General features: G+C 42.3%; 1 protein-coding gene and 1 long non-coding RNA gene across 11 annotated transcripts; both read left to right on the top strand.

Annotated features, from left to right (window-relative positions):
• Positions 1-2,677: 2,677 nt before the first annotated feature.
• Positions 2,678-3,039, top strand: SERTM1 (serine rich and transmembrane domain containing 1). The gene has a single exon (XM_003409440.3). The coding sequence runs from the start codon at positions 2,716-2,718 to the stop codon at positions 3,037-3,039; it is 324 nt and encodes a 107-aa protein (XP_003409488.1). The 5' UTR covers positions 2,678-2,715.
• Positions 3,040-88,590: 85,551 nt separating this feature from the next.
• On the top strand, positions 88,591-143,319 carry LOC100666536 (uncharacterized). Of its 10 annotated transcripts, XR_010318162.1 has the most exons (9): positions 88,593-88,632; positions 119,856-119,962; positions 121,801-122,051; positions 132,486-132,542; positions 133,380-133,793; positions 134,309-134,509; positions 134,929-135,055; positions 136,617-136,767; positions 137,957-140,288. It is a non-coding gene; the product is annotated as an uncharacterized LOC100666536 (long non-coding RNA). The 10 variants fall into 10 exon arrangements; XR_010318157.1 differs by lacking the exons at positions 132,486-132,542; positions 133,380-133,793; positions 134,309-134,509 and adding exons at positions 140,298-140,317; positions 140,878-143,319 and having other exon boundaries at positions 137,957-138,122; XR_010318161.1 differs by lacking the exons at positions 132,486-132,542; positions 133,380-133,793; positions 134,309-134,509 and adding exons at positions 140,295-140,317; positions 140,878-143,319 and having other exon boundaries at positions 137,957-138,122.
• The last annotated feature ends 860 nt before the right edge of the window (positions 143,320-144,179 follow it).

Raw genomic sequence — 144,179 nt, 5'->3', positions numbered from 1 at the left:
GCCCAATATTTAAGCGCCCGGCTGCTAACCAAAAAGTTGGTGGTTCAAACCCACCCAGCAGCTCCATAGGAGAAAGTCCTGGCAGTCTCCTCCCATATAGATTAACTATTGCTGTCGAGAACAATGTAGAACTGCCCCATAGGGTTTCCAAGGAGCGACCAGTGGATTCGAACTGCTGACCTTTTGATTAGCAGCCAAGTTCTTAAGCACTGCACCACCAAAGCTCCCACTAAAGATTACAGCCTAGGGAACCCTATGTGGCAGTTCTGCTCTGTCACATGGGGTCACCATAAGTTGGAATCACCTCAACAGCACCCAACAACAACAACAGCAATGAATGCCATATAGAGATAGGGAGGGTACCTCTTCTGGACTTGAAGAAAGAGAGCTGCCTACAGGAGCGATCATTTTCCCTCATGTCTCTCTCCTGGCCTTAGAGGGTTGGAGCCCCAGCAGAAACCTCAAGTCACAGAGGATAGGATAGTGGGCACATTCTGCACTCCTGCCTGAAGCCTTGAAAAAACCCAAACTTATCCCAGTTGCTACCTGCTCCTTCCCAGTCTACTCAGCTTCCTGATATTCTTCACCAGGATCAGGAAAGGGTGAAGAGCATTTCTTCACTCCTGGCTAAGAAAGAAAGAATTCCACTTGCCCATCCCTTAACACACACACAGACACACACACACATACCTCATTTTGACTTAGCCCTTTGCAGTTGACAGGGTACTTCTGTGTATATTATCTTGGTCCCTAAATAACACAGCAAGGAGGTAGGGCAGGTGTCATATACCATTCTCCAGATGAGAAACATGAAGCTCAGGAAATCTAGGTAATTTGCCCCAAAGGTAATGATGAATTCAGGCCTCAAACCTTAGTATCTTGATATCAAATATAGTGCTCTTTGTACCATTCAGAGGGGATCCAGCCTCTTCTTCCTCTAAGTTAATCTAGTGTTTTATTCAGTGCTTAAAGTATGCAAAACAAAGAACTAGTTACCATCCAGTCAACTCCAACCCCTAGCCACCCCATGTGTGTCAGAGTAGAAGTGTGCTCCATAGCATTTTCAGTAGTGATTTATTTTGGAAATGGATTGCCAGGCCTGTCTTTCAGAGGGCCTCTGGGTGAACTGAAACCTCTAACCTTTCGGTTAGTAGCAGACACATTGCGGTGTTGTTGTTGTTAGGTGCCGTTGAATTGGTTCTGACTCATAGTGACCCCAAATAGAACAGAAGGAAACACGCCCTGTCCTGCACCATCCTCACAGTCGTTGTTATGCTTGAGCCCATTGTTGCAGCCACTATGTCAGTCTATCTCACTGAGGGTCTTCCTCTTTTTCAATGACCCCTACTTTACCAAGAATGATGTCCTTCTCCAGGGACTGGTCCCCACTGATAACATGTCCAAAGTATGTGAGACTTAGCCTCATCATCCTTACTTTCAAGGAGCATTCTGTCTGTACTTCTCCCAAGACAGATTTGTTCAATCTTTTGGCAGTCCATGTTATATTCGATATTCTTCGCCAACACCATAATTCAAAGGCATCAATTCATCTTCGGTCTTCCTTATTTTCCGGCTGTCACATGCATAGGGGGCCATTGAAAACACCATGAATTGAGTCAGGTGCACCTTACTCTTCAATGTGAAGTCTTTGCTTTTTGAACACTTTAGAGATGTCTTTTGCAGCCTCTTTGCTCAATGCAATGCATTGTTTGATTTCTTGACTGCTGCTTCCATGAGCATTGATTGTGGACCCAAGTAAAATGAAATCTGTGACAACTTCAATCTTTCCTCCATTTATTATGATGTTGCTTATTGGTCCAGTTGTGAGGATTTTTGTTTTATGTTGAGATGTAATCCATACTGAAGGCCGTGGTCTTCAATCTTCATCAGTAAGTGCTTCAAGCCTCTTCACTTTCAGCAAGCAAGGTTGTGTCACCTGCATAATGCAGGTTGTTAATGAGCCTTCCTCCATTAACTGTAGGTATCTGTAAAAGAAAAGAAATACATAAAAGTGGCCTCTGACCATAAGGAGATAAAAATTTTGATTAAAAAATCAACGTATGATAAACCTTCTGCATCAAGCAAACATACACGTGCAGTACTTCTTGAAGTGTACTGGAGGGAAAGCCTGGCCAGGAATTTTGCTGGGGGCTGAGGAATGGATCAGATTTATTTCTTAGAGGAAGGAACTCTGAAGCTCAGTTTTTTGGGTTTGATTCTCAAACCATCCACTTGGCTCATCTGTTGAAATCCCAACAGATGGAGCACATCAGAAATGTATTTTCTTTTTTATCTTATCTTTAGTTCCTTAGAGAAAACTGGCAGCTAGGGTACTGTGGAGATATAATAAAAGTTCAGTTTTATATCATCATTTGCGATATAAAGATGTAAACGTTACTTGTTCCTGAGGGAGTTATTTCATTTTTTGCCATCCCTGGTGGGTTTTATAATTAACTCTTGCTGAAATAAAAAGTAAAAATAAAAATGAAATGTAATATTTTCTGAATATCATATATATATTTTTTGCAGGCTCTATGGATACTGGATCCCTGGTGCCTTTGTTTGAAAAGCAAGACATCTTGTATTGTTGATTAAACTCCCTGCAGTTTTTGCTGACACTGTCATAAAAAAAAAAAGGCAATTGTGTTCTTTTTTAACCTCGGTGTGAAACTTTGACTTTTAACATACTTGTTCATTTCTTCATTCTTCATAAAGATGTCTGAAGCTGACCCTTCATCTGGATTTGTAGGAAGCGTGGAGAACGGAACTTTCCTGGAGCTCTTTCCCACTTCCTTGTCCACATCAGTGGACCCATCCCCAAGCCAGCTGTCCAATGTCTACATCTATGTGTCCATATTCCTCAGCCTTTTAGCTTTCCTGCTCCTGCTTTTAATCATTGCCCTCCAGAGGCTCAAAAATATCATCTCATCTGGTGCCTCCTACCCAGAGTATCCAAGTGACGCGGGAAGCTCATTCACCAATCTGGAAGTCTGCAGTATTTCCTCTCAAAGGTCCACCTTCTCAAACCTTTCATCATGAAGAAAATGGACGCCTCCTTGAAAACCGCAGCAGCTTAGCTTTTCCCTTAGGGGAAGTGTAGCACAAAGCATTTGCCTCATGAAACAAAAGACCCTTTTGGTTTGGTTTGGTTCCAAGCAACTAGTCGCTGTCTCCTTCATCTCTGATTTCTTTTCCAGGAAGGATGCTTTTCATCTGTGAATGCTGACGGAAATGCATGCAAAGCTCAGGGTAGAATTTCACAGCCCCCACTCGACAAAGCTGGAGCTGGCTGATAGGTGGATCAGTTAATTCCACCTTTGCTGGATGCAGACCCTTGCCCCTCATTTCTCTGAAGAAACCATGCAGCCAATTGAGCCAGCAGAAACTCTGGCAAAATTAAGTCTCTGGACTATTTAGAGGATATTTGCCATATTTTAAAAAAGGAGGGCTGGTGGTACAGTGGTTGAGGACTCAGCAGCTAACCAAAATGTCAGCATTCGAACCCACCAGCTGCTCCCAGGGACAAAGATGTGGCAATCAGCCTTCGTAAAGATTGCAACCTAGGAAACCCTATGGGGTAGTTCTACTCTGTCCTGTAGGGTCGCTGTGTGTGAGGATTGACAGGAATGGCTTTTGCAGTATTTAAAAGAGAAAGCGGAGGCACCACCTTTAAAAAAAGAAAGCCAATTTAGATTTCATGTATAGCATTTCTAAAACTGGGGGCAAGAATATGCTGAATGTTTCACGTAACTTCACTTTAAACAAATGAAAGCCACGTTTGTTGATGACTATGTCATATTTGGAAAGATTTTGGTGAGTTTAACTTTTTAATAGCAAGACAAATATGTATCGTGATGCAGTTCGTAATGTATTTGTGCCTCCTGTTGGTTTTTTTTTTTTTCCTGTTTACATTATGACTATCTTGTCCCCCAGTTGTGGGATTCTTTGTGATAATTGCTTTTACTATCATTAAGAGAAGCATCAGAAAAGACACCAAAAATTTTTTTTTATCTTATGTCTGTAATTTCCACCAATGGGGATTAAGCACCTGGAAAATAAGCATTTAGTTGTATTTTATACAGTAATAATGCCTAGAAATTGCATAAATGTGTTCCTTTGTTTAGTTTCGTGTCTTTGTAACTTTAGAGCAGAGTTATATTAAGGCTCTGAGATGCTGAACGCTCATTCACTCACATTAGGGTAGAAGCCGTAGAGACTAACGTTGCGGATATACATCCTGTTACACACTCCACGGATGTTCCGTGCCTTTTATAATTAGTGGTATGTTAGCATCATACTCTGCGTTAAGATTCCAGGACGTGGGTTTATATTACAAACTGTAGACACTCAGGGGCTGTGTAGCTGCCGGTGGATTTGGGGGTCACGGGTGCGACCATGCATTGGTCGGCCAAGTATGTCTGCACACTGGAGGTTTTGTCCATGGAGTGAGGCGTACGGGGGAGCACAGGCATGGACTATGGAGGAAGTCAAAAAATCAAACAAAACTTGTTGCCATGGAGTCAGTGCCAACTCACGGTGACATTACAGGACAGCGCAGAATTACCCCTAGGGTGTCCGAGGCTGTAAATCTTCACGGAAGCAGAATGCCTGGTCTTTCGCCTATGGAGCCAGTGAGTGGGTTCAAACTGCTGACCTTTCGGTTAGCAGCTGAGTGCTTAGCCACTGCGCCACCAGGGCTCCTGACTAGAATGGGCCAAGGAATCCACCAGTGTTACAGGCTATATCTCTGTCATTCCAAAATGCTGAGAGTTGAGGACTGAAGACAGTGGCAGAGAATCAGAAGGCTCCTCTTCGTATTCTGCTTTTTAAAAATCCATGGGCCTCACTTAAATCAGGCCATATTTAACTATTTATATCTCAAAAATTTTCCCAGATATCGTAAGACCTACACTTAGGTAGGTAGATTCCCTGCTGCAAATGTATAATTGGTGGAAAAATTGCCTGTGCTGCCCTTTAAAGCATGGCAGTGAGTTGGGGTTTTATTATACGGTGTAAAAACTGGACTGCAGAAGGTCTGCTGTTTTAGAGCGTTGTCAGTGTTCTCTGAGGTGTGTGTGTGTGTGTGTATGTGTATGTATATAGATATGTGTATGTGTATGTATACATGTGTGCATGTATATATATCCCAGTTAAAAGTTGTGTGAAAGCTACCGAGCCTTACAGAGGCATCTGTATTACCACTTTTGCTCCTTGATTAATCTTGTATTATTTTGGTTATTAAGGAAGAAAGAACATGGGTGGTTTTAAAACATTTAAAAAAAAAAGTTTGCCACACAACAGGAAAATCTGAGTATGATCTGTTCTAAAGGGTAACTTTATACTCTTCCCTTCTGGAAGAAAGACTCCGTAAAATCATACAAAAATAAAGAAAATAAACTCTGCAAACATACTGGCTCCTCTCTGCTCGTCCAGCAATCCTTGTTCTCAGTGTTCAGTACAGTGATCGGGTGCAACACTCAGCAACGTGAAATAGGATTTGTCATTGCCAGCTTGCCAAGATAACAGATCGTATGACTCAAGATGAATTTGTGGTTCAGAAAGGTCGAAGATTGGTGTGTAAGTGAAGAAGTGGAGCCTGTTCAAAGTCCAGTTCTCCTCTGGTTCTTCTCAGTCAGGTAGGTGGCTCACAGTCTTCTCTCCTAGGAAGTCAGCCTTTCCAAGGAATTTGAAGCAAATCGCTTCTTTTTTGCATCTCTTCTCTGAAGCACATTATTGGGTAGCCCAGATGTCATCCTTTCCCCTTCCCTTCAAGGGTCACCTACCTCTGGTCCAGTGAATCCTATACTTCCCTGATCAGGAGAATTACTGGGAATGTTCAGAAAATATACAGGTTCCCAGGCCACACCCCAGACCTCCAGGGATGGAGCCAAGGAACCAATTTTTTAAATAAAGTCCACTCCAAAAAAGCAAACCAATTGCTACTGAGTTGACTCTGACTCACAGTGACCCTGTGTGTGCAGAGTAAAGCTGCTCCACAGGGCTCTCGTGGCTGTGACTTTCCAAAGCAGATGCCAGGCCTTTCTTCTGTGGCACCTCTGGGTGGGTTCGAATCACCAACCTGGTAGTTGTGGAGCGCTTAGCCATTTGTACCACCCAGGGATTCCGTAAGGAACCCTGTGATGTTTCTGGTCAGTGGACACACTGTGGCCGAGGAAGCGTATTTGAGAAGGATGGGCTGTCACCCACTTGCCATCCTATCCAACTGGTGTTTCTTTCTCAGGCTGACCGCTCACAACCCCTCTGGGGGCCCTGCTTACTTTTCTGCTGAAAGCATCTGAACTCAAGACCACCTTCCTGTCAATGGAAAAGCTGCTGCCATCCTACCGTGCTCAGCCAACGAGGTCCTGGGGAAGGTCACAGTTCTTTCCTGCCCATCTCTTCACGTCCCACAGCACCACTTCCCTGAGATCACGTAGACACAACCAGGCCAGGTTAGAGGTCTGGGGCTAACTGAGGGGCTTCAGGAGATGGAGAAATAATTCATGTTGTATGCTAAGTAAGACTGTTCCACAGTCCAGAGGACATGAAGCCTGCTGCAGGAGAAATGGCAGTGTCCACACTTGCCCCCCCTCCTCAAGTCTGCTTTTCCCTCTACAAGAGAGGTGTCTACCCCAAGCCATGCCAGGTCCCACTCTCTAGAGCATCCTCCAGGCGCCTCCCTGTGGTACAACACGCAGGGCCCAAGCCCTCAGCGCTGCACTTCCCAGACTCTGAATCACCCAGGGTAGAATGATCCAAGGGTGTGTGTGTGCGCATGTGGTGTGTGTGTGTGTGCATGTGGTGTGTGTGTGTGCATGTGGTGTGTGTGTGCATGTGGTGTGTGTATGTTGGTAGTGTGTGTATGTGTGCGGTGTATGCATGGTGTTGTGCTGTGGGGTATGTGGTGTGTGTATTGTGTGTGGTGTGTGATGTGTGTATGTGTCTGTATGGTGTGTGCATGGTGTGTGTGCTGTGGGGTATGTGGTGTGTACGTGTGTGGTGTGCATGTATGTGTACATGTGGTGGGTTAGTGTATGTGTGTGTATGCGTACATGTGGTGTGTGCGTGTATGTGTGTACGTGTGTGGTGTGTGTGTGATGTGTGTGTCTGTGTGTGTGGTGGGGTAAAGGGTGGGGGTCAGGAGTTGGGTGGTGAGCATGGGTGTTAGAGGGACAGAAGGCTTTTGTACAACAGTCCGTGATAAACTCTGACCCTCCAGGACCAGCGCTCTTCAGAGTCTCATCAGCGAGGGAACAAGGTGTGCTTCTCGTTCTGGTTATCTAGTAGGTGGCTCTTACAATCCAAATGTGTCTATGGGCACACACACATACACATAGAAATTCACAAGCATACACTCTCTTTCACATATACCCACACCTCCCCAAAACCAAACCCACTGCTGTTGAGTCGATTCCGACTCATAATGACCCTACAGGACAGAGTAGAGCTGCCCCACAGGGTTTCCAAGACTATAAATCTTTACAGAAGCAGACAGCCACATCTTTCTCCTTAAGAGCAGCTGGTGGGCTTGAACCACTGACTTTTCGGTTAGCAGCCAAACACTTAACCGTCGCGCAACCAAGGCTCCTTTTTTATATAGATAAATAATTGATAATTATGATTAGCGCTACAGACAGAATTAATTGGTGAAATGCTAAGAACAACCTGGGGATCACACTTAAGATACAGTGGTCAGGAAGGGCTTTCTGGAGGATACCTATGCCAGTATTCGAAGGGCGCTGGGAAGAGTATTCTCTGCAAAGTGAAAAGCAGGCACAAAGGTCCTGGGGCAGGAAGGAGAAGACAAGCTGAGTGCTGGAGTGCGGAGCCTGAGGATGGAGCGGTGGGTGGGGCAGATTGTGTAAGGCCACGTAGGGTAGGGTAGGAGTTTGGATTTTTATTCTGAGTGCAATGAGAAGCCATTGAGGGATTTCAAGCAGGGAAGTAATATAATTGGATTTGTGTTTAAGAAAATACACTGGAGATGAACAAAAACTCCTATTCAGATCCACCCCTGGGTAGGGTATGGGAGTGGGTGAAGATTGTTCTCCCTGCTACAAATATCTGTTCATCACCTAGCCATGGAAACTGTCTTAGCTAAGATTGAGTGTTACCACACAATCCTCTCCAACCTCCCCCATTTCTACCACACACTCACCTCTCTCACACATACTCACCTCTCTCTCACACACACATATTCATCTCTCCCACAAACTCATTTCTATCACAAACACACACTTCTGTTTCTCACACACACTCACCTCTCTCACACACTCATCTTGCTCTCACACACACCTCTCACACACACTCATCTCCCTCACATACATACTCACCTCTCTCAGACACATCTCCCTCACACACACACCTCTCTAACACACACTCATCTCTCTCACACACACACCTCTCTCACACACAGCTTTCTCTGACATACATACTTACCTCTCTCACACACATCTCTCACACACACCTGTCTCACACACATTCACCTCTCACACACAACACTCACCTGTCTCTTATATAAACCTCTCTCACACGCACCTCCCTCTCTCACACACACTCACCTTTTTCACATACACACTCACCTCTTTCACATACACACTCACCTCTTTCACATACACACTCACCTCTCACACACACTCACCTCACACACCTCTCACACACACACTCACCTCTCACACACACATTCGCCTCTCACACACACTCACCCCTCTCACACACCTCTCTCACACACACACCTCTCTCACACATATTCACCTTCCTCACACACACACTCACCTCTCTCACACAGACACACTCACCTCTCTCTCACACATACCCCTCTCTCTCTCACACACACACACCCCTCTTCAGATTTCTCTCCTCTCCTTTCCTTACTCTTCCCATTTGGACCTTGTTTAAAGTCTCTCAGTTGTTTTCAGTCCACGTTACCTCTCGCGCCAGTATTAACATGATGTGTGAATAATGTTCCAATGAAATGCTAATACTCAGTTAGGTTGAAGCATTTACAGTTTTTCTCCTTTTAAAGTTCCATTCCAAAAACTCTCTCATTTCGTTTGCACTACACAGTTCATTCCCTATGAGTCTCACCTCTTATGAATAGTTCACGTTTTTGGATAGCTTCTCCTTGGTAATCTGTCTTCCTTATTTAATCCTGCATGACATAGAACACAGGACTTAGAGTAAGACAGATCCCAAAGCCCAAAATATTACCTCTGTGACCTTAGGTAACATCCCTGAGCCTCCGCGTCTTGGTAACATGAAGAGATTAGTAACCTCCTTACAGTGTTGTAAATATTTAGTAAAAACTCATATGTAAACTGCCTACTGGTACATTGCTTAGCATGAGGTGGTGGTGTTGTTAGGTGCCCTTGAGTTATTTTCCAACTCATAGCAACCCTACATGACACAGAAGAACTGCCCGGTAGGAATTCCTAGGCTGTAATCTTTACAGGAGCAGATCACCAGGTTTTTCTCCCTCAGAGCCACTAGACGGGTTCGAACCACCAGCCTTTCAGTTAGCAGCCAAGCAATTAACCATAGTGCCACCAGGGTTCCTTGCTTAATATATAGTGCATACTATTCCATATAGGAAACCTGGTGGTGCAGTGTTTAAGTGCTCATTCAGCTGCTAACTGAAAGATCGGTGGTTTGAACCCACCAGGCACTCCACAGGAGAAAAATGTGGCAGCCTGCTTCTGTAAAGATCATAGCCTTGAAAACCCTATGGGGCAGTTCTGCTCTATCGTATAGGGTTGCTATGAGTTGGATTTGACTCAATGACAACGAGTTTGGTTTGGTTTAATATTCTATATGCAGGTATCAAGCAAACATTGTTTAGAACCTTTGACTTCAGAAGGTTGAAAATTTCCCATTAGTTCTCCATACTACCTATTCTTGCTGCATTAAAAAAAAAATGGCATTGAGTTGACTTTGACTCATGGCAACCCTGTGCATATCAGAGTAGAACTGTGCTCCACAGAGCTTTCAATGCCTGATTTGGAGACATAGGTCACCAGACCTTTCTTCCGAGAAACTCCTGGGTGGACGGGAGCCTACAACCTTTTGGTTAGCAAGTGACCATGTTAACCATTTGCACCATCCAGGACTTTAACTCTTGCTGCATCCATGGGCCTGATTCCTCTTTTCATGGAACAAACCTAATCTCTTTTTTACGTAGCCCCCACTGTTCCGCTGCAGTGTTTCTTATTTTGCCTTCCCCATCAAAGTCTCCCCATGGCCTCAGCAAGAACACAAGACAAGTAGAACAGCCCTCCCTGTTATGCATTTATTGACTTGTGTTCCCCAAAAAAGAAATGTGGAGTCATAAACCTGTACCTGTAACCCCCAAAATATGTATTGGAATCCTAAACCCTGTACCTGTGGATGTGACCATGTTTGGAAATGGGGCGGGGTGGGGGGGTTGTTATATTAATGAGGTCATCCTGGAGTAGGCTGAGCCCTAAACCTAATCACTTCTTGTAAGTGGTATCCCATAAAAACTGTAGGCTAGACACAGAGACACACACACAGAGCAGGAGGAGGCCATGTGAGGACCGTCTATAAGCAAAGGAACACAAATAGCTAAAAAAGACAAAGAAAGACTTTCCATTAGAGCCACTCCCTGCATTCAGACTTCTACTATCCTGAACTGTGAGAAAATAAATTGCTGTCCTTTAAAACCTCCCACTTGTGGTAATTTTTTATTACCGTAGAACTAGGAAGCTAAGGCAAGGCCCGTCTACTTACTTGAGCCCATCCCCTTCCCAGGGATGGTAGAATTGAGAACAGGGTCGTGTGTAATATGCAGCAGGAATGGAGGAGAAACAGATCAAGAACAAGGATGGCTGGGGACCATCCACTGGACGAGGTGCACAGCAAATTTGCCGGAGGGCTGCGGGAGTACAATCAGACTTGAAATGATTTTAGGAGATTCACATTGGGATGAGATGGTGCTGTGGATTGAACTGTGTCCCCCCAAAATATGTGTTGTAAATCCTAGCTCTTGTGTATACACATGGGTATGGTGCCCTGGTGGCACAATGATTAAGTGCTCAGTGGCTGTCTGACAGGTTGGCAGCTCAAACTCATTCAGTGGCTCTGTAGGAGAAAGACCTGGCAATCTGCTTCCCTAAAGATTATTGTTGTTGTTAGGTGCTGTCGAGTTGATTCCTACTCATAACAACCCCATGTGAGAGTAGAACTGCCCCATAGGGTTTTCTTAGCTGTAGTCTTAACAGAAAGGAGCCCTGGAGGCACAATGATGAAGTGCTTGGCTGCTAACTGAAAGGTCAGCAGTTTGAACCCCCAGCAGCTCTGCAGGAGAAAGACCTAGTGATCTGCTCGCATAAAGATTACAGCCTAGGAAACCTTATGGGGCCATTCTACTCTGTCATATGAGAACACTATAAGTTGACATCAACTTGACCACACACAACAAAAACAGCCTTTATGGAAGCAGATCACCAGGTCTTTTTCCTGCAGAGTCGCTGGTGGATTTGTAAAGATTACAGCCCAGGAAACCCCATGGGACAGTTCTACTCTGTCACATGGTGTCATTAGGAGTGGAAATCGACTTGAGGGCACCTAACAACAACATACATGTAGATATAATCCCACCTGAGAATAAGGTTTTCTTTGTTATGTTAATGAGGCCATATCATTGTATGGTGTGTCTGCAGCCAATTACATTTGAGATATGAAAGGAGCAGCTTAGACACAGAGAAAGAAGCACAAACAGAAGGGAAGATAGATGCCTCATGACGATCCCCAAGGAACCAAGAAACAGAAGCTGCAAAGAGACAAGGACCTGGGGAAGCCGACAGGGAGAGAAAACCTTCCCTACACTCCGTGCCGTGAACTCAGACTTCTAGCCTCCTAAACCGTGAGAAAATAAATTTCTGTTGGTTAAAGCCACCGAGCTGGGGTATTTCAGTCACAGCAGCACTAGGTAACTAAGACCGATGGCACCTGAAAAGTTTGGCAGCATCAAGGCCTCTGTATATTTGCCCCTATTATCCAGAATTGAAGGAGCCCTGGAGGCGCAGTGGTTAAGCACTCGACTGCTATCCTAAATGTTGTCAGTTTGAACCCACCTGGCAGCCCCCCGGGAGGAAAGACCTGGCCATCTGCTCCTGTAAAGATTACAGGATGGCACCAAACAACAGCAGAGCTGCTTGTCCCTAGCACTCTCAACACACCTCCTGAGCATGGGAAGGAACAGTTAGCCTTGTTCTCCTGTTAAGGCTCATGTAACTTAGTGATGTGTTGGAGAACAGACTTCTGCCATATTATTATTATGTTCATATTAGTCTGTGAGCTGAAGATGCTGTCGTGTGCCTTTGAGTTGATTCCAACTCACAGCGACCCCATGTGGCAGAGTAGAGCTGCCCCATAGGGTTTTCTAGGCTGTAATCTTTAGAGGAGCAGATCGCCAGGTCTTTTCTCTGGAGGAACAGCTGGTGGGTTCCAACTGAAGACTTTTGGTTAGTAGCTGAGCACTTAACCACACCGCGCCAGCAGGGCTCCTTTATGAGCTAAAAACATGCCTCCCAAATATGCCTCAATTCCTCCTCAGCTTGGAGCAAAAGAAGTGCTGTTCTCAGTTGTTGTTAGCTGCTGTCGAGTCGGTTCCAACAAAACGAGACACTGCCAGGTCCTGCACCATCCTCACAATCATTGTTATGCTTGAGCACATTGTTGCAGCCACTGTATCAATCCATCCCATTGAGGGTCTTCCTCTTTTTCACTGAACCTTAACCACTGCACCACTGGTTTACCAGCCATAAAATTCCACCATTTGTCAGTTTGTCTATCTGTGGTGGCTTGCATGTTGCTGTGATGATGGAAGCTATGCCAATGGTATTTCAAATACCATCAGGGACAACCACGGTGGACAGGAGTCAGTGGAGCTTTCATACTAAGACAGGCTAGAAGAAAGGCCTGGTAATCTACTTCTGAAAATCAGCCAATGAAAATCCTATGGATTATGGAATATTGTCTGAGACTTTCACTCACTTAACTTTGGAGCATCGTCAGGTGGGACCGATCGCTGGAGAAGGACTTCATATTTGGTAAAGTGGAGGGTCAGGGAAGGCAAGGGAAACACTCCATGAGAGGGACTGACACAGTGGCCACAACAATGGGCTCAAACATACCAATGATCAGGAAGAGAGTACAGGACCAGGCAACATTTTGTTCTGTTAAAAATACCCTTGAGGGAACAGGAGAGCAGTGGGATGCAGACCCCAAATTCTCATAAGACCAGACTTAATGGTCTGACTGAGACTGGAAGGACCCCGGCGGTCATGGCCCCCAGGCCTTCTGTTGGCCCAGGACAGGAACGATTCCCAAAGCCAACTCTTCAGACATGGATTGGACTGGACAATGGGTTGGAGAGGGATGCTGGTGAGGAGTGAGCTTCTTGGATCAGTTGGACGCTTGAGACTATGTTGGCATCTCCTGCCTGGAGGGGAGATGAGAGGGTGGAGGGGGTTAGAAGCCGGCGAAATGGACACGAAAAGAGAGAGTGGAGAGTCTCATTAGGGGGAGAGTAATTGGGAGTGTGTAGCAAGGTGTATATGGGTTTTTGTGTGAGAGACTGACTTGATTTGTAAACTTTCACTTAAAGCACAATAAAATTATGAAAAAAATAAAGTCACCGTGAGTTGGAGCCAACCCCAGGGCAACTAACAACAACAACAAAGCTATAAAATTAGCTCTAATGGAAGTAAGTATAAGGTAAAGAAGGCACACAGAGGAAGCAGCCTTTTCTCCACACTGAGAACACCTGGACAAGCCATGTGCTATGTGGATGGTGCCAAAAAAGGTGTTCTGGTAGCAAGAGCAAACACAAAGACCTGGAGGGCTGGCAGGGCTTGGTGTATGAGAGGAAAGACACAGCACTCCATATTGTCAGCAGGTGATGCAGGTATACAGCGCTCCGATTGTCAGCAGGTGATGCAGGTGGGAGGTGGTCAGCACAGCCCCGCAGCCCTCCACACTTGGTACAGCAGCGTAATCCCCAGCGCCCTAATGTCTGAACAGCACCTTAGACCAGGGCGTAGAGGGGACTCTGAAATCCTAGATGAAGGACAAGTGGCTCCGCATGGTGAGGCCTCTCCTCCTCTCAACTCAACTCCATTTGCCTCCATTCTTGAGGTCTGAGAGCCATCTTCCTGCTGAGCACCCCAAGTGACAAAATTGCTTGTCACAGCTCTTCCAGAGCATTGGGGGGTGGGGTTAGCCAGGTTCCAGCCAGCCAGGACTTACACCAGCAGCACTTTTTGCTACAGTAGGTTGGCTGTTTTCCTGAAGCTCAGGAAGTGCTTCTGAGCCCTCCTGTGCAGGATACAGTGTGATCATTGGCTTCACAAGCTCATTTTCAAATTGAAATAATAACATATATGAAAGTGTTCTGTAAAGCCTTTTTTTTTTTCTTTCAGTTCTTGGCACCTAGGATGGCTTAGTAATGCTTGCAGAAGGAACAAAGGCATGAGGACAGATGTGTCACACAGGAGCAAATTCCCTCTGCTCCCAGAAGGACAGAGGAGGCCCCTTTGGCTGCAAGGAGAACTGACTCACAGTAGTGTCACCAGTACCATCTATGGTCTATGGCAACGACTTGAATTGGGCCCTATAAGGACTTGTTCAATATGTCTCTTTTATCACAGTAGCTAAATCCAGTAGTAAGGAGGCCTGGTGGCAAGAATGGTTAAGCACTTGACTGCTAACTGAAAAGCTGGCAGTTCAAACCCACCAGCGACTCTGTGGGAGAAAGACCTGGCAATTTGCACCTGTAAAGATTAGGAAAAAAAAAAAAAGATTACAGCCTCAAAAATCCTATGGGGCAATTCTACACTGTTACATAGGGTCGCTATGAGTTGGAATTCAGTTGGCAGCACCTAACAACAACAATAATCTAGCCAATATTATTTTTCTTAGGAAAGTGAGTGGAAAGAAGGCCAACTGGAATATAAATACCACAGCTTGGATCACTGGATTTTTTAATTGAGTAGTAGTTTGACAAAGCCAGGTATACCATGTACCATGAAAATATTCATGGGGACACAGGAAAGTCATAATAAGCCAAATCACACACACACACACACAGAATTACTAAGCAGGATAAAGAATCTTACTCAGTTCAGGAAATGTGGCCTCTTTGAGACTTTAAACCTCCCTCTCTGACGGCTGTTGTGCTTCTCAATCAGACATTCCATATAAATATTGAAGTACATCATTTATTTGTACTCTTTGCTTCAGTGACCCCACAGACAATTTATGCTGTAGGGTCAGCCACTCAAGCCTAAGTGAAACCCACAGTTCTGCCTGAATTCTTTTTTCACCTTTAGAGATGTTGCTGTCTCCTGACTTGGGATCACTCCAACTTGAGAGAATAATTTGTTCCACTACATTCTGTCTCCCTCTTCCTTCTGATGTCACCTTTCATTAACCCCAAAGTTCCCCTCCTCCCATGGGACTCCACTGGCCTCTTCCAGCTACTCCTAGGAACAAGCATCCTTCACCCCCGGGGACTCATTTAAAGGCTCCGCTCTATACTCAGAGTCCACAACACCTGCCAGCTTCTTCTGCGCCCTGGGCTACTGTCTTGACTTGTTGCAAGCAACCATCTAAGATGCAGTCATTGGTCACTACTCATCCAGAGCAAAAGAGAAAGAAAGAAACCAAAGACTCAAACAAGAAACTAGTCTACAGGACAAATTGTCTACATGAAGCACAGCCTCATCTACCCTGAGATCAGAAAAACTAGACGGTGCCTGGCTACCACTACCAATTGTTCTGACCAGGGACACAATAAATGGTCCCTGGCAGAATGGAGAAAAACATAGAACAAAACTCAAATTCCTAAAAGAGGCCAAACTTACTGGACCAGTAGAGACCAGAGGAACCCCTAAGACTATTGCCCTGAGATACCCTTTAAACTTTTAACAGATTGGCTCAGAAAATAAACAATACCACCCATGAGTACTGCAGTTCTTTAAAAATTATCTATATGAGGCTGAACAGTCAACAATTACTTAAAAAAAAAATGAGACGGTAAGGGGGCAGGGAAACTAGATTAATGGAAACAGGACAACCAGAATGGAAATACACATATTGAAAATGCTCACAAATAGTGAAGAATGTAACCAATGTCACTGTACAATTTCTGTAGAAATTGTTGAATGAGAACCAAAACTGCTGTGTAAATCTTCACCAAAAACACGGTAAAATATTACTAAAAAACAAAACAAAACACTGTCTTGACTTGTAATCCTAAGTAAAGCTAAATTCCTAGAGACATTTGTACTTCAATCTACAAAAGCTCCTCTGTATGACTTGACTTCCAGTTATACTGCCATGAAAAACATTGGAGGAAAATGATTTACGAAATCAGTATGTTCCAATCATTTGTGATGGAGCTGACTATATATATGATAGAGATTTTTCAAAAACATTGAAGATGATCAGATTTGCTTTGGAGAGGGAATGGCTTTTTCTTATTCTCTGTATTACTCTGTTCCAAAATATATCTAAAACATGTAGTAATATTTCACTCTAATCTTGACCCCACTTTCTTTCTACATTAATGCCACATGAACATCCCAAATTTGACACAATAATTTAGTCAAGGACTATCTGTCATATATAAGGAACAGCATTTGTAAAGGTTTTCATCTCCTGATAATACGCTCTTATTTTCTGGATTGGCCTCCATGGTGCTAATTGAGAGAGAAAGTAGGTAGGAAGGAGATCAAGACATTGGTGACATGACTTTGGAAGGAAGAAGCAAGGAACCCAGGAGCAGGCAGAGCAGTTAATGGGGGGAAATTACCTTATCTGGAAGCTCTCTTTCTCTCCCTCTCCTCTCTCTTCGGCTCCCTTTTTCCCTGTCACCTCAAGATTTCTCTCTCTGTGTCTCCCTTCCTCTTCCCCTCTCTCACCCTGTCTCTCATTCTCTCTCCCTCCCCTCTCTTTGTCTCTCCCTTCCTCCCTTTCTCCCTCTCTCTCTCTCCCCCTCTTCCCCTCTCTCACTGTCTGTCTCTTGTTCTCTCTCCCTCTCCTCTCTGTCTCTCTCTTCCTCTCTCTCTCTCTTTCTCTCCCTCTCTCATTCCCTGTCTCTCATTCTCTCTCCCTTGCCTCTGTCTGTCTGTCTCTCTTCCTTCCTCCCTCTCCCTCTCTCTCTCTCCTTCTTGTAGCCCAGGGCTTGGCACATAAGGCACCTGCAATAAAAAGTCCCTCAGTGAATGAACGAGCATCTTCAGAAAATAGAATCAAACTCTCCTCATGCAGGTCAGTATTTCTGTATAGAATTCATTTAGAGTAACAACAAATAAAACTCACTTTTAAATGTTTGTTTATAAGCTACACCCTACTCCATAGAAAAAGTGAAAACAGAAAGAGAAAAAAAAAAATTAAATGATTTTCTGAGTCATTTAACTGCATAAAATTCAGTGTAGCTTTTCTCATTGTTTGCATTTCCGGAGCTCTGAAGAGCAGCCCTAGGCCTTGGACCTCTTCCTTTTAGCTTCTTTTGCTGCTGCTGCTCCTGTTGTAAAGGAGCCCCAGGGGCACAGCAGTTAAAATGCTCTGCTCCTAATTGAAAGGTTGGGGATTCAAACCCAACAGCTGCTCCTCGGGAGAAGGACGTGGCAGTCTGCTGATTTACAGCCTTGTTTGGAAACATGGTCCATGGGAGCAATTCTAGTCTGGCCCACAGGGTCTCTATGAGTCAGAATCGACTCCATGGCAATGGGTTTGATTTCAGGTTTGGCTGCTGTTTTTGTCAAGCTGAATTCGTCTCATAGAGACCCCATGTGACAGAGTACAACGGCCCCATAGAGTTTCCTAGGCCGTAATCTTTACAGAAGCAGATCGCCATGTCTTTCTCCCACTGAGGTGCTGAATGGGTTCGAAATGTCAACTTTTTGGTTAGCAGCTGAGAGCTTAACTGTTGTGCCGCTAGGGCTCCTTTTGTGGTAAGAGTAGAAGTATTATGTACTCCACTTACACGCGCTTGCTGTTGACTGTGTGCACCCCCAGCTGTCAATAATTCCTGTTTGGATCCACTTTCCCTTTGTTGATGAAATGAACCTCAGTGACTTAGCAACTTGCAGCCTGCCTTCTTAAATCAGTTAGACCTTCCTGCTCCAAGCAGACTGAACACAGCTAACCACTACACACCACATGGAAATAAAGTCAGAAAAACATTGAGCAGATCTCTTCATAAGCGAAAAGGTAATTGGCTGCTAATTGAAAGGTCGGCAGTTTAAGCCCACCCAGTGGCTCAGAGGGAGAAAGACCAGACAATCAGCTCCCATAAATATTACAGCCTTGGAAATCTTATGGGGCAGTTCTACTCTATCACAGATGGTTGCTTGCTATGAGTCAGAATTGACTTAACAGGAATGGATTTGGTTTTGGTTTTTTATAAACTGCAGGTATCTAGAGTCATCAGCTTATTCAGGGTGAGATCACAGTTCAGCCACGCTTGGCTGTGTTGCCGTAATGTAAGCTAAACTACAACAAATGATGGCTTGTGAAAGAAGAATGCTATTAGCACTCAGTGCTCTGATTTTTTTTCTATAGGATAAAGATGATTTATACTTTGGCATTTGGTGCAATGCAAATTTGATGAAAATATAAGATTATGCTAGAGATTAAGGACAAAATCTTTTAGCTCACAGGATGTGCAGATTGAGAACTTCAGTGAATTTCAAAAACGTGGGCTGAAGGTTGTGTTCTGAAAGCACTAATACGGGCTGTACACATGATCTGTTCCTAATGTGTGAAAATGTGCCACATGTAAGACCACTCATGAATATTTATTATGATCACTGCATAGAGCTTATCCTAATTTTTTACTTGTTTGTACTTCTCTGCAGAATGAATACAGAAGCTGAAGGACTGGCAGCCTCAAAGAACTTTACGTATTTGTATGCTCTGCACATGCTATCAGTTGCCATTGAGTTGACTCCAACTCATGGCTGCTCCACGAGTAGAACCGTGTTCTGTAGGGTTTTCAATGGCTGATTTTTTAGAAGTAGGTCACCAGGCCTTTCTTTTGAGGTACCTCTGCATGGACTCAAACCCCTAACCTTTGAGTAAACAGGAGAGTGTGTTAACCATTTGCACCACCCATGAACTTCTGCACATCTTGGTGCTGGGTGTCTTTGAGTTGATTCTGACTCATAGAGACAACACATAACAGTAGAACTGCCCCATAGGGTTTCCTAGGCTGTAATCTTTATGACTGCAGATCATAGGGTTTTTCTCCCTCAGAGCCACTGGTGGGTTCAAACCACCAACCTTTTGGTTAGCAGTCAAGTGCTTAACCATGTGCCACCAGAGTTCCTTTCTGCACATCTTAGGTCCCTGTTATTATGTCCCTGTTATTATGTAGGTTCTATGATTCACTGGGGCATTGATGGCATAGTGGTTAAGAGCTTGGCAGCTAAACAAAAGGTCAGCAGTTTGAATCCACCAGCTGCACCTTGGAAAAGTTATAGGGCAGTTCTACTCTGTCCTATTGTGTTGCTATAAGTTGAAATTGACAGCAATGGGTTTTTTGGTTTTTCATGATTCACTACACAACCACTCAGTATCAAAAATGAGAAATGCAAGAGGTGGGGCCAAGATCACTTCCAGCAATCCCTCTTAAAACAAAGACGAAAAAAAACAAGTGAAACGATTATATTAATGACAAGTTAGGAGCCCTGAACATCAAAGGCAAAGTTAGAAAATGGACTGAGCAGCAGGGGGAGGGAGAGACTGTTCAGAAGTGGTGAGGAGTTCCCGGACCTGAATTACCACGAACCCTCAGGCACCATTCCTGGGAGTGACTCCTGCAGGCCCGTGGTAGCGCTCGGCCCCAGTTTCCTCAAGGAGAAACAGCCAGTTTCACAGCCTACTCACACCTCCAGAACCAGAGAACAGCGCTGTCAGCAAAAGCTAAGTACTAGTGTGTATTTTACCATGCCCACAGCCCCCAAGCCAACTTCAATGGTTGTCAATTTCCCTGGGCCTGGGATAGGTCCTGCTGAGCGCTCTGAGCCATTCTCCCAGATTTGGAGAAGGAATAAATTCACAATTGGAGGAAAAGATAATCTTCCAGCTCCACTACCCTGGGGAGCTCAGGACAGAAACAGCTCCTGTCCAGGCATAAATGGCCCAGGGACTTTGAACACCTTTCCCCACTGCGTAGACCTGTGTGAGCCTACTTCAGGAGAATAAGCCCTTGTTGGCAGACTGCAACTTTTTCTGCTGTGTGGAGGAGAGGTGGGCTTTTGATTCTGACACCACTTTGCTCATTAAACAGGGTCCTCATTTACCCACATCAGGGGCCTAAGGTCTGGTGGCTCCACTCAGGTCACCCAGCCACCTGCAAAAGGGGTCCAAGGATAACTGGTGCCTCCCAGTCCTTACAACAAAAAATATTGGGTGCCATTGGTCCATCTGCAGAACCCACCCACCTGTATGCTCTAGGGAACAGGGAAATGCTTTCCTCAGAGACACATGGGGGATGATTCTCAGCCCCCTGCCTTGTTCAGAGCATGACCCCTTGCAGCAACCAGATGCCAGTACCTACCTCAATCACCCCTGCCCCTCTAAGACTGTAGGACAGAGCCCGTACCACACACTTGATGACCAGCTACCTGGACACCTGAGCTGAATCCATACAAGAAGGGTTAATGGATTCCTAGGCTCATATACCTGATAACAGCTCTAGTCATCTGGTGACAGGACATTAGAGCTTCAAAGGCTAAAATAATCAAGCTAGCTCACTCGAGCAACCTATGTGGACATATCAAAACAAACCAAAGCAAAAAGCTAGGATACACTAAGCAAACATAAAATAAACTAATACAGTAACTTATAGATAGCTTGGAGACATCAGTCAATAACAAATCACATAAAGAAGCAAACCATGATCACTTCAACAAGCCTTCAAAACAAAGAATCAAGGGATCTTCTGGATGAAGGTGTATTCCTGGACTTACCGGATGCAGAGAACAAAAGATTAATATACAGAACTCTTCAAGACATCAGGAACAAGCTCAGGCAATACGCAGAACAAGCCAAGGAACACACAGATAAAGCAGTTGAAGAAATTAAAAAGCTTATTCAAGAACATAATGTAAATTTTAATAGGCTGCAAGAACCCATAGAGAGACAGCAATCAGAAATTCAGAAGATTAACAATAAAATTAGAGAATTAGATAACTCAATAAAAAGTCAGAGGAGCAGAATTGAGGAAGTCGAAGGCAGAATTAGTGAGATTGAAGACAAAACACTTGGCACCAATATATTCTAAGAAAAACCAGATAAAAGTATTTCAAAAAAATGAAGAAACCTTAAGAATCCTGTGGGACCCTATCAAGAGAAATAACCTACGAGTGATTGGAGTACCAGAACAGGGAGGGATAACAGACAATACAGAGAGAATTGTTGAAGATTTGTTGGCAGAAAACTTCCCTGGTATCATGAAAGATGAGAAGATATCTATGCAAGATGCTCATCGAACTCCACATAGGGAAGATCTCAAAAGAAAGTCACCAAAACATATTGTAACCAAACTTGCCAAAACCAAAGAAAAAGAGAGAATTTTAAGAGCAGCTAGGAATAAATGAAAAGTCACCTACAAAGGAGAGCCAATAAGAATAAGCTCGGACTACTTGGCAGAAACCATGCAGACAAGAAAGCAATAGGATGACTTACATAAAGCATTGAAGGAAAAAAAATTGCCAGCCAAGAATTATATATCCAGCAAAACTGTCTCTCAAATATGAAGGTGAAATTAGGACATTTCCAGATAAACAGAAGTTTAAGAAATTCGTAAAAACCAAACCAAAACTACAAGAAATATTAAAGGGAGTTCTCTGGTTAGAAAATCAATAATATCAGATATCAGCTTAAGACTAGAACACAGGACAGAGCAACCAGATGTCAACCCAGAGAGGGAAAACACAAAAATAAACCAAGATTAAAAAAATTGCTCTAAACAGGGAAACAACAAAGAAGACAACATTAAAATAATAAGGAGGGACTAAGAAATGAAGTCATAGATCTTTCATATGGAGAGGAAGTCAAGGCAATATAAAGAAATAAAAGTTGGGTTTAAACTTGGAAAAACAGGGGGAAATACTAAGGTAACCACAAAGGAGACTAAAAACCTACTCATCAAAAAAAAAAAAATACAAATAATGATAATAAAGACTCAACAAAAACAAAACCAACAACGAATAAGAGGAAAAGACAGTATACAAAGATAAACTACTCAACACAAAAAATTAAGTGGGAAAAAGAAACTGTCAACAGCACACAAAAAAAAAGACATCAAAATGACAACACTAACCATACCTATCCATAACTACACTGAATGTAAATAGACTAAATGGACCAATAAAGAGACAGAGAGTGGCAGAATGGATTTTTTTTTAAAAAGATCCATCTGTATGTTGCCTACAAGAGACACACCTTAGACTCAAAGATACAAACAAACTAAAACTCAAAGGATGGAAAAAAATACATCAAGCAAACAACAATCAAAAAAGAGTGGGAGTGGCAATATTAATTTCCAACAAAACAGACTTTAAGGTTAAATCCACCACAAAGGATAAGGAAGAACACAGTACAATGATTAATGGGACAATATTCCAGGAGGATATAACGATATTAAATATCTATGCACCCAATGACAAAGATGCAAGATATATTAAAAAAAAAAAAAAATCTCTAGCAGCATTGAAAAGTAAGATAGGCAGTTCCACAATAACAGTAGGAGCCTTCAATACTACACCACTTTCATTGAAGGACAGAACATCCAGAAAGAATCTCAATAAAGACATGGAAGATCTGAATGCCACAATCAACCAATTTGACCCCATAGACATATATAAAACACTTCATCCAACAGCAGCCAAGTATACTTTCTTTTCCAATGTACATAAAACATTCTCTAGAATTGACCACATATTAGGTCATAAAGCAAGCCTTAACAGAATCCAAAACATCAAACTGTTACAAAGCATGTTCTCTAACCATAAGGCCATAAAAGTAGAAATTAATAACGGAAAAAACAAGAAAAAGAAATCAAACACTTGGGAACTGAACAACACCGTGGACAAAAATGACTCTGGGTTATAGGAGAGATCAAGGATGGAATAAAGAAATTCATAGAATCCAATGAGAATGAAAACATTTCCTATCAGAACTTTTGGGACACTGCAAAAGCAGTGCTCAGAGGTCAATCTATATCAATAAATGCACACATCCAAAAAAGAAGAAAGGGCCAAAATCAAAGAATTAGCCCGAAAACTTGAACAAATAGAAAGAGAGCAACAAAAGAAACCCTCAGGCACCAGAAGAAATCACATAATAAAAATTAGAGCAGGATTAAATGAAATAAACAGAAAAACAACTGAAAGTTAATGAGATTGAAAGCTTATTCTTTGAAAAAATTAACAAAATTGATAAACTATTGGCCAAACTTACAAAAGAAAAACAGGAGAGGAAGCAAACAACCTGAATAAGAAATGAGATGGGCAATATCACAACAGACCCAACTGAAATTAAAAGAATTATATCAAATTACTACAAAAAACTATACTCTAACAAATTTAAAAGCGTAGAAGAAATGGATGAATTTCTAGAAACAACCTACCTAAACTAACACAGAGACAGAACAACTAAATATACCCATAAAAAAAGAAGAGATTGAAAAAGTAATTAAAAAACTCTCAACAACAACAACAACAAAAAGCCCAGGCCCAGATGGCTTCAATACAGAGTTGTACCAAACTTGCAGGGAAGAGTTAACACCATTACTACTGAAGGTATTTCAGAACATACAATAGGATGGAATACTCCCAAACTCATTCTATGAAGCCAGAATATCCCCGATACCAAAAGCAGGTAAAGATACCCCCCAAAAAGAAAATTACAGATTTATATCCCTCATGAACTTAGATGCAAAAATCCTCAATAAATTCTAGCCAATAGAATTCAACAACATGTTAAAAAATAATAATAATAATTCACCATGACCAAGTCGGATTCATACCAGGTATGCAGGGATGGTTCAATGTTAGAAAAACAATCAATGTAATCCATCATATAAATAAAACAAAAGACAAGAACCACATGATCTTATCAATTGATGCAGAAAAGGCATTTGACAAAGTCCAACACGCACTCATGATAAAAACTCTCAGCAAAATAGGGATAGAAGGAAAATTCCTCAACATAATAAAGGGCATTTATACAAAGCCAACAGCCAACATCTTCCTAAATGGACAACGTCTGAATGCATTCCCCCTTGAGATCAGGAGCCAGACAAGGATGCCCTTTATCACCACTCTTATTCAACATTGTGCTGGAGGTCCTAGCCAGAGCAATTAGGCTAGATAAATAAAGCACATACAGACTGGTAAGTAAGAAGTAAAAGTATCTCTATCTGCAGATGACATGATCTTGTACACAGAAAACCCTAAAGAATCCTCAAGAAAACTACTGACTCTAATAGAAGAGTTCAGCAGAGCATCAGGGTACAAGATAAACATACAAAACTCAGTTCGATTCCTCTACACCAACAAAGAAAACATTGAAGAGGAAATCACCAAATCAATACCACTTACAGTAGCCCCCAAGAAGATAAAATACTTAGGAATAAAACCAATCGGAGATATAAAAGATGTATAAAAAGAAAACTACAAGACTCTACTGCAAGAAACCAAATGAGACCTACATAAGTGGAAAACCATGCCTTGCTCATGGATAGGAAGGCTTAACATTGTAAAAATGTCTATTCTACCAAGAGTGATTTATAGATACAATGCAATTCCGATCCAAATTCCAATGACATTTTTTACTGAGATGGAGAAACAAATCAACAACTTCATATGGAAGGGAAAGAGGCCCCAGATAAGTAAAGCATTACTGAAAAAGAAGAACAAAGTGGGAGACCTCGCACTATCTGGTTTTAGAACATATTATACCATCACAATGGTCAAAACAGCTTGGCACTGGTACAACAACAGATACATAGGCCAATGGAACAGAATTGAGAATCCAGACATAAATTTATCCACATATGAGCAGCTGATATTTGACAAAGGCCCAAAGTCAGTTAAATGGGGAAAAGACAGTCTCTTTAACAACTGGATGTCCATCTGCAAAAAAAAAAATGAAACAAGACCCATACCTCACGTCATGGACAGAAACTAACTCAAAATGGATCAAAGACCTAAATGTAAAATCTAAAACAATAAAGATCATGGTAGAAAAAATAGGGACAATGCTAGGAGCCCTAATACACAGCACAAACAGTACACAAAACATTACTAACAATGCACAAACACCGGAAGAAAAACTAGATAACTGGGAGTTCCTAAAAATCAAAATCTATGCTCATCCAAAGACTTCACCAAAAGAGTAAAAAGATTACCTACAGACTGGGAAAATTTTTAGCTATGACATTTCCAATCAGCATCTGATCTCTGAAATCTACATGATACTGCAAAAACTCAACAACAAAAAGACAAACCAATTAAAAAATGGGCAAAGGATATGAACATACACTTCACTAAAGAAGACATTCAGGTAGCTAACAGATACATAAGAAATGCTCACAATCATCAGCCATTAGAGAAATGCAAATCAAAACTACAATGAGATTCCATCTCACTCCAACAAGGTTGGCATTAATCCAAAAAACTCAAAATAATAAGTGTCGGAGCAGTTGTGGAGAGACTGGAACGCTTATACGTTGTGGATGGGAATGTAAAATGGTACAACCACTTCAGAAATTGATTTGGCACTTCTTTAAAAAGCTAGAACTAGAACTACCATATGATCTAGCAATCCCACTCCTTGCAATATATTCTAGGGAAATAAGAGCCTTCACACGAACAGATACATGCACACCCACGTTCATTGAAGCACTGTTTACAATAGCAAAAAGATAGAAGCAACCAAGATGCCCATCAACGGATGAATAGATAAATAAATTATGGTATGTTCACACAATGGAATACTACATATTGATAAAGAACAATGATAAATCCGTGAAACATTTCATATCATGGAGGAATCTGGAAGGCATTATGCTGAGTGAAATCAGTCAGTTGCAAAAGGACAAATATTGTATGAGACCATTATTATAAGAACTCAAGAAAAAGTTTAAACAGAGAAGAAAATATTCTTTGATGGTTATGAGAGGGGGGAGCAAGGGGGGAGGGAGAGGGGTTTTCACTAATTAGATAGATGTTTTATTTTAGGTGAAGAGAAAGACAACACATAATACAGGAGTGGTCAACACAACTGGACTAAACCAAAAGCAAAGAAGTTTCCTGAATAAACCGAACGTCTCAAAGTCCAGAGTAGCAGGGACAGGGGTTTGGGGACCATGGTTTCAGGGGACATCTAGGTCAATTGGCACAATAAAATCTATTAAGAAAACATTCTGCATCCCACTTTGGTGAGTGGTGTCTGCGGTCTTAAACGCTAGCAAGCGGCCATCTAAGATGCATCAATTGGTCTCAACCCACCTGGAACATAGGAGAATGAAGAACACCAAAGACACAAGGTAATTATGAGCCCAAGCGACAGAAAGAGCCATATAAATCAGAGACTACATCAGCCTGAGACCAGAAGAACTAGATGGTGCCTGGCTACAGCCAATGACTGCCCTGACAGGGAACACAACAGAAAATCCCTGATGGAGCAGGAGAGCAGTGGGATGCAGACCTCAAATTCTTATAAAAAGACCAGGCTTACTGGTCTAACTGAGGCTAGAAGGACCCCAGAGGTCATGGTCCCCAGACCTTCTGTTAGTCCAAGACAGGAACCATTTCCAAAGCCAACTCTTCAGACAGGGATTGGACTGGACTACACCATAGAAGATGATATTGGTGAGGAGTGAGGTTCTTGGCTCAAGTGGCCACATAAGACTCTGTGGGCAGCTCTTGTCTAGAGGGAAGATGAGAAGGCAGAGGGGAACAGAAGCTGGCTGAATGGACATGGGGAATGCAGGGTGGAGAGAAGGAGTGTGCTTTGTCATTAAGGGGAGAGCAACTGGGAGTATATAGCAAGGTGTATATTAATTTTTGTATGAGAGACTGACTTATTTGTAAACTTTCACTTAAAGCACAATAAAATTTTTTTTTAAATGTTAAGAGACTTTTTGGAAAAAGATAATCATACAGCCCTGTAACCCTATGGCTATATCAAAAGGAAGGTAAATCTGTAGAGAATTGAGAAATCGCTTACAAGGGTTTATCTTTTCCATGCATTTTCTTCAAGATCCAGGTGGCACAGTGATCTTGACTCCAGATAAGCAGAGTCTGAACCAAATTGCTCTGTGTTGCCGAAACACCTGCAGTCTCATTTCCCCCTGGGTTTGAATGTTCTTCTCTGACTTGGAAAGTCCTCATTTCCATACACACTGACTTCTGTATTCCAGCTGAAGTATCACATTGCTTCCTGTCTAGCCTTCCACTGACAAGAACTCAAAGGTAGCCATTTTCAAATAATGCCCCCGCTCCTCCAGGTTAAGGAACACAGGAGAATCATGACATTCTCCCAAATTTCCCAATGTATAAGCTGGTTTGGCTATTTTCCTTAATATCTAATTTTCTCCAAACCCCAAGCCCCACACAACCACCCATCACTTTATTCAAGGAGTGATGGTTGGATAATCAAAGATCATAAAATAATTTCCTTTCCTCCCCATTCCCATTGTCACCACAAGATCAAGTGGAATCGAAAAACTGCAATGACTTGGATAACTACTACAGTCTCCAAACTCCTTTCTTCCATGTCTAATCCATTTTGAACTCCGCCAGATAAATCTTCAAAACTTACTTTTCTACCATTTTCAGGCCTGCTCAAAGAAACTACAATGATTTAATTGCCTTCTACATCAAGTCCTAATCCTTGATATGGATTGAATTTTGTCCCCAAAAAATATGTATTGTAAATCCTAACCTCATACCTGTGGTTATGCTCCCATTTGGGAATGGGTTTTCTTTGTTATATTAATGAGGCAGGATTAGTGTAGGGTGTGTTTTAAATCAATCTCTTTTGAGATATATAAGAGCAGATTAAGCAAGGAGGCAAGGAAGTAGATATGGGGGAAGATAGATGCCATACCACAAGAAGATAACCGGGGAACCAGGGAACAAAACCTTTCCCCAGAGCCAACAGAGACAGAAAGCCTTCCCCTAGAGCTGGCACTGTGAATTCGGACTTGTAGCCTCCTAAACTGTGAGAAAATAAACTTCTGTTTGTTAAAGCCACCCACTAGTGGTATTTCTGTTAGAGCAGCACAAGATAACTAAGACAACCCCCTTCCCAGCATTTGGTGCTCTTTCCACTCATTTATACACCTACTCTCCAAGGCGCCCTGCTCGGAGAAGAGAGTCATCTCCTTTCTGTGCGGGCCACACTCATGTCTGCCTCCTGCCTGTCCTGTCTTCTCCCCATTCCCCTCCCCGTTGGAATGCCTTCCTTCCGTCTCCAACGTCTTTCCAACTTCATCCCCATTCTTCCAGAGCCAGGTTGTTGTTGTTGTTAGTTGCTATAGAGATGGCTCCAATTCATGGTGGCCCTGTGTACAAGGAATGAAATGTTGCCCAGTCTTGCTCCATCTTCACAATCCTTGGTATGCTCGAGTCCGTTGTGGTGGCCACTGTGTATTTTGAGTGCCTGCCAACCTAGGTGGCTTATCTTCCAACACTATAACAGACAATATTCTGTTGTGATCATTAGGCTGATTTTCATTGGCTGATTTTTGGAAGTAGGTTTCCAGGTCTTTCTTCCTAGTCTGTCTTAGTCTGGATGTGCTGCTGAAACCTAGCCACCACAGGTGACCGTGCTGGTACGTGAAATACCAGTAGCATCGCTTTCAGCAACACAGCAATATGCAAGCCACCACGGTATTACAAACTGACAGATGGGTGGTCGGTGAGTCAGGTTACCCAAACTCATTGCCATCTAGTCGATTTTGACTCATAGTGACACTATAGGACAGAGTAGAACTGCCCTATAGGGTTTCCAAGGAGTGGCTGGTGGATTCAAACTGCCAACCTACCCTTTGGTTAGCAGCCGAGCTCTTAGCCATGGCACCACCAGGGATCCTTGGCCAGGTTAAGCCCCTGTTTTTACGGAAAATCCAGGCAGCTCTTCCACTCCTTTAGTCTCTGTTGGTTGCTCTTTTCCTCTCAGTGTCAAACAAAGTCAAAACTAGGTAATTTTTTGAGAGGAAAGGGAGAGGTGTGATGTGGGATATAAAATCAACAGAGGCATCTGACCTAAAAGTAAAGTGGTTGGACTAAGCTTTTACCTAGATTAAAATCCTGTTGCTTAGCAACCAACCCTATTATTAAGGAAATTATTTTCTTTGAGGTCAGGCTAAGAACATGAACACCACATCGAAACTTTTTGTTCCTGATCTCCACCAGAGATCTGATGATCTGGGCAAGGTAAATTTTAACCACTTGTTCCTAAAAATATCCATCATACCATTTCTTTGTAATCGTCACGAAATCCCTTCTGTGACCCTATATCTGCAGCTATGTCTTTTAGCCAGTCAATGGATTCTAACTGTGCTAATATAACCAATAATGTTAAAAATTATGCTTTATTTTGTCCCACCTTTGTCTTACCTTAATTACTGTAAACCAATCAGAATATTGTAAGTTTTATATCCTCCTACAGTACTGTGGAGTGCTGGTGGTGCAATGGTTAAGGGCTGCTAGCCAAAAGGTCAGCAGTTCACATCCACAAGCCACTCCTTGGGGCAGTTCTACACTGTCCTATAGGGTGACTATGAGTCGGCATTGACTTGATGGAAATGGGTTTTTGGTTTTTACAGCACTATAACTATGTGTTACTTGCACCTCCTCCCTCCCTGCAAAATTCGTGAGCTTTAGGCACTGAGGTTTTTCTATCTCCCGTTCGATTGGTGTTTTGGCTTCAATAAATCTCTTTGATTTCACTTCAGTGGAGTTTGAGAGTGTCTTCTGTACAACATTTTTGGTGTAGTTAAACAGAAAGATTTTGGAGTCATCTTTCCTAACAGACTGAGGAGCTGAAAAACTGGCTCAGGCTCTGACAAAAGGGCCCCTTGTGCCCTCTCGTTTTTTCAGACTCTTGGGGAACTTTCCAGAGGTGTTACCAGAAATTAAGCCCTGAGGATTTCAGCATGGCTCTGTTAGGAACTGAGCCCTAAGTATTTTGGTATGACTGTATTGGGATTTTCTGAAGCCATTCTCTACTTCTGTTTTTTCTTCATGACTGAATAAGCTTGTTGGATGTTTTTGTTTCAACTGTGGTTTGAGCATTACAAGGATGCTATCTACTGGCTGCATCTTGTTAAGTGTGTTCATGCTTATCTTTATTTTTCTGTTTGCTAACTCGCAGTTTGAATGACTGTCCACTAAGGTGCTTTCAGGTCTTGCAAGCCTGAAGAACACAGGCCAAACCACTGATAGATTTTTATCACCCCTGGAAGTGCTAAAGTTTTCAGTGTACCTTTTGAGCTTTTTTTTTTTTTCTTTTTTCTGGTTTCTTTTTGCAGTTTGAACATTTTAGTAGAAATTTGGAGCATGACAAGTCTACCACCTAGTGGAAAAAGTGTAACTCCCTGCAGAAACTTTTTTCCTTTTGTTTCTCTAAAGGTGGATTTTTGGCTTAGTGGACCTTCTTGCTGGCACATGCTGGTACTTGGTAAGATGGAGAATGCCACTTCTAAGGACCATAGCAGATTCCCTCCTGGTACTTCTGCTTTCTACATGGTCAGCAATTATGGCCCCAGTACGGTTCAGTACCTTGAACAGTGGTGTGTACTTACAAAAGAACTATTGAGGATCAATGGCTACGTTGGGGCAGTTTGGAGCTCACTAAGTTAATTTTCTGCACAGTAAATTGGAGGATAAAGGCTCCTGGATTGATCAGAACCAGTGGGAGACCTACTTTAATTGTCTTTGGAAGCTTCCAAGAGACAAAATAATAGTAGATTTGCCTCACTATAAGATTTGTTGTGTCAAGGAAAGCAAATCAAATTAAGGCATTGCAAAATCGAAGTTCTGTGTCTGTTCCTATATGGACTGAATCTCCTACTACTACTACAACTAACCCTGCTTTACATGGCCTTCTGGCAGCTTGAGTTTAGCTTTGCCCCCTGGTCTAAAGTAGAACTTTGCACCATTGTTTAAGAAATCCCCAACCTGTATGAAGATCCCCAAAAGTTTAGCCAAGAATTTAAAATTCTGGCAGAAACTTATAAGCCAGGTCCATATGATCCATATAACTTGTTACAAATGTTGCTAGGACCTGAGGATGCTCAAAGGTGGATGGAAGGAGCTAAATGGAAAGAACCTGAGCTCTCATGGTTCATCCAACAAAAAGTCTCAGGTATGGAGTTGGTAGCTCAGACTATGGCTATTATAACAGATTTGATTGTTTTCCAAAGTTTTTTTCCATAGAATTGATTGAGCTAGGGTTCAGGCTTGCAAGCAAGAGAAGGATGAGACTTTTATAATTGCAGAGAATATTTAACTAAACTCTTTATGGAGCATATGGAGTTCAACTTGGAAGATGGTGGAGCTAGGATAGCTTTTAATTCTATTTTTGTAGGAGGACTACACCCCAAATTGGCTGACTTAGTTAAACGACATCAGTTAAATTGGGAGAACATTGAAGCTTCACAATTGACCACCCTAGCCTGTAAGTTGGGCCAAACCTTAGAACAAAAGACTAAAGAAATTGAGCAGAAAATGAAGGTTCAACAAAATTAACTTCTGTCTTTATAATGACAATCTCTTGGATATAACCAGAGATCTAAACCTAAATTTGGGAACAGGCCCAGGGTTCCCCAGTCTGGAGTCCCTGGGATTTCCTTTTATTGTAAGAAGGCTGGACATTTTAAGAAAAACTGTCTTAAATTTAAAAAAAAAACCTGGTGTTTTGTCATCTGTCCCACCCAATACTGAATGAAGGGCTCTGGGAACACATTAGAAGCTTTTCCTGTAGTGGCTCTAAATTCACAGGGAGAGACAGGCCTTCAAATTAATGGGGAACCATGTAAACTCTTAATTGATACAGGATCCACTCTGTCCACAGTTAACCCCACAAGTTTGCAAATGCTTCTATCCCAGTGTACTAAAACCTCTAAGATTGTGGGGGTTTCAAATCAAGAATGAACTAACTCATTTGCAACCAGTCACTGTTTCTCTGATACCTGTTGAGTATATGCCTTCCTTTTTATTAGATTCGAACACACCTGTTAATTCATTAGGAAGAGACTTTTTATCAAAATGGAATTGTCACATCAAATTTGCCAATCACAGAGAAATTATCTTAGATTCGCCCAATCACTTTAAACATTTAGACTCTGAGGAGGTCTTGTGCCACCTTCAGGCACTTACCTTCCCTTTACAGTCTTCTAATTCCCAAGAAGTTATGGCACCTTTAGATGGTCTTTCTCCTGTGCCAGAAAGTTTATGAGCCAACTAATCCATGGACATTGGCTAGGTTCTGTCAGTAGAACCTATTAAAGTCCAGATTGATGCATCTAAACCTTTACTTAAAGTCCCTCAGTGCTCCTAAAAATGGAAGGCTAGAGGTGGATTTACCCCGTAATTCAAGATTTCCTGGACAAAAGGATCATTATTCCTTGTATTAGCCCATGCAACACTCCTGTATTTCCAGTAAAGAAACCCATTGGCCAAGGTTGGAGGTTTGTATAAGATTTGAGTGCACTTAATTGTATTGTCATCTCAAGATTTTCCGTAATGTCTAATCTCTACCTGCTTTTGTCTAATGTACCCCAAGATGCGACTCATTTTACAGTAATAGATTTATGCAGTGCTTTTTTCAGTATTCCAGTGCATCTGAACAGTCAGTATTTGTTCACATTCACTGGGGATAATCAACAATACGCCTGGAGTCTCATGCCCCCAGGGATTTATTGAATCTCTGAAGTACTTTTCTCAGATTTTGGGTGCTGATTTGCAGCTCCTGAAGTTTGCTAAGGGACCTACCTTATTACAATATGTGGACAATCTTTTGGTCTGTTCAAATTCAATGCAAGCTTACATAGAGGATAGTGTTTTGCTTTTACAACATTTGGCCACTAGAGGGCACAAAGCCTCTAAGGAAAAACTGCAGTTGGCCTTAACATCTGTTAAATATTTGGGGTGTAATACAGGCTAAAGTTATCTCTATAGACCCCCCAAAAAGAATGCTATTATGGCCTTCCATTTCCCCATGACAAGAAAGCAATTAAGAGGATTTCTGGGTCTCTGCAGTTACTGCCATGCATGGATTACTAATTTTTCATTAATGGCCTAACTGTAAATCGGTTTTTTAAGGGGTCTGCACCCAACCCTTTTCAATTGTTAGAAGAAGGCATCCAAGCTGTTTCTAAGTTAAAGGAGTCCCTATTCACTACCCCAGACTTGAGTTTTTCTAATTGCAATTTAAATTTTTCCTTATATGCCCTTGAGACAGCTGGAAATGCCTCGGGGATTCTTACTCAAAACCATGGAGGTCGGCAGTAACCTGTCAGTTACTATAGCCTACTGTTAGACACAGTTGCTCACAGATATCCTCCTTGCCTTAGAGCAGTTGCCGCAACAGTTAAATTCATGAAAGCTACATCAGACATAGTGCTTGGGAATTTTTTTGAATGTTTATATCCCCCATGCAGTATCAGCTATTTTAAATTCTGCTCCAGCTCAACACCTTTCAGCTAGCAGACTGGCTTCTTATGAAGTTTTTCCTTTAGCTGCCCCCACTGTCTGCTTGTGGATAGTTAACTCCTTGAACCCGGAAACTCTGTTGCCCCCTCCAGAAGATGATGATACTACAATTGTACAGACAATTGTACAATTAACTTCCAGGAAAGGCTTGCAAGAAGCCCCTATCCCTGACCCTCCTTTAGTTCTTTTTGTTGATGGATCTTATCTTAAGCCAGACCCCTCCAGTTCTCATTACTAGGGAGGATATGCCATTATGACATCCACCAAAGTCTTGAAAGTGGTTCCCTTCCTGGCGTTATTTCAGTTCAGCAAGGTGTATTTTAATTGCACTCACGCAGGCTTGCAAACTGGCTTCTGGATAGACAGTAACCATTCATAGAGACTTCAGGTATGGTTTCTGAGTTGTCTATGATTTTGGCACGTTATGGAAGCAAAGGGGGTTCCTAACATCTTCCAGGGCCCAAAGTAAAAACAGCCCTTTAGTTACCGACCTCTTAGAAGCCCTCTTGCTACCCTCAGGAATGGCAGTAGTTAAAATACAAGCTCATCATCCAAAGCACATGCCCCAAACTGAGGAGGTTAAAGACAATAATTTGACAGAAGTCATGGCCAAGCAAGCTGCCTCTGGCTCACTCCAAAAACAGATCCCAACAGAGGAAATGATGGGATATTTTGGCCAATATTCTGACCTCCTAGTAATTATGGCCTCCTTAGCCACCCACTTAAAGTTGGCCCTGGATGAAAAAGTCACTTCCCGGACTCAGTCCAGGTATATTCAAGGCCTGATTACTGGTTTGTGGACTGGACCAATCAGAGACTGGTCCTTCAAAGGTGCTCGCTTGTTCCTATGGTTGAGGTTTTACTGACCACTTACAGACCTACGGGAACCACTGGCCTGATCCATAGCTTGAGTCAACATTTTTGGACAACCTGCTCAGTAGCCATAGCTTATGTGCATCACTGTGATTTTGAGAATACTCCCCAAACTCCAATAGTAGTCTCTCCTCCCTTAGTCCAAGATCCTGTAGGTGGAAAGGTAGCAGATGGTGCCTGTAGGGCCGGTTCACCATGCGAGTCAGCAGTTTCTGAGAATTTGTTAGGGAAGTTACCTATACAGGAACTATCTGGCATTGCCTCAGAAGCCATCACACTATGGATCCCAAAAGCAAAAAAGGGTATGTGGAAACAATAGCACTATCAATCAATTGGGACACAAATTATTGGGAAGGACTACCCCCATCACAATTTGGTAATACCTAATTCCTTACACCTTCCCTTGATCCAAGATATTCATAAACATAACCACGTAGGCCAAGAGTAATTAGTTGAATTAGTAAACAAATATTATTGGGGACATTTTTGGGACACAGTGCACCAAATAGCAAGACAATGCCTTATCGCTTCTCAACTTAATCCAGGCAAACCTTGCCACCCCCTCTAGGTAGATATACTTTGCGGACTGGCCCTAAGCTTGAATGGCAAATTGGCTTCGTCCAGATACTTCCTTCCTGTGGTTATAAATACATTTTTATTATGGTTTGTAGATTTTCACATTGGGTTGAGGTTTTCCCCAGCAGGCATGCTACTGCCAGGTTTTTGGCCAAGAAACTTATGGAAAATATTATACCAAATTGGGGTGCCTCTAAGACTCTTTGTAGTGATCAGGGTATTCATTTTTTGGCCAAATCATTAAAGAAATTTGCCCAATATTTCCAATTTTTCAAAGGCTTCATTGTCCTTATCATCCTCAGTTTTCAGGGCTGGTAGAAAGAGTTATTGGTATCAGTATAGATGCAATTCACTAAACCAGCTTCCTCTTTTAGCCTATCTTGGGACCAAGTTCCTTGGTTTTATTAAACTTAAGGGCTTCTTCCTTTGGGCCTCATAAACTGGCCCCTTTGAAATTGCTACTGGGAAGCCCATGAATCTGCCATATAGTTCAGCTTTTTTCTATTCTAATCTCCTGCAGACTAGTTTGTTGAAATACTGTCAGGATTTGCTTTATTACCCAAAAGGCTTCTATAATAAAAGAAGCTTTTTGACCCCCAAACAGATTAAGGTACCTGATGTTGTGCCTGAGGCTTATGTTTACTGAAAAAGATATCAGTTAAAGGATTCTCTTGAACCTAAATGGAAGAGACCCTACTTAGTCCTTTTAACAAATCCCTTAGCTGCTAAATTAAAAAAAATTGTAGGGGATTAAAGCTTGGATCCACCTGTCCCAGTTGAAGAAAGCTGACATGGACTCTACCTGAACCACTCAGCCAACTGAACGGTGTAAGCTAAAGTTTAAACAGGGTCCCGGACAAGAAGCAGATGACAACAGGAGTGGAAAGCTTACCCAAGACCTTGGAACAAGCATTTGGACTTTGCACTATGTTGTTAGTTATACTCATATCTTTATCCGTTTTGTATTTACTGTATACATTTAGGATTACTTTTTGGTAAAAGTTTACACATCCCCTAGAAATGGCTGAACTTAAGTCTAGTAATTACAGGTGTACTCATTATTTCTGGATATTTACGATATTTTTCCTTTTCAGTATTTGTGTTCTAATTATGGTTCCTACTATTGTCTTAATCCCTGTATTGTTTCCTTTTTTCTATTACTTGGTAACAAAATGCTTTTATCAAATTAACTCAATCAGTAGCCAGCACTAGCAATTTAACTGAATACTGGATACATCTTCCTTCTCCTCACTCTACACAAGATGAAACTGATCCTTTTGCTGTACCAGACTTAGATTCTATTCTATTCTATCCACACCACGTGGATAGTGCTTGCCTTTAGAGGGAAACCCTGGTGGCATAGTGGTTAAGTGCCACGGCTGCTAACCAAGGGTTCAGCAGTTTGAATCTGCCAGGCGCCCCTCGGAAACTCTGTGGGGCAGTTCTACTCTGTCCTATAGGGTCGCTATGAGTCGAAATAGACTTGACAGCAGTGCATGCGTTTTACCTTTAGAGAGATCATTTATTTAAAAGAAAAAAAAATAAGATTTTTGAAAAATAGATGCTGTATGAATTCAAAGATAGTTTCTGTTCTAATCATGTTAATTGAATTCATCTACCCCATGAGGATCATGCTATTAAAGATTTCAAAAGATTAGTCATCTTCCTCTGTTATAGAATTACTTTAAATCTTTCTGCCTTTTTACTTTTTGGACTAGAGAGTTTTTGTGCAAAATATTCCTGTTAGAAGAAACATTTCTGAATAGCTCTTTAAAATTTGTGAGCAAAATAACATCTATTTTGGATTGCTAGCTGCTCTTAGAATAATAAATCTTCCTACAATTAAAAATAGATAACTAATGTCTGCTTCAGAGACTTGGTTTCAGAGAAAGGAAGGTCAATAATTAGATAGAAAATGAAAATGGAAACTGGTCAGAAGTTAATAAAAATTTCCATTTCCATTTTAAAGAATCTCTCAGGCACTACACTTTATTCAAATAACCCAAGAGGCTACTCAAACTGTTATTTGCTTTCTAAATAGCCTCACGTTTTGAGTGAAGGAAATGTAAGCTATGCTATCTGGGTTCTATAGGGAAAGCAGGAATGAAAAATTTAAAAGTTCCTGCAGCAGAGGGGGCAGTTGTTGTTAGGTGTTGTGGAGTCAATTCCAACTCATAGTGACCCCATGTGACAGATTAGAACTGCCCCATAGAGTTTTCTAGGGGCAGATCACCAGGTCTTTCTCCCACCACTGAGTGGATTTGAACCGCCAACCTTCAATTAGCAGCCAGGCGCTTAAGTGTCATGCCACCAGGGCTTCTTAGAAGAGGTTGAAGAAAAGGGAAAAAGAGCAAGGATGTGTTCTTCAGGAGCAACTGGCCAACTCCCTCTGTACCTCCCCTTGGTGGGCTATTTGTGGGAGAATCCCAGTGAGGAAACGGCACTAAATGACCAAGTTTTAGGGCTTCTGTGCCTTCAGTTCCCTTCTGCACCTCAACTCCTCTAAGCCAGGAAGGAACTCCTGGTCATTAAGGAGCTGTGGCCATTTCTCAGGACTGACTTTTCTACATGAGGGCCTCAAATATTACAGTATTTGGCTGCCATACCATGGGAGTAGATAAAGGGCACCTATAACTCCAACGAAGATGCCCTTTATCTACTCCCATGGTATGACAGCCAAATACTGTAACATTATACATGACGTCACCACCCATCTATCAGTTTGCCATACCATAGTGGCTTGCATGTTGCTATAATGCTGGAAGCTATGCCGCTGGTCATACTGCCAGGGTCATGTATGGTAGACAGGTTTTAGTGGAGCTTCCAGACTAAAACAGACTAGGAAAAAGAGCCCGGTGATCTACTTCTGAAAATTACCCAAATGAAACACTATGGATCGCAACAGAATGTTGTCCAATATAGTGCCGGAAGATAAGCCTCCTAGAGTGGCAGTTACTCAAAATACTCAGTGGCCACAACAATGAACTTGAGCACACCAACAATCATGAGATGGTGCAGGACTGGGCAACATTTCATTCTGTTGTACATGGGGTCACCAACTCAATGGCAACTAACAATAACATATGACATATATAATAATATATAATTATAAATTTTAATATAAGTAAGTACACTATGACAGCATGAACATTCCAAGGTCACAGTCATGGTCAACATTATGATGGGTTTTAGTTCTGCCCCAACAACAGGAGAGAAGCACCTAAAACGCCCTCTCCAACAAAACCTCAGAATTTCATGGAGGCCAATGGAAAGAGACTCTAAGAGAAAATAAGTTTCACTTCTCTTTTTCTAGACTAATCATTTTTAAATTTCCAATGACAAATGGATGGCATTGACACAAACTGAAGTGGTTAGTTATCTCACTTTTCACCTTAGTAAAATTTTATGTTGTACTTGAGATGAAGAGAATAGCTTAGGAAAAATCAAACATACACACACATATGTACACACAGGTACACACCAAAACTACTGGATACCCATTACCAGTTCAAGGAAGCTTCATTTTTAAGGTAACCTGTATTTCCAAAACTGTTTAATAATGAAATTAAAGTATTAAAGACATCAATCTTAACTGACAAGGCGTCAGTCCTTACGGAAATTTTAGAGATAATCAACAAAGCCTATCATGAAAGGTTGTATGTGGGAAACGTGGATTTTCCTGTGCTTGGTTTCTTGTTTGTTTGTTTGTTTTGTTTTTAAGTTGTTGTGAGCTCCAGATGGGCTCCAAATGACATTTGGCTAGATGTCTGAGCAAGTGTTCAATTTGTTTGCTGATATTGGGCGCTCTGTCCATATTAACCACTGTTACCTATATTAATCTTTTTTTTTTTCCTAGAAACGTTGAGCGTGTGCAGGCATATGGCTCTTTCCTAATGATTGGTGGCGCAATGTTAAGCACTTGGCTGCTTACAGAATGGTTGGTGGTTCGAACCCACCAGCTCCTCCGCAGGAGAAAGACCTTGTGACCTGCTCCCGTAAAGATTACAGCCTAGAAAATCCTATGGGGCAGTTCTACTCTGTGCTATAGGGTCACTGAGTTGGAATTGACTTGATAGCATACAATAACAATAGAAAGGTTGTCCCCAAAATATTGGATAGTTTGCTTTTGTTCCACTATTTTTCACCATTTATGCACAGAATCAATTTGTCTAACATATTTGGAACTTCTTGAAGTAATAGCTTCATTCAAGGAGCACTATTTAATATCTTAACATTGCACATTACTGAGTAGGATAGTGTGACAATTCCTGATGTGAAGAAAATTTTATTTGAATAGACAACCAAATGTAAACAAAGCAAACAATAGGTAATGATTGTATAATTATAAATTATATACTATGAATTTCAATATAGGCAAGTACACTATGACTTAGTATGAACATTTTAAGGTCTTGGCTGTATTTTGTTTTATTTACTTCTAATTCTTCTTATTTTGTTGCTATTTTAAATGATATATTTTCTTTAACTGCATTTGCTAAATATTTGTTTTTGATTATAGAATGCAACTGATTTTCTTATATTGACTATGTATCCAATATATATATGTATCTAGTGAAGTTGCTGATTTCTCCTATTAATTACAATAATGTCTTTATTTTCTCATTTTAAATGTAGACAATCATTATGAGTAATTACAGTATTATTTTTCCTTTCTTATATTTACATCTTTTATTTTCTTCTGTTTCTTACGTAGTTACTAGAACCTCCAATTTAATGTTGAAAAGAGGTTGCTATTGAAGGCATTCTTATCTCACTTCTAATTTTAAAGGGAATGATTCTAATGATTTATGAATAAGTATGATATTTGCTGTGGGTTTTTGGTAGGTATGTTTTGTCGAGTTAATAAAGCTCTCTTCTACTCCCAGTTTGCTAAGAGATTTTATTTGAAAATTTGTTTAACTTTAATTAATTTTTTTCTTCCCATCTATTGACATGATCATGTTTTCTTCTTCAATCTTAATATGGTGAATTAGAGCAATACATCTTTTCTTATATAGAACCATTCTTGCATTCCTGGTATAAATACGGTTGCTAGGTACGAAGGTGGGTGGGTAGATATATTTATATACATTGCATGATTCTATTTGATAATATTTTATTTAAAGTGTTTATACTCATAACTAAGATTGGTCTGTAATTTTTCTTTCGTAATTTCTGGGTTGGATATCAAGGTGCTACTAGTTTTAGAAAGTATTTGAGGAATTTCTCCTCTTTTTTAATTTTATGGAATCATTATCTACTTCTTGAATTACCTAAATGTGGTGGATGAAGTCATGTATAACATTCTCTGGGCCTGATTTTTACTTGATGGGTAAATTTTTAATTATCTATTTCTTTAATAGCTACAGGTATAGTCAAGATTTCTATTTCTTCTTGAATTTTTTTATTTTTAACAATTTATTTTACTTTGTTGTTGAGAATATACACAGCAAAAACATACATCAATTCAAGTTTCTACATGTACATTTAATAACATTGATTATATTCTTTCAGTTTGAAGGGAAAACAGGCAGGCTTTGCAAGGCCAAACATGAGCACCCTCATGTGGTCCGCCAATGGACTACCATTTGCTGAGTTATTCTTAAAGCCCCTGGCATGCAGCCACTATTGTCCACCATCCCTACAAAACCTCTGCCTTCCAATGTGGGGTGCAGAGATCTGCTTTGGTCCTGCAGCCTCCCAGGACTCACCCGTCTATAAGTCCCCTTAATAAACTCCTTGGCTATCACCCTGGAGTTGCCTGTCTCTTTCTTCAGTCTCTCAGAACCCTCCATTTTCAGAGGCAAGTTTCCCATTACTGATTCATGCCTGGACAGAGTTGTACAGCCATTCTCACCTGCTTCCTCTGAATTGTTCCTCACCCTTTGACATAAACTCACTTCCCTCTAAGGTTCCTATCTAATCTTTTGAGTTGCTTTGTCAATTTGATCCCATATAGATAGTTCTTTAAACAAGCACAGTGTCAAGGCAGACAGTCTTTACTAGCTAAGCTGAACTATTGTTTAAGAAGACATCAGGAGATAGTTTTGGTACAAGGTTTAAAGACTATCTTGAGGCAATAGTTTCAGGAATATTTTTGGTGTAAGGTTTAAAGATTATTTTAGGGCAATAGTTTTGGGGTTGAGTTTGTTTTAATAAGTAATTGTTATTATATTGCAATTATAGAAATTCATCCATATCATTGACATGTTTACATATTTTAGCATATATCATTGTTGTTAGGTGCTATCAAGCTGGTTCTGACTCATAGCAACCCTATGTACAACAGAATGAAACACTGCCCAGTCCTGCACCATCCTCACAATCCTTGCTACGTTTGAGCTCATTTTTGCAGGCACTGAGGCAATCCATCTTGAAGTCTTCCTTTTTTTCTCTGACCCTCTACTTTACCAAGCAAGGTGTCCTTCTCCATATATCTAATATTTATTTATGCATTTTCTCTTTTTTTCTTATTCAAGATCTCACACATTTTTCTGTTAGTCTTTTCAAAGAACTTTCAGATGTTCTATTTCTGACTATGTGTTCAATATTCATACCTGTCCTATGTGTATTTGAGAAAAATGTCTATTTTTTAATTGTTGGGTTCAGGATTTCATACCTATTTATTAAATCTAGCTTGTTAATTATGTTGTTCTAATCTTTTTTGTGCTTAATTTTTTTCCTGCTTTACCTATTATAACTAAAAGAAATATTTTCAGATCTCCTACTCTGATGGTGAATTTGTTAATTTTTCTTTGTAATTCTATTGTTTTTGTCTTGCAAAAGGGTATGTTATTAGCTACATACAAGTTTAGAACTTTTTTTTTCTGGTAACAAACTATTATAATTATGTAGTGCTTCTTTATACCTAATAATGCTTTTCCATTCCAGTGCACTCTGTCTTTTAGTAATTATGCCAGATTTCTCTTGCTGTGTTGTTAAATATTTGCTTCACGTATATCTTTCCATTCTTTCATCTTATGTGTTCCTATTTTTTAGGTGTGCCAAATAAACAGCATAGGTCTGGTTTATTTTTTAATCTAATTCAACACTCTCTTTTAACTGGCAAGTTTGGTCCACTTATATCTATTTTAATTACTGATATAGGTGAAAATATTTCTGTTGTACTATTTTATGCTTTCAATTTGTTCTGCTGTTTTTATGTTTTTTTAATCCTCCTTTCCTCCCCCCTCCCTTTTTTTTGTCTTCTGACTGATTTAGGTTTTTACATTTTACTTAATTTCCCTGTTATGGACTGAATTGTGTTCCCCCAAAATAAGTGCTGGAATTCTAACTCGTATACCTGTGGAAAGGAGCCCTGTTGGCACAGTGGTTAAGTGTCTGGCTGCTAACTGAGAAGCTGATGGTTCAAACCCGTGAGTGGTTCCACAGGAGAAATATGTGGCAATGTGCTTTTGTAAAGATCATAGCCTTGGAAATCCTATGGGCTGCTCTACTGTGCCCTATATAGGGTCCATTTAAGTTGGAATCAACATCTTCAACAACTTTTCTTTAATACCTCTGTATGTAATCCCATTTAAGACAGGGTTTTCTTTGTTACATTAATGAGGCCATATCAGTATAGGGTGTGCCTTAAACCTAACCACTTTTGAGATGTGAAAAGAGCAGTTTAGACACAGAGAAAAGCAAGCACAAATGGGGGAAAGATGGATGCCACCTGGAGATCTCCAAGGAACACTGAGAAGAATGCTAGAGAAGCTGAGGCAGAGATTTTCCCCAGAGCAGACAGAGAAAGCTTTCCACTGGAGCCTACGCTCTGAATTCACACTTTTAGCCTGCTAAACCATGAGGAAATAAATTTCTATTCATTAAAGCCACCTGTTACGGATTGAATTGTGTCCACCAAAAATATGTATCAATTTGGCTAGGCCATCATTCCCAGTATTGGGTGACTGTCCACCATTTTGTCATCTGATGTGATTTGGCTATGTGTTGCCAATCCTACCTCTGTGATGAGCCCTGGTGATTCCTGGGTCCTACCCCTCAAAGAGAAAACCTTCCCCTGGGGCTGGCCCCCTGATTTGGACTTCTAGCCTCCTAGATTGTGAGAGAATAAATTTCTCTTTGCTAAAGCCATCCATTTTTGGTATTTCTGTTATAGCAGCATTAGATAACTAAGATATTCCCTCTGAAAATTTCAAAGCTATTCGCTTTATTTTTATTTTTAGTGATAATCCTTTAGTAACTTAATATTCATACATAACTTAAAACCTAAATCAATATTTCTACTCTCATAACAAATAAAAATTTGTTTTTGTTGTTGTCATCTACTCATGGGGACCCTGTGCACAATGGCATCAGATCATTGTCACCTCTAGGGTTTTCACTGGCTGATTTTCAAAAGTAGATCACCTGGCCTTTCTTGTTAGTCCGCTCTGCTGAAACCTGTTCAGCATCATAGCAACACACAAGCCTCCACTGAGAGACAGATGGTGGCTGCTAATGAGGTGCACTGGCCAGGAATCAAACCTGGATTTCCTGTGTGGAAGGCAAGAGTTCTACCGCTGAATGACCACTACCGTCTTAAAAGATCTTAGAAAGCTTTAACTAAAACAATCCAACGCCCCAGAAATTTACCCCATTTTTAATACTATTTTAATTTTTTACCTGCAAAATTAAATACTTTTTACATAAACCCAACATTTTATATTTACCCACATCAACCTATGTCTTTGCTCACCATTCCTCCTTACATCTCAGACACATCTTTGGTCTTTTTCTTGTTCTTCCTAAATGCTTCAGAAGCTCTTTTAATGAGGGTCTGTTGGTAATAAACTCTCAGTAAACTCTGAAAATGTCTTAATATCGCCCTCATTCTTCACTGTAACTTTAGCCATACATTATCAGATAGACAATTCTTTTCTTTCAGCATTTTGAAAATATTATTCTCCATCTTAGGGCATCCATTGCTGCTGTTAAGAAGTCTGCTGCCACACTAACTTGCTGTTGTTGTGTGATGTCAAGTCAATTCCAACTCACAACGACCGTATGGGACACAGTAGAACTGCCATAGGGTTTCCTAGGCTGTAATCTTTACAGAAAGGAGCCCTGGTGGTGCAATGTTTAAACACTCAGCTGCTAACCAGAAGGCTGGTAGTTCAAACCCACCCAGCAGCTCCACAAGAGAAAAGGCCTGGTGATCTGCTCTCATACAGATTACAGCCTAGGAAACCCTATGGGGCAGTTCTACTCTGTCCTATAGGGTCACAGTGAATCAGAATCCAATCAACAGCACACAACAACTACAACAATCTTTACAGAAGCACATTACTAAGTCCTTTCTCCAATGGAGCAGCCCGTGGGTTCAAACCACCCACCTTTTAGTTAGCAGTCGAGCGCTTAACCATTGCACCACCAAGGCTCCTTCACAGTAATTTAGTGCTACCCAAATGTGCGGTCTGTGGAACTTGTTAGAAATGTAGATTCTCAAGCCCCACCCCAGACCACTTGAATCAGAATCTTTGAGGGGTAGGACCCAGGAATCTGTATGTTGGTTTACTAGCTTTCTAGGTGATTCTGGGGCTCATTAGCAATAGAAAACCTACTAGTAATTCACATGTAGGCAACTTTCTTTTGCCTCTTCCTTTCATAAGATCCTTAAAGCATTATGCTATGTCTAAACGTAGATTTATTTATTGCGATTGGGAATTTTTATAATTCCTACATCTGAGGATCCATGTCTTTCCATTATGCTGGAAAATCACCAGCCATTATTTCCTCAAATATTGCCTCTCCTTCATTTGCTCTCTCAGTAACTTAAATAATATGTGTTTCCAATACTGGGGAAGCCAGTACAACTTGTACAAGGCAAGGTTGTGGAAGCTCCATAGACACATCCAAGCTCCCTGAGGGATGGAATTGCTGGGCTGTGGGGACCATGGTCTCAGGGAACATCTAGGCATAACATAGTTTATAAAGAAAATGTTCTACATCCTACTTTGGTCAGTAGCGTCTGGGGTTTTAAAAAGCCTGTGAGTGGCCATCTAGGATACTCTAATGGTCTCACCTCTTCAGGAGAAAGGAAGGATGAAGAAAACCAAAGATACAAATAAAAGATTAGTCCAAAGGACTAATGGAGCGCATCTGCCACGGCCTCCACCAGACTGAGGCCAGTACAATTAGATGGTGCCTAGCTACCACCACCGACTGCTCTGACAGGGATCACAATAGAGGGTCCCAGACAGAGATGGAGGAAAATGTAGAACAAAATTCTAACTCAAAAAAAAAGACCAGGCTTGTTGGCCTGACAGAGACTGGAGAAACCCTGAGAGTATGGCCCCCGGACACCCTTTCAGCTCAGTAATGAAATCGCTCCTGAGGTTCACCCTTCACCCAAAGACTGGACAGGCCCACAAAACAAAATGAGACTAAAGGGGCACACCAACCCAGGGGCAAGGACTAGAAGGCAGGAGGGGATAGGAAAGCTGGTAATAGGGAACCCAAGGCTGAGAAGGGAGAGTGTTGACATGTCGTAGAGTTGTTAACCAATGTCATAAATCAACATGTATACTAACTGATTAATGAGAATGTAGTTTGTTTTGTAAGCCTTCATCTGAAGTACAATAAAAAAAAAATAAACTATCAAAAAGCAAAATAAATAAATAACGTGTGTTTAAAATATTTTTATTTTTCCCCTCCTTTAGCTTTTCATGTAGATGCCTATGCACTAATAACTCTAACGCAGTCCCTGCTACAAAAAAACAATTCTGAGTACGGAGATCTGTAGGTGACTACACCTGCAGAAATTCAATTCAATTCAAACAATTTAAAGAACGGATACTGAGAGCCCCACACTTCTACTTCCAGAATCAGAAGAGAACTTTTCACTAAAATAATACAACATATTTACTTTTACTACAATATCCTAAAGCAGCACCACAACAGCATCACCAAAGATATACTGTGAAACGGAACGACAGAGACCCGTCCGGTATACACTTGTTCAGTAAAATCTCTCAGACAAGCTTCAAGACAAGTTTACGTTATTTAGATTTTCATATTGCAAGGTATTCTTTTATAGGAAGCTATCACGTTTCCTAAGAATACGCAAAAAGGTATTTTTAAATGGTTGTCAGTGAAGAAAGAGCCAAGCTGGAAAAAAAATTCTGAAAAGTTTCCCTTGACTTTAAAATTTATTTTGTTAATAGTCATATTCATAGACCCCCATAGAAATGCTGTTGCCTGTGGTGCAGTAGTTAAGAGCTTGGCTGCAAACCAAAAGGTCAGCAGTTCTAATCCACCAGCTGCTCCTTGCAAACTCTATGGGGCAGTTCTACTCTGTCCTATAGGGTCGCCAAAAATTGGAATCGACTTGTTGGCAACGGGTTGAATACTTCAGGGACAATTCATCAAATTTGGTGATTTAATTGTCGTCACAGAAAAGAATGTCAGCAGCTTTGGAATGCTGGGACAGTAGCTTCATCCAAGTCTCTCCGTGTTTCTCTTTTGCTGGAAGACATGAGAGGAGCAAAAAGCTGAGCAGAAATAAAATCAGAAACACAGAACCTATTGTGGAGGGGGGATTTGTTTTGTTTTGTTTAACATGCTGATGGATCAATAGGAAATTTAACATTTGAGTGTTAATAAGCTGAGGTTTATAAAAGCAAATGCTTTTAGGACTAATTATGTGTAATGACAGTATGTCTGAAAGCTATGTAAATAAGAGCCTGGAACGAGAAACATCAGTCATAATAAAAAGTGGCACAGGGGAAATTAGGCTGAAGCTTTCATTTCAGTGAGTTTTTTGGGTAACTCTTTCTCTGATTAATAAGTGTTCAATTGTTTGAGATGTTTGCACTGAGACTTGGATGGAAATAAGATCAGGTTGCTGCAGATTTTTTTTTTTCTTCTTTATGGATGAGCTATACAGATTAAACTTCTTAGTCCATTAATGCTCAGCAGAGGCTATGGACACTCCAGATGAGTGACCCACTGCCATTTACATAGAGGGACAGGTACCTCTGTAGGGACAATGGTGGTTCAGTGGTAGAACTCTCACCTTCCATGGCGGAGAAGAGCCCTGGTGGTGTAGCGGTTAAGAGCTCAGTTGCTAACCAAAGGGTCGGCAGTTCTAATCCACCAGCCGCTCCTTGGAAACCCTATGGGGCAGTTCTCTTCTTGTCCTATAGGGTCGCTATCAGTCAGAACCGACTCAACGGCACCTAACAAAAACAACAACATGAGAGAGACAGGGTACGATTCCCGACCAGTGCACTTCATGTGCAGCCACCACCCATCTGTAAGTAGCTGACACCAAACACAGTCTTCTCTGGGAGCTGAAGATTTGTCTCTGACATTAATGTATCAGTTTATTTACATCAAGAAGCTAATTTACAAGAATTTCCTTTTTTTTTCCCCTTCACCTAGTCTTTTTCAAAACAGGTAGAAACTACAGTGTTCTGAGCCTTACCTGGGCCTACTCTCTCCTATAACTTCAACATCTCCCTCTCTGCTTGCCCCTTTCCCTTAGCCTATAAACATACACATGTCTCTGTCATCTTAAAAAATAATTAACAGAAAGCAAAGAAAGTCCTCTTTGAATTCTGGCTATCCATTCGGTGACAAGTTTTTTCATTTCTCACTCTTTACATTCATACTCAACTCACTGCAAGGGTATCAGGTCTTCACTTTGATACTTGACTTTGAATAACAGCAAGGAAACTGAGCCACCTGACTAAAGCGAAATGGCTGCTGTGGAGTTTGGGGCCCTGCTCCATCCTGCTTGTCTTTTAACACACGTAAATCCCTAACTTGTTCTTTAAAGCCTGTGACTGAGCATAAACTAAAGTAAGTTTTCTCCTTTTCTCTGTGGTTAAACTGAGAGAATAATAACAAACTGTTCCACAGGAGCTATCAAGACCCTTCCTGAAACAACGCCTCAGGAAGACCTTGGTGCTGACTCTTATCTAGGTCTCCTAGGTAACCGCTGATAAGAAAAATTTCTCTTGAGCAAGCAGTTTCTGAGAGAAATGTCCTATAACTTTCCCCCTCCTAGCCCCACTTCTAGTAACCTGCCTTGTATTCATCTAAATTTGTAATATCCAATCAAAATAAATAGAGCAGCTCAAGTCCTTTGTTCTCATCCTTTAAAAGGTCTCCACAACTTCACTATTTTAGAAGCTTTTGTTCTCTTGAAAAGTAGATGTTTTCCCCAATCTGGACTGTTTTCGAACCTACAATAAATCTCCTTACTTTGCTTTAACAGAGTAAGCATTTATTACTCTTAGCTTTCATTCTTCAACCCATTATAATCTGGCTTCTCACCGTTTATACAGAGTGGAAGTGGTCATGTGGGAAGCAGCTGGAGCAGATCCAAAAGTGTGAGTGAGGGCACTTTGTAAACCACTCTAAGTACTGGCCTTGCTGTAGGAGAAATGGCAAAACTGAGCAACCCTAGTGCTGCCTCCCAAAACAGCCAGGTCTGATCCTTCTGATTGGGTGCTGCCAGAGTCAAGGAGCCTCACTGCTGCTTCTCTTCCTGGGACTGTGCTCATGGCTCTGCCACACCTTGAGCAAGACAGCATGAGAACATCTCCAAGGTGGGTGGATGAGGGTGCTAAGCTTCCCTTCTACGAGCCTGTCCTTATCCTCAGATGCCTCCAGACGGGGCTCACTGGCACTTGGGGCTGTTTTGTGGGGAGCGTCAAAAGCATGGTTGTGGAGTCTTATTTCTCAGAATTACAAAAATTGGAACAGTAGTCATTATAAACAGATTTTTATCCCCTACCTGATAGTTTCCCAGGGCTGCCATAGGAAGTACCACAAACTGGGTGGCTTTAAAGAAAAGGAATTGATTGTCTCATGGTTCTGGAGGCTAGAAGTCCAAATCAGGGTCTCTGCCACGTTGATTCCTCTGAAGGCTTTGAGAGAGAATCTGCTCCATGCCTCTTTCCTGGCTTCTGGTGACTCCAGGCATTCCTTGCCTTGCAAAGAAGAGTATGTCTTCAATGCAGGAGATCCCTTTGGGCATCTCTTAGTACTACCACGCCCTGTGATTAAAGTTAAAGGAAAACTACAGCAACCCAATTCCAACATGACTACTAAAGGCCCAGACCCTTCAGGAATGAAGGTTTGGGTTACCCCACCAAGCAAAGAACCACGACCAGCAGAGGTGCTTGCTGAGGGCAAAGGGAATACAGAATGGGTAGTAGAAGAAGTAGTTCTAAATACCAGTTACGACCACGGGACCAGTTGCAGAAACAAGAACTGTAATTGTTGGGAGGATTTCTTCCTTATATGTGTACATCAAATATTTTTGTTTTCCTCACTTATAAAATATAAGATGTAAACAGGGTTAGTGTGTTTTCGACTGTATGCATGTTAGTTGTATCATGTTAGGTGCAAGCATGACATTATAATTGTCTTTATTCAGAGATTATGTATGGTTTAAGAAGATGTGTACAGGTGCCAATTTAACAAGGAGAGGACTGTGATCATTAAGGTTGTGTGTCAACTTGGCTGCCCCATGATTCTCAGTGGTTTGGCAGGTATGATGTATTTGGCAGTCGTATATTGATGTAATCGCTACCATGATAAGATCTGATATAACGTGAAGGCTTCCATTATGGGATTTGCTGTGAGTAACCAATCAGTTGAAAGCGAGTTTCCTTGGAGGCTCAGCCTGCATCCAATATAGGTGGACTTTCTGGCAAGGCTCATGGGCTTCTACTCACCCTGGATCCTGCAGCTGGCTCCTGTTTGTCTGATCTACAGTTCCTCGAGCTAGCAGCTTGCCTGCAGTCTTGCCTACCGATTTTGGGATTTGTTGGTCTCCACAGCCTGTGATCCAGGAGAAGCCTCCAGCCTGACCCTCGGACTTGGAACTTTCCAGCCTTTATAACCTCATGAGCCATTTCCTTGATATAAATCTCTCTATATATATTGTCAGGATGGGGCAGGACGAGGCAGTGTTTCATTCTGTGGTACATAGGGTCACTATGAGTTGAAACCAACTTGACAGCACCTAACAACAACAACAACAAATATATATATGTATATGTATATTTAGGAGCCCTGGTGGCACAGTGGTTAAGAGCTACTGCTGCTAAACAAAAGGTCAGCAGTTTGAATCCACCAGCTGCTCTTTGGAAATCCTGTGGAGCAGTTCTACTCTGTCCTATAGGGTCGCTGTGAGTTGGAATTGACTTGATGACAGTGAGTTTATATATATATATTTTTTATATATATAAAATTTTTTTGTATATATATATATACACACACACACACACACAATTTACTGGTTTTGCTTCTCTAGAGAACCCAGCCTAAGACAGGGTTCATTCTTCAGCATTATATCAGACAATGTTCTGTTGTGATCCTTAAGGTTTTCATTGGCTAATTTTTGGAAGTAGATCTCCAGGCCTTTCTTGCATGTCTTAGTCTGGAAACTCTGCTGAAACCTGTCCACCATGGGTGACTCTGCTGGTATTTGAAATACAGGTGGCATAGCTTCCAGTATCACAGCAACGTAAAAGTCTCACAGTATGACAAACTGACAGAAGGGTGGTAGGTATTTATCATACTTACATAATATAAAGAAAATAAAACAAGTTTCTCACCAAACCTCCCATGTGTTTTTGTTAGATGCCATCGAGTCAGTTCCAAGTCATAGCAATCCAATGTACGACAGAATGAACCACTGCCTAATCCTCTGCCATCCTCACAACCATTGTTATATTTGAGTCCACTGTTGCAGCCACTCCATGAATCCATCTAATTAAGGGTCTTCCTCTTTTTCGCTGACACTTTACCAAGCATCATGTCCTTCTCCAGGTTTGGGCCATCCTGATAACATGTCTAAACTATGTGAGACAAAGTCTCACCATCCTCACTTCCAAGGAGCTCTCTGGCTATGTTTCTTCCGAGACAGGCTTGTTTGTTCTTCTGGCTGTTGTTGTTAGGTGCCCAGTCGAGTCAGGGTTGAGGGCCTTCTTCATTTTCACTGACCCTCCACTCCAAATAAAACAAAATCCTTTATACCTTCAATATTTTCTCCATTTATCATGATGTTGCTTTTATTAGTCCAGTTGTGAGGATTTTTGTCTTCTTTATGTGAAGGCGTAATCCATTCTGAAGGCTATGGTCTTTGATCTTCATCAGTAAGTGCTTCACGTTCTCTTCACTTTCAGCAAGCAAGGATGTCATCTACATATTGCAGGTTGTTAATGGGTCTTCCTCCAATCCTGATGCCTTGTTCTTCTTTATATAGTCCAGCTTCTCAAGTTATTTGCTCAGAATACAGATTGACTAAATAAGGTGAAAGGATACAACCCTAACACACACCTTTCTTGATTTTAAACCAAGGAGTATCCTCTTGCTTTGTTCAAACAACTGCCTCTTGATGTATGCACAGGTTCCCCATGAGCACAATTAAGTGTTCTGGAATTCCCATTCTTCACAATGTTATCCATAATTTGTTACGATTCACACAGTCGAATGCCTTTGCATAGTCAATAAAACACAGGTAAACAGCTTTCTGGTATTCTCTGCTTTCAGCCAGGATCCATCTGACATCAGCAATGATATCCCTCTTTCCACATTCTTTTCTAAATCCGGTTTGAATTTCCGGCAGTTCTCTATCAATTGCTTTTGAATGATCTTCAGCAAAATTTTACTTGCATGTGATATTAATAACACTGTTTGATAATTCCACATTTGGTTGGATCACCTTTCCTTGTAATGGGCACAACTATGGATCTCTTCCAGTCAGTTGGCCAGGTAGCTGTCTTCTAAATTTCTTGGCATAGACAAGTGAGCACTTCCTGTGCTGCTTCTGTTTGTTGAATCATCTCAATTGGTATTCTATCAATTCCCGGAGCCTTGTTTTTTTGTCAATTTTTTTCAGTGCAGCTCGAACTTCTTCCATCAATACCATCGGTTCTTGATCATATGCTACCTCCTGAGATGGATGAACATTGACAAATTCTTTTTAGTACAGTAACTCTTTACTCATTCCATCTTCTTTTGGGGCTTCCTGCGTCATGCAATGTTTTCCGCATAGAATCCTTCAGTATTGCAATTCGAGGCTTGAATATTTTCTTCGGTTCTTTCGGCTTGAGAAATGCTGAGCGTGTCCTTCTCTTTTGGTTTTCTATCTCCAGCTCTTTGCACATTTCATTATAATACTTTGTCTTCTCAAGCTGCCCTTTGAAATCTTCTTTTCATCTCTTTTACTTCATCATTTCTTCCTTTGGTTTTAGCTACTTGACATTCAAGAGCAAGTTTCCAAGTCTCTTCTGACATCCATTTTGGTCTTTTCTTTCTTCCCTGTCTTTTTAACGACCTTTTGCTTTCTTCATATATGATGTCCTTGATGTCATCCCACAATTCATCTGGTCTTCGGTCATTAGTGATTAATGAGCCAAGTCTATCCTTGAGATGGTCTCCAAATTCAGGTGGAATATACTCAAGTTTGTACTTTGGCTCTTGTGGACTTGTTTTAGTTATCTTGAGCTTCCAGCTGGAGAAGGACATCATGCTTGGTAGAGGGTCAGCGAAAAAGAGAAAGACCCTTGATTAGATGGATTGACTGAGTGGGTTCAACAGTGGGCTCAAACATAACAACGATTGTGAGGATGGCACAGGATTGAACTTGCATATGAACAATTGATGGTCTGTTCCGCAATCAGTCCCTGGCCTTGTTCTGACTGATATTGAACTTTCCCGTCATCTCTTTTCACAGGTCTAGTCAATTTGATTCCTGTGTATTCCATTCTGTGAAGTTCACATGTATAGTTGCCATGTATGTTGTTGAACAAAGGTATTTGCAATGAAGATGTCATTGGTCTTGCAAAATTCTATCATGCAATCTCATTTCTATCACCAGGGCCGTATTTTCCAACTACTGTTCCTTCTTGTTTCCAACTTTTGCTTTCCAATCACCAATACTTATCAATGCATCTCAGTTGCATGTTTGATCAATTTCAGACTGTAGAAGCTGGTAAACATCTTCAATTTGTCAGTTTGTCATAGCATAGTGTCGTGCATATTGCTGCAATACTGGAAGGTTTGCTACTGGTATTTCAAATACCAGCACGGTCACCGTTGGGTTTCAGTGGCACTTCCAGAATAAGACAGACTAGGAAGAAAGACATGGTAGTCTACTTTTGAAAAGAAATGGCCAGTGAAAACCTCCCATGTAGTCACTCCAAACTCCCCCAGTTTACATACAGTGAGCCATTTATCATTTTTCTGTGTGTCATGATATTTTTAAAAAGGCTGAAAGAAAGAAACCAAAGACTCAAATAAGACTAGTCTACTGGGCTAATAGTCTACACAAACCACAGCCTCACCTATCCTGAGATCAAAGTTAGATGCTGCCCTGCTACCACTACCACCCACGCTGATCAGGGCCACAATAGCTGGATCTTGATAGAATGGGAGAAAAATGTGGAACAGAACTTCCAATTATTAAAAAATACAGACTTACTGGACCGGTTGAGGCTGGAGGACTCCCCCAAACTATTGCTCTGAGATACACTTGAAACCTTGAGCCAAAACTGGCCCCAAGCTCACCTTTTAGCTAAATAACATTTTGGCCCACAAAATAAATAATATTACCTGTGAGTACTGTGGTACATTACAAAAAAAAACAAAACTTGTCCTCTTGAATTCTTTTTTTTTTAAATAATTTTTATTGTGCTTTAAGTGAAAGTTTACAAGTCAGTCTGTCACATATAAGCTTATATACACCTTACTTCATACTCCCATTTACTCTCCCCCTAATGAGTCAGCCTGCTCCCTCCTTCCAGTCTCTCCTTTCGTGACCGTTTTGCCAGGTTCTAACCCTCTCTACCCTCCCATCTACCCTCCCATCTCCCCTCCAGACAGGAGATGCCAATACAGTCTCAAGTGTCCACCTGATACAAGTAGCTCACTCTTCATCAGCATCTCTCTCCAACCCATTGTCCAGTCCCTTCCATGTCTAATGAGTTGTCTTTGGGAATGGTTCCTGTCCTGGGCCAACAGAAGGTTTGGGGACCATGACTGCCGAGATTCTTCTGGTCTCAGTCAGACCATTAAGTCTGGTCTTTTTATGAGAATTTGGGGTCTGCATCCCACTGTTCTCCTGCTCCCTCAGGGGTTCTCTGTTGTGCTCCCTGTCAGGGCAGTCATCCATTGTGGCCGGGCACCATCTAGTTCTTCTGGTCTCAGGATGATGTAAGTCTCTAGTTCATGTGGCCCTTTCTGTCTCGGGTTCATAGTTACCGTGTGACCTTGGTGTTCTTCATTCTCCTTTGATCCAGGTGGGTTGAGACCAATTGATGCATCTTAGATAGCCGCTTGTTAGCATTTAAGACCCCAGATGCCACACTTCAGAGTGGGATGCAGAATGTTTTCATAATAGAATTTATTTTGCCAATTGACTTAGAAGTCCCCTTAAGCCATAGTCCCCAAACCCCCACCCTTGCTTCGCTGACCTTCGAAGCATTCAGTTTATCCTGGAAACTTCTTTGCTTTTGGTCCAGTCCAGTTGAGTTGCCCTTCCCTGTATTGAGTATTGTCCTTCCCTTCACCTAAAGTAGTTCTTATCTACTAACTAATCAGTAAATAACCCTCTCCCACCCTCCCTTCCTCCCCTCTCTCGTAACCACAAAAGAATGTGTTCTTCTCAGTTTATACTATTTCTCAAGATCTTATAATAGTAGTCTTATACAATATTTGTCCTTTTGCATCTGACTAATTTCACTCAGCATAATGCCTTCCAGGTTTCTCCATGTTATGAAATGTTTCACAGATTCCTCACTGTTCTTTATCGATGCGTAGTATTCCATTGTGTGAATACACCATAATTTATTTAACCATTCATCCGTTGATGGACACCTTAGTTGCTTCCAGCTTTTTGCTATTGTAAACAGAGCTGCAATAAACATGGGTGTGCATATATCTGTTCGTGTAAAGGCTCTTATTTCTCTAGAGTATATTCCGAGGAGTGGGATTTCTGGGTTGTATGGTAGTTCTATTTCTAACTTTTTAAGAAAACGCCAGATAGATCTCCAAAGTGGTTGTACCATTTGACATTCCCACCAGCAGTGTATAAGAGTTCCAATCTCTCCGCAGCCTCTCCAACATTTATTATTTTGTGTTTTTTGGATTAATGCCAGCCTTGTTGGAGTGAGATGGAATCTCATCGTAGTTTTAATTTGCATTTCTCTAATGGCTAATGATCGAGAGCATTTTCTCATGTATCTGTTAGCTGCCTGAATATCTTCTTTAGTGAAGTGTGTGTTCATATCCTTTGCCCACTTCTTGATTGGGTTGTTTGTCTTTTTGTGGTTGAGTTTTAACAGAATCATATAGATTTTAGAGATCAGGCGCTGGTCGGAGATGTCATAGCTGAAAATTTTTTCCCAATCTGTAGGTGGTCTTTTTACTCTTTTGGTGAAGTCTTTAGATGAGCATAGGTGTTTGATTTTTAGGAGCTCCCAGTTATCTGGTTTCTCTTCATCATTTTTGGTAATGTTTTGCATTCTGTTTATGCCTTGTATTAGGGCTCCTAACATTGTCCCTATTTTTTCTTCCATGATCTTTATCGTTTTAGTCTTTATGTTTAGGTTTTTGATCCACTTGGAGTTAGTTTTTGTGCATAGTGTGAGGTATGGATCCTGTTTCATTTTTTTGCAAATGGATATCCAGTTATGCCAGCACCATTTGTTAAAAAGACTATCTTTTCCCCCAATTAACTGACACTGGGCCCTTGTCAAATATCAGCTGCTCATGTGTGGATGGATTTATATCTGGCTTCTCAGTTCTGTTCCATTGGTCTATGTGCCTGTTGTTGTACCAGCACCAGACTCTTTTGACTACTGTGGCTGTATAATATGATCTAAAATCAGGTAGTGAGGCCTCCCACTTTCTTCTTCTTTTTCAGTAATGCTTTACTTATCCTTGGCTTCCTTCCCTTCCATATGAAGTTGGTGATTTGTTTCTCCATCACTTTAAAAAATGTCATTGGAATTTGGATCGGAAGTGCATTATATGTATAGATGGCTTTTGGTAGAATAGACATTTTTATTATGTTAAGTCTTCCCATTCATGAGCAAGGTATGTTTTTCCACTTATGTAGGTCCTTTTTAGTTCTTGCACTAGTACTTTTTAGTTTTCTTTGTATAGGTCTTTTACATCTTTGGTAAGATTTATTTCTAAGTATTTTATCTTCTTGGGCACTACTGTGAATGGTATTGATTTGGTGATTTCCTCTTTGATGTTCTTTTTGTTGATGTAGAGGAATCCCAGTGACTTGTGTACATTTATCTTATAACCTGAGACTCTGCCAAACTCTTCTATTAGTTTCAGCAGTTTTCTGGAGGATTCCTTAGGGTTTTCTGTGTATAAGATCATGTCGTCTGCAAATAGGGATAATTTTATTTCTTCCTTGCCAATCTGGATGCCCTTTATTTCTTTGTCTAGCCTAATTGCTCTGGCTAGGACCTCTAGCACAATGTTGAATAAGAGCGGTGATAAAGGGCATCCTTGTCTGGTTCCCATTCTCAAGGGAAATGCTTTCGGGCTCTCTCCATTTAGAAAGATGTTGGCTGTTGGCTTTGTATAGATGCCTTTTATTATGTTGAGGAATTTTCCTTCAATTCCTATTTTGCTGAGAGTTTTTATCATGAACGGGTCTCGGACTTTGCCAAATGCCTTTTCTGCATCAATTGATAAGATCATGTGGTTTTTGTCTTTTGTTTTATTTATATGGTGGATTACATCAATGGTTTTTCTAATATTAAACCAACCTTGCATACCTGATATAAATCCCACTTGGTCATCGTGGATTATTTTTTGATATGTTGTTGAATTCTATTGGCTAGAATTTTGTTGAGGATTTTTGCATCTATGTTCATTAGGGATATAGGTCTGTAATTTTCTTTTTTTCTGGTGTCTTTACCTGGTTTTGGTATCAGGGATATGCTGGCTTCATAGAATGAGTTAGGTAGTATTCCATCATTTTCTATGCTTTGAAATACCTTTAGTAGTAGTGGTGTTAACTCTTCTCTGAAAGTTTGGTAGAACTCTGCAGTGAAGCCGTCTGGGCCAGGGCTTTTTTTTGTTAGGAGTTTTTTGATTACCTTTTCAATCTCTTTTTTTGTTATAGGTCTATTTAGTTGTTCTACTTCTGATTGTGTTAGTTTAGGTAGGTAGTGTTTTTCTGAGAATTCATCCATTTCTTCTAGGTTTGCAAATTTGTTAGAGTACAATTTTTCATAATAATCTGATATGATTCTTTTAATTTCAGTTGGGTCTGTTGTGATATGGCCCATCTAGTTTCTTATTTGGGTTATTTGTTTCCTTTCCTGTATTTCTTTAGTCAGTCTAGCCAATGGTTTATCAATTTTGTTAATTTTTTCCAAGAACCAGCTTTTGGCTTTGTTAATTCTTTCAATTGTTTTTCTGTTCTCTAATTCATTTAGTTCAGCTCTAATTTTTATTATTTGTTTTCTTCTGGTGCCTAATGGATTCTTTTGCTGCTTGTTTTCTATTTGTTCAAGTTGAAGGGACAGTTCTCTGATTTTGGCTCTTTCTTCTTTATGTATGTGTGCATTTATCAATATAAATTGACCTCTGAGCACTGCTTTTGCTTGTCCCAGAGGTTTTGATAGGAAGTTTTCATTCCCGTTGCATTCTATGAATTTCCTTATTCCCTTCTTAATGTCTTCTATAACTCAGTCTTTTTTGAGCAGGGTATTGTTCAGTTTCCAAGTATTTGATTTCTTTTCCCTGATTTTTCTCTTATTGATTTCTACTTTTATGGCCTTGTGGTCTGAGAAGATGCTTTGTAATATTTTGATGTTTTGGATTCTGCAAAGTTTTGTTTTATGGACTAATATGTTGTCTATTCTAGAGAATGTTCCATGTGCGGTAGAAAAAGAAGTATACTTTGCAGCAGTTGGGTGGAGTGTTCTGTATAAGTCTATGAGGTCAAGTTGGTTGATTGTAGCAATTAGGTCTTCCGTGTCTCTATTGAGCTTCATACTGGAAGTCCTGTCCTTCTCCGAAAGTGGTGTGTTGAAGTCTCCTACTATAATTGTGGAGGTGTCTATCTCACTTTTCCGTTCTGTTAAAGTTTGTTTTATGTATCTTGCAGCCCTTTTATTGGGTGCATAAATATTTAATATGGTTATATCTTCCTGGTCATTTGTCCCTTTAATCATTATGTAGTGTCCTTCTTTATCCTTTGTGGTGGATTTAACTTTAAAGTCTATTTTGTCAGAAATTAATATTGCTACTCCTGCTCTTTTTTGCTTGTTGTTTGCTTGATACATTTTTTTCCATCCTTTGAGTTTTAGTTTGTTTGTGTCTCTAAGTCTAAGGTGTGTCTCTTGTAGGCAGCATATAGACGGATCGTGTTTCTTTATCCAGTCTGAGACTCTCTGTCTCTTTATTGGTGCATTTAGTCCATTTACATTCAGCGTAATTATAGATAAGTATGTGTTTAGTGCTGTCATTTTGATGCCTTTTTGTGTGTGTTGTTGACAATTTCAATTTTCCACTTACTTTTTTGTGCTGAGACGTTTTTCTTTGTAAATTGTGTGTTCCTCATTTTCATAGTATTTGACTTTATGTTTGCTGAGTCGTTACGTTTTTCTTGGTTTTTATTTTGAGTTATGGAGTTGTTATACCTCTTTGTGGTTACCTTAATATTTACCCCTATTTTTCTAAGTAAAAACCTAACTCGTATCATCCTATATCACCTTGTTTTCCTCTCCATATGGCAGTTCTATGCCACCTGTATTTAGTCCCTCTTTTTGATTATTGTGATCTTTTACATAATGACTTCAGTGATTCCCTGTTTTGAGCATTTTTTTCTTTTTAAAATTAATCTTAATTTGTTTTTCTGATCTTAATTTGTTTTTCTGATTTACTTATTTGACTTCATATCAGGATGTTCTGTTCTGTGACCTTGTGTTGTGTTGGTATCTGATGTTATTGATTTTCTGACCAAACAATTTCCTTTAGTATTTCTTGTAGCTTTGGTTTGGTTTTTGCAAATTCTCTAAGTTTGTGTTTATCTGTAAATGTTTTAATTTCACCTTCATATTTGAGAGAGAGTTTTGCTGGATATATGATCCTTGGCTGGCAGTTTTTCTCCTTCAGTGCTCTATATATGTCATCCCATTGCCTTTTTGACTGCATGGTTTCTGCTGAGTAGTCTGAACTTATTGATTCTCCTTTGTAGGAGACCTTTCTTTTATCCCCAGCTGCTTTTAAAATTTTCTCTTTATCTTTGGTTTTGGCAAGTTTGATGATAATATGTCTTGGTGATTTTCTTTTTGGATCAATCTTATATGGGGTTCGATAAGCATCTTGGATAGATATCCTTTTGTCTTTCATGATGTCACGGAACTTTTCTGCCAACAGATCTTCAACTATTCTCTCTGTGTTTTCTGTTATCCCTCCCTGTTCTGGAACTCCAATCACATGCAAGTTATTCTTCTTGATAGAGTCCCACATGATTCTTAGGGTTTCTTCATTTTTTAAATTCTTTTATCTGATTTTTCTTGAACTATTTTTTTTATATTGGTGTCAATTGCCTTATCCTCCAGGTCCCCCACTCTGCATTCCAATTGCTTGATTCTGCTCCTCTGACTTCCTATTGAGTTGTCTAATTCTGTAATTTTACTGTTAGTCTTTTGGATTTCTGAATGCTGTCTATGGATTCTTGCAGCTTATTAATTTTTCCACTATGTTCTTGAATAATCTTTTTGATTTCTTCAACTGCCTTATCAGTGTGTTCCTTGGCTTTTTCTGTAGATTGCCTTATTCCATTTCTGGGGTCATCCCTGATGTCTTGAAGCATTCCGTAGATTAGGTTTTTATATTCTGCATCTGGTAATTCCAGGATTGTATCTTCATTTGGGAAAGATTTTGATTCTTTAATTTGGGGAGTTGTAGAAGCAATCATGGTCTGCTTCTTTATGTGGTTTGATATTGACTGCTGCCTCCGAGCCATCTATAAGATATTGTAATGATTTATTTTGTATTTGCTCACTGAGTCTTATCTTGTATTGTTTTCTTTCAATATACGTAGATGGGCTACTAGATTGCGCTGTCTTGATTGTTGTTGCCTTTGAATCACTTATGTCCTATTACCAGCTGGTTTGGGCTGTTACCAGAAATATAAGCCTAAGAGTCCGTTCACTATTCTTGAGTAGAATGTGATTTTGGGTCATCAAGTGTGTGGTGTAGACTGTCACCTATTCACTTAGAGGAGTAGTGGTGATAGTTGTGTGCACCAGATTCTAGTAGCAGCAGGGGGTCACACTCCAGGGTGGGCAGGATGTTTACAGGCTTCCCCCAAGTGCCAGTGAGGTAGGTGTGTCTCTGTTCCTAAAGCACTTTGGTGGGTGGGCTCTGCAGCTGTACCTTAGGCACCCAAAGCATGTACCTCTATAGATTGGTAGGTGTCACTATCCTCAGACCCCTATGGCAGGAGGCTAGGTGGTTTGGGTGGAGCTTCAGCCCTCACTTCCCAGTTGTGGGTTAGTGTGGGCTCTGTTTAATAGGTAGAGATATCAGACCTTGGAAACTTGTCTTTCCAGTAATCTGCTAACACGGTTACAGTCAGATCACTCTCAGAATTGCCTTCGCATTATAATAGCCACCTTGTTCCCTATAGGGATGAAAGCCCAAGACGGTGGATCTCATATGCTTGGCTGGAGCTGGTTCTGTACTTTTAGTCCACTTTCGGGAAGTCAGGGAAGGATTTTTGGTCCCTGGGTTTTTTTGTAGCTGCTTCTCTCAGGCCAGGAGAATGGGTTAGGAAAAGACAAAAACAAAAACAAAAACCGCAGAGCACTTCACTCCCTGGCCCAGGAAATTCCAACGTTAATGTCGCCACCTGGAGGGGGAGGGATCAGATAGATAGGAGAGAGTAGCACCCAGGAAAATAGACAAAGTTACTTATCTTGCTTGGTGATGACTGTTTTATCTGAGATTCCTGAGGAGGGGTGTGTAGCCTGTGTGTGCTGGCCAGCTGGGTTGAGATTGCCCCTGAAGGTCAGGCCCACATCCTGTGCTTGTGCTGTCTCAGAAGCCATGGTCGGTTCCTTCGCTCCCAGTCCAAAGCCCAGCGCCAAGGTTCCCCGGCTGGGACACTGCACTCCAGGCTCCAAAACCAGTCACTGCCTCCTGGTGACTTCTCCTCCTGTCAGCTGCTTTGCTGCTCTGCCTGCGCACACTGGCTGGGCTTCCCCCAAGGTCACTTCAGGGGGCTAGGGCTGCGACCCTTGTTTGCGCTGTCTCAGGATTCTGTGGTCAGATCCCCTGTGCCCAGTCCAAAGCCCAGCGCCAAGGTTTTCTGACTAGGACGCTGGCTCCAGGCCCCGAAAACAGTCGCTACTTCCCCATGGTTGTTCGTTCTCTCCTTAGCCCCGTCAGTGTGCAGCCTGTTTGGGCTAGGGCTGTGTTCCCTGCCTGTCCTGCCTCAGCAAGCCGCAATCAGCCCTGCCACTTGGCACCAGGGAACCGCGGGGGCTCAAGGCTGTGGAGCGGGTCACAGGTTCCAGAAGTGGCCGCTGGTTCAGGACACAGCTTTTTGCTCAGCTGTCACTGAGGTCAACTCTTTAGATCTGTGTTTGATGGTCAGGGTTCATAGATTGTCATGTATGTGATCAATTCACTTGTTTTTCCAAGTCTTTGTTGCAAGAGGGATCCGAGGTAGCTTCTACCTAGTCAGCCATCTTGGCCCCGCCTCTTCCTCCTGAATTCTTATGGAAAATAAATTTGTTAATACCCAGAGCACTTTTCATTAATAAAAGGTAAAGGAAAGAGGCCTTGATCATGTGAATTTCACAGAAATAATCTCTCTTGATTGTTCCCACTGAATATAAAATACATCATGATTTTTTCTTCCTACACAGATTGCATATGGTCCCTCTGATCTTCTGCTGATTAACAAGGGTCAGTTTCTGTCCAGTGTCAGATGGCCTCCAGGGATGTTTCTCTAGTGTTAGGCACGGTGCTATGACTGCTGCATTCTGGCTGGACCTGGGTGGGGCTATTTGTCTCAGACAACATGAGAAGTGAGCAGTTTCTCTGGGGGCTGAGAGAAGAAATGGAGAGGGAAGATATCTGTGCAGCCTTTATAGAGAGGATGTCTGTCATTAAGCTATTCCAGCATTTTTCAGAATGGAAGTTCCTCACCAGTAACTTAGATTTACCCACAAATGTGACCATTGTTTTTGGTGACACCAGCTCACTATTGACCCTTGGAGTAACTGCAGGAAAGCTAAATCCATATGGAAGGTGTGGGTCACAACCTCACAGTGGGATTTCACTATCCATGGGAAAGAGTTTTTTCTTGACACTTCCCATGGGACACTTGCATTTTCACACCAGAAACATGAAATTCCTGGTTGCAAACAGTTTCTATTTACCATTAACCTTCTAAAGACCCAGAAAACGTTTTACTTAGGAAACTATGGCTTTTTTCACTGTTCTTTTTCTGAATCTGACTGTGAAGTTTTGGAAGGGTGTTTCCTGAATGCTCCCTTGGAGGCTGTGCTGTTGAACCTTTTTGGCAGGACCATGTCAGACTTCAGTTAAACTGTCTACAGAACCATGTCTGGCTCCAGTTACATAATCTACAGGACCACATCTGACTCCAATTACACAGTCTACAGGATCACGTCTGACTTCATTTATACTGTCTACAGAACCACGTCTGATTCCCGTTATACGGTCTACAGGACCACATCTGACTCTGGTTACACTGTCTACAGGACCACGTCTGACTCCAGTTACATAGTCTACAGGACCACGTCTGACTCCAGTTACACTGTCTACAGGACCACGTCTGACTCCAGTTACATAGTCTACAGGATCACGTTTGACTCCAGTTACAAAGTCTACGGGATCACGTCTGACTCCAGTTACACAGTCTACGGGATAACGTCTGACTCCAGTTACACTGTCTACAGGACCATATCTGACTCCAGTTACACAGTCTACGGGATCACGTCTGACTTTAGTTACACAGTCTACAGGATCACGTCTGACTCCAATTACACTGTCTACGGGACCACATCTGACTCCAGTTACACGGTCTACGGGACCACGTCTGACTCCAGTTACACGGTCTACGGGACCACGTCTGACTCCAGTTACACGGTCTACGGGACCACGTCTGACTCCAGTTACACGGTCTACGGGACCACGTCTGACTCCAGTTACACGGTCTATGGGACCACGTCTGGCTCCAGTTACACGGTCTACGGGACCACGTCTGACTCCAATTACACGGCCTACGGGACCACATCTGACTCCAATTACACAGTCTACAGGATCATGTCTGACTTCAGTTATCCTGTCTACAAGACCACATCTGATTCCCGTTACACGGTCTACAGGACCACATATGACTCCAGTTACATTGTCTACAGGACCACCTCTGACTCCAGTTACACAGTCCACAGGACCACGTCTGACTCCAGTTACACAGTCTACGGGACCACATCTGACTCCAGTTACACAGTCTACAGGACCACGTCTGGCTCCAGTTACATAGTCTACGGGACCATGTCTGACTCCAATTACACAGTCTATGGGACCATGTCTGACTCCAGTTACATAGTCTACAGGACCACATCTGGCTCCAGTTACACAGTCTACAGGACCACTTCTGACTTCAGTTACACAGTCTACGGGACCACGTCTGGCTCCAGTTACACAGTCTACGGGACCAAGTCTGGCTCCAGTTACACAGCCTACGGGACCACGTCTGACTCCAGTTACACAGCCTACGGGACCACGTCTGGCTCCAGTTACACAGCCTACGGGACCACGTCTGACTCCAGTTACACAGCCTACGGGACCACGTCTGGCTCCAGTTACACAGCCTACGGGACCACGTCTGACTCCAGTTACACAGCCTACGGGAACACGTCTGGCTCCAGTTACACAGCCTACGGGACCACGTCTGACTCCAGTTACACAGCCTACGGGACCACGTCTGGCTCCAGTTACACAGCCTACGGGACCACGTCTGACTCCAGTTACACAGCCTACGGGACCACGTCTGACTCCAGTTACACAGCCTACGGGACCACGTCTGACTCCAGTTACACAGTCTACGGGACCACGTCTGACTCCAGTTACACAGTCTACGGGACCACGTCTGGCTCCAGTTACATTGTCTACAGGGCCACGTCTGACTCTAGTTACACAGTCACGGGATCATGTCTGACTCCAGTTAAACAGTCTACAACACTGTGTATGCTGTGGCCCATGCCTTCCATGAGATGAGAACAGACCCGGAGTCTGGGGGAAATGCAGAGAATCATGGGCATCTCTTCTGGCAGGTAAATCTTCTAGATAACCCTGGCTTCCACGAATGCCTACTGGCCTCAGTTCCTGTAATTTAGTGGACTAATTGGTCATAACTGTAACTTCTTCACAAGTTACGAGGGTGCCCAAGTAACAGAAGTTACAGGTGTATCCATACTTTTTCCCTCTGGAGGAAGGCTTCATAAACATAAGAGGTCTTGATTTTGACTAGATGATGTAGCAAATTTCATAATATAGAAGACACTTTTGGTGGGAACATTTCAGGAAACAAGGCTTCAAGTCATCTATTCACTGCACAAGGGTATACAAGAACTAGCCTACGCACCCTTCCAATGTAGGATATTTTCCAGTTTAACCATCATATCATTAACTGAGGAGCCTTGGTGGCATAAAATTAAGCGCTCAGCTGCTAACTGAAAGGTCGTCAGTTTGAACCTGCCATTGATTTGCTCATGCAACAATTACAGCCTATGAATCCCTATGGGGCAGTTCTGTTCCGCCATATAGGGCTGCTATGAGTTTTTTTTTTTTTTTTTTATGAGTAGGAATTGACTCAACGGCACACAACAACAACATATTTAATTGACTGTGGAAAGCATTGAGCTCTTTGAGACTCCTTATTTCAGGACACTGTACTGAGTGTTTTGTATAATTTATCTCATTTATCCTGGACCAACTTGAAACAGTTGCTGCTATTCCTGTATTAGAGATGAAAGACATAATTCCACAATCATAGAGTCAGTGGAGCAGTTAGCCAGATTTGAACTGAGATATTGCCAAATTCCCATCACATTCATAGAGTATGATTAGACCTTTTGATTTCCAGTGTCATGGGGTAACTGGATATTCAATGAACATTTACATATATTACATATATTTTAATACACAAAGCTTTATATTACCAAGTGTTTCATATATTATCTTATGTGATCCTCACTAAATTTTATGTATCACAATCTAAGTTTTCTGTATTTTGGGGTTAGGGATGTAAGTAATTTTCCATACAGCTAACATGTAAAATATTTGAAATGTGTTTCTCATTGTGACCATCTTAATTTTCAAGCTGAGTTCACTTACTATTACACAATAATGCATTTCTTTTAGTTCCACACCAACCTGAGGAGCAGCAGTTTAATTTCATTACCATTGGCATAAATGGTATGCCAGCCACTTTTTATGTCTCTGGACCACAGAGGTGAGATGTTATTCTGGGTCTAATGCATTTAGCGTCAAGATGGATCACTTCTGAAATTCATGAAGATCAGCAGACGGGAGTTGGGGCCTCATTGCTATGAAGGTTGAGCATTCTATTAGGTGATACATCCTGGATATGTTAGTTTTGTAAACTTTCCTCCCCCTTTATTTCTGTGAGATGAGGCTTGCAAGGATAATTATGGCTTTCTTTTTTGTGTAATAGGGAGCCCTGATGGGTTTGTGTTTGTGTGTGTGTGTGTGTGTGATATTTGGAAAACCAGAAGTTCCCCATGTAACCTAATGGAAAGGTGCCAGCAATGAATTATCTACCTAGTTCTCAGTGGTATATTGTCATGCCACAGATTAGTGGCACCATTGGCACACTGTATTGCCAGATTGTTTCTCAAAATCCGTATTACCAACCAAAAATTTAAACACAGTTAGTAAGCATGAATTCAAATACAGAAAACACATGCCATCAAAAAAAAAAAAAATTTTTTTTTTTTTAAGGAAAAAAATATAGTAACGAAAGCGTTAACAAGAGTGCTGGGGAGTAGGTTTCCTTGGAAGAGAAAAAAAAATCTGGCAAAAATGATATCGTGAACTATGGGGACTTTCCTGCTGCACTGGAGTTTTAGGTGAAAGCAGAAGAGTTTATCCCTATATCTCCACAGGGCCAAGAATTTGTCACCCAGCAGGGGTTGACAGAGTAGGCTTTGGGTTCATTGAGGTTAACTGCAATTTTAATAATGGATGTATACTTGCCATAAATCCCATAACAGGGCTCTGGCATAAAAATAACTATACCCCTTCACTTCATCTCAATATCCGTAGGTATTAACATAATAAATCATCTGCATAATTAAGTTTTCCTTACTACTTGTCCATTGTCTAGAGGAAGTTGTTTTGAAATAGTTATGTAGATCAAGTAGTGATGTGGATTAGGATTTTTTATCAACTAATTAAACATATTGTGTAAACATAAGAGTTTAAGCCTGAAATTTCTTGTAACAGCATAGGGCTGGAGAATTTAGCAAAGTAATATACTGTCCATTAATTTCATATGAAATTTCACTTGTCAATTGTGCTATTTGTCTTTCAACATTGAGCTTTTATTGTTCTTTACTAATTATCCCAAACTTAGGTTCTGATTTCATTTGGCAGTTGAATGATGATATGATCACCTCCATGACGAGATTTTATAATGTGATCACCTCCATGATGGGATCTGCCATGAGTAGCCAATCAGTTGAAAGGGATTTTTCTTGGGGGTGTGGCCTCCATCCAATATAGGTGAATTTTCTGGCAGGGCTCACAGGCTTTTGCTCATGCTGGATACTGCAGCTGGCACCTGCTTGTCTGACCTCCAGTTCTTGGAACTTGAGCTAGCAGCTTACCTGCCATGTTGCCTACCAATTTTGGGATTCGTCCATCTTCGCAGCCAGTGAACCAAAGCCCTGCTGTCTGACTTGCCAATCTTGGGTTCACCAGCCCCTGCAGCTTCATGAGTAAGGAGAAGCCTCTAGTCTGACCCACAGGCTTGGGACTTTCCAGCTGCTACAACTGTGTGGGCCATTTCCTTAATATAAATCTCTCTCTATATATTTATACATTTTACTGGTTTTGCTTCTCTACAGCACCCAGCCTAAGACAGAGGGTCAGGCCAGAGGGACCAGCTTTGATGAGTCTTGCAGGGATATAGGGGATGGAGGAATGGGGTGGGGCTTCCTGGAGCCCAGGATCTGGGGGTATAGGTGATTGCACCTGCAATGAGAGGTCAGAGGGTTGAGATGCCAGTCAAGGGAGCAGAGGATCTCTGAGGCCTCAGTGGGTCAGAGTGTATCCTCAAGCCCACCCTGTGAAGGTGTCCAGAGGGGGGAGGTGTCAGAGATTAGGTCTCTAAGACAGGGAGGGTCTCCATCTCTGCAGGAAGAAATTCAGTCCTCAGAAAGGGCTACAAGGAACAGGGTAGGCTATGATAAAACTTTGTCCTAACAAAATGATGCTCCATTTTACTAAAAATCCACATGTCCATTACATTTTACAAAAATGCGTCCATCCTGATCCCCTGGTCCCTTTCCTTAAGCCCTACAAAGAAAGGGGAGTTGTCTGGGTGAAATGAGGACAGGGTCCCCCTCCAAATGCACAAGTCTGCCCCAGGCACTTTCAGAACCACAGGTCAACTGCTCACAGGGAGGAGTAGGATTCAATGTTCCTGTCACCCTGGATACCTACAGCCTGTCCAGAGCCCTCATCGCTCAACCAGGGCAAGCAGCAGGGAGGGTGTTGGGGAAGCCTCCCAGGAGAGGCCCTGCCAGGACCACCAACATGGAATACTCAGGTGAGGTCCTGCCAGGAAACAACCAAAAGATGACCTAAGAGTGGAGAGGGCAGCAGGGTCACGAGGGTTGTCAACGCCTGAAGTAGAGAAACATATTTTCTTTAGTGTTTTAGTATTGAAGTAGAGAGAATATATATTCCAATGTTTTAGTATAACTGTGTAAGCTAGTCTTTGAAACATAATTACTTGCTTTGGAATCTGTCCCACAATTGTTCTTTTAAAGAAAAACAAGGTAATCAATTTTTAGTTGCCGATTAAACTATGTTCCTCTCCCAAGGAAAAAATACACAAAACCGAGGTAGCTGAACAAAGCTTAGATCCATCTTGTGACAGAAACCAGTACAGCATGAAGAGACTTGAAGCACTCCAGGATGGCATGAAGAGACTTGCAGGACTTCAATAATAGATCACTTTATCATTGTTTCTACCTCAAAGAAAAACCAACATTCCTGAAAACCTCTAAACCCTGATCTTCCCCCTATAAAAACTCTCCAATCAGTCCTCTAGGTTTAGACAGAATTTGAGAGAAATTCAACCTTCTCTGTCTCTTGTACACTGGTGTTCAATAAAGCCCTCTGGCTGCTTACCTCCTCCTGTCTCAATATTGGCTTTGCATCAGGCAGCTCGAATCCTCGATTTGTGGTAACAAATTCTGGCGCCCAACGTTGGGCTCTTTGCTGCTTGAGACTCGGTGGCCCCGGGGCAGGGCTTGGACCAGCGAATTAACCCTTAAGCAGTCGCTGGAGGGTTTTTTTTCACCTCAAAAGAGAACATTGCCCTGTCCTTGTTCTCACGACAGCACTGCCAGTCCCTAACCGTGTAGAAACAAGGTAAGCAGGGAACAAGACAGGCTAAGGGAAAAAGAAAAAAAAAAAAACCCTGGGTGAGTCTGTGATTCCTCTCCCTGTTGTGGTCAGAGCCAGAGCAGATAGAGTACACCTGGGGGGGCTTAGACTCTTGGTTTCTGAAGCCTGTGCTACTTCGGATGACTGGCTTTGTGAGTAGGTTCACGTAAGGGACTCTTCGTGGCTCTAGAGTCTTGGTTTTGGTTTTTGGGTGTGTGCATGAGCTTAAGGCTGTCAAGATCACTTCTGTCATCCTAAGGACTGTCTGGGAGGTTGAGGTTGCTGAGGCTGTCAAGATCACCTCTGTCATCCTAGGGATTGTCTGGGAGGTTGAAGCTGCTAAGGCTGTCAGGATCACTTCTGTCATTACAGCGATTGTCTAGGAGGTTGAGATTGCCCAGAGTGAGCGTGAGGCCGGCCAAGTAGTTGAGTGTGTATATGTGTGACCTGTGTACATAACAATAGAATTGTCCATATGTAACTGAAGAGATCTCACGTCGTCTTCATCATTGTGCTAACCCCTATTTGTACAAAATCTGTTGTCAGATTCGTGAATATTTTTGGTCTCAGTTCTTTAATTGTGACAATTGGTCCCGTAGGTCACTGGAAGTCTACCATGCCCAAGCTGTCTTGGACCAGCGTCTAAGGGATAGAGGGGTTCTGGCTGAATTAATCTTAATTAGAAAAGAAGTAGACTTCCAGGTAGAAGTGCAATCCACCATCATCAAGTTCAAAAGTAAAGAATCTGCCCATTAATAACTACTAGACATTTGAAAAGGACACCCAGCATGGGGGGGAGACTCATCAATTCCTGCCAAATTCCCCCTGGGGTGCGTCCTAGCAAACTGGAAGAGGTAGAGCTATGAACCCATGACTAAAATAACAATAATAATAGTGTTTCTACACAATAATGTTTGACGTCAGTGTCAACTAAAAAAGTCAGGAACATTGGGCGTGGTATGGTCCCTTGATTTTTACTATGATTTTTTAGCTTAATTTATTTTGTAAAAGACAAAAAATGAAATGAAGTCCTCTGTATCCAAGCTTTTATGTCTCTTTACCGATCTTTAAACCCCTCTAACCAGGCTCTTTTCCAGGGGAACCTGAAACCAAAGGTGCTTCCCGATTGCTCAGCTGAGGATCCCTTTACACAGGATGGGGTCCAGCCACCGCTTTGGCTCACCCTCCCCCAAACAGGGGAGGCGCGGTAGAAGCTGAGGGGTCTGACTGTGGAAAGACAACAAGACCTCCTACTAGGACGGCTGAGCCCTATTCTAGCCTGGCCAGCCCATGGGGGCTGACAGAGAAAGAACAGTGTGGGTCCGACTGCATCAGGTATGGTCTACCCCTCTCACACCATCAGGGTACGGTTTTGGTGAGAGGGCCCCCCCGGCAGTCCAGGCAGGGCAACATCCCTTGAGAGAAGTTCAGCCAGAGTGAACGCTGAAGGGAGACCAGAAAGACAAATGCTAGTCCTCTTTAAGGTCTTCAATAATGGAGACCAAGGGGTAGAAACAAAATGAAACAAAAAGCAGCCTTGCTGGCAGCCGCCTTAACCGCTTCAGGCCTGAAAAAGAGGCCGGGAGCCAAAAAAAACTATGTTTTTACTTTAAGATTTTTCGTTAAATAAAGTTTTGTTTCTTGGTAACTTATGATAAACTCCTGGCAAGTTGGGAAGCCACAAAATTTTTATAAAGAAGAAATGCTAAAAAGGTTTAACACGTTATAAATTATATAAAGTGTGTTATTAAAAATCATGATAAGTGCCTGATTCTTTCTCTTTGGGTTAAAATTTGTATGTTAGTATTTCCTCTTGTGTTTTTGCCTAATATTAGACAACAAACACATAATATTATGCCATAGTCTTATTATTATTTCTTTATTGCTAACTTGGTTACAAATTCATTTTATTTTTTTGAACATAACATTAAAGCCAATGGCTTGATTACAGAATTCACATCATTTACCTATAAAGTTATTTTTATTACTATTCAGGTATTTAGAGACTTGATAATCTTGATATATCCTTAATATATCCTGACTATGCAGTGTTAAGTTTCAAAATTATTATGTACTATATCTAAAGCTTTTAAAAAGTATGGTTAATGGTTATATTTAGAAATACTGTTATCTAAAGTTTTTTTTTTAACTGATTTTATTTGGCCCTTACGTTAGGCTCGTAATTAATTTCTATCAGGTCTTTCACTATGAAGAGTTACGCTTATAAATTAATCATGACCATATTAAGTTTTGTCATCTGCAGATAAATTTTTACTTTACTGATTTTCTGAAAACATTTGACCAGAATATCTCAACAATAACAAAAAAAAATGACTACATTAGACTTACAAAAAAGACTGTGACTAGACTTAATCAAGATTTCCAGAATGCCTATGCAAAATTGATGAGTTCCCAGCCTGCAGTTGACCCAGAATCACTTGAAACAGGAATTAACTACATAAGCTGAGTAAACGAAAAGATACTATGGGTTTTATGTAAAAATATTGCTGATGTTTTAAAGTCTGTCTTTCTAAAAATAAGAAATACTTTATTTGAGAGCATAGAAAAGGACAGAATACTACCAAACTCATTCTATGAAGCCACCATACCCCTGATACCAAATACAGGTAAAGGCACCACAAGAAAAGAAAATTATAGACCTATATCCCTCATGAATGTAGATGCAAAAATCCTCAACGAAATTCTAGCCAATAGAATTCAACAATATATCAAAAAAATAATTCACCATGACCAAGTGGGATTCATACCAGGTATGCAGGGATGGTTCAACATTAGAAAAACAGTTAATGTAATCCACCACACAAATAAAACAAAAGACAAGAATCACATGATTTTATCAATTGATGCAGAAAAGGCATTTGACAAAGTTCAACACTCATTCATGATAAAAACTCTCAGCAAAAGAGGAATAGAAGGAAAATTCCTCAACATGATAAAGGGCATTTATACAAAGCCAACAGCCAACATCACCCTGAATGGAGAGAGCCCGAAAGCATTCCCACTGAGATCGGGAACCAGACAAGGATGCCCTTTATCACCACTCTTATTCAACACTGTATTGGAGGTCCTAGCCAGAGCAATTAGGCTAGATAAAGAGCATCCAGATGGGCAAGGAAGAAGTAAAAGTATCTCTGTTTGCAGATGACATGATCTTATACACAGAAAACCCTAAGGAATCCTCCAGAAAACTACTGAAACTAATAGAAGAGTTCAGCAGAGTATTGGGATATAAGATAAACATAAAAAAATCAGCTGGATTCCTCTACACCAACAAAAAGAACACCGAAGAGGAAATCACCAAATCAATGCCATTTACAGTAGCCCTCAAGAAGATAAAATACTTAGGAGTAAATCTTACTAGAGATGTAAAAGACTTATACAAAGAAAACTACAGCACACTTCTGCAAGAAACCAAAAGAGACTTACATAAGTGGAAGAACATACCTTGCTCGTGGATAGGAAGACTCAACTTTATAAACATGTCTATTCTACCAAAAGCGATCTATACATTTAATTCAATCCCGATCCAAATCCCAACGACATTCTTTAATGAGAAGGAGAAACAAATCATCAACTTCATAGGAAAGGGAAAGAGGCCCCGGATAAATAAGGCATTACTGAAAAAGAAGAACAAAGTGGGAGGCCTTACTTTACCTGATTTTAGAACCTATTATACCGCCGCAGTAGTCAAAACAGCCTGGTAATGGTACAACAACAGATACATGGACCAATGGAACAGAATTGAGAATCCAGACATAAATCCATCCACATATGAGCAGTTGATATTTGACAAAGGCCCCAAAACAGTTAAATGGGGAAAAGACAGTCTTTTTAACAAATGGGGCTGGGATAACTGGATATCCATCTGCAAAAAAACGAAACAAGACCCATACCTCACTCCATGCACAAAAACTAACTCAAAATGGATCAAAGACCTAAATATAAAATCTAAAACGATTAAGATCATGGAAGAAAAAATAGGGACAACGTTAGGAGCCCTAATACATGGCATAAACAGTATACAAAACATTACAATGAATGCAGAAGAAAAAGTAGATAACTGGGAGCTCCTAAAAATCAAACACCTATGCTCATCCAAAGACTTCACCAAAAGAGTAAAAAGACTACCTACAGACTGGGAAAAAGTTTTTAGCTATGACATTTCTGATCAGTGCCTGATCTCTAAAATCTACATGATACTGCAAAAACTCAACTACAAAAAGACAAATAACCAATTAAAAAATGGGCAAAAGATATGAATAGACACTTCACTAAAGAAGACATTCAGACATCTAACAGATACATGAGGAAATGTTCACGATCATTAGCCATTAGAGAAATGCAGATCAAAACTACAATGAGATTTCATCGCACTCCAACAAAGCTGGCATTAATCCAAAAAACACAAAATAATAAATGTTGGAGAGGCTGTGGAGAGATTGGAACACTTCTACACTGCTGGTGGGAATGTAAAATGGTTCAACCACTTTGGAAATCGATTTGGAGCTTCCTTAAAAAGCTAGAAATAGAACTACGATACAGTCCAGCAATGCCACTCCTTGGAATATATCCTAGAGGATTAAGAGCCTTTACACGAACAGATAGATGTACACCCATGTTTATTGCAGCACTGTTTACAATAGCAAAAAGATGGAAGCAACCAAGGTGCCCGTCAATGGATGAATGGATAAATAAATTATGGTATATTCACACAATGGAATACTACGCATTGATAAAGAACAGTGAGGGATCTGTGAAACATTTCATAACATGGAGAAACCTGGAAGGCATTATGCTGGAAGGCAAATTAGTCAGTTGCAAAAGGACAAATATTGTATAAGACCACTATTATAAGAACTTGAGAAATAGTTTAAACTGAGAAGAAAACATTCTTTTGTGGTTACGAGAGGGGAGAAGGAGGGAGGGTGGGAGGGGGCATTCACTAATTAGATAGTAGATAAGAACTACTTTAGGTGAAGAGAAAGACAGCACACAATACAGGGGACGTCAGCACAATTGGACTAAACCAAAAGCAAAGAAGTTTCCTGAACAAACTGAATGCTTCGAGGGCCATCGTAGCAGGGGCAGGGGTCTGGGGACCATGGTTCCAGGGGACATCTAAGTCAATTGGCATAATAAAATCTATTAAGAAAACATTCTGCATCCCACATTGAAGAGTGGCGTCTGGGGTCTTAAATGCTAGCAAGCAGCCATCTAGGATGCATCAATTGGTCTCAAACCACCTGGATCAAAGGAGAATGAAGAACACCAAGGACACAGGGCGATTAGGAGCCCAAGAGACAGAAAGGGCCACATGAACCAGAGACTACATCATCCTGAGACCAGAAGAACTAGATGGTGCCTGGCTACAACCACTGACTGCCCTGACAGGGAACACAACAGAGAACCCCTGAGGGAGCAGGAGAGGAGTGGGATGCAGACCCCAAATTCTAATAAGACCAGACTTAATGGTGTGACTGAGACTAGAAGGGCCCCGGTGGTCATGGCCCCCAGACCTTCTCTTGGCCCAGGACAGGAACCATTTCCGAAGCCAACTCTTCAGACATGGATTGGACTGGACAATGGGTTGGAGAGAGATGTGAATGAGGAGTGAGCTTCTTGGATCAGGTGGACACTTGAGACTATGTTGGCATCTCCTGCCTAGAGGGGAGATGAGAGGGTGGAGGGGGTTAGAAGCTGGCGAAATGGACACGAAAAGAGAGAGTGGAGGGAGAGCACGAAAAGAGAGAGTGGAGGGAGAGAGCAGGCTGTCTCATTAGCGGGAGAGTAACTGGGAGTGTGTAGCAAGGTATATATGGGTTTTTATGTGAGAGACTGACTTGATTTGTAAACTTTCACTTAAAGCACAATAAAAATTATTTAAAAAAAAAATCTGAGTTGTAAAAAGTTTCCCCTTAGTCTCTCCAGCGCTCTGACAATGAGACAGTAAGTCTCAGGTTTGGGTGTGAGGCCTTCACTGCCCTAGCTAACAACCATCACACAGTTAATGCTAGACTCCCTGTTACTGTGATTCATTTCAGGGTTATCTTCCAACTCTGGAACATACTGCAAGTTTTGGGAGTAGTACTAAATAGAAAGTTTTCTATTTAAATCACCCCAAGCTTTAAAAACGAAGTCAGTTAAGACTATTAAGTAATTGAGTGCAGAGATGGAGAGAGGGCATAGCAGAAGCGTGAGTGTGGGACCTGAAACTGGGGAAGGTGATCTACCCCTCAGGGCACTGATGGCCTCTCCTGCTCCTGGCCTGACCACTGGCTTCACCTGGCACTCCCCATGACTGCAGGATCCAGGCCCACCAGCCTTCCAGCCTCTTCTGCCTCACTCGCTGGCTCTTCACTCTTCCTGTTCGTGCTCCCCTCAGCCACAGGCCAATCCTGAGGGCTCAGTGATCTGCAGCATTGCCCATTGGGAAGGTTTCCAGTCTTGATAACATGAGCTGGGCTCCCTTACTCACCTTCCTGAGGTGCTCCTAGACCAGCAGTTGACATGGCTCCAGTCAGGGTCACCAACAGCCCGGAAGTTGTATCGTAACAGCCTACATTTTGCCAGGCCTGTCACGGAGTGGCTCACTGTATCATCAAACAGCAATGTCCCCAACACCTTGTATGTAGACTGAGGCCAAGTAGATGTTGAAGTCAAAGAGGGAGGAGAGGCAGAACACGTATACCAGGTGTGCTACCCCAAAGACCTGCAACAGGGTCAGCTGAGGGGTCTCGATGCCAGATTCAAGGGGCCACAGGAACTGCTGAGGGGGCTCAGCCAGTGCACTGGCTTTCACCAGGCCTTGGTCTTTCCCAGTGAAGGGAGTTTAGGGTTCCCGATCCCCCTAAGGATACTGGGAAGTGGGGGACTCTGAGGTTCGCCCTATTCCCGCAAATATCCCCAGGGCAATGCTGTGTTCCCCCTCCACAGACTTCCCTGTGCAAGACAGTGTGCCCCCAGAACAGGGCTGTGACTTCCCCACCTCAATCCCCTAGGGAAAACATGGAGTTAACCTATGACCCAGCAATTCTACTCCTAGGTATATACCCAAGAGAAATGAAAACATACTTCCACACAAACACTTGTACACAAATGCTCACAGCAGTACTATTCACAATAGTCGAAGTAGCCAAAAGCAAAAACAACTCAAATAGCTATCAACTGATCAATAGATAAACAAAATGTTGTATATCCATACAATGAATTATCATAATTTTTATATTATTGGCTATAAAAAGGAATGAAGTTCTGGTCCATGCTATAACATGGGTGAACCTTGAAAACATATGCTGAGTGAAAGAAGCCAGACACAAAAGACCATATGTTGTATGATTCTATTTGTGTGAAATGTCCAGAATACACAAAAAGCAGATTAGTGGTTGCCAGGGATAGAGAGTGACTACAAATGGGTACTAGGTTTTTCTTTATAGTGACTTAAATGTTTTAAAACTGGCTATGGTAATAATTGCATAACTCTGTCAATATACTAAAACCATTATATTATAATGAGTTATATCTCAATAAAGCTGTTTTTTAAAAAGGCAACAGAGGCAGCAGCAGGGACTCCTCCTTCCCCCAGCCCCCCAACACATTACCACAAGTGAGTGGGTTCCATTCAAGAGAATGTTGCACCTGAACAGCACATGGAGAAGACGGATCTTCCCCTCCCTGCACTGTGGTAACACCTGCAGGACCACAGGAGCCAATCCTAGACAGGGCAGGTGAGGAGGAGGGAGCGACAGGGGAGGTCAGCCTGGCGTGCACTTGCACCTCGGAACATCACTGAGCAAGGGATGCTGCTCTTGGAAGTCTATTGCCCAGAAGAAGACGTGCTTCGTCTTCACAAGCCAAAGGCGTCCTGAAGCTTAGAGGGCGGATGCATTTGTAGAGCTAAGGCATCCAGTTCTCTATCCACGGACAGTAAACTCTGAGAAAGGCTTCCAGAGCCTTTTGAAAAGATGGGGGGAACCTACCAGCAGGATCTAGAAAACCCTGAAGTCATGTGGTAGATGCAAGGGCAGGAAGCAGCCTCAAGATGACATTGAAACTGAAGAAAGTGAAAACACCACCTGGAAACAATAAAAAACAACCAGATCAATAACTTCAAAGGAAGGCGCCTCCCAGAACAGTTTCCTCATTGGCATCACCAGTAAGATGAGGCAGGGCACAGGGATGTCTTCTAGCTTAACTCAAAACTAGCCTCTTCCTTGTTAGAACGCATCCTGGAAATAGCGAAAACACGCTGTCAGATCATCTCTGAGGGGATGTGTTCATCCACACAGCAATTTGAGCCTTGGGCAGCAGTAAGAGAGCAGAGTCTGAGCAGGGGGAGCAGGGGGCAGAACTTCAACCTCTGGAGTGTGACTGAGGCTGTGGAGAAGGGGACTAAAGACTATTTCAGTTTGGGAAATGTGGCAGGAGGGGTCAGGGAGGGGTTTAAAGACCAGGCATGACAGGGAGCAGCTTGGACTCTGAGCCTCTTTACTCCTGACCTCAGTGGACCTTTGCTTTCATTCTCCTCAATTAAAAGGAGTCCTGGGTTGTGCAAACTGTTAAGCACTCAACTACTTGCCGAAAGGTTGGCAGTTTGAACCCAACCAGCGGTAGCTGGAAAGAAAGGCCTGGTGATCTGCTGTCAAAGGTCACAGCCTTAAAAATCCCATGGAGCAGTTCTACTCTGGACACATGGGGTCAGAATCATCTGAACGGCAACTAACAAGAGCAATACTCCTCCAACTCAATTTCCCACCAACACTTCATATTTATCATTTATAAAAAGGCTGGAGCCAACTCGCGGGACAGAACTTAGGCGTCAGGGTCCCACTTGTCTGTCCTCGGTTTCCTCATCAAGAACAGAGATTAGAACTTGCACCACCAACTTCTTTACAGAGTTGAGGAAAAATGAGACTGTGTGCCAGAAATTCCTGGTACCAGGGAGGGGATCAAAAAAGAAGAATTATCCTCCATTCTGTAAAAAATAATCAGAATTCAATGAAATCTGAAAATAAGGTTTATTCTGAGCAGTTATTCTATATGCATATAGAGAGACCATTGTGATTCCAGAAAAATTTGAATGGCTTGAAGAAGCTAAGTACAATGGGGCGTATAAAGAGAACACATGGGAGAAATATAATCAACCATTCCTCATCTTAACATGATTGAGCTCTGCCCTCCCCCTTTCACTGAGATCACAAGGCGGTGGCTGCCCCTCTACTCAGTCCTGTCTTTTGAAATTCAAATGTAGTATGCCTGGCTTTGAGCTCGAAAGAAAGGATTTGCAACTTTGGTGGGAAGAAATTAATTAATTTTGATCAGGAATTTCTTTAAAGTGAGTATTTGTTTTCGTAAGAAAACTCCAAAATCAAAGCAAGATACCTGCTATCAATTTCTCTCTTTGACAGTTCTCTTGGTCATTTTCGTGACAGGAGACTCGAATTTTAAGTAAAAATGAAACGAGCTATTTTTATGTAACAAGGATTAACCTTCGACAATTTTCTGACGCTGACACACAAGGGCCCCCACAGGGCAGCGCCTGCCCCGCGGTCCCCTCGGTCACTCTCCTCAGTCTCCTCAGGCGCTCAGGGCCCCTGCCCCCTTCCGCCCTGGGCTCTTTCCGTCCATCTTCGGCCCGACGCCGCCTGAGCGTCAGAAACCCTGGTGGTGTAGTCGTTATGACCTGAGGCTGTCAACCAAAAAGTCGGCAGTTCCAATCCACCAGGCACTCCATGGGGGCAATTCTACCCTGTCTTCTAGGGTTGCTTTGAGTCTGAATTTACTCGACGGTAACTGGCTTTTTTTTTAACTCGATCCTCCCCGCCGAGTACCTGCTTTTTCCGTCGAACCTCCGTATTTTCTCTGTCGCTGAGGCTCTCAGTCGCTCCCCGGCCTTCTTCGCCAGCTCTCGGTTCTTTCCGTGGATCTTCCGCCCTCCCTTCGACCCTTGGTGGTTTCCCTTGCTTTTCGTCTCTCTGCCTCGCTCCTCGGCCTCTCAGCCAACTCTCAGCTTTTTTTGTCGACCCTCCGGACTACTTTGGTCCTTTCCGTCACCTCTGGGTCCCTCCTGCCACCCTAGGCCCTCTCCATCAACTCTCGGCTCTTTCCGCCGATCTTCGGCCCTCCCTCCACCCTCTGCCCTTTCTGTCACCTCTAGGTCACCCTGAGGACAGGGGCTAGACGAGTGGTCTTGGCAGGGCAGCCTCTTCGCAGGCGCAGCTCCAGGACTCTGAAAGGGAAGGACAGTGTTCAGGGAGGGCCAGGTGTCTGTCCACATAGCAGCTGCCCATTTCACTTTGGGACGCTTCTCTTTGTCTTATTCTGAGCAGGATTTTAAATTAGGGTCATTAGGTCTTTATGAATTGCAGTTTTTCCCCCTACTTTGCCATTTGACTTTGCTTAGGGTATTTTTGTCATGTAGAACTTTACAATTTTTTAAAGAGTGGAATCTATCAACTTTTTGTTTCCTATGTTTGGCCTCATTCTTGGAAGTACGTTTGTTACACTGATATTTTACATATTACTCAATAGTTTCAGGACATTATTGGCTTTATTAATTAATTTTTGTATTTGAGTGCTTCATACATGTGGAATTACTTTTGTTTGGTGTCAGGCATGAGTTTTGGAACCTATTTTAAGAGATAAGTACGTGTTGTTCCAGACCAGTGATTCTTTAAAACCACTAATTTTTCAAAACCTTTTTATGTGAAAAATTGAAAAATGTACATAAAAATAAAGAAACTAGTATAATGAGATCTATATACTAGAATCCAGCTTCAAAAATAATCAGCACTCTGCTATTCTTTTCGCAACCTCTCTCTCTCGCTCTTTTTTTTTTTTTTGTTCCGCTGGAGTACTTTAGAGCGTTTTAAGGACATCAGATCCTTTCACCCATCAGTACTTCGGCGTGTGCCTCATACAGATGCGGACTCTGAAGAACGTAACCATGATACGATTACCACAGGCCGCCGAGCGGGCTCGGAAAGCCCTACACGCCCCGGAGGTCAGCGGGTTCCAGGTGCCATCGCCTCTCACCCCTGGTGCCTGTTAAAATCCCCTGAGGCTTGCAAGGACCCAAGCCTGGGACCACCCTAGAACCTTAAACTAGGCCTAGTTGGGGGAATACGCAGTCCCATGGGACAGTCTGAGTGTCTCTACCTCTGTCACTGAACGGGGGCCAGCTGGGTCCGGCCTAGGGTGTCGACCCCAGGACTGGTCCGAGTGCCCCCCGGGAGGACTCCGGGGCGAAGCGTCTGCAGATCCCAGAGGAAGACCCTGTCAGAGCAGAATGTGGCACTTCAGCTGCTTCAGGGGTTGCGGTGTCGGCCTGGCCAGAGGCTTGTGAGCCACGCAGACCCGGACCTCGAATTACAGACCGCCCAGGGTCTCCTTGCCCCTTGTCTCCAGAGTCCTTTTCGGTGGACTTTTGGGGCGTGGGGGCAGGGCGTCACAGAATGCGTCTCCAATTCTCCCCGGCGCGCGGAGACTTGGCCATAGGTGGCAGCAGCTTTCCTATACCTATCCCTGTCACCTAGAAACCTAAAAGCCCAACCTCGGACGCGAAGAGTGAAGTTCAGACTTGGGCCGTTTCGGGACAGAACCGCCCACTTCGAGGAAGCCAAACCAAACCCGTTGCGGTAAAGTCGATGCAGACTCACAGCGGCCCACTCCTCGAGGCGTCAAGTTTCCGCCCTTAGGGAAGCGGTGCGGTGCTTGGACCAGTGCTGCTATCTGCTGGTCATGTGTGGGAACTGCAGCGACCTGCTCCGGACCAGTGCTGCTATCTGCTGGTCATGTGTAGGAACTGCAGTGACCCGCTCTGGACCAGTGCTGCTATCTGCTGGTCATGTATGGGAACTGCAGTGACCTGCTCCGGGAACGCCTCTGAGCGTCTGAGCATCCAGTGCCTTTGAGAGGGTTACTTGGCAGCACCAAATAAGAGAATTTGTCTGGTTTTGTTGTTGTTGTTGCTATTTTGTTTTGTTTTTCTGGTGAAAGAAGGAGAGAGTATGCATTAAGATAACGAGCTGCTTTGACAACTGCCAACTTATTACTGTATCATCCCACTAGAAGCTCATGGGACTGGTGCAGAAGAATTTACGTCTAAGGCGGGTTCCTTCCTGTATGGATTGAGAAACTCCAGTCCTTCCAATTTTAGGATCCCCTCCTGTGCGCGTAGTCTAGATTTGACCTTTAAGTTGCTTTCACAGCAGTGACACCAGAGAGTAACTTGGGCCGTTCAGACTATTGCTTTTTTTTTTTTTAAATCACTTTTTCATTTATTTTTGCTAGTAGTGTGGATATTTGTCTGGGTGAAGGATCACTTTTAGTTGGGCAGGCCCCACTCCCCTGTTCTTCCAGTCCCTGTTGATCTGTTCCCTCGCTGTGAGACCCCTTCCTGATCTTGGAGTCTCCCCACTCTCAGTCTTGGCCCCTAGATAGCCCTGCAGCCCACCCACCCTTACACTTGACTCTCCGTTTCCCTTAGGGTCTGAGACATCGGGATTGGCACCAGACAGGGGAAGCTGCAGTGGCAAAGGGAGCAGAAGCAGCTCCAGAACCTGAGACAGGTTTACAGTCATCATGGAAACGGCTGCCATTCTGTCAGTGCATTTGGCCAGGCTTTGGGAGAGGGCAGGATCGATACAGGGAGTGGGCCTGCAGTGCTTAACTGAGAAGCACTTGCCCTGCTGACTTCTTACGTGCCTATATGTCTCTGTGTCCTGGGGCTCTTGGAAACAGCGGGAACAGGGGGCTACTGATATGATAATGGGCAGATCACTTCCCCCAGACCCAATTGTTATATCTGCACTCTGGGATGTGCTGAGGGAGGCATGGGCTGCAAGGAGGGAAGGCCTGTTGAGGGGAATGTCTACCTGGGGCACTCAGGCAGGGGAAGCTAGATGGGGTTCATGGGGATGGAGTCATCGAAGGTGATGTTTCGAAGATTCCATTGTAAAAGGCTGGTGTCCAGGGCCTGAGGCTAGACAGAGAAATTGGGCATGGAGAGATGGCACCCCCTGCCCCCTCCTGCTGCTCCTCCTGGGCCCTGTTCTCTTCTGGGAGTCAACCCTCACTCAGAGACGAAACAAGGAGGTCACTAACACAGGGTGAAATGTATTTTCAGTGGAAAGGTCAGGTAAGGGCCTCAGGGAAGAGGTTGCTGGTTCTCTCCAAGGTGGGATCAGAAACCTCAGGGGTTACGGTCAGTTTGTGGGAGGACTCAGTGTCTGGGCTGCCAGTGGGCCTAAGACCTAAAGACTGATGTTCATGTGTTGTCCTGGTTGCATATTATTTGGGGTGCCATTTGCTTTGGGGGGAGTCCTCTTGTTTGGAGAAAGCAAAAGATGGTGCGTTCCTGAATATCAGATGGACCTAGAGTTGGCAAATTTATCACAAATTATGAATCATGTAGTTGAAACTTCTTCAGCATTTGAAGAAAAACTTAGGTTTGCAAAAATAGCTTTTAAATCATCCAAGGAAAGTGAGAAAAATCTCCTTGAGGAAGTATCTAAGTTAAAATACTCATTCAAGATGCTTAATGAAAAAGGATCAGGTTAGTGTACAATGCACTTATTAGCTTGAGTTCACAGGATTTAAAAGACATACTTTGTTGCTGTGTGCCATCGAGCTGATTCCAACTCATAGTGACCCTGTAGGACAGAGTAGAACTGTCCCATAGGATTTCCAAGGTGGACTCGAACTGCATACTTTGTGGTTAGCAGCCATAGTTCTTAACCACTGTGCCACCAGAGCTCCTGATTTCTCTGGATACTTTACGACATGAGATGGGGAAGTCTGAACAAGTTCCAGATGAAAATCGCGCCTTTGTTTAAGTGAGCTGACTAGAGAGAAGCACTTCACTGGGATATGCCAGGTTAAGTGGAGAGTGTTTGAGGTTATAGGAGATAATGGGGTGGGAGGATTATAACAGGAGGCAGCAGTGTTAGCGACGCACTCTGTGGGCCGATGCTGACCCTGACCCTCAAACTCTTTACTCCTAACTCTAGCCCCAGTTCTAACCCCTATAAACCTGGACCCAAACTAACCCCCAAACCTAGCAATCTACACCTAACCCCTACTACTCAGGTCTGTCTTCCTCTGTAGTTCCCAGTCATCTAAACCTTGTCCAGACAGTGAAGCAGCAGTACCATAAAATGCCAGTGCATTGGCCAGGACTTCAGGAGAGGCCAGATCCGAGGCAGGGGGCAGAGCTCCAGGGCAGCCCCTTCACTACATGTCTAAGAAGCCTGACTTCTCAAACCTCCTCCATTCCCTGCACCTTGGGGCTTGGGGAAACACTGGGTCCCACCACAGCGAGCCCTGTGAGCACATACAGAGCTCTGTGAGCTGAACAATTTCTACAGTGACATTTATGGAATGGTCTCCTGTCAACATTTTTCTTTCCAATATGAAGTGTTAAATCCCCTACCCTATTCAAACCAATGCAAAAGCTCAATATCATCAATGAGAACAAGGCCAGAGGACGACTGCAGAACAGACCATCAATTCCTTGTATGCAAGTTCAAGTTGAAATTGAAGAAAATTTGAACAAGTCCACGAGTGCCAAAGTATCACCTAGAATATATTCCACCTGAATTTAGAGATCATCTGAAGGATAGATTTGACACATTGAACACTAATGACCAAAGACCAGAGAAGATGTGGAATGACATCAAGGACATCATACAGGAAAAAAGCAAGAGGTCATTAAAAAGACAGGAAAGACCAAAATAGTGCCAGAAAAGACTCTGAAAATTGCTTCTGAATGCCCAGCAGCTAAAGCGAAAGAAGAAATGATGAAGTAGAAGAGATGAACAGACTTCAAAGGGTGGCTGGAGAAGACAAAGTATTATAATGATTGTACAAAGACCTGGAGATAGAAAACCAAAAGGGAAGAACATGCTTGGCATTTCTCATGTTGAAAGAACTGAAAAAAAAGTTAAGCCTTGAGTTGCAATACTGAAGGATTCTGTGGGGGAAATATTAAATGACGAAGGAAGCATCAAAAGCAGGTGGAAGGAATACACAGAGTCACTACACCAAAAAGAACTGGTGGGCATTCAACCATTTCAGGAGGTAGCATAAGATCAGGAACCAGTGGTACTGAAGGAAGAAGTCCAAGCTGCACTGAAAGCACTGGCGAAAAAGATAACTCCAGGAATTGACAAAATACCTACTGAGATGTTTCAACAAATGGATGCAGTGCTAAAAGTGCTCACTTGTCTATGCCAAGAAATTTGGAATACAGCTACTGGGCCAAACGACTGGAAGAGATCCATATTTATGCCCATTCCTAAGAAAGATGATCCAACCGAACGTGGAAATTATAGAACAATATCATTAATACCACATGCAAGTAAAATTTTGCTGAAGATCATTCAAAAGCGGCTGCAGCAGTATATCAACAGGGAACTGCCAGAAGTTCAAGACGGATTCAGAAGTGGACGTGGAACCAGGGACATCATTGCTGATGTCAGATGGATCCTGGCTGAAAGCAGAGAATACTAGAAAGATGTTTGTGTTTTATTGATTATGCAAAGGCATTTGACTGTGTGGATCATAACAAATTACTGATAATATTGTGAAGAATGTGAATTCCAGAACTCTTAATTGTGCTCATGAGGAACCTGTACATAGGTCAACAGGCAGCAGTTCAAACAGAACAAGGGGATACTGTGTGGTTTAAAGTCAGGAAAGGTGTGCGTCAGGGCTGTGTCCTTTCACCATACTTATTCAATCTGTATATTGAGCAAAAAATCCAAGAAGCGGACTGTATGAAGAAGAACGGGGCATGGGGATTGAAGGAAGGCTCATTAATAACCTGTGATATGCAGATGACACAACCTTGCTTGCTGAAAGTGAAGAGGACTTGAAGCACTAGCTGATGAAAATCAAAGACCACAGCCTTCAGTATGGATTACACCTCAACGTAAAGAAAACAAAAACTCTCACAACCGGACCAGTAAGCAACATTATGATAAACAGAGAAAAGATTAGAGTTGTCAAGGATTTCATTTTACTTGGATCCACAATCAACACCCATAGAAGCAGCAGTTGAGAAATCAAATGACGCATTGCACTAGGCAAATCTGCTGCAAAGGACCTCTTTAAAGTGTTAAAAAGCAAAGATGTCACCTCGAAGACTAAGGCGCACCTGACCCAGGCCACGGTGTTTTCAATCGCCTCATACACATGCAAAAGCTGGACAATAAATAAGGAAGACCACACCTTTGAATTGTGGTGTTGGCTAAGAATATTGAATATACCATGGACTGCCAAAAGAACGAACAAACCTGTCATTGGGCAAATCAACTGCAAAAGACCTCTTTGAAGTGTTGAAAAGCAAAGATGTCACCTTGAGGACTAAGGTGCACCTGACTCAAGCCATGGTGTTTTCTGTGGCCTCATATGCTTGCGAAAGCTGGACAGTGAATAAGGAAGACCGAAGAAGAATTGAGACCTTTGAATTGTGGTGCTGGGAAAGAATATTGAATATACCGTGAACAAATCTTTCTTGGAAGCAGTATAACCAGAAAGCTCCTTAGAAGCCAGGATGGGGAGACTACGCCTCACATACTTCAGACATGTTACCTGGAGGGATCAGTCCCTGGAGAAGGACATCATGCTTGGTAAAGTAAAGGTCAACAAAAAAGAGGAAGACCCTCAGCGAGATAGATTGACCCAGTGGCTGCCAACGATGGGCTCAGGCATAACAGCAATTGTGAGGATGGCACAGGACTGGGCAGTATTTCATTCTGTTGTACATGGGGTCACTATGAGTCGGAACTGACTCGACAGCACCTAACAACAACAACAACATTCAAACCAAGATACTCTGGGAAGTGTACTACCTATTTCTCTTTAGTGGAGTAGAGTCACTAGCCTAAAGAGGGGCCTCCACCTGCATTGCACGTAGCTTTGAACATTATGATGTATATACAAAAGCTGTAAATAAATACTTTTGTTGTAATAGAAGTGTCCCCAGATGAATAGTTTAGCTTAACTAGTAAAGAATGTCTGCCTTGAGCATTGTGCTCGTCTAAAAACTATATGGGATCACCTTTGACAACAGCAACTCAGAAGACTGGATAGGAAACTTAGTGGGCAGTGAGTTTATGTTAATGGGAGAGAGACAATTCAGAAATGCAGGGTCAGACCCAGTGAACTGTAGATCTGGGTATGGGACCCACACATCAGTATTTTAAAAGCATACCACATGAGTTCAGCTTATAGCCCATTGAGAACCAGCACACCTGCTGTGATTATCAATCAATAAAGTACATAAGATTCACTTGGAAATATTGTTAAAATGCAGATTCTGATTCACTAGGACTGGGTTATGCCTGGCAAAACGTATTTCTAACGAAGCACAGGTCTATGGACCACCCTATGATTACTAATGTACTCTTTGGTCTGAAGTAAATCAAACTTGCTGAACAAAAATAAATAAATTGGCTGGATGGTGATTATTGTTGCTGTGTGCCATCCAGCTGATTCGACTCAATCAACCATATAGGACAGAGCAGAACTGCCCCTATAGAGTTTCCTAGGGTGAAATCTTGATGGAAGCAGATTGCCAGGTCTTTCCTCCCGTTGAGTGGCTGGTGGGTTGGAATCACTGACTTTTCATTTAGCAGCCCAGCGCTTCAACTGCTGTACCACCAGGGCTCCTCAGATGGTAATTAGAAGTCAAAATCCTTACAAAATATGCTGTATTTAGAAGCATTTTCATAAAATTGAAAGACATTGACCAAACATAATTTTATAATGATTTTTTCATAACCAAATGGACAAACCAGCAGAATATTCCCCCCTATAGCTCTTTTAGAGTAAAAAAAAAAAAAAAAAAATTCTAGTATCAACAGGGGACACTGCTTAAAAGTTACAAAGGCTTGGAAGTAGATGCCTACTTCCTTCATCAGTAACTGCTTAAAGTCATCTCCATTTTTGGCAAGTAAAGTTGTGTCATCTGCATATTTTAGGTTGCTAATGAGTCTTCCTCCAAACCCGACACCTCACTCTTTACACAGTACAATTTCAGATTAGTTGTTCAGCATACAGATTGAATAAGGATGGTGAAAGGATACACCTCTGCCACACACCTTTTCCTATTTTAAACCAGTCAGTTTCTCCTTTTTCTGTTCAAATGGCTGCCTCTTGTTCCACATACAGGTTCCACATGAGCACAATTAAGTGTTCTGGAATTCCCACTCTTTGTAATGTCATGCATAGTTTGTTATGATCCACACAGTCAAATGATTTCATGTAATCAATGAAACACAAGTAAACACCTTCCTGGTACTCTCTGCTTTCAGTCAAGATTCATCAGACATCAGCAATGTTATCCCTTCATTCCATATTCTCTTCTACAGGGCCAGCCTATATTTTTAACAAGTTCCTACATCATCATGCTGGCATAGTGGTTAAGGGCTTAACTGCTAACCAAAAGGTTGGCAGTTTGAGTCCACCAGCCACTTCTTGGAAAGCCCATAGGGCTGTTCTACTCCGTCCTATACGGGTCGCTTTGAGTCGGAATCGACTCCACCGCAACGGGGTTACCCCTGGTGACAGAGGCCTGAAACAGGTTAGAGGACCAAGGAGGGCAACAAAGCAGGGGACCAAGATTGAGACTCACCCTCAGATTATCACAAAAGGTCAACGATTCCCTCCACTTTCGCTGCTGCTTTTAATTTATAAAATTCACTTCAAAAACGTTGAATAGAATGACAAATTAAATGTAGAGGAAGGGATTCATACCTATACAAACAGAAATGTTTGTTCTTTTAAAGTAATGGTTGGTGACTAAAATTATCAGATGCCTCCATTAATACAGACAACTCCAAACCAAAAAAAAAGAACCAAACCCAGTGCCGTCGAGTCAATTCCGACCCATAGGACCCTATAGGACAGAGTAGAACTGCCCCACAGAGTTTCCAAGGAGCGCCTGGTGGATTCGAACCGCCGACCCTGTGGTTAGCAGCCTAGCACTTAACCACTAACCCTAACCCTAACCAGACAACGCCGGTCCTTGCTGAATTCTTAACCCAACCACAGAGCCTCAGATGTTCCCAGGCCAACACGGCCACACATCGGCCCCTCGCCCACCCCCAGGTCCCAGCCCCGGAAAGCTGAGTCACAGACACCTCACTCGCGGGGCACCGATCTCGGCCTGCTCCCAAAAGTCCTTGGGATTTAACCGCTTTTCCACGGGGCAACAGGAAAGCATCGCAGCTTCCAGCGCACGTGGCCTACGCAACTCTCCTCTCTGACCTAAACACAATGCTCCTCTTTTACTTAAATTGTTTCAAAGTTAGCTTAAAATAGGCAGGAAGCAGCTCTGATCCTCAGGACTCCAAAGACTTAGGAATATTTCAAAAGGAGGAGAATCAAATTCCCTTGTGACAGGGAAGGAAGAGTACGAGGCGGTGGGGAGGGATGCTCACGGCGGCCCCGCCCTATCTAGGCCCCGCCTCACCCCTCCCCAAGCCCCGCCCCACCCCTCCCCAAGCCCCGCCCCACCCCTCCCCAAGCCCCGCCCCTCCGGGACACCGCCCCGCCCTAGGGCCCCTCCCCTCCAGGTCCCGCCCTCCCAGGCCCCGCCCAAGCTGGCCCGCCCCGCCCTGGGCCCCTCCCCAGGCCCCCAGGCCCCGCCCCTCCAGACCCCGCCCCACTGCGTCATTTCCTGCCGACGCAGCGTAGGAGCGACGGGCCTACGGGGGTGAGTGAGTCGCCGTCTTCCTGTTGAAACTCACGCTTTGTGTTCTCGGCAGCGCCCCTTCTTCCCCGCCCGATCCGGGATCCCTGCGGACGTTAAAGTGCCTGCACGCGGCCGTGCTGCCCGCGGGCCTAGGCGTCGCTCCGCTGTCGCTCCCGGATCCGCGTCCGTTTCCGGTTACAGCCGCTCCGAGGCGGGCCCCTCTGGGAGGCTTTGTGGACCCCGCCTGCCCGCCCTGTCCTGCCTCCGGTGACCCTTCTCCTCCTCGCGCGCTGGAAGGGCCCCTCTGGGAGGCTGCGCCTTCGCCCTGTTAAAAAACGAGGTCGTGTGGTTGACAAAGTGGACGGCACACCTGAGCCATCTCTTTACCTGAAACTCAGGACCAACTTTCCTGCAAATCAGGCCACCCACATTTGACTGACGAAATCGTGGCGGCGTTTCAGTAGTAAATTGTATAAACCCATCTGAAATAAGCTTCTTTTGTTCCCTTATGATGTCACTGTAAGCCAGTCACTGCCGATACTTGGTGGAGCACCTTTCCACAGGTGATTTGATGCCCCCGGATTCGGAATCTTCTGCCCCAATAAACTTCATCTAATAGGGTCGCTATGAGTTGGAATCGACTCGACCGCACTGGGTTTTTGGGGTTTTAATAGATTGTTGGTTATTAACTTTATTATAACTCCGTTTCTTCTGACAAACTCCACACCCATCTTTCTTGGCTCTCAGGGCGGCGCTGGCCCCAGGATGCTGACCCAGATGTTGTGAGGTGCCCTCGAGTGGGTTCCGACTCATAGCGACCCTATGCACAACAGAAGGAAACTGCCATGCCCACAGTTGTTAGGCTTGAGCTCATTGTTGCAGCCACTGTGTCAATCCACCTCACTGAGGGTCTTCCTCTTTTCCGCTGACCCTGTACCTTACCAACCATGATGTCCTTCTCCAGGGACTGATCCCTCCTGACATGTCCAAAGCATGTAAGATGCAGTCTCACCATCCTTGCTTCTAAGGAGCATTCTGGCCGCACTTCTTCCAAGACAAATTTGTTCACTCTTTTGGCAGTCCATGGTATATTCAATACTCTTCACCAGCACTGTATTTCAAAGGTGTCAGTTCTTCTTCAGTCTTCCTTATTCATTGTTCAGCTTTTGCATGCCTATGATGCAATTGAAAATACCATGGCCCGGGTCAGGTGCACCTTAGTCTTCAAGGTGACATCTTTGCTTTTTAACACTTTAAAGAGGTCTTTTGCAGCAGATTTGCCCAATGCGTGTTTTGATTTCTTGACTGCTGCTTCCATGGCTGTTGATTATGAATCCAAGTAAAATGAAATCCTTGAAAACTTCAGTCTTTTCTCCATTTATCATAATGTTTGTTGCTTATTGTTCCAGTGTGAGTTTTGTTTTCTTTATGTTGAGGTGTAATCCATACTGAAAGCTGCCATGTTTGACCTTCATCAGTAAGTGCTTCAAGTCCTCTCTACTTTCAGCAAGCAAGGTTGTGTCATCTGCATAATGCAGGTTGTTAATGAGTCTCCCACCAATCCTGATGCCCCATTCTTCTTCGTATAGTCCAGCTTCTTGGATTATTTGCTCAGCATACAGATTGAATAAGTATGGTGAATGGATACAACCCTGACGCACACCTTTCCGGACTTTAAACCAAGCAGTATCCCCTTGTTCTGTCTGAACAACTGCCTCTTGATCTGTGCACAGGTTCCTCATGAGCACAATTAAGTGTTCTGGAATTTTCTGTTATTTTCAGTCAGATAATATTTCTTATTTTCATTCCTAGGAAACTGGTGGTGTAGTGGTTAAGAGCTACGCCTGCTAACCAAAAGGTCAGCTGTTTGAATTCATCAGCCACTTCTTGGAAACCCTATGGGACAGTTCCACTCTGTCTTGTAGGGTTGCTATGAGTTGAAATCTACTCAATGGCATGAGTTTTTTGAGTTTCATTCCTAAAAGCTTATAATTTTTTTCAAATTCTATTAATGTCCATGTAATTTTTAATATGAAATTTCAGTTTCCTTTTTCACTCTTGGTTTACAAAATTGAACAGTTTATTCATTTTCAAGCCCTTCAGTTTGTTATGTTTCTAATGATGCATGTACTTAAAGATCACAGTTTTGTTGTGGTTGTTTTTACCTAATGATTACATTTATCAAGTTGGTAGGTCCAGATATCTTTTTTTTTTAATTGTACTTTAGGTGAAAGTTTGTAGCACGAATTAGCTTCTCATTCAAAAATTTATGTACAAATTGTTTTGTGATGTTGGTTGCAATCCCTGCATTGTGTCAGCACTCTCCCCCTTTCCTGTGTTTATTCGTCCAGTTTTCCTGTCTGTTTCTGCTTTCCTTGCTTTTGGGCAGGTGTTGTGCATTTGGTCTTGTATACTTGATTGAACTAAGAACCATGTTCCTCATGTGTGTAGTTTGTTTTGGAAACCTGTCTACTCTTTGGCTGAAAAGCGGTCTTTGGGAGTGGCTTCACTTCTGAGTTAGCAGGGTGTCCACGGGCCATAGTCTGTGTCAGACCAGTAAGTCTGGTCTTTTGTTTGTGAATTTGGATTTTGTTCTACATTTTGTTCCCTCCCTATCCGGGACCCTCTGTTGTGATCCCTGTGAGAGCAATTGGTTATGGTACCCAGGCACCATCTAGTTCTTCTTGTCTCAGGCTGCTGGAGGCTGTGGTTCATGTGGTCCATTAGTCTTTTTTTTTTTTTCATTTTCCTTTGCTCCAGACAGGATGGGACCAGCAGATGTATCTTAGGTGGCCCCTTCCAAGCTTTTAAGACCCTAGACATGACTCACCAAAGTAGTATATAGAACATTTTCTTTATGAGCTTTGTTATGCTGACTGACCTGGATGTCCCCCGAGACTATGGTCCCCAGCTCTGAACCCAGTAACTTGTTCCCTCAAGGTGTTTGGATGTGTCTAGGAAGCTTCTATGACATTGCCTCGGTCAAGTTGTGCTGACTTCCCCTATACTGTGTGTTGTCTTTCCCTTCACTAAAGTTAACGCTTTTCTACTATCTAGTTAGTGATTTCCCCTCCCCTCTCTCCCAACCATTTATTATGGATTGAATGTGTTCAGCCTAAAATGTGTGTCCACTTGGCCAGGCCATGATTCTCAGTATTGTGTGATTGTCCACAGTTTTGTCATATGATGTAATTTTCCTATGTGTTGTAAATCCTACCTCTGTAATGTTGATAAGGCAGGATTAGAGGCAGTTATGTTAATGTGGCAGGACTCAATCTACAAGATTAGGTTGTATCTTGAGTCTGTCTCTTGAGAAGCAAAAGAGAGAAGGGAACAGAGAGAAGGGGGGCCTCATATCACCAAGAACTTAGTGCCAGGATCAGAGTATGTCCTTTGGAGGGAGCTCCCTGTTCTGAGAAGCTCTTAGACCAGGGGAAGATTGATGACAAGGAGTTTCCCCCAGAGCTGACAGAGAAAGCCTTCCCCTGTAGCTGGTGCCCCGAATTTGGACTTCTAGAGTACTAGACTGTGAGAGAATAGACTTCTGTCTGTTAAAGCCATCTACTTGTGGATTTCTGTTATAGCAACACTAGATAACTAGGATACCATCAGATTGTTTTTTTCTGTGTGTAAAACTTTTCTTGAGTTGTTATAACAGCAGTCTCATACGGTATTTGTCCTTTTGTGATAGACTTACTTCACTCAGCATAATGCCCTCCAGATTCATCCATGTCGTGCAGCGTTTCAAGGATTCATTGTTGTTTTTTTTTATTGTTGGGTAGTATCCCATTTTCTGTGTGTACCATAATTTGCTTCTCCATTCATCTGTTGATGGGCACTTCGGTTGCTTCCATCTTTTTGCACTGTTGTGAATAATGCTGCATCAAGCATGGGTGTGCATATGTCTGTTCTTATAATGGTTCTCCTTTCTCTAGGATATATTCTCAGGAGTGGGATTGCTGGATCATATGGTGTTTCTATTTCTAGCTTTTTAAGGAGGTGCTATATTGTTTTCCATAGTGGTTGTACTGTTTTACATTCCAGCCAGCAGTGCAATAAGAGTTCCTATCTCCCCACAACCTGTTCTACATTTGTTGTTTTCTGTTTCTTTTTAATTAGTGCTGGTAATGTCAGGGTGAAATGGTATCCCATTGTAGTTTTGATTTGCATTTCTCTAGTGGCTAATGATCACGAACATTGCCTCATGTGTCTTTTAGCCTCCTGAATGTCTTCTTTGGTGAAGTGTGTGTTCATATCCTTTGCCTACTTTTTTTTTTTCTTAATAGTACTTCAGATGAAGGTTTACAGAGCAAACTAGTTTCTCATTAAACAGTTAATAAACATATTGTTTTGTGACATTGGATGCCAACCCCACGACAAGTCAACTCTCTCCCCTTCTCGACCGTGGGTTCTGCATTACCAGCTTTCCTGTCCCCACCTGCCTTCTCGTCCTTGCCCCTGGGCTGGTGTGCCCATTTAGTGCCGTTTTGTTTTATGGGCCTCAGGAGTGACTTCATTACTGAGGTATAAGGGCATCCACAGACCATACTCTTGGGATTTCTTCAGTCTCTTTCAGACTGGTAAGTCTGGTCTTTTTTTTGTGTGTGTGTGAGTTAGACTCTTGTTCTACATCTTTCTCCAGCTCTGTCCAGGACCTTGTATTGTGATCCCTGTCAGAGCAGTCAGTGGTAGTAGCCAGGCACCATCTAGTTGTGCTGAATTCAATCTGGTGGAGGCTGTGGTAGTTGTGGTCCATTAGTCCTTTGGACTAATCTTTTCCTTGTGTCTTTGGTTTTCTTCATTCTCCCTTGCATCAGACTGGGTGAGACCAGTGGAGTATCTTAGATGGCAAGCTTATAAGACCCCAGACACTACTCACCAAAGTAGGATGTAGAACATTTTCTTTATAAACTATGTTATGCCAGTTGAGCTAGATGTCCCCTGAGACCATGGTCCCCACAGCCCTCAGCCCACTAATTTCATCTTTCAGGGAGTTTGGATGTGTCTATGGAGCTTCCATGACGTTGCCTTGGACAAGTTGTGCTGGCCTCCCTAGTACTGTGTACTGTCTTACCCTCCACCAGAGTTAGCACTTATCTGTTGGTCTGTTTAGTGTTTTTCCCTCCCACCCCTCCCCTCCCTCCTAACCATCAAAGATTGTTTTTATTTGTGTGTAAACCTTTTCAGGAGGTTTTCTTGGCTGTAATTTTAATGGCTTGGCTGTAATCTTAATGGAAGCGGATCATCAGTCCTTTTCTTCCTAGATAACATTGGGTGGGTGGGTTCAAACCACCAATCTTTAGGTTAGCCGTTCAGTGCAAACTATGCCGCCTAGGGAACTTCATTTTCCCTAGGAATAAAACAAAACAGTGGCCATCGAATGGACTCCTAAATTATGGCGACCCCATGTGTGTCAGTAGAATGATGCTTCATGGGGTTTTCAGTGACTGGTTTTTCAGAAGTAGATCATCAAACCTTTCTTGCAAGGAGCCTCTGAGTAGACTCCAGCTTCCAATCCTGCGATTAGCAGCTGATAGCGTTAACCGTTTGCACCATCCGGGGACTCAGGAACGTTAACAAAAACAACCCAAGAAACTTCAACGAGTAAAAGACAAAAAAAAAAGGATAGTTTATATTCATATTTGTGTGTGTGTGTGCGTGTGTGTGTAGCAAAAGCCAGAATCTGTAAGGCAGAAACCTGTCAAAGAAGGAAGAATCAAAAGTAAAACGAGGTAGGATTCTTAATAGAGAGCACAAGTAATCACCCTGTCAACAGCGTAAAACTTGCAACACCTTGCAAATGAAGGCAATCTCACTGAGTTCTGGCTCTCACAGGTTTATAAGTCAGGCTGGTAACATGGGGCCCAAAGCCCTGTCATAAGAAACCCAAAGTGTGTTTTGTAAATGCCTTGGCGTCCCTTTTCTTCCAGCCTCTGCTTAAACATTGCTCATGTCAAAAGAGCAGGCTTGCTTGCGTTTCTAGTCAACTCACCCTCACACCCACATGCAGAATCCAAGGTAACAGTCCAGAGGCAGCTCCTTCCTTCTCCAGCTTCCCCTTTCCCCAGCACGTCACATCTGGGAATCTAGGTAAGGACCACATGCTCTTTCTGCCAAATTCGTGCCCCCAGACCCTCAGTTTCCTGCCACTTGTTTTAAATTAGCCAGTAGCCCTTAAGCCCACAAAATAGAGTGTACTCTGCCCCCCCTGCCCTGATCCCATTAAAGGCTGAATCCAGGTCTGTTTGTGCTCTCTTTGATTCTCTCTTTGGACACTCATATGAACTTTGTGTGTGGCCCTAGAGTTTGTTTCCGTTCAGGACCTGTGAGTTTTGGTTGTTGAATGTTAAAGCGTGGCTTTGTATCCAAAGAAACCTCCACCTAATTTCCATAGAGGTGGTTTCACCAGCAGACCCACTGTGGGTGGCCGTGTGTTTCCTCTTGCTCTTGCAATGGGCTGTCATTTAATCTATTCATTTTTGTCTGATATTAGTACAGACCCCAGCTCTCTGATCACATGGTCGGTCTTTCTGGCATGACCAGCTTCCTCTCTGTGTCACCTCTTTAGTGTAAACTATCAGGTGTGGATCAAGGGACCACCATGAATCACAAAGACTGACTTGTTGTTGTTGTTAGGTGCCGTCGAGTCGGTTTCAACTCATAGCGACCCTATGCACAACAGAACGAAACACTGCCTGGTCCTGCGCCATCCTTTCAATCGTTGTTATGCTTGAGCTCATTGTTGCAGCCACTGTCAATCCACCTCGTTGAGGGTTCTTCCTCTTTTCCGCTGACCCTGTACTCTGCCAAGCATGATGTCCTTCTCCAGGGACTGATCCCTCCTGACAACATGTCCAAAGTATGTAAGACGCAGTCTCGCCATCCTTGCCTCTAAGGAGCATTCTGGCCGCACTTCTTCCAAGACAGATTTGTTCGTTCTTTTGGCAGTCCGTGGTATATTCAATATTCTTCGCCAACACCACAATTCAAAGGCGTCAACTCCTCTTTGGTCTTCCTTATTCATTGTCCAGCTTTCACACGCATATGATGCGATTGAAAATACCATGGCTTGGGTCAGGCACACCTTAGTCTTCAGGGTGACGTCTTTGCTCTTTAACGCTTTGAAGAGGTCCTTTGCAGCAGATTTACCCAATGCAAACGCGTCTTTTGATTTCTTGACTGCTGCTTCCATGGGTGTTGATTGTGGATCCAAGTAAAATGAAATCCTTGACAACTTCAGTCTTTTCTCCATTTATCATGATGTTGCTCATTGGTCCAGTTTTGAGGATTTTTGTTTTCTTTATGTTGAGGTGCAGCCCATACTGAAGGCTGTCTTATCACTCTGGAAATTCCAAGTGTTTAGAGCCAGGACCTGGGACAAAGGCCAGAACTCCCTTTGTCGTTCTTAGTTGCCAGTGAGTCCGTTCTGACTAATGGTGACCCCATGTGTACAGAGTAGAACTGCTGCATAGGATTTTCAAGGTTGTGACCTTTCGGAAGTAGGTCACTATGCCTGTCATCCGAGATGTCTCTCGGTAGGTTCGAACCGCCATCCTCTTGGCTGGTAGTTGAGCACTTAGCTGTGCCACCCAGCAACCACAAACCTCTCTCTAGGTGAGATCAAATTTCTTACTACAGAAGTAGAATTTAAACATGTCCATTGTACTAAAATGCTGAAAAACGTGAACAGAAAATGATGATGAAAATCCAGCCAAAAATTGCATCGCTGAGAGACAATTGCTCTTAATGACACTGTTTAACATGCTGTTCAGTTATACTGTTGGTGTGCGTGCACCATAGGTTTCTGTAGAAGACATTTTATCATTTCATTCATCGGTTTGACGTTTTTTCATCATGGCCTTAAATATTTTTACACTGTCGTGTTAGTAAGGAGCCCTGGTGGTGCAATGCTTACATGCTCAGCTGCTAACTGAAAAGCTGGTGGTTTAACCCACCCAACTGCTCTGTGGGACAAAGAGTTGACAGGCCGCTTCCATAAAGATTAAAGCCTAGAAAACCCTATTGGGCTGTTCTGCTCTGTCATGTGGGGTCGCTAGGAGTCGGAATGGACTGCACCCAACAACAGCACAACATCGTGTTAATACTAGTAAAATAGTAACTTATCGTGTGTATCCATATGTGTGTGCACCTATGATAACCTTTTAAGTAATTCTTCCTTTTTAAATTAATTCAACTTTTCTCAGTTAGGAAACCCTCTGCCAGTGTCTTTTTTTTTTAGTTGAACTTTAGATCAAGGTTTCCAGAACAAACTAATTTCTCATCAGTTAGCACATACATTGTTTTATGACATTGGTTAACAACCCCACGACATGTCAACACTCTCCTATCTCAGTCCTAGGTTCCCTATTACTAGCTTTCCTGTTCCCTCCTGCCTTCCATTCACTGCCCCAAGGCTGGTGCGCCCCTTGTTTTGTTCCATGGGCCTGTTCAATCTTTGGCTGAAGGGTGAACCTCAAGAGTGGCCTCATTACTTACCTGAAAGGGTGTCCCAGGGCCACACTCTCAGGGTGTCTCCAGTCTCTGTCAGGCCAGCAAGCCTGGTCTTTCTTTCTGAGTTAGAATTTTGTCCTACATTTTTCTCCTGCTCTGTCCAGGACCCCCTGTTGTGATCCCTGTCAGAGCCATCAGTGGTGGTAGCTGGGCACCATCTAGTTGTACTCAACTCAGTCTGCTGGAGGCCATGGCAGATGTGGTCGATTAGTCCTTTGGACTAATCTTTATCTTGTGCCTTTAGTTTTCTTCATTCTCCCTTGCTCCTGAAGGGGTGAGACCAGTGGAATATCCTAGATGGCCACTCACACACTTTTAAGACCCCAGACGCTACTCACCAAAATAGAATGTAGAATATTTTCTTTATAACTCTGTTATGCCATTTGAGCTAGATGTACCCTGAGACCATGGTCCCCACAACCCTCAGCCCAGCAATTTGGTCCTTCAGGGAGTTGGATGTGTACTGTCTTACCCTTCACCAAAGTTACCGCTTATCTTTTGTCTATTAAGTGTTTTTCCATCCCCATCCCTCCCCTCCCTCATAACCATCAAATCTTGTTTCTTTTTGTATGTAAACCTTTTCATGAGTTTTTACAGTAGTGGTCTCATACAGTATTTGTCCTTTTGTGACTGACTTATTTCACTCAGTGTAATGCCCTCTCGATGAGATGCTTCACAAATTGAGCTAATGTTTTCTTTGTTCCTCTTACCCTCCTGTGCTGAGTTCCTTTTGTTTGTGGATTTCTTTTTCATTTATTTTGTTTTTGCAGATTTTGTTTTTATTGAGACTTTAGGTTTTCTTCTTTATTTTGATGGGTAGGTTTGTTAACTTTCTTTGTGGTTACCTTGAAATTAATTGGTATCTCCTTACCATCCTCTCCGTTAGAAAATTCTATACCCGTACCATTTATTCCCTCTTTTATTGTTTTGACCTTGTTGTCATTTACAGATTAACCTCTCTGGTTCTCTGTTGCAAGTGTTTTGGTTTTGGATAGTCCTTGAGAGTCCATTTCCTAGGTTGCTATCTGGCTGGTGCAGTCTTGCATCCTAGATTCAGGCTGTGATTTGATGTTTTTGCTCTCAGACCGAAGGACTCCCTTTAATAATTCTTGTAAGTATGGTTTGGTTTTTACATATTCCCTTAATTTCTGTTTATCTGGAAATTACCTAATTTCACCATCATATTTGAATGAAAATTTTGCAGGATATATGATTCTTGGTTGGCAATTTTTTTCTTTCAAGGTTTTATATATGTCATCCCATTGCCTTCTTGCCTGCATGGTTTCTGCCAAATGGTCAGAGTTTAGTCTTGTTTCCCCTGTGTATGTGACTTTTTGTTTTTCTTAGGCTGCTCACAGGATTTTTTCTTTGTCTTTGGTTTTAGCAAGTGTGATTATGTTATGCCTTGGTGTTTTTCTTTTGGGGTCTATCCTATGTGCGGTCCGTTGAGCTTCTTGGATAAAAAAAGCTTTTTATCATTCATGATATTAGGGAAGTTTTCTGTCAGCAATTCTTCAATGATACTCTCTGTGTTTCCTGTTCTCTCCCTGTTCTGGAACTCTGATCACCCGCAGATTTTTGCTTTTGATTGTATCCCACATAATTCTCAAGGTTTCTTCATTTTTCTTTCTGATTTTTCCTCAAATACTATTTTTGTTCAGTTTTGCTGATTCTGTTTTCCATCATTTAAGACTTGCTCCTCAGAACTTCTATGACACTGTCCATTTCTGAAATCTTGTTGTTTATGTTTTGGATTTTTAATTGTTTTTGTATGATTTCTAGTTGTGAATTTATTTTGGCATTTTGTTCCTTTATTCCTTTTCGGAATTGTTCCATTTTTTTGGTCTGTATTTTCCATGAATTTGTCTGCCTTTTCCAAAAATTTGTATATCTTTTCCTCATTTTTGTCTGCTTTTTGCTGCAACTCTTGGGTTGTTCTAGATATTAGAGATTTGGATTCCCTGTCAGCTAGCTCTAGTGCCTTTTCTTCTACTGGAAAGTCATCTGGTGTTTTATTTTAGATCCCTACTGGACCCATCCTGCCCTGTTTTTTTAATATGTTTTGATATTGTTTGCTGTCTTTGGGACATTCAGTAGTTATTTTCTTCTTGATTGTAGATTTGTTTGTTTCGTTCTGCTTTTTTTGTTTTATTTGGTTATATCTGAGCAGGCGGGCTGTGTGTTCTTTGTTGTTTGCTCATCTGTAGTCACAATACTTTTCACCTTGTCCAATGGGCAGGGCCAGTCATTCAGCTGTGGTGCAGCAGGGCAGGTCCAGTTGAAGGGGAGGGGCTGGGATGGGTTGTTTGTGACATGTACTAGGACTGACAGGGAGGGCCAGGAATCAGTGCTGGGCAGGTTCCAGTAGGTGGTGCCTGTGTCCTCAGGGGTGTGATGTTCAGGGCATGGTGCAGGGAGGAGGTGGGAGGTTGTAATGTGTGGAGCAAATAGGCGTATGGGACAGAGGAAAGAGAGGAGAGAAAAACAGGAGCCAAAAACAAACAAGCAAAGAAAGAAGGAGAAAAAAAAAAAAAGAGTGCCAAGGGAGCTTGCTGTCGGAGTGGAGAGATGAGAAACCGAGAAGTAGAGAAAAGGAAAAAGGAAGAAAGAAAAAGGGAAAAGGAAAGAAAAAGGTAACTATATAAAAATTTGGGGAAAAAAAGGAAAAGCCCCCAGGAGTCCCGGAGTCCCACTGGTGGGGCTGCTAAGACCAGGGAAGTGACACCCTGCATGCACAGTATAGCCTTTCTAGAGGGGGTATAGATGTCACACAGCACCAGCTATTCAGGAGACAGGAAAAAGATAAGTGTAGAGAGATGAGAACTGATAAATGAAGACAAGACAGAAAGGGAAAAAGAGAGAAAAGAAAGAAGGAGAAAAAAGAGATGCCCCCAAGGATCCCACCTATGCTGCTACACAGATTGGGGGAGTGGCTCACAAGCCGTGTAGTGCAGCCCAGCTAGAAGGGGCTCCCAAGCTGTGAAAAGAAAAAGAAAACAAACAAAACAAATCAAACTAGAATGAAGGAAAACAAGGTGAAAAAAAGTCCCAGAGATCCCACCGGCATGCTGTCGCAAGCCGAGGGAGTGGTTCCCCAGTTGAATGTGGCCTCACAGCCTTTCAAGAAGAAGCAAAGATGGTACATGGAGCCGTGTGTGTTTCAGAGAAAGGAGGGGGAAGTGGTAGGCACAGAAGAAACCAAGAGAAACAGAAAGAACCAACACCAGCTCAGGGGCCTGGCCAGTGCGGGCAGGGTGAATCCAAGCAGCCTGAGGCCAAAGCAGTTGCCTCCTGGCTGAGAGACTGTGGCTGGCGGTAAGCAGAGGAGGTCAGAGAGGGGAGAAGAAGGCAGGGGCTGGGAAAGTGTATATCACTCGTTACCGGTGCTCTGTCTCCTGCTGGGAACTTTGTGAAGCTGCTTTCTTGTACTCCCTGTCCATTGATCTCTGACGTGGGTGGGGTGAATGCAAGCAGCACAGATGCTGCACTTCCCAGCCGGCCAGTCCACAGCAGCCAGCCAGGAAACTTGGAGGAAGAGCAGTGGGGAGAGAACCAGGAGTGGGAAAGCACGTATTGCTGATTACTGGGTGTTCTGTCTCCTGCTGGGAGTTCCACGAAGCTGCTTTCCCATGCTCCCTGTCTGTTTAGCCCTGACTGGAGTCCAAGATGGCAGATCCGTGCTGTGTTAGCTGATGGGGCCCTCCACACATATCTCTCCTCACTCTCTGTCCTCTGTCAGTTTCTTATTCCATTCGGTCCTTGGCTGAGTTCTCTGTCTCTTCATTTGGCACTTCAGGTTTCAGGAATGACTTTTGCCTGTGTTTTACTTAAATTTTCAGGTCTTTGCTGTGGAGGGATGATGTAGTGCTTCTGTCTATGGTGCAATATTGGCCAGAAGTGTCTGCCAATGTCCTTTTAATGGTGTATATTTTACTCGACTTTTTAATTCTTTGGGTCAGTTCTAGAACCCAACCACACAGTTTTGTTTCTCTCTCAAGTTAGATCATTTCTGTTATGATCACAAGGTTAGATCCCGACCTTTCTTTGCAGCCTCTTATTGACTCTTTGTCATCCCTAATAGAATGAATCATTTCTTGTTCATTTGAGAAATTATACGTTACTTGGTGGATAGAACATAGTATTTATCACTTGGTTAAAGACAACCAATTCTTGAATTGTTTTTTTCATTTGCGTATTTCTTTTGTCACCCACCCAAATATAAAATCCATAGGGGATCTCATACCCTCAATACCCCTGTCTTAGTTATATTGTGCTGCTGTGACAGAAATACCACAAGTGGACGGCTTTAACAAACAGATTTATTCTCTCAGTCTAGGAGGCTACAAGTCTGAATTCAGGGTGTCAACTCTAGGGGAAGGCTTTCTGTCTCCACTGGCTCTGGGGGAAGGTCCTTGTCATCAATCTTCCCCTTGACCAGAATGCTTCTCAGCATGGAGAGCCAGGGTTCAAAGGACATGTTCTGCTCCTGACAGTACTTTCTTGGTAGTATGAGGTCCCTGAGTCTCTATGGTTGCTTCTCTCTTTTATACCTCGAAAGAGATTGACTTAAGACACTGCCTAATCTTGTAGAATGAGTACTGCCTCATTAACATAACCACCTCTAACCCTGCCTTATTAACATCAAGATTTACAACACATGGGAAACTCACATCAGATGACAAAATGGTGGACATTCACACAGTACTGGGAATCATGGCATGGCCGAGGTGACACACATTTTTGGATGACACAATTGAATCCATAACAACCCCTTAAGCAATAACTCCCCACGTTCCCCTTCCCAGAGTCCCTGGTAGTAACTAATAAACTTTGGTGTATATGCTTTAATTATAGATTAAAATTAAAAAAAAAAAAAACGTTGCCATTGAACCAGTTCCGACTCATAGCAGCTTTATACAACAGGGTCGAACTGCCCTGTAGGGTTTCCAAGGAGTGGCTGATGGATTTGAACTGCCAGCCTTTTGGTTAGCAGCCGAGCTCTTAACCACTGTGCCACCAGGGCTCCATAGATTAAAATTAGGGATATATAACTTGCTCAGAATTATCTTACGTGGACCCATCCATACACTTAATCAAAACTGATTCATATACCTCTTGTCTCCCCTCATATTATGTGAAATAATAACTACCCCCTAACCACGAACACCAGACTATGGACCTTTGGTGAAATATGTTTTTCATGTTAACTACCATTGATATACAAGGATTTGTCCATAAATTTCCCCCAGAAGGACTGGTGCCTTATTTATCTAGTGCTGCTATAACAGAAATAACACAAGTAGATGGCTTTAACAAATTTATTTTCTCATACTTTAGGAGGCTAAAAGTTTGAACCCGGAGCGCTGGCTCTAGGGGAAGGCTTTCTCTCTCTGTGGGCTCTGGAGGAAGTTCTTTGTCTCTTCAGCTTCTGCTTCCCTATTCCTTGGGGATCTCCATGTATCTTAGCATCTGTCTTACCCCATCTCCACTTCTCTCGCTCGCTTGCTTTTTTAATCTCTTTTACATCTCAAAAGAGATTGATTTAAACACACCCTACACTAATCCTGTCCATTAATTTCACAAACACTACCCAATCCCAAATGGGATCATAGAGGTTAGGATTTACAACACGTATCTTTGGGGGACTTGATTCAACCCATAACAAGTAGGTATACTTGTATCCTGCTGAGAGGGCTTTGTAAAGGAGCTTAATGTTGGACAAGCTGTAGGAACATGGTTTACCTGGGTGAGGTAGGGGAAGTCAGGACCTGTCCTTGGATGTCTTTGCATTTTCCATTGTGAGTCTCTTGAGGGCCCTTGCCTTTCCTGACTAAGTTTCTGTTCCTTTCTTTCTGGAAATGATTGAGGCTTTGTTGATTCGGTGCTGAAGAGCTTCATAGTGTGGCATCTGGACTTTGACCTTCCCATTTCTTCAAATGATCTGCCCTGACTTGGTGGTGGTTCCAGAACTTGACTGTGCATCAGACCTGTGGCCAGCATTTCAAACACCCAGTGTCCTGGCTGCTCCCCTGTGCTTTTGATTTAGTAGTTCACAGAAGAGGGCTTAGAGGTCTGCACCTTTAAAATGATCCCTAAGCATTTAGAAGGAAGAGGGCAGTGGTTCCTTTAAAACAGAAGTAAAAATATTGTGATAAAATGTATATAACTAAAATTTTGCCATTTTAGCCATTTTTAAGTGTACAATTCAGTGACATTAAATACATTAGCAATGTTGTTCAACTAACGCCACCATCTCATTCCAAAACTTTTTCATCGTTCTAAATAGAAACTCAGTATCCCTTAAGTGGTATCTCCCAATTCCCCCTCCTGAATATCTGGTAGCAAAACCCAAAACCAAACCTGTTGCCATCGAGTGGATTCTGACTCAAACTGACCCTACAGGACAGAGTAGAACTGCCCCAGTGGAGTTTCCAAGGAGTGGCTGGTGGATTCGAACTGCCGACCTTTTGGTTAGCAGCCGACCTCTTAACCACTGTGCCGGTCCCCGTAACCCTAATCAACTTTGGTCTCTGTGCTTCTGCCTATCCAGCTTATAAGTTACACAGTATTTGTCCTATCGTGTCTCACTGATCTCATGTAGCGTAATGTTTCAAGGTTCATCCATGTCGAAGCGTGAACAAAACTTCTCTTTTATGAGTGAATACTATTTCACGTTTCTTTAATCCCTTCGTCTGCTGATGGACCCTTGAGTTGTCACCACCTCGTGGCTGTGGTGGATGATGTCGCAGCAAGCACTGGTACACAAGTACTTTCTGGAATCCCTGCTTTCAAGTCTTTTGTTTTGTTGTTAGGTGCTGTGGGGTCAGTTCCAACTCGTAACAACACTGTGTACAACAGAACCAAACACTGCCCAGTCCTGCGCCATCCTCACAATCATGGCTGTGCTTGAGCCCATCATTGCAGCCACTGTGTCAGTCCATCTCGTTGAGAGTTGACTCTCTGCTAAGCATGACGGCCTTCTCCAGGGACTGGTTCCTCCTGATAACAAGTCCGAAGTATGTGAGACAAAGTCTTGCCGTCCTTACTTCTAATGAGCATTCTGGCTGTACTTCTTCCAGGACAGACCTCTTCATTCTGGCAGTCCGTGGTATGTTCTATATTCTTCCCCAACACAGTAATTCAAAGGCTCAATTCTTTGGTTTTCCTTGTTCACTGTCCAGCTTTCACATGCATATGAGGCAACTGAGAATACTATAGCTTAGATTAGGTGCACCTTAGTCCTTAAAGTGATACCTTTGCTTTTTAACACTTCATAGAGGTCTTTTGCAATAGATTCACCCAATGCAGTGCATCATTTGATTTTCCCCTTTTTATTTTATTTTTTTTTTGTGCTTTAAGTGAAAGTTTACAGAGGAAATTAGTTTTTCATTAAACATTAATACACAAATTGTTCTCTGACGTTGGTTGCCAACCCCGTGATGTGTCAACACTCTCCCCTTCTCCACTCTGGGTTCCCCATTTCCATTCATCCAGTTTTCCTGTCCCTTCCTGCCTTCTCGTCTTTTCTTTTGGGCTGGTGTGCCCCATTTAGTCTTGTATACATGCCAGAACCATGAAGCACATTCCTCACATATGTTATTATTTATTTTATAAAACCTTTATTTTATTAAAAAAAAAATTTTTTTTTTTTTTTTTTTATTATGTTATAGACCTCTTTAATCTTTGGCTGAAGGTTGAACTTCAGGAGTGACTTCGGTTCTGAGTTAAAAGGGTGTGCGGGGCCATACTCACGGGGTTTCTCCAGTGTGTCAGACCAGTAAGTCTGGTCTTCATTTGATTGCTTGATTGCTGCTTCCATAAGCATTAGTTGTGGAACCAAGTAAAATGGAATCCTGACACCTTCAATGTTTGCTCCATTTATCATGATGTTGCTTATTAATCTGGTTGTTAGGATTTTTGTTTTCTTTGTATTCAGGTATAATCCATACTGAAGGCTGTGGTCTTTGATCTTAATCAGTGAGTGCTTCAAGTCCTTTTCACTTTCAGCAGGCAAGGCTGTGTCATTTGCATAACACAGGTTGTTAATGCCTCTTCCTCCAATCCTGGTGGCACATTCTTCATATAGTCCAGCTTCTTGAGTTACCTGCTCAGCATACAGACTGAAATAAGTATGGTGAAAGGATACAGCACTGACACACAGCTTTCCTGATTTTAAACCATGCGTATCCCCTTGTTCTGTTCAAATGACTGCCTATGGTCTATGTACAGGCTCCTCATGAATACAATTAAGTGTCCTGGAATTCCCATTCTTTGCAATGTTATCCATAATTTGTTATGATCCACACAGTCCAATGCCTTTGCATAGTCAGTAAAACACAGGTAAACATTTTTTATTTTTATTGAGCTTTAGTGAAAGTTTACAAATCAAGTCAGTCTCTCACACATAAACCCATATACACCTTGCTACACACTCCCAATAAGACAGCTTGCTCTCTCCCTCCACTCTCTCTTTTCGTGTCCATTTCGCCGGCTTCTAACCCCCTCCACCCTCTCATCTCCCCTCCAGGCAGGAGATGCCAACATAGTCTCAAGTGTCCACCTGATCCAAGAAGCTCACTCCTCACCAGCATCCCTCTCCAACCCATTGTCCAGTCCAATCCATATCTGAAGAGTTGGCTTCGGGAATGGTTCCTGTCCTGGGCCAACAGAGGGTCTGGGGGCCATGAGCACCGGGGTCCTTCCAGTCTCAGACCATTAAGCCTGGTCTTACGAGAATTTGGGCTCTGCATCCCACCGCTCTCCTGTTCCCTCAGGGGTTCTCTCCCTCAGGGCAGTCATCAGTTGTAGCCGGGCACCATCTAGTTCTTCTGGTCGCAGGATGATGTAGGCTCTGTTTCATGTGGCCCTTTCTGTCTCTTGGGCTCATAATTGCCTTGTGTCCTTGGTGTTCATTCTCCTTTGATCCAGGTGGGTTGAGATCAATTGATGCATCCTAGATGGCTGCTTGCTACCGTTTAAGACCCCAGATGCCACTCTTCAATGTGGGATGCAGAATGTTTTCTTAACAGATTTTACTACGCCAATTGACTTAGATGTCCCCTGGAACCATGGTCCCCAGACCCCTGCCCCTGCTATTCTGGCCTTTGAAGCATTCAATTTATTCAGGAAACTTCTTTGCTTTTGATTTAGTCCAGTTGTGCTGACCTCACCTGTGTTGTGTGCTCTTTCCCTTCACCTAAAGTAGTTCTTATCTACTGTCTAATTAGTGAATGCCCCTCTCCCACCCTCCCTCCCTCCCCCTTCTTGTAACCACAAAAGAATGTTTTCTTCTCAGTTTAAACTATTTCTCAAGTTCTTATAATAGTAGTCTTATACAATATTTGTCCTTTTGCAACTGACTAATTTCACTCAGCATCATGCCTTCCAGATTCCTCCATGTTATAAATGTTTCACAGATTCATCACTGTTCTTTATCGATGCGTAGTATTCCATTGTGTGAGTATACCATAATTTATTTATCCATTCATCCATAGACGGGCACCTTGGTTGCTTACATCTTTTTGCTATTGTAAACAGTGCTGCAATAAACATGGGTGTGCATATATCTGTTAGTGTAAAGACTCTTATTTCTCTAGGATATATTCCAGGGAGTGGGATTGCTGGATTGTATGGTAGTTCTATTTCTAGCTTTTTAAGCAAGTGCCAAATCGATTTCCAGAGTGGCTGGCTGTACCATTTTACATTCCCACCAGTCGTGTATAAGTGTTCCAATCTCTCCACAGCCTCTCCAACATTTATTATTTTGTGTTTTTTGGATTAATGCCAGCCTTGCTGGAGTGAGATGAAATCTCATTGTAGTTTTGATCTGCATTTCTCTAATGGCTAATGATCGTGAACATTTCCTCATGTATCTGTTAGATGTCTGAATGTCTTCTTTAGTGAAGTGTCTATTCATATCTTTTGCCCATTTTTTAATTGGTTATTTGTCTTTTTCTAGTTGAGTTTTTGCAGTATCATGTAGATTTTAGAGATCAGGCCCTGATCAGAAATGTCATAGCTAAAAACTTTTTCCCAGTCTGTAGGTAGTCTTTTTACTCTTTGGTGAAGTCTTTGGATGAGCATAGGTGTTTGATTTTTAGGAGCTCCCAGTTATCTATTTTTTCTTCTGCATTTGTTATAATGTTTTGTATACTGTTTATGCCATGTATTAGGGCTCCTAATACACTTTGTTCTTCTTTTTCAATAATGCCTTATTTATCCGGGGCCTCTTTCCCTTCCATATGAAGTTGGTGATTTGTTTCTCCACCTCATTAAAGAATGTCGTTGGGATTTGGATCGGAATTGCATTAAATGTATAGATCGCTTTTGGTAGAATAGACATTTTTATAATGTTAAGTCTTCCTATCCAAGGGCATGGTATGTTTTTCCACTTATGTAAGCCTCTTTTGGTTTTTTGCAGAAGTGTACTGTAGTTTTCTTTGTATAAGTCTTTTACATCTCTGGTGAGATTTATTCCTAAGTATTTTATCTTCTTGAGGGCTACTGTAAATGGCATTGATTTGGTGATTTCCTCTTCGATGTTCTTTTTTGTTGGTGTAGAGGAATCCCACTGATTTTTGTATGTTTATCTTGTATCCCGATACTCTGCTGAACTCTTCTATTAGTTTCAGTAGTTTTCTGGAGCATTCCTTAGGGTTTTCTGTGTATAAGATCATGTCATCTGCAAAGAGATACTTTTACTTCTTCCTTGCCCATCTTTTTTTTTTTTTTTTTATTTCTTTATCTAGCCTAATTGCTCTGGCTAGGACCTCCAATACAGTGTTGAATAACAGCGGTGATAAAGGGCATCCTTGTCTGGTTCCCAATCTCAGTGGGAATGCTTTCAGGCTCCCCCCATTTAGGGTGATGTTGGCTGTTGGCTTTGCAAAAATGCTCTTTATCATGTTGAGGAATTTTCCTTCTATTCCTATTTTGCTGAGAGTTTTTATCATGAATGGTTGTGGAGCTTTGTCAAATGCCTTTTCTGCATCAATTGATAAAATCATGTGATTCTTTTGTTTTATTTATGTGGTGGATCACATTAATTGTTTTTCTAATGTTGAACTATCCCTGTATACCTGGTATGAATCCCACTTGGTCATGGTGAGTTATTTTTTTGATATGTTGTTGAATTCTATTGGCTAGAATTTCGTTGAGGATTTTTGCATCTACGTTCATGAGGGATATAGGTCTATAATTTTCTTTTCTTGTGGTGTCTTTACCTGGTTTTGGTATCAGGGATATGGTGGCTTCATAGAATGAGTTTAGTGATATTCCGTCCTTTTCTGTGCTCTGAAATACCTTTACTAGTAGTGGTGTTAACTCTTGTCTGAAAGTTTGGTAGAACTCTGCAGTGAAGCTGTCCGGACGAGGGCTTTTTTTTGTTGGGAGTTTTTTGATTACCTTTTCAATCTCTTCTTTTGTTAGGGGTCTTTTTAGTTGTTGTACCTCTGTTTGGGTTAGTTTAGGTAGGTAGTGTGTTCCTAGGAATTCGTCCATTTCTTCTAGGTTTTCAAATTTGTTGGAATGTAGTTTTTCATTGTAATCTGATTGATTCTTTTAATTTCAGTTGGGTCTGTTGTAATGTCACCCATGTCATTTCTTACTCAGGTTATTTGCCTCCTCTCCTGTTTTTCTTTTTTCAGTTTGGCTAGTGGTTTATCAATTTCTTGATTTTTTTCAGAAAACCAGCTTTTGGTCTTATTAATTCTTTCAATTGTTTTTCTGTTTTCTATTTCATTTAGTTCAGCTCTAATTTTTATTATTCGTTTTCTTCTGGTGTCTGTGGTTACCTTTCTATTTGTTCAAGTCGTAGGGCTAATTCTTTGATTTTGGCCCTTTGTTCTTTTTGGATGTGTGCATTTATTGATATAAATTGGCCTCTGAGCACCACTTTTGCTGTGTCCCAAAGGTTCTGATGGGAAGTGTTTTCATTCTCGTTGGATTCTCTGAATTTCTTTATTCCATCCTTAATGTCTTCTATAATCCAGTCTTTTTTGAGCAGGGTATTGTTCAGTTTCCAAGTGTTTGATTTCTTTTCCCTGCTTTTCCTGTTATTGATTTCCACTTTTATGGCCTCATGGTCAGAGAAGATGCTTTGTAATATTTCAGTGTTTTGGATTCTGCTAAGGCTTGCTTTATGACCTAATATGTGGTCTATCCTAGAGAATGTTCCATGTGCACTAGAAAAGAAAGTATACTTGGCTGCTGTTGGGTGGAGTGTTCCGTATATGTCTACAAGGTCAAGTTGGTTGATTGTAGCATTTAGATCTTCCGTGTCTTTATTGAGTTTCTTTCTGGATGTCCTGTCCTTCACCGAAAGTGGTGTGTTGAAGTCTCCTACTATTGTCATGGAGCTGTCTATCTCACTTTTCAATGCTGATAGAGTTTGTTTTATGTATCTTGCAGCCCTGTCATTGGGTGCGTAAATACTTAATACGGTTATATCTTCTTGGTATATTGTCCCTTTAATCGTTATATAGTATCCTTCCTTATCCTTTATGATGGATTTAACTTTAAAGTCTATTTTGTTAGAAATTAATCTTGCAACTCCTGCTCTTTTTTGATTGTTGTTTGCTTGATATATTTTTTTTCCATCCTTTGAGTTTTAGTTTGTTTGTGTCTCTAAGTCTAAGGTGTGTCTCTCGTAGGCAGCATATAGACGTATCTTTTATTTTTAATCCATTCTGCCACTCTCTGTCTCTTTATTGGTGCATTTAGTCCATTTACATTCAGGGTAATTATGGATAGGTATGAATTTAATGCTATCATTTTGATGTCTTTTTTTATGTGTTGTTGACAGTTTCTTTTTCCCACTTAATTTTATGTGCTGAGTATATTTTCTTTATGTATCGTCCTTTCCTCATATTTGTTGTTGATTTTGTTTCTGCTGAGTCTCTATTTTTCCCTTGTATTTTATTTTGATGCGTAGGATAGTTTGTCTCCTTTGTGGTTACCTTATTATTTACCCCTGTTTTTCTAAATTTAAAACTAATTTTTATTTCCTTGTATTGCCATATCTTCCTCTCCATATGGAAGGTGTATGATTACATTTCTTAGACCCTCTTTATTATTTGAACGTCTTCTTTTATATAATAACATCACTGTTACCCTGTTTTGAGCTTTTTTTTTTTTTTTTTTAAATAATCTTGCTTTGTTTTTTTGGATTTCCCTGTCTGGGTTGACTTCTGGTTGCTCTGCCTAGTGTTCTAATCTTGGGTTGATACCTGATATTATTGATTTTCTAACCAAAGAACTCCCTTTAGTATTTCTTGCAGTTTTGGTTTGGTTTTCACGAATTCCCTCAACTTGTGTTTATCTGGAAATGTCTTAGTTTCACCTTCATATTTAAGAGACAGTTTTGCTGGATATATGGTTCTTGGCAGGCCATTTTTTTCCTTCAATTTTTTTAATATGTCATCCCATTGCCTTCTTGCCTGCATGGTTTCTGCCGAGTAGACCGAGCTTATTCTTATTGGCTCTCCTTTGTAGGTGACTTTTCGTTTGTCCCTCACTGCTCTTATAATTCTCTCTTTATCTTTGGTTTTGGCAAGTTTGATTATAATATGTCTTGGTGACTTTCTTTTAAGATCTACCTTATGTGGAGTTCGATGAACATCTTGGATAGATATCTTCTCATCTTTCACAATGTCAGGGAAGTTTTCAGCCAACAAATCTTCAACAATTCTCTCTGTATTTTCTGTTATCCCTCCCTGTTCTGCTATTCCAGTCACTCGCAGGTTTTTTCTCTTGATAGAGTCCCACATGATTCTTAAGGTTTCTTCATTTTTTTTAATTCTTTTATCTGATTTTTCTTCAAATATATTAGTGCCAAGTGATTTATCTTCGAGTTCAGAAATTCTAGCTTGTGCTTGCTCGATTCTGCTCCTCTGACTTTGTATTGAGTTATCTAACTCTGTAATTTTATTGTTAATCTTCTGAATTTCTGATTGCTGTCTGTGGATTTTTCCAGCTTATTAAACTTTTCATTATGTTCCTGAATAATCTTTCTAATTTCTTCAATTGTTTTATCTGTGTGTTCCTTGGCTTGTTCTGCGTATTGCCTCATTTCCTTCCTGATGTCTTGAAGGGTTCTGTATATTAAACTTTTGTATTCTGCATCTGGTAATTCCAGGAATGCACTTTCATCTAGAAGATCTTTGGATTCTTTGTTTTGAGAGCCCGTTGAGGTTATCGCAGTCTGTTTCTCTATGGGACTTGATATTGACTGTTGTCTCCAAGCCATCTATAAGTTATTGTATTAGTTTACGCTTGCTTATTGTGTCGTAGCTTCCTTGTTTTGTTTTGATATGCCCCTATGGGTTGCTTGAGTGAGCTAGCTTGAGTATTTTCACCTTTGGAGCTCTGGTGCCCTGTCCCCAGCTGGCTAGAGCTGTTATCAGGTATGTCAGTCTAGGAGTCCATTCAGTTTTCTTGTATGAATTCAGCTCAGGTTTCTAGGTAGCTGATCATCAAGTGTGTGGTACAGGCTCTGTCCTACAGTCTTAGAGGGGCAGGGGTGATTGGCATATATACTGGTATCCAATTGCAGCAGGGGTTCACGCTCTGAACAAGGCAGGGGGCTGAGTACCAACCCCCGAATGTCTCTAGGAAAATGCGTCCCTGTTCCCTAGAGCATGCTGGTGTATGGGTACTGCAGAGGGACCATGGGCACCCAAAGTTGTTGGTTGTAAGGACTGGAGGCACCAGTTATCTTTGGACCCCTATCACGGGTGGCTGGGTGACCTGAGTGGAGCTACCAGTCCTTAGGTCCCTGATGTGGGTAGGTGAGGACCTTGTTTAATAGGCAAAGCAATGTCAAACGTCAAGCGCCCACCTCTCCACCACACAGCTGAAATGGTTGGAGTTTGCCAGCAAGGGCCTATTCTCCCGAAATAGGCCCACACAGGTCCATGCAGAAGGGAAAGGTGCTCAAGGTCCATGGACGGTTTATGCCTGGACAGGAGCCACCTCTGTCCTGAGCTCCCCTGGTTAATGGAGCTAGCAAATTATCTTTTCCCCCCAGTTGCAAGTTTTTCCCTTCCCCATGGCCCAGAGGATGGCTCTAGGTGCTCAACAGGGCCTAACTCAGGCCAAAGGATTCAGCCGCTGAAGCCAGCTTGGGGTGGGGGCACGCGGTAAAATATACACAAGTACTAAGTTTTTACCGAGAGCTCCATTCTTCTTGGGTTCCGGAAGTGTGAGTAGGCTGTGTGGCTGGCTGCTTCTCCCTGAGGAAACTGGCTGAACGCTAGCACCAGCCCTCTGCCACCACTGCCGCTGCTCTGGGAATGGTGCCTGAGGACTCCCCACGATTCAGGTCCAGTAGCTCCTCTCCACTTCTGAACGGTCTCTTCCTCCCCCCTGCCCCTCAGTTCGTTGTCTAAGCTTGCCTTTGATGCTCAGGGCTCCCAGCTTGTCATAAATATACTCGTTTCACTTGTTTTTTCGGGTCTTTGTTGTAAAGAGGGCTCACCGGAAGCATCTTTCTGTTTGGCCATCTTGGCTGCACCTCCACAGGTAAACATTTTTCTGGTATTCTTTGCTTTCAGTCAAGATCCATCTGACATTAGCAGTGATATTGCTTGTTCTATACCCTCTTCTGAATCCGGCATGAGTTTCTGGCACTTCCCTGTCGATGTACTCCTGCCACGGCTTTTGAATTATCTTCAAGAAGATTTTACTTGCATGTGGCATTAATGATATTGTTCGATAATTTCTGCAAGTCTTTTAGGTGGGTTCAAACTGCCAATGTTCGGTCATATGGTAATTTCAATGTTTAGCTTTTTGAAGAATTGCCAAACTGTTTTCCACAGCTGTTATACTATTTTACATTCTCATCCACACTGCATGAGGGTTCCAGTTCCTCTACATACTCACCAATAAACGTATATATATGCTAACTAACAGAAGGACCCTGATGACACAAGGGTTAAAGTGCTCTGCTGCTAACCCATAGGTTGGCAATTCAAACCCACCAGCTGCTCTGTGGGAGAAAGATGTGGCTTCCTTAAAGATTTACAGTCTTGGAAACCCTGTGGGGCAGTTCTACTCTGTCCTATAGGGTTGCCATGAGGTTGGAATCAGTGGGTTACTCACCAACACTTTTCTTTTCCATTTTGCTGGTAATAGCTATCCTAGTGGGTGTGAAGTGGTGTCTCATGTGGTTTTGATTTGCATTTCCCTGGTGATTAGATACCATTGAGAATCTTTTCATGTGCTTATTGGGTATTTGGTTATCTTCTTTGGATAAATGTCTATTTAAGTCCCTCGACCGTTTTTTAAATTTGAAAGTAGATCACCAGGCCTTTATGCCTAGTTTGTCTTAGTCTGGAAGCTCTGCCCAAACCTGTTCAGCATTGTCATAGCAACAGGTCCACACTGACAGATGGGTGGTAGCTGCACATAAGGTGCATTGGCCTAAAACTGAAGCCAGGTTTCCTGAGTTGGAGGCAAGAATTTTATCACTGAGCAATTAATGTCCCAATTTTCCGTTATAATAAGGGTGGCTGTTTGAAATGTTATGTGCCCTTGAGTCAGCTCTGACTCATAGCGACTCTATGTACCAACAGAACCAAACACTGCTTGGTGCTGTCCCATCCTCAACAGTTGTTATGTTTGAGCCCACTGTTGCAGCCACTCTGTCAGTCCAACTCGTTGAGAGTCTTCCTCTTTTTCGCTGACCCTCTAATTTACGAAGCATGACGTCCTTCTCCAGGGACTGGTCCTTCCTGATAACACGTTCAAAGTATGTGAGAAGTCTCGCCTTCCTTACTTCTGATTAGCATTCTGGCTGTACTTCTTCGAAGATGGCTTTATTCTTCTGGCAGTCCAGGATGTATTTAATTTTCTTCATCAACACAATAATTCAAAGGCATCAATTCTTCTTCCACCTTCCTCATTCATTTTTTCAGCTTTCACATGCATATGAAGTGATTGAAAACACTATGGCTTGGGTCAGGCTATTGAAAATTACATGGCTTGAGTCAGGCTCACCTTAGTCCTCAAAGTGACATCTTTGCTTTTTAACACTTTAAAGTGTGAAAATGCAGCAGATTTTCACAATGTCATATATCGTTTGATTTCTTGGCTGCTGCTTCCGTGGGTGTTGATTGCGGTTCCCAAGTAAAATGAAATCCTTGACAACTTCAGTCTTTTCTCTGTTTATCACAATGTTGCTTATTGGTCTAGTTGTGAAGATATTTGCTCTTTATGTTGAGGTGTAATCTATACTAAAGGCTGTGGTCTTTGATCTTCGTCAGTAAGTGCATCAAATCCTCTTCACTTTCAGCAAGCAAGGGTGCGTCATCTTCATATCACAGGTTTTTAACACGTCTCCTCCAATCCTGATGCTGCGTTCTTCATATAGCCCAGCTTGTCGAATTATTTGCTCAGCATACAGATTAAATAAGTGTGGTGAAAGAATACAACCCTGCCGCACATTTTGCAGACTTTAAACCACCCATTATTGCTTTGTCCTGTTCAAATGACTGCCTCTTAGTCTAAGTACAGGTTCCTCAGGAGCACAATTAATTGTTCTGGAATTCCGATTCTTTGCAATGTTTCCATAATATGTTATGATTCACACAGTTAAATGCCTTTGTATAGTCAATGAAACACCCACTAGGTATGGCTGTTTGACATAGAACTTGCCCATATCATAGAATAAGTCCCTGGGTCTCAGGCATTCCTGTGTAAACAATGCAAAGCCTAAGAAGGAAAAAACAGACTTTTCCTCTCATCCTTCAATCTTACTCTTTCTTGTGCAGCAGCCAACTTGCCATGATGAGAATGTGGGTGTGTGGTAATGGAGGTAGAATAGGCTGAAAGGAGCCAGGGTCGCTGATTACTTCCCAGAGCACCTGTCATGTCCTGCACAGCAACCTCTGGACTTGTTGTACAAGAAGATAAACTGATAAGATTCTTCCTTGTTTCAGCTTTCCAGGTGTTTTGTCACTCACAAACAAAAACATTCCTACCTGACCAATGAAATTGTTGTTTTGTGTTGAGAGATTCTGAACATCGATTGTAATTTTGTGCCTTAGAAAAGCGTCGTGAAAGCCTTCCTTTGCGGCTGCTGAGAGACAGATACAACCATCTTCCCTTTCTGACTAAATTCCGAATTGGTCTTCTACCCTTCATGTGTCCATTTCCTCAACCCCTGTGGCTTTTACCTTTTGGCTGAGACAGTAATATCCTGGTGTTTAACCTCAAGACTCACACCTGAGGTCTGTATTACTGTTACTCTCAGTGATTTGTGGTACTGTTGACCACTATTCACTCTGTTTATATAAAAATATATAAATATGCATAATTATCACTCTTAACATAAAAATTTAACATTAATTCTTTAATGCAGTCTAATACCCAAATAGACATCATGTGTTTCCCTTTGTATGTTACGTTGTGGTTGTTAGTTGCTTTTGAGTTGGCCCTGACTTGTGGTTGGTTACCCCATGCACTATGGAATGAAACAGACCGTCGTGATTCACTGGCTGATTTTCAGAAATAGATTACCAGTGTCACGCAACCCTCCAGTGACATACATGTTGCTGCATGTGAGGTACGTTGGCTGAGAATCAAAGCCAAGTCTCTCATATGGAAGGTGAAAATTCTGCCACTGAACCACCAATGCCACCTAACTTTTTGAGGAATCACCGAAATGTTTTCCATCAAGCCAGTACCATTGTAAATTACTGCCGTTAATAATAGCCATCATGGTGAGTGTAAAGTGGTATCTGTTTTATTTTGATTTGCATTTCCGTGATCGCTAGTGACATTGAACGTCGTCTCATGTGCTTATTGGCCATTTGTTTATCTCAGGAGAAATGTCTCTTCAGGTTCTTTGCTCACTTTTTATTGGGTTATTTATCTTTTTGTTCTTGAGTTGTAGCCATTATTTATGTATTTTGGATATTAAACCATTATCCGGTATATGGTTCCTACATCTTTTCTCTGATCTGTAGGTTTTATCTTCACTTTTTAGATAAAAAGTTTTTGATGCATGAAAGTTTTTAATTTTGATGAATTCCAATTTATCTGTTTTGTCTTTTGTTGTTCATGATTTTGATGTTACATCTAAGAATCTACTGTCAATAACTAGGTTCTGAAGCACTACCTATACATTTTTACCCTAAAAGTTTTGTAGTTGTAGTTTATATATGATCATTAATCCATCCTGAGTTAATTTTCATATATGGTGGGATGTATGGGTCCAACTTCATTCTTATGCATGTGGAGACCCAGTATTCTCAGTTCCATTTGTTGAAGAGATTGTTTTTTTGTTGTTGTTGTTCCTTTTAACACTGAATGGATTTTTCACCTTTGTGGAAGATCAGTTGACCATAAATGTGTGAGTCTATTCTGGACTCTCAGTTCTATTTCATTGGTCTATATGTCTGTCCTTATACCAGGACCAGACTATTTGGATCAATGCGGTTTTATAGTACATTTTTTAGTAGGGGTATGTGAGTTGTTGTACTGTGTACTGCTTTGTAAGATTGCTTTGGATTGATTTGTGTCTTCTTGCAATTCCGTAAGAATTTCAGCATTTACTTTTCCATTTTTCCAAAAATAAGTGTCAGAATTTTGATTGGGATTGCAGTGAATCAATAGATCACTTTGGGTAGCATTGACATCTTAACAATAATAAGTCTTCCAATCCATGAACACAGGATATCTTTCCATTTATTTAAACTAAAGACAGGTCTAAAACCTGATGCATGATCACCTCATGTGTGTCAGAGTAGAACTGCACTCTGTAGGGCTTTCAATAGCTGAGACCTTTTGGAAGTAGATCTCTAGGGCTTTCTTCTGAGGCAGCTTCTATTTATTTCGGTCTTCTTAATTCTTTTCTGTAATGTTCTATAGTTTTCCATGTACAAGTCTTTCACCTTTCTGGTTAAATTTATTTCTAGATGCTTTTTTCTTTTAGATACTATTGTAAATGGAAGAGTTTTCTTAATTTCCTTTTTAAGTTGTTCATTGCTGGTTTACAGAACTGCAGCTGATTTTTGTATGTTGAACTGTATCCTGCAACTTTGCTGAATTCATTTGTTAGTTCTAGTATTTGTGGATTCTTTGGACTCTCCTCTATATAAGACCTTATCATCCGTGAATAGAGATAATTGTATTTCTTCCTTTCCTCTTTGGATAGCTTTTATTTATTTTTCTTACCTAATTGTTCTGGCTAGAACGTCCAGTACAGTATTGAATAGCAGTGTTGAAAGTGGACCTACTAGCCTGTCCTGTTCCTGGGGGGGGGTGATCCCAGCCTTTCTCCACTGAGTGTGATGTTAGCTGTGGGTTTTCATAAATGCCTTTTAGCATATTGAGGAATTTCCCTTCTGGGTCTAGTTTGTTGAGTGTTTTTATCATGAAACGGTCTTGGATTTTGCCAAATGCCTTTTCTGTGTTGATTGAGATAATAATGTGATTCTTTTTCCCTCTTTCATTAATGTGGTATATTACATTGTTTAATTTTCTTATGTTGAACCATTCCTGGGAGAAATCCCACTTCATCATGTTGTATATGCGATTGGACTGCATTTACTAGTATTTTGTTGAGGATTTCTGCATCTAGATTCGTAAGGGGTATTGGTCTTTTCTTGCAGTATCTTTGTAGGACTTTGGTATCAGCGTATTGCTACCCTTATAAAAAGAGTAAGTAATAAGTGTTCTCTCACAATCATTGCTATGTTTGAGCCCATGAACATGAACTTAAAACAACAACAAGGAAAAAACGTATTTATTTCTACTGCCTGGCTTCTCTAGCCTCCAGATGCCGAATCTTCAGCTTTAGAAAGTTTTATAGTTTCGCTGGAAGTACCCTAGGGAGCCTAACCTTGATTCCATCAGTTTCAGGCCTTCTGAGCAGCCTGGAACCCACCAAGCTCCAAACCTCCCCTCCCTCAGTTTGGATCTTGGATACTGGGGGGCTGTCCCCCTCAGACTAGAGTCCTGCCCTGTGTTCCATCCCCCTGCCAGACAGAGAGTCTCTCACCCCTACACTGAGCCACTGCCCTCAGACTAGAGCGCGAACTTGGGAGAGGGCCTGCCACATGGGATGCTGGGCAGACCTTGCAGAATTTCCTCCACGTCCCCTGCAAGAGAGCAATAGAAGTTCATGAGGCGTCGGGATCCTTTGGTGCTGTTGACGTCCCCACGTTTGTTCCAAGTTTACAAACAGGAGAAAGTCGTTCCTTCTCTTTAAAAGCTGGGCTGAAGTTCCAGCAGATGTCACTTAAGGGGTTTGCCATTTGATACCCCTGGGAATCGTTTCTGTAAATGCCATTGATACACTTGCTTTTTTGTACATGTGTTGGGTAATGAGAGGTGGCGTCCACAGCTACCGCCAGCTTTTCGTGTCTCTGGAATTTTCCTTAAGACAACACTTTTCCGGAAGGACTTAGAAATGAACCAAGCTTCAGACAAAGAGGGCCAGCCAAGGTGGGATCTGGAGGTGGAGCTCCCTCTGCACCCTGCCTGCCTTGGGGCCCTGGGACTGAAGTCTGGCCTTGGGGCTGGGGGAGTGGTGAGCTTCACAAAATGAACACACATGATGGTGATGCAAGGGAAGGGGTCTAAAACAGGTCGTGCGCCTCTCTGGTAGCCTGGCCTTGGGGGTGGGGAGCGGTGAGCTTCACAAGGTGAGCACGGATGATGGTGATGCAAGGGAAGGGGTCTAAAACAGATGGTGCACTTCTCTAATAGCCTGGCTGTGCGGATGGAGGAACAGTGAGTTTCACAAGGTGAACACACATGATGGTGATGCAAGGGAAGGGGTCTAAAACAGATGGTGCACTTCTCTAGTAGCCTGGCTGTGGGGATGGAGGAACAGTGAGCTTCACAAGGTGAACACGGATGATGGTGATGCAAGGGAAGGGGTCTAAAACAGATGGTGCACTTCTCTAGTAGCCTGGCTGTGGGGATGGAGGAACAGCGAGCTTCACAAGGTGAACACGGATGATGGTGATGCAAGGGAAGGGGTCTAAAACAGGATGTGCATTTCTCTGGTAGCCTGGCCTTGGGGGTGGGGAGTGGTGAGCTTCACAAGGTGAACACACATGATGGTGATGCAAGGGAAGGGGTCTAAAACAGATGGTGCACTTCTCTAATAGCCTGGCTGTGCGGATGGAGGAACAGTGAGTTTCACAAGGTGAACACACATGATGGTGATGCAAGGGAAGGGGTCTAAAACAGATGGTGCACTTCTCTAGTAGCCTGGCTGTGGGGATGGAGGAACAGTGAGCTTCACAAGGTGAACACGGATGATGGTGATGCAAGGGAAGGGGTCTAAAACAGATGGTGCACTTCTCTAGTAGCCTGGCTGTGGGGATGGAGGAACAGCGAGCTTCACAAGGTGAACACACATGATGGTGATGCGTGAGGGAGGGGGTCTAAAACAGGATGTGCATTTCTCTGGTAGCCTGGCCTTGGGGGTGGGGAGTGGTGAGCTTCACAAGGTGAACACACATGATGGTGATACGAGGGAAGGGGTCTAAAACAGATGGTGCACTTCTCTAGTAGCCTGGCCTTTGCAGATTAGTTTGCGATGGGCCCTCAACCGCCCCCATCCTGTCATTGCTACCTCAGGCCTCCCAGCCTTCAGCAGCTCCCTGAGGGTGGGAAAAGGGCAGTGTGCTCCAGCAAGCCCTTCCTGCCCGATGCCCACCTCCTGTCCTCCAGCCCAGCCTTCCCCTACTACGTTCCTTTTGTCTGTCCTGTCTCCCCAGGTTCCTGGTGGGGCATGATCTACAGTCTACAGTGTGGGTGTGAGAGCTGGACACTGGTCTCTTCCCCTCCCCCTAAGAGGCCACGACAGGGACACCCCGGAGCCCAGGTCAGTTGCCCACCTTCCCCAAGCATGTACTATCTGCCGCCTGTCAGCCTATCTTTGGAGGCTTCAATCCTAGGCACCAGCCGAGGTTGGGGAGTGGCTGATCCCGCTTTCCTGGATCCTTCCCAGGCACCTCGTAGCCTCTACCCTCATCTTGGCCTTTGGCACCCCCTTTCCACCTAGCCGGAGTTGTCCCTAGGCTCTGGGGGGGCAGCTCCCACTCTTTTCAGGAAGGCAGAGACAGCACACACCCTCAGACTCACAAGCCGAGAAGGGCAGGAAGGAGGCAGCCCTCAGGACCTGTGTCCCACTCATGGGATGGCTCTCTCCTGGCCAAGGCACTTCCAGGGATTTTCGCTCTCTGTCTCCTGATGTCTGCGTCACCACCTCTATGCTGAGTTTCACTGGTAACCTGCACTCTACTTCAGAGAGGGCTGTGAGTGTGCACGTGCCCCTCTCCCCAGGCCTTTCTCCGCAGATGCCAGCCAGTGTGCTCCAGCCTTGGGTGCGGGGGGAGCACTGAGGTGGCATCTACTTTCAGTGATAAGCTCAGCAAAAGCTGGAGGCTGGGAGGGGCGAGCCAGGCCTGGCTGGACCACTGAAGCCAGCTGAGGAGTGGGGGGTATAGACAGGCTGGTGGGGGAGCTGGGACAAGACATCCGTGATGGACTGTTCCTTCCTTCATTTACAGGCTCTAGAGTAGCAAGTGCTTGGGTGTGGATACCCCAGGGTCTTACGAAAATGCAGATTTTTATCTTGGTGGGACTTGAGAGTCTCCATCTCATGAGCTCCCAGTTTATGCTGAAAATAACTGTTACAGAAATAGGATGTGAGTTAAAACTAGAGAATGCTGTTAGAGAAATTAATAAAAGGAAGGACAGTGCTTTTGAAGAGTCCTTGGTATACAGATCATGAGAGAGGGAACATCTACACTGACACCAAGAAGTAAAAGAGTAGAAGTTGGCTGGGTGGGGTGGTGAGGAGGAGAGAAGAGCTCCTGGTATACAGTCATGAGAGAGAGAAAACATTTACATTGACCCCAAGAAGTAAAAAAGTAGGAGTCCGCTGGGTGGGGTGGTGGGGAGGAAAGAAGCGGGAACAGACATGGGAGGCTGCTCTTTACAGAAAACTTAATGATTTTCCGATTTATTGGTTGATCGATTATTATAAGGTTGAAAGAGAATGTGTTCAGGAATTCTCCCAGATTTCTGGAAAGCTTGGGGGCTGGTGGTGTCATGGCCAGAAAATGAAGGAAAACAAAAAAAACTCAAGGGGAAGAAAGAAATGTTAGTTGCAAAATCAACAGGAGAAATACTGATCACATATTACCATACTGTAAATTAAATGAAAGTTTTTTAAAAAAACAAGGTACAACAGAAACTATTATCAACTGCACATAATTAAAAATCAGTGACGTGTGAGAGTTCATAGACTTGAACTTGAAAAATATATTCTCCCTGAAAATTCACCCATGTTGATACCAAATAAAAGTACGTGGATGGTTCTGCAAAGGTGAACACTTAACCTCATAGGTGAACCCTCAACCTAAGCCTCAGAGCCCTGACACTCTGGAGGAAGCCAGGGTCACGTTTTTCAGTCTGGGCAGGGCTGGATGTCTCTAATGTTCTGGGATGAGGAAGTCCCTCCCTCTGTGACTTTGTTGCCAGAGGAAGAGGCCTGTGGAGCTGCATGAAGAATGCACGTGTGTGCTCTGGAAGGCTGGAGCAGGATCTGCTCTAAATGCAGATGTCCTCAGGGTGGAGCATGGCCTTGAGCTCAGAAAAGAGCTGAAGGCCAGGAACCCATCACTCCTTGCTCAACACTGTGTCCTTGCATTTCAGGTTCCAGGTGTGGCTCAGGGAGAGATAGTCCAGCCTAGGCAGCAGGAGACCGAGGGCGACCACCTTGCACATCCATGGAATCACGAGTAAGGATTTCAACTGCTCTGACTGGCTGTGTGGACCAAACATCATTCATCTGCCTCCAAACTGCCTAGTGGCTCTGCTTCCACTGCCATCCCTCTTCCTGAGGCAGCTTCTTGGGCTTAGAGAGCACATTCACTTAGACTTCCAGAAGCTGGAGCCAGGAAATGGTGCGTACTACAGAGAACTGAGGTATTATTAACTAAAAGGGTGAGACTAGATGTGAATTTTTGGGAGGCTATGTGCTCCAGGCCCTGAGGTTCCTCAGTGAGGTAAAAAGGTTGCAGAGGAGGCCAAGGGACTGAGTCCTAAGGGGTATCCTGAGGCCTTGCTCCACTGTCACTGGGCCGGGCACCCTGAGGCCCTGCTCCACTGTCACTGGGCCCTTCCTCTACACGTATGTGGTTTTTCAAGCCATGGATACCTGGGGTCACCTTCCTTACGTGACTCTCCGGGCTGGCATCATGGGGCATTAACATCCCTGTCCTGGGGCTTGGTTCTCTGGGTTGAATGACAGAAACTCCTAACCAGAGTCTAAAGACAGAGCAGCTCTGGCTGAGGAGGCAAGTCCCAGATCCTCCAGAGCCATCCTTGTCCCATCCCTGCAAACAGTTTTCTTGGCTTCCCTTAGGCACTGGAACCTTTTCTGTGCAGTTCTGAAACTGCAGCTCCACCTCTCACACTGTGGGATGGGGTAGAAAACAGGGGGAAATAGTAGCAGGAGGCCCTGACTGTTCTAACATGGGGCCGTGTGTGGGGCTTGGTCCTCTCATGAATTCATCAGTGAAATGAGGCAGGGAACGGTGAGTCCAGCTGGATCATGTATGAGGTCTCCAGATCCACCCTTTTTGGAGGGATGGTTTTTCCTTGAGGCTTTCAGGTATGTGAGAAGCATGTTTCCCCAGTCTTTAAGTCTTTGTCTTCCCACCTGTCTCTCGCTATGCATGGTATTAAGTCTCTGTAATTTTTGACTGTTCTCCACAGTCTTGAATGAAAATCTAAAATAAAAGTGTTCTTTTTTGCTGGACAAGCTCAGCATACGAAGTGGTGTATTTCACTTCTTGGGCTCAGTTTCCATTGGAAGAAAATTTCTACATCAGTTTGTGTTTCTACTAGAATTTTTCAGTTTCATGGATATAAACTTCTAAAGCACAGAGGGATGCCTATTTTAACTGATATAAGAGTAAAACTTCAAAAGTAAAACACATTATTTCCCCTGCTTTGTTACACAGACGGTAGGATGGAGTTTACACTTGCTTTTTAATTAACAAAATTTTCTGGAGTTGTATAACAGTTCATGCTTTTGTTGTTGTTAGGTGCCATCGGGTCAGTTCCGACTCAGCCACCCTGTGTACAACAGAGCAAAACACTGTCTAGTCCTGTGCCATCCTCACATTCGTTGTTATGCTTGAGTCTATTGTTGCAGCCACTGTGTCAGTCCATCTCGTTGAGAGTCTTCTTTTTCACTGACCCTCTGCTTTACCAAGCATGATGTCCTCCAGGGACTGGTCCCTTCTAATAACAAAAGTATGTGAAATGAATCTCACCATCCTTGCTTCTCAGAAGCATTCTGTCTGTATTTCTTTAAAGACAGATTTGTCCGTTCTTCTGGCAGTTCATGATATATCCAATACTTCTTGCCAACACTGTAACTCAAAGGCATCAGCTCTTCTTCGGTCTCTCTGATTCATTGTCCAGCTTTTGCGTGCATAAGGCAATTTAAAACACCATAGCTTGGGTCAGGTGCACCTTAGTCCTTAAAGTGACATCTTTGCTTTTTAATACTTTAAAAAGGTGTTTTGCAGCAGATTTGTCCAATGCAATGCATCGTTTGATTTCATGACTGCTGCTTTCATGGGTGTTGATTGTGGATCCAAGGAAAATGAAATCCTTGACACTTTCAGTCTTTTCTCCATTTATCGTGATGTTGCTTATTCAGTTGTGAGGATTTTTGTTTTCTTATTTTGAAGTGTAATCCATAATGAAGACTGTAGTCTTTGGTCTTCATCAGTAAGTGCTTCAAGTCCTCTTCACTTTCAGCAAGCAAGGTTGTGGCATCTGCATATTGTAGGTTGTTAATGAGCCTTCCTTCAATTCTCGTGCCCCATTCTTCTTCGTATAGTCCAGTTTCTTGGATTATTTGCTCAGCATGGAGATTAGATAAGTATGGTGAAAGGATACATCCCTGCCACACACCTTTTCTGATTTTAGGCCACACAGTATCTCCTTGTTCTGTTTGAATGACTACCTCTTGGTCTGTGTACTGGTTCCTTCTGAGTACAATTAAGAGTTCTGGAATTCCCATTCTTCACAATGTTATCTATAATTTGTTATGATTCACACAGCTGAATGCCTTTGCACAGTCAGGAAAACATCTTTCTGGTATTCTCTGCTTCTAGCCAGGATCCATCTGACATCAGCAATGATATCCCTGGTACCACATCATCTTCTGAATATGGGTTGAATTTCTGGCAGTTCCTGTTGATGTACTGCTGCAACTGCTTTTGAATGATCTTCAGCAAAATTTCACTTGCGTGTGATATTAATGATGCTATTTGGTAATTTCTGCATTGAATTGAATTACCTTTCTTTGGAATGGACACAAATATGGATCTCTTCCCAGTTGGTTGGCCAGGTAGCGCTATTCCAAATTTCTTGGCATAGACAAGTGACCACTTTCAACATTGCATCCGTTTGTTGAAATGTCTCAATTGGTATTCCGTCAATTCCTGGGTCCTCGTTTTTTGCCAGGTCGTTCAGTGAAGCTTGGACTTACTTACTCCTTTAGTACCATTGGTTCTTGATCATATGTTGCCTCCTGAAATGGTTGAATTTCAACCAACACTTTTTGGTATAGTGACTGTGTATTACTTCCATCTTCTTTTGATGCTTCTGGTGTCATTTAATATTTCCCTGTAGAACCCTTCAGTATTGCAACTTGAGGCTTGAATTTTTTCAGTTATTTCAGCTTGAGAAATGTCCAGCATGTTCTTCCCTTTTGGTTCTCTATCTCCAGGTCTTTGCACGTTTCATCATAATACTTTACTTTGTCTTCCCGAGCTGCCCTTTGGAATCTCCTGTTCACCTCTTTTACTTCCATCATTTCTTCCTTTCACTTTAGCTACCCAACATTCAAGAGCAATTTTCAGAGCGTCTTCTGACATCCGTTTTGGTCTTTTCTTTCTTTCCTGTCTTTTTAATGACCTCTTGCTTTCTTCGTGTATGATGTCCTTGATGTCATCCCACAACTCATCTGGTCTTTGGTTATTAGTGTTCAGTGGGTCAAATCTGTTCTTGAGATGGTCTCTAAATTCAGGTGGAATATACTCAAGGTCAAACTTTGGCACTCATGAACTTGTTCTAATTTTCTTCAGTTCAACTTGAACTTGCATATGAGCAATTTGTGGTCTATTCTAAAGTCAGCCACTGGCCTTGTCCTGAAAGATGATATTGAGCTTTTCCATCATCTCTTTGCACAGGTGTAGTCAATTTGACTCCTGTGTATTCCATCTGGCGAGGTCTATGTATATAGCTGCCGTTTATGTTGGTGAAAGAAGGTATTTGCAATGAAGAAGTTGTTGGCCTTGCAAAATTCTATCATGCAATCTCCATCATCATTTCTGTCACCAAGGCCATATTTTCCAACTGCTGTTTCTTCTTCTTTGTTTCCAACTTTTGCATTCCAATCATCGGTAATTATCAATGCATCTTGACTGCATGTTTGATTGATTTCAGACTGCAGAAGTTTGTAAAAATCTTCAACGTCTGTATCTTTGGCCTTAGTGGTTGGTGCATAAATTTGAATAATAGTCATATTAACTGGTCTTCCTTGTAGGCATATGGATATTATTATCCTGTCACTGACAGTGTTGTAATTCAGGATAGATCTTGAAATGTTCTTTTTGATGATGAATGCAACATCATGCCTTTCAATTTGTCATTCCCGGCGTAGTAAACCATATGATTGTCCAATTCAGAATGGCCAATACAGTTCGCTAATCCCAAGGATATTGATGTTTTTATGTTCCATTTCATTTTTGACGATTTCCAATTTTCCGAGATTCATACGTTGTACATTCCCCATTCCTATTATTAATGGATTTTTGCATCTGTTTCTTCTCATTTTGAGTCGTGCCACATCAGCAAATAAGGTTGTGAAACCTTGACTCTATCTGCATCATTAAGGTCGACTCTAGTTTGAGGAGGCAGCTCTTCCTCAGTCCTATTTTGAGTACCTTCCAACCTGAGAGGCTCATCTTCTGGCACTACATCAGACAGTGTTCTGCTGCTAATCATAAGGTTTCCGCTGGCTAATTTTTTTAGAAGTAGAGCTCCAGGTCCTCCTTTCTTGTCACTTAGTCTGAATGCTCGGCTGAAACCTGTCCACCATGGTGACCCTGCTGGTATTTGAAATACCAGTGGCATAGCTCCAGCGTCCCAGCAACACGCAAGCACCCACAGTACAACAAACTGACAGAATGTGGTGACCAATACATAGTGAGCTTGAATCTTATGTAAAACCCCATAATAGTGCATATGGCTGATCTTTATTGTTTTGACCATATCGCCACAAATGGACACATAGGTTTTGTCCATTATCTAGCTCTTACAAAGGTGCTCTAGTGAATATAAATATAAATTTTTAAGATCCAGGTAGCAAAAGTTTAGATGTATTAGCCCTCTTGAGCTAAGGCAAGTTAAATCAAAATGAAGAAGTTTTCACATGGATTTATAAGATTATTGTATGAAAATTACATTTCTTTCATGTTTTAAGCCATTGCTATCAACACTATCATAAACAAGGAGTGCATAAACTGTTCATGTATAGTTTAAATAACAAGAATCTAAATCCCTGATAAGAAATACACCTTGTTGGTTTTTATGGCCTCCCAGCGTGTCCCACCCTGATCTCATCTCCTTGCTGCCTGGAGGTTATTGCCGTCTACATTTGAGAAGTTTATTACCGTTACCATCATTGCTGCTCTTATAGCTTTGACACCCAAGTCTTTTTTTTTTTTTTTTTTTAATAACATTTTATTGTTCTTTTAGTGAAGGTTTATGCAGCAGTTTAGGCTCCCATTTGGCAATTTCTACACAAATTATTTGGTGACATTGGTTCCATTCTTCACATTTCGTGAACATTCTCAGTATTTCAGTGTTGGTTGTTGTCGTTTCATTAATCTAATTTCCCTACCCCCTTACGTCCTTATCTTTGTTTTAAACTAATCGTTGACCATTTGGTCTCATATAGTTGATTTTTTAATGTAGCACAGTACTCACAGGTGACATTCTTTATTTTGTGAGCCAATCGGTTATTTAGCTAAAAGTTATCCTCAGGCTGGTTTCAGTTCAAGGTTTATAGAGTATCTCAGGGCACCAGTCCTGGGGAGTCCTCCAGTCTCAACTGGTCCAGTAAGTCTGTTTTTGTTTGTTTTTCTTTAATTAGGAGTTTGAGGTTCTGTTCCTCATTTTTCTCCCATTCTATCAGGGTCCATCTGTTAGGGCCCTGCTCTGAATGATTGGTAGTGGTAGCCAGGAAACATCTCATCTGCAGCTTCTGATCTCAGGGTAGATGAGGCTGTGGTTTGTGTATACCGTTATTAGCCCTGTAGACAAGTTCCTTTGAGTCTTTGATTTCTTCTTCCTCTTTTGCTGCAGACAATACGGACCAATAGTTGTATATTAGATGTCCTCTTACAATCTTTTAAGACCCCAGACGCTACTCACCAAACTAGGATGTAGAGCATGAACTTTATGAACTATATATATTATGCCAGTTGACCGAGATGTCCCACAATACTGTGGTCCTAATCCTTCAAACCCAGAAAACCAATTTCACGAAGTGTTTGGTTACATCTAAGAAGTATCTGTAAATGTGACACCCAAGTCTTAATCTATAATCTCTATATTGTTTAGTTTTGCCTCTTTTGAGCTTTCTGTAAATTTAATTATAACTGTTTCTGGATTTTTCTTTGGCTTGTTTTCCTCAGAACACTTTTGAGTTTCATATGTATTGATGTCTGTAGCTCTAGTCTACTCCTGTTGCTATGTACGCATGCTATCATTGTATGAATGGGCCAGAATTTACCTACCCATTGTAGAGATTGTAGGGTTTGGTTAGTTCAAATGTGACTTTTGCTTTTGTGAGTATTGCAGCTCTTACCCTCTTCATTCACTTTCCAAACTCCAAGTGCTCTTGGAAAATCATTCTCTAGTGAGGGGAAATCGCCGAGTATAAGATTATAGCCTAGTTCAAATTTACTAAAAGAGCCAATACAAATTTTCCCTCCCACAAAATAATGCATATATATTTTTATTCCATCTGCTTATCTAACGAAGTAATTTTTGCTCTTGTAATCAGCGATACCTTCTTTTGATTTTGTTGTTCCAGTCCCTTACTCTACTCCAGTGCTGAAAAGGCTTTGTATATTTTCCCACTGTTAATTTATATCCCTGAGCAAATAATCTGAGAAGCTGGACTGTATGAAGATGAAAAGGGGATCAGAATTGGAGGAAGACTCATTAACAACCTGCATTATGCAGAGGACACAATCTTGCTTGGTGAAAGTGAAGAGGATTTGAAGCACTTATTGATGAAGATCAAAGACCACAGCCTTCAGTATGGATTGTAAAAAAAAAAAAAAAAAAACCTCAACATAAACAAAAATCCTCACAACTGAACCAATAAGCAACATAATGATAAATGGAGAAAAGATTGAAGTTGTCAAGGATTTCATCTTCCTTGGATCCGCAATCAACACCCATGGAAGCAGCAGTCAAGAAATCAAAAGGAGCATTGCGTTGGGCACATCTGCTGCAAAGGACCTCTTGTCGAAAAGCAAAGATGTCACCTTGAAGACTAAGGTGTGCCTGACCCAAGCCGTGGTATTTTCAGTTGCATCATACGGATGTGAAAGCTGGACAATGAATAAGGAAGACTGAAGAAGAATTGATGCCTTTGAATTGTGGTGTTAGCAGAGAGTATTGAATATACCATGGACTGCCAAAAGAACGAACAAATCTGTCTTGGAAGAAGTACAACCAGAATGTTCCGTAGAAGCAAGGATGGGGAGACTGTGTCTTACATACTTTGGACTTGTTGTCTGGAGGGTTCTATTCCTGAAGAAGGACACCATACTTGGTAAAGTACAGAGTCAGCGGAAAAGAGGTGGATTGACACAGTGACTTCAACAATGGGCTTAAGCATAACAAGGATTTTAACGATGGTGCAGGACTGGGCAGTGTTTCATTCTGTTGTGCGTGGGGTTGCTATGAGTCGGAACCAACTTGACGGCACCTAACAACAACATGACTTTTTAGGGCTTCTTTATAAACCTTGGCAGTTTTCCTGCTAGTGTGTAACCTATCTTCTCACCCGTTTTTGCTGCCCTTTGATGAATTGTGAATTTTAATATAATTAAATTTGTCAGCCTTTTCTCTTATGTCTTAATCTTCTTATCTAAGATTTTTTTTCTCAATTCAGATGTCATAAGGTCATTTGTTTATAACTTCTGCAAGTATTATAGTTTTACATTCTCATAATTGAAGCTGATCTACCTGGAATTGGTTTTTATACATGGAGTACATAGGAGTAGACTATTCCAATTAGATAATTATTTGATTTGAAAACAAAACAAAACAAAACTTTTTGCCTTCTACTTGATTCTGGCTTACGGTAACCCCATGTGTTTCAGAGTAGAACTGCACTCCATAGAATTTTCAGTGGCTGATTTTTTGGAATTAGATCACCAGACCTTTCTTCCGAGGTGCCTGTAGCTTGCCTTTAACCTCCAACCTTTTGCTTAGTATCTGAGCACTTAATCATTTCCGTAACCCAGGGAGTCCGGTTAGTTCGTTCTGTCTCACATATTAAAGTGTGAGTGCTTTCTGTCACTGCCCTGCAGTGCTTGCTGTGTCATGAATCAACTTTCATAGAGATTGATGGGCCTTTTCTGGAGCTGTTTATTTTTTTTTTCTGTTATATGTTCCTGTTATATATTCCTATAATGATACTACTATTCAACAATAGTTGGAAAATATGAGCTTGGTGGTAGAAATCACCAAGATTTCTATGCCAGAGAGTGCATGATAGAATTCTGCAAGACCAATGACTTCTTTATCACAAGTACTTTTTTTCACTAACATAAATGACAACTGTACACGTGGACTTCACCAGAGGGAATACACAGGAATCAAATTGACTACATGTGTGGAAAGAGATGATGGAAAAGCTCAATATCATCAGTCAGGACAAGGGGCTGAGTGTGGAACAGACCATCAATTGCTCATATGCAAGTTCAAGTTGAAGCTGAAGAAAATTAGAAGCTGGAGTCTTTACAGAAGCCAGCACAATCCCCAGAATGTGATTTGCCCACTCGCTCCAGGCCCCTCTTCAAATTTCTCTACCGTTACTCTCCAGCGTCTCACTCTGCTCTGGTCATGTTGGGGCCTGGGGTCTCCCTAAAACATACCAGGCACACTCCCACCTGCTGGCCTGCGCTGGTGTTTCCTCCTCCTGGAGCAGTCTCTTCTCAGCTATTCCTTGGGCGATTCCTTCACATCTTTCAAGTCTTAGATCACTCTTTCCAATGAATTCAGTTAATTAGGCTCTTGAGACCACAGAGCACCTCACATAGGCACTCTGCTCCTGGTCTTCTGCTCTGGACTGATTGTCTGTGTTTGCCTGTGGTCCCTCCAGTTTGGGGGGCCGTGGTTTGCCCTGTGACCTTAATAGCCTAATTAATTGAATTCATTGAAAGAATGCCCTGTGACCTCTGAATAGCCTATTTAATACTGCTATTTGTGTTGTCAGGGCAGTCAGTACTCTGCATTCCAGTAATTAGGTCTCAGACAGTTAGTGAACCTGTGCCCCTGGGCAGTGACTTCACCAGTGCTTCTCTGCTTCTCGCCTAAGGTTGGGTATTTCACTACTCCAGGTTTATTAGGCTCTGGGAAAAGTTTTCCTTTCCCTTCTTTGTCAGCCCTTTCCTCCAGGGCCTTGTCAAGTTGGCTTTGTGCTCCCTGTGGCCATGTTTTAAATAGTATATGTTGGGTTTGATAAGTACTCCCACTGAGCCTGGGGCTTTCCATGGGCCGAAGAACACTTTCCTCACCATTGTCCCTTTCAACCCAATGCCTCACCCTTTCAATAAACATTAATTGAGCCTCAAAAAAAAAAAAAAAAAAAGGTGCAGGGGAGCTGTGAAGCAAAACAGAATGCTCTGGGTGAGCCTCCAAAGGGCTGCTTTTCCTCCAGCCCCTACTGGCAGCACAGGGGAATTTTTCTCTGATCTTCACACTGAGGACCTGGTAGGGTTCATGGAGATAAAACTCACAAAACTCTGTAAGTCCCCCTAAGACGGCCCCCTGGCACATTTAACCCCGAAGCTTGTCTACACCAAGCCTCCAGCAATTCCTCATTTACACTTTAAGTCTTCCTTCTCTGGCATTGATCCTAGCGGTGGTTTCTGCCTTGGGGCTCCTCTATAATGATTCTCTGTACCTGCCTATGTGTCCTTCTAGTTTTGGGGGCAGTCATTTGCCCTGTGACCTCAATACTCTGAGTCCAATGTGTTCAGCTTTTTTTTTGAGAATAGGAGTGATAACTTTCAAGCTCTTCACATACTGGACCCAAACCTGACTTCTTCATTTGTATCTTGTATCGTTATTATTCTTTATTTTCTTTTACTTTCTTGATAGTGTTTATTCATGCTGCTTTTATTTTTCCAGTGCCCCAGTTTTCATGGTTACCCTTTGCTAATGACTTTTTCATTTTGTGACTAACCAGCGTGTCCTCCCTTTCCTGGCTGTGAAGGTCGGTGGCACACTTTGACTGCTGTGCCTCTACGTTGGGAGTTGTTGAAGTCGATGAAGTCGATGAGCACCTGAAATCTGTATGACTGTTGGCAAAATCATCACAGAGCATGTCCATGTTTTTAGAACCGAAAGTGCGATTTTTTTTCCCGTAACAAGCAAGGTTTCAGTATTTAGTGTTTCCTAAAATGATTATTTTGCTTTTCCCTGAACTAACTCACTAAAGATAAATATGCTCGTGTCACTGCTTCTCCCCTGAGTGTGCTGCACTTTTCATAGAACTTTTGACCACATGACGTTATGTCATTGTTGTTAGTTACTGTGGAGTCGGTTCCAACCTGTGGAGATCCCATGTATGCAGAGTAGAACTGCTCCATAGGGTTTTGAAGGCTGTGACCTCTCAGAGCAGATTGCCTGGCCTGTCTTCTGAGGAACCTTTGGTGGCTTTGAACCACCAACCTTTCGGCTAGTAGTTGCGCACTTAACTACTTGTGCCACCTAGAGAGTTTGACATTATATTTCACTTATTTACTGCCAACACCCAAAGAAGTTATGATCCATGTGCATCCAGATATTTCTGTTTTCTTCAGTGGTGTATCTGCTTTGCCCATGTAAAGGAGGCTCTGTGTCAGTATTACCTAAATTAGTTTTGATAAATGAAAGAGCCAGATGTAAGGGCCCGAAGGGCAGCAGCCTTGCCTGAGACGTGGGGCTTTGCCAGGAATAGAAGATCCAGGTTGTCTGAATTGACCAGGATGTTTCCTTTGTCTCCTCTCCCTACAATCCAGCAGGGCTCAGACCACCCACATAATTGAGGATTAACAACCAGAATAACAAGAAAACTATAGGTATGTGAGCAAAAATATAGTTGTCAGGAATTTGGTGTTAGGTACCTTGACCTGCATTCTGACCCTGGCTCAGCAACATACAATTTGGGCAATACTGAGCATGTGAATAATTCCTTATAACTTTCCTTGGCTGTGGCCTGTCTGAAGCAATATCAGCTTAGGAGAGGCATGAGGAATAAATGAGCCAGTGTGCCAAAAGCTTTTTGCAAATCCCTTCAGATATTGTAGTTGCTCAATAAATGCAACATTTTTATCACTAATGTAGGACTGGAATTTAGGGTTTTTGTTGGCTTTAAAACATGTAACCTGGCCTAGTGCAGTGGAGAGTTTTGAATGTGGCATTGGATCAAAGTTCACTGTGGCAGTATCATACCAGGATTGATTAGGAATGATTTTGACAGCTCACTTCACCCCATAGCCTGTCTGTTCTACAGCTGCTGGGCTGTTCAGTGAAATGTTAGCGTTGGGAGTGCAGCGTAGCAGCCTTTTGTCTCCTTACAACATGTGGGAGCCAAAGGGTTGATGCTGTTTCACAGAGGCCAGTCCTACAGGCCAGAGGATGCCAGTGGTTAGGGTTCAGGTAGTCGTGCTTGTTTGCGCTCCAGGGAGGAATGTGAGAAAATTTTGGAGTGGAGCATCGGGAGGGTTGGTGTGTAAGGCTTTGTTTCCTAGGATGTACGAGCAGTTTAACAGCTGAATCTCCTGCACTTCAGAGAACTTACTAGAAAATGTGACTCTTAACCTCTTGTTAGCAAACACAAGGACATGCTATTCTGGTTCTTCAAAGATTGGGCTATTTGTCATCTTATAACATGAGTGTTTTTTTGTTTTCTAAAGAAAACAGAAATCCTAACACCTGGGCCATTAAGCAACATCATGATAAACGGAGAGGATATTGAGATTGTAGAGGATTTCATTTTACTTGGATCTATAATCAACACCCATGGAAGCAGCAGTCAAGAAATCAAAAGACATATTGCATCGGGCAAATCAGCTGCAAAAGATCTCTTTGAAGTGTGGAAAAGGAAGGATGTCACTTTGAGGACTAAGGTGCGCCTGACTTAAGCCATGGTTTTTTCAATTGCCTCATATGCATGCAAAAGCTGGACAGTGAATAAGGATGACCGAAGAATTGATGCCTTTGAATTGTGCTGTTGGAGAAGAATATTGAATATACCATGAACTGCCAAAAGAATGAACAAATCTGTCTTTGAAGAAGTACAATCAGAATGCTCCTTAGAAGCAAGGATGGTATGAGACTACATCTTACATACTTTGGACATGTTATTAGGAGGGATCAGTCCCTGGAGAAGGACATTAGGCTTTGTATAGTAGAGGGTCAGTGAAAAAGAGGAAGACCCTCAACTAGATGGATTGCCACAGTGACTGCAACAATAGGTCCAAGCATAGGAACAATTGTGAGGATGGCACAGGACTGGGCAGTGTTTCATTCTTTGTGCATGGGGTCACTGTGAGTCGGAACCGACTCGATGGCACCTAACAACAACAATGTTATCGTGTGTTTCTGGGTGTCTTTCTGTTGAGGGGAGCAGTCATAATAATTGCTGTATAGTAGCTTTGAGTCTCAGTGTTTGAAAATTGTGATGATACCTGGATTCTCTTGTTTCCCGTCTCTCACTTGAGCTCCCTTTGAAGGAGCTCCATGAAGGGACAGAGTGCATGGCAATGCAACTGTAGAGTTATTGAAAAGGAGGTGACAGACATGGAAAAATTCATAATTCCCTAAAATAATATTCTCTTTTCAGCAGGTGGTCCTGTCAGGTCTTGATGACTTGAAGTTCTTTAAGAAAAGCTCAGCGCCTTGGTTTTCCAGTTTGTTCAGGCCATTGGGCCCTCCCATGGCTGGTGAGGGGCCAGAAGAAAAACTTCCAGTCCTGCAGTGTTGCCCAGTTGTTAATATTTCATCCTGCTTTCACCCTGTGCTTCATGTTTTGTTAAATATCCTGGTGGGTCCTGTGCAAGGAGGCGATCTTTTTTTTTTTTTTTCCACAGGAAGAGATGATCTGAATGTGGGAATAAGACTTTCATTGTAGAGCTTTTCTCTGATTTATGCTGTATGTTCTGACTGTTCTAGACCGTAAAGGTAGAGAGGAATCAGACTCCAGTCAAACTGGAGAGATAAGTCCATTGTGTTGGAAGTATTGTTAAGTCTCTGAGACAGCATGCAGTCAGTGAGGAAGTGAATGTAGACAGTGAAGAGATGAGGCTGATGGCTGAACCCTAGAGTAGGCCTTAGTAGAACACAGAGCCCTGTGTCAAATCCCCATGATATCTTAGCTCCCCAGGACTGTCACCCTCACCATTCCTTTCACACACTTTGTAGTACATGGTACCTTGCTGAACCAGAATGTGTGGGATATTTTAGGACTCAGTGACGGGTGAGGATGTGGCTGTGGACTTTACCCAGGAAGAGTGGGCATTGCTGGATCTTTCTCAAAGGAAACTCTACAGAGAGGTGATGATGGAAACCTTCAGAAACCTGGCCTCAGTAGGTATGGATGGTTTCTTTTTTTTTTTTCTTTAGTGACCAAATATGTCATACTCATCAATGTTACTCCAGCATGTGGGCTGAGGAATGGGAATACATTGTTAAATAAGACAGTATGATCACGTGCTCTCCGGAGCGTGCACATCCTGGCTTCCCTATGAACACAAAGCTCTGTGTATTAAACTGACTTCTCATTTCAATTGTGGTTAAAAGCCTTAAGAGCCTTTAAATGTTGTAAGTATGAGCATTGACTTCAGGGGTTTCTTTTGTATACAAAGAGAATATTTGTGGTCTGGGACCTTGTAAAGAGTGTTACTGTATTTATTACAAGTCTGACATGATTATTTTGCTATGAATTTATACCTGCCCATCTCCAGAGACCCTGAAGACCATAGTATTGCCTTAGTGTCAGAGAAGTATTCATCATGCTTCCCTGTCTTCCCTCATGATATGCCTTTTTCCATGAGTACTGTCTCAGTTATCTAGTGCTGCTTTGACAGAAATACCACAAGTGGATGGCTTTAACAAACAGAAATTTGTTCTCTTACAGTCTGGGAGGCTAGAAGTCTGAATTCAGGGTGCCAGCTCCCAGGGAAGGCTTTCTCTCTCTGTCGGTTCTGGGGGAAGGTTCTTGTCATCAATCTTCCCCTTGTCTAGGAACTTCTCAGCGCAGAGACCCTGAGTTCAAAGGACGTGCTCCGCTCCCAGTGCTTTTTTCTTGGTGGTATGAGGTTCCTATGTCTCTGCTCGCTTCTCTCTCTTTTTATCTCTTTTAAGATTAAAGGTGATACAGGCCATGCCCCAGGGAAATTTTCATTATGTTGAATCAGGGCTGTGACCTGAGTAAGAGTATTGCATCCCACCCTAATCCTCTTTAACATAACCTAATCTTGCCTCGTTAACCACAGGCAGAGATTAGTATTTAGAACACATAGGAAAATCACATTAGATCTCAAAATGGAGGACAGTCACACAATACTGGGAATCATGGCTTAGCCAAGTTGAGACATATGTTTTGGGGACACTGTTCAATCCATGACAAGCACTATGTCAGCTACACCCATATGTTCTCCCAAGACCCGAGGAGAGTGTAGATCACACTTATCCAGGACCACTGTGTCAGGGGCACCAGGAGGCAGGAATCATTTGAAGGACCAGGCCTGCATGGAGAGAATGAGATTTAAATAAATAAGTTAGAAGAAGTCTCCTCAGGGTCGAGGAATACATACTTAACAGATACCTCAGCTTGCTTTTCTGACTTTCATCAATCCTAAGACACTTGTATTCATGGAGAAAGACTGTCCCCCTTTCCTCTTTTAATGTTCCATGTGCATTGTTTCCAGTGCCTTTCTACTTTGCTCTTCTATTTGCACTCTATTTATGTTACTGTGACTGTCAATCTTCATGCAAGTATTTCCAAGTAAATTGTTTTTTGACCATTGCCAAAGTACTGAAACAGTGAAATGTGTCAAAGTCTTTCTTTTTTCACAGCTACCTTTTCTCTCTGAGTAATTTCTTCCCTTTTTGTTTCATGCTGTGAACCTCAACTTAAATCACTGGGTCAGTTTCTCAAAACCCTAATGATGGAGAAAAGCGATCCACTGAAAATATAATAGTACGGTTCATGATAAATGACATCTGGTCCTCCATGGTAAGAGAAATCTACAAATTGCATGGCATTGAAGATCAGGATAACAACCAGGAAACACATGTGAGGTGAGTGTCATTCATTTGAGAGGCAGCAATGCATCAGGAGAGAGTCTTAAGAAAGTATCATGGCATTAAAGTATTTATATATAATGAGTTCAGGTGGCAAGCCCATGGTTAAGCACTTGACTGTTAGCCAGAAGACTGGCAATTCGAACCTACCCAGTGGCTTTGGGGGAAATCCTGGCAGTCTGCTTCTGTGAAGATAACAGTCAAGGAAACCCTGTGGGACGGTTCTACTCTGTTACGTGGGGTCACTATGATATTTATTTTATATATATATATACACACACACACACACATATGGAAACCCTGGTGGCATAGTAGTTAAGAGTTATGTCTGGTAACCAAAAGTTCAGTGGCATAGTAGTTAAGAGCTACGTCTAGTAACCAAAAGTCAGCAGTTCAAATCCACCAAGTCCTTCTTGGAAACTCTGTGGAGCAGTTCTACTCTGTCCTGTAGGGTTGCTGTGAGTCGGAGTTGACTCAGCAGCAATGGTTTTTTTTTTGATATATATATATATATATATATATATATGTGTGTGTGTTGACAAGTTGATTCCAGCTCGTAGTGACCCCATGTTTATATATGTATGTATATATGTGTGTATATACATATGTGTGTATATATATATATATATACACACACATATATAAACCCATTGCCATCGAGTCGATTCTGACTTATAGCCATAATCTTTATGGAAGCAGACTGCCATATCTTTCTGCCGCAGGGCCACTGGTGGGCTTGAGCTGTCAATATATTGATATATATATGTATATTATGTATATATTATTATATATATATACCTCAAGTCCATTGCCTTTGAGTCTATTGCAGCTTGTGGCAGTGCCACTGGGTGGGTTTGAACCACCAACCTTTAGGTTCTAGTCGAGCACAAACTTTTTGTGCCATCTAGGTGTTTTATATATGTATATAACACAGCTCTAATATTGTGTATTCACAGAACTTTCACAGTGCAATGTTTTCATAAACGTGAGTCAGATATTGAGTATTTGAAACATATTTCATTTATATACAATTATCAGAAAGACCCATATTTTAGAACCGCAGTGAAAATAATGGTAGCATCTCTGCCAGATGATTTAATCTATGAAACGTGAGATAATTCCAGGCAAAAAATACATGTTTACTCTGTATGGTAATGGTAAATTGTAACAAATTTATATCCAACAGCATGCTGCCTATTTTTAACAGAAGGCATGTGGTAAAGAACCTCTGTAAAAGTAATGAAGACAGTCAGTATGGACAAACCTTCAGCTGGATTCCAGATGTTTCTGTGCTCAAAAGAACTCTTATTGAAGCATATCGTTCTGAATGCCTCGAGTGTGGAAAATCCATGGTGGGTCATTCATCCCTTAAGCATCATATCAGATCTCACTCTGGATGTAGTGCCTATCAGTGTAAGGAATGTGGAGAAGCCTGCAGTTGTCCCTCTTACCTCAGCACTTCTGTGAGAACTCTCACTGGAAAGAAACCCTATGAATGTAAGGAATGTGGGAAAGCCTTTAGGTGGCCATCACACCTTACTTCACATGTAAGATGTCACAGTGGAACGAGGCCTTATGAATGTAAGGAATGTGGGAAAGCCTTTCATACATCCTCAAACCTCACTATACATATGAAAATTCACAGTGGAGAGAGGCCTTGTGAATGTAAGGAATGTGGGAAAACCTTCCGTCAGTCCTCAGGCCTCACTACACATATGAGAATTCACAGTAGAGAGAGGCCTTTTAAATGTAAGGAATGTGGCAAAGCCTTTTGTCTTTCTTCACATCTCACTAGACATATGAGAACTCACAGTGGAGAGAGGCCTTATGAATGTAAGGAATGTGGGAAAGCCTTTTGCCAGTCCTCATACCTCACTACACATATAAGAAGTCACAGTGGAGAGAGACCTTATGAATGCAAGGAATGTGGCAAATCCTTTAGTCAGTCCTCAAGCCTCGCTACACATATAAGAACTCATAGTGGAGAGAGGCCTTATAAATGTAGGGAATGCGGGAAAGCCTTTAGTCAGTTCTCATACTTCACTAAACATATGAGTACTCACAGTGGAGAGAGGCCTTATGAATATAAGGAATGTGGCAAAGCCTTTAGTCACTCCTCAGACCTTACTGTACATATAAGAAGTCACAGTGAAGAGAGGCCTTATGAATATAAATAAGACAGAGGTCCCCAGCCTGTGGAAAATTCCAGTGCCTCAAACAGCTTGCTTGACACACCCCGTAGTTTTACATTAGCATCCTGGTTCCCTTGCTTGACATGCTCAGTAGCTTTACGTTAACATCCTGGCTCCCCGTTACTGCTGCCCAGAACTAGAGGAAATTGGCAGAAATCCATTTAGGCACGATGTTGACATTCTGAATAACTTATTAGCTCAATAAATACCTCATACTTAGTAACTTCCCCGCCACTAGGTGGAATTTAACTGCCATTTTTGTGAACATACAATGCATGAAGTTATGTGTAAAAACCCTATTGCACCTGCATAATATGATTAAGAATGTTACTAATGTAACTTGTATGAACTTCCTGCTTGTAAACCCCATGAAAGTAACCTTCCTCTCACCCTCACTGAGCAGTCTTGGCGGCAGCAGCCCTGACTGTTCCTTTTATGGTCAAATAAAAGCACCTTTCTGATCTCCCACCTCAGTCTCATTTATTGGCTGAGATGATTCGCACCAAGTAAAACCTGGGGTTTCCACTCAGCAACATAAGAAATTTGGCAAAGCCTTTAGTTGGCCAACACACCTCACTACACATATAAGAACTCATGATGTAGAGAGAACTTATGAATGTAAGGAATGTGGCAAAGCCTTTAGTTGGCTATCACACCTCACTGTACACATAAGAAGTCACAGTGGAGAGAGACCTTATGAATTTAAGGAGTGTGCCAAAGCCTTTATTTGGTCCTCACACTTCACCAAACATAAGCGCACTCACAGTGGAGACAGGTCTTATGAATGTAAGGAATGTGGGAAATCCTTTTATGTGTCCTCAGATTTCACTATACACATAAGAATTCACAATGCAGAGAGGCGTTATGAATGTAAGGAATGTGGCAAAGCCTTTTGTCAGTGCTCACACCTCACTGCACATGTGAGAACTCAAAGTGGTGAGAGGCCTTAAGTAAGGAATGTGGGAAAGCCTTTAGTCAGTCTCCACTGCTTACTGAACATAAATAACCTCACAGTGGGAGAGACTGTGCATGTAAGGAAAGTGGAAAAGCATTTAGCTCTTCCTCACCTCTCACTGACATAAGAAATCACTCTGAGAAAAACATTTTGAATGTACGAAATATCGGAAATACTTTTGTGAATCCTCAAACCTGACTAACCATATAAAAACACTGGAGAGAGGTTTTATAAATGTAAGGAATATGGGAAAATCTTCAGATGTCCCTCATCCTTTGGAACACATCTAAGGATACTGGAGAGAAACAATACATGTTTAAGTAATGTTGGGTAGCTTTAATCTCTCTCTCTCTTTCTTGTTTTGCTCTACCTGAAAGAAGATATGTAGCAGAGAAACCATGTAAGTATAAGGAATGTGGGGAAGTTTGTGTTTTCCTTTCCATACTTTCAAAGACATTCTAATTTATGTGTATGGGAAAGCCTTTCCTACACATATGAGATGTGATTAGTGACATTAGAGAGACATCTGTAAATGTAATGTCCCTGGGAGCATCCGCAGTCTTTTTCAATTCCTAGATAACGTGTGAGATACTACACTGTGAATAAATTGTATGAATGTAAAAGATGATGGATGCCTTGATTGTTCCTCCTCCCTCAGAATGCCAGTGAGGCCTCACACCCTGGAGAGACCTTGTGACCATAAGCATTGTTTGAAAGCCCTCATTCACATCATTTCCATTTTTGTGCACAAGGAAATTCATAGCAGGGGAGAAATCTAAGTCAGAAATATGGAATTTTCCAGTGACTTATTCCTATGCTCATTACTTTCCACTTTTTATTTTCTGATGTACTATTAAGGTTTAGAAAGATCAGTCTTAAGACTCCTGTCAGTCCTAGACATGAATTTTGATAAGTAGTGTTTGAGCTTTTCTTCATTTATATAAAAATTCTCTTCATTAGAAAGTCTCATCAAAACGTGTGATTTGCGGCTACAACCAATGACTGCCCTGACAGGGAACACAACAGAGAACCCCTGAGGGAGCAGGAGAGCAGCAGGATGCAGACCCTAAATTCTCATAAAAAGAGCAGACTTAATGGTCTGACTGAGACTTGAAAGACCCCGGTGGTCATGGCCCCCAGACCCTCTGTTGGCCCAGGACAGGAACCATTCCCGAAGCCAACTCTTCAGACATGGATTGGACTGGACAATGGGTTGGAGAGAGATGCTGGTGAGGAGTGAGCTTCTTGGATCAGGTGGACACTTGAGACTATGTTGGCATCTCCTGCCTGGAGGGGAGATGAGAGGGTAGAGGGGTTTAGAAGCTGGCGAAATGGACACAAAAAGAGAGAGTGGAGGGAGACAGCGGGCTGTCTCATTAGGGGGAGAGTAATTGGGAGTATGTAGCAAGGTGTATATGAGTTTTTCTGTGAGAGACTGACTTGATTTGTATTAAAGCACAATAAAAATTATATTTAAAAAAGTGTGTGATTTGAGCGGTGTTTTCTTTTTTATCAACTACGTTTAGATACTTTTTTCAGAATATAAAACAGTATGTTCTCATGGTAGAAAATTTGACTTTAACTAGAAAGTGTATGGAAAAATCAAAAATCACTTAAAATCTCACCACTCTTGGTGTGGTGAAATGAGTTCCTTTATGTGGTCTTTTGACTAGGTTCTTTGAAAAAACAGCTTGACAGATTTTTTCCCTAAACCCTGAGGAATTACCTTTGTCCTGGTTTTCTACTCCAGAAAGTTTGTTACTTTTGTCGAGGTTGACCGACATTTTCTCTGTAAGCGGTAAACAACTTGATGGTTTGATACTTTTTGTTTACCCCTGGGGTACATTATACCTTGTCATTGGTCTATTTTACACACTTTGCAGGGATTGGTCAGTTTACTATGCAAACTGAGTGATTTGCAGTCCACCAAAGGGATTGACAAGGAGTTTGCTTATATAAGCAGCCAACCCATATAGATTTTTAGAGAGGCAAGAAGAGAGAAGAAGCAGAGAGAAAGGAGGCAAGGAACCTCCTAAAAGAGCTGTAACACTGAAACCCCCTAGGACCCTGGAAGGGGATCTGTGGCGGAGTTGGTAGCCATAGGCCTGGAAGGGGCCCTGCAGCAGAGTTGGTGGCAACTGCAGCAGCTGAGAGAGCTGAGCAAACTGCTACACTGGCTGTGTGCTAGGCCGGTTAGCAGTGGAGAGGCCAACAAAGGCAGAGAGGCCTGCATGGCCTAGAGGGAGTATGCAAGGTCAAGAGGGGGTCTGCATGACTGTGAGGAGTCCTGCACTGCTAAGAGTAGGCCTGTGCGAAGAGGTTGAGACTGGGAAGGCACAGCTGAGTGGGTACACACCCAAGAGAATGGTCTGCCTGCTTGCATAGCCAGGAGGAGCTGAGAGAGCTCTCCTGCACTGAAGAAGGGAGGGAGGTGTGTACTTACCACTCTGGGGAATCCTTCCAGGCCGTGCCTATGTGCTTTCTGATCTTGATCCCAAATTCTTCCTGTTACTTCCAAGGTGATCCCAGTCCCAAGCTGTAGCCTGTTAACTTCCTTAATAAACCACGTAACTGTGAGTATGGTCTGTGAGTTCTGTGTGGCCATTGCAACAGATTATCAAACCCAACAGAGAATTATAGAGAGCCATTATATAGAGAATTATAGGACGGCTGGTGTCAAAAATGGTGAAGAAGTTGGAGAGGAGGTATGTTTGACCTCCACATCATAAGAACCAGCGCTGTGCTGATCCTGGTTCTTCTTGTCCCTCAGGAATTTAGATGAGTCCTTGTGCTACAGCACACTTGGTATTTCGGTTATTTTTTTCAGCCTTTTCTTAATACAAATAAATGTTTTTAAGAGAGTCAGGATTGTACTGTTTAGTGTGCTAGTAGATATTTTTGCATTGCATATTCTTCCTGACCACTATCATCCCTCGTTCGTAAAGAAAGCCTTAATCCAGAATCATCCCACGGATGATTTTGTGACAAGCAGGGTTCGCGTGGAAGAATGGCCCATTCTGGGGGCTCAAGGTGATGGTGGACCCAGACAGACCCCCAACATGACCTAACTGCAGTGGCGCTTCTGTCCTGCGGTGGCACAGAGCGTGTGCTCAGTGACAGAGTCCTTGTTTTGGTAATTCTGACAGTACGGGCGTGTACACCGGACTAGGAATTGATGCTGCAATTGCTGGGCTGGGCTAGAATACTGACTCCTGCCCCATTTGCAGGGCCTGGAGAATATGGGAGCCCAGCTAGGGTTCCTGTATCAGTGGGGCAAAGTAAGGGTCTCTTGGGCCTGGAGTTTTATCTAGAGCCACTTTTCCCCATACTTGGCTGGGAACTGCCTCACTCCTCATGTAAGGGGCCTAGGAAGTGGTGGCCACAGGGAGCAAAGCCATCTTCCTCAATCTTTTCTTTGGCCCAACAATTGTCCTTTAGAAAATGTTCTGTGGAGCTCTCAAAGCACCGAGATTGTGCCTGTCGATTGTAGTGATAGTGGAAACCACCAGGAAAAGAGCTGTTAGATAAATGCCTGTTTACACATCAGAATATCGAATTGTCTCCAATGGAGTTTTTTTTCCCCCCTCAGAATTTCAAAAGAGTAATTGATTTTGGAATGTAGCTTGGCCAGTGCATTAGGCCATCATCAGTAATACAATGTAAGTGCAGAGTAGTGCCCCTCTTCCGTCCAAAAACCTCCCTTGTGCTCCCTCTTTTAAGTCAAACCTTCCCTTGACTGTGAATCCATGGCAGCTGTTCCTACAGATATCATGCACTGTGTAGCTTTTTTATTCTGGCTCCTTGCACTTAGCAGAATGCATATAAGAGTCATCCAAGTTGATGAATATATGGATAGTTTGTTCCTTTTCCTGCTGTGCAGTATTCCATTGTATAGACATACCATTAGGGGGACATTCCATTGTATAGACACACCATTAGGGGGACATGCTGATGTATAGACACACCATTAGGGGGACGTTCCATTTTATAGACATATCATTAGGGAGACATTGGGATTTCCAGTTGTTATGAATAAACCTGAGATAAACATTTCCTGCATGGGTTTTATGTGAAGATAAAGTTTTCATTTCTCAAGTGGGGGATTGCTGTCATGATGTACAGACATGTTTAACTTTATAAGAAACTGCCAATGTATTTTTTAAGAGGGACTGTGCCATTTTGCATTCTCACCAGCAACGATCATTGCAGTTGCTGCTGGGATCTGCAGAGGCTGCTTTCTGGAGGAAGTCAGCACACTTCTT

This window comes from Loxodonta africana, chromosome 17 (assembly GCF_030014295.1).
Source record: "Loxodonta africana isolate mLoxAfr1 chromosome 17, mLoxAfr1.hap2, whole genome shotgun sequence".
Taxonomy (NCBI): Eukaryota; Metazoa; Chordata; class Mammalia; order Proboscidea; family Elephantidae; genus Loxodonta; species Loxodonta africana.
Note: the sequence above shows the minus strand (reverse complement) of the source record. Positions and strands in the feature narration are given on the sequence as shown.

What these genes read in the sequence shown, in the direction of transcription:
- SERTM1 (XM_003409440.3), top strand. Translation starts at nt 2,716, where the DNA reads ATGTCTGAAGCTGACCCTTCATCTGGATTTGTAGGAAGCGTGGAGAAC.